Consider the following 121,896-nt stretch of genomic DNA (forward strand, 5'->3'; position numbering starts at 1 on the left):
ACAAGATGATGAATTTTTCTACTCTGGGCATTTTCTCTGCCCACACCTGGAACACCTTCCTTCCTCAGCTCCAACTAGAGATCTTCTTGACTTCATTTTAGTCCCAACTATAACAAGAAACCTTCTCCAGTTCCTCTTAATTACAGTGCTTCCCCTTATAATTTTCTATTTATATATTTGCCTGCATGTTGTCTGCCCCATTAGATTGTAAATTCCTAGAAGGCAGGAATTGTTTTTCATCACTTTTTGACTCTCAGGGCTCCAAACTGTGCAAAGTCCTCAATAAATGCTTATTGACAGCTACACCCAGAGAAAGAACACTGGGAAATGAATATAAACTGCTTGAATTTTTGTTTTTCTTCCCGGGTTATTTATACCTTCTGAATTCAATTCTCCCTGTGCAACAAGAAAACTGTTAGGTTCTGCACACATATATTGTATCTAGGATATACTGTAACCCATTCAACATGTAAAGGACTGCTTGCCATCTGGGGGAAGAGGTGGAGGGAGGGAGGGGAAAAATCAGAACAGAAGTGAATGCAAGGGATAATGCTGTAAAAAATTACCCTGGCATGCATTCTATCAATAAAAAGTTAAAAATAAATAAATAAATGCTTATTGAATTGAATTCATAGAGGCTAGACAGAGTTGCTGAGAATTTAGGAGAGGAGATTTGGTCTCCTTACTGTCTTCAAGTTATTCCATATTTGAGAGAACTTCCATTTTTTGAGAAAGAAGATAGACAATGGCCAATCCCACTTTAATTGCTGAAAGGAGAAAAAAATTATTGGAAGAAACCAACTCATTTGCCTTTTACAATGCATATGTTTAATGTGTACATAATTGTTTGTATTCCTCTTGAGAATGTGAGTTCCTAGAGGAATGGGACTATATTTTTGGTTGTTTTTTAATTTTCTGTCTCCACAGCTACATACCTGGCATATGGTAAGTGACAAAGTTTTTTGACTGACTCCTAGTTCTAAAATTCCAGGTATATTCTCCTTCTTCAGAAACCCACAACCATCCCTGACTTGCACTAATAGCACCTTCAATTCTTTCCACAACTTCTTCTTTGGGAACTTATCAGACATTATCTCATGATATTTGAGCACATGTTATTTCTTACTAGATAGTCATGTCTTTGAGTCCATTAGGATGGTGCTAATATAACCTTTTGCCCTGCACAAAGTAAGATAATCAAATTAATACTTATTAATATTATTTATGATATGAAATCCCCACATGCTAGTGTTGACCTTTAGGGTGCTGGACCCTAAAAGTAAAATTGGGATTACCAGCCAGTGTCATAAGGTATCTCAAAAAATTTTGTATATAGGTTTAGACTTTCTCCAAATCAAGAGGTAAAGATTTTGTTAAGCTGCAGCAGACTAAATCCATAAAGGTGTTTAGCAAGGGAAAGATTTTTAGTAATTACCAAAGGAAAGATTTAAGCTATGTTCCTTAGCTAAACTTACAATTAACCAAGAGGAAAATGCCATTAAGAGGGAAAACCCATCAAAAGGGAATCTGTGGCAGTCTAACTAAATTCCTAAAGTTTAGTAAGTGCTTTACATCTAAGTATATAAGGGAAATATAACCTCCGGGTTGAAGTCATAACTTACTTTCTGATTAGATACAATAACTGAGGGGCTATGATGATTTTGTCAAGCAAGGTATCTGATATGGAACAAAAAGTCCTTGTAAGGGAAGATGAGACTTCTTGAAAATATGGGGTAATTCAGAACCTCTCTCTAGTCAATGCCCATCTACCTAGGACCTCATCATTATCTGGATCACTGTGCCTCAGAGCTCAGGTTTTCATTTTGTAGAGATTCAGAGGAACCCTAACTGGTGAGCAGATGTCCCAAAAGAATTTGGAGGCTTAAATAATCTCCAAGTCAAGAGGCAAAGTTTTATTATAATTGTAAAGCTAATTAAAGTGGTCTAAATTCCAAGAGGAAGATAGCTAAGAGCAAGGAGTAATCAGGTAAATTTTAGAGATTTAAGGGATGAGAACAAAGAACGGAACAGGATAAATGACATCATGGAATTGAGGTTCACATTTGTTGGGAAGTTTGGTGATGGGGGCTAATCACCCCCTTTTTTAAGCTAAGTGCTCATTGTCTGAGCAAGAGAAGCTCAGACTTTGGGATGACTAACAAATATCCCACAAGGAAAGCTTAGTGGAACAAAGATAGCAGGCTTCCTTTCTTCCATACACATTCTCCAAGGTGGTGCCATATCACTCCCAACAATTCCCCAACGTTCCTAAAGCAACTACGTTACTCCCGCGCCAGATAGCCATGGGTAATTACTCCAATATTCCTAATGGCTGCACCACTTCAAGTCTACACTGGGCTTCCTGCTCCCCTCTTCAGAGCCAATAGCATGGAATCAAGCCGAAGTCCTTTGCTCTGGCCCAGAAGCTACGTGCGCGCTGGTCTGGCCAGAGAAGGCAGCTTACTTATCGTGGTGGAAACCAGTATGACTTTGAAAAATCACTAGCTCTCTGGGCCTCAATTTTCTCTGCTGGAAAGGAAAGGGCCGATTTGGATGCCCTTCCCCTTCCAGCTTTAAATCATTATGATCCCGAACCCAGCAAATTTCAATCAGTATCCCCAAGTAGGGCGAAGTCGAGGGAGACAGAGGAGCATGACCCTCCCACCCCTCGAGAGACGAAACTAGCCAGCTAAAGGGAGCTGGCCCTTTAAGGCAGATGCAGCCTAAGGATTCGAGACGCTAGAGACTCCGACCACACCGAGAGCAGGGGAACCGGGGAACTCTAGAGTCCCGGAAGTCCTTCTTCGTGTTCCAGGAGACCCCGCGCGCCCCAGTTCCCATGGTAACAGCAAACTGAAAACACTAGGGCTGCGAGAGTTGCAGGAAGAACAGGTAACGCCTAAAAGATGTCCGAGGGCAAAAGATGACCTCTTTCAGGTCCCCTGAATAAACCGCCCTAGCCCTTACTCGTTCCCTTCCTCTTCGGACGCCCCTAGTCCATCCTAGAACTGTAAGGCTTTATAAAAGGCGCTAAACCCTCAGGGATTTCGGCCCTTCGTTGTCTGTCCTTCCCTCCTCACTGCGCTAACGGAATTAAGGAATAGATTATCTTTTGTTTCGGCTTTTTTAACAAACACCTCACATCTTCAAATTAACATTATTTGAGCACCAAATCCTTTGCTACAAAGCAGTGCTTAAAAGCTTAACAAACTTTTTACCTTGGCATTCAGTGCCTCTGTACTAGCCTACCACCACTACTAGTGTATCCAATCTGGACATTTTCCTGAAATAGTAGCAGCAGAGAACAAAGCATGTGGTCTAGAGTCAGCAAGACCCGGATTCATATCCAATCTCAGGTGACCCTGGAAAATGTCACTTAATTCCTGTTTGCCCGAGTTTCCTCGTTAATAAAATTGAAAAAATAATACTTAGCTGGCAGGGTTGTTGTGAACCATAAATTAGATAATACAAAGCATCTGGCACATAGTAAGCGCTTTATTACCATGCAACTAAATTTCTTATTTCGGAACTTTGTCCTTGTGATTTCTTTAACTTGGAATACCCTCAATTGATCTCTCTTAATCTTCCTACATTTCTGATTACTATGAATATTTTTCTCCCACTTTTATTTTGCCTGACTTCCCACCTTCTATGAATCATAGAAATACAGGATTTGGAGTTGCAAAGAACCTTAGAAATCCTGGAACCCAGCTCTGCATTTTAAAGTTGAGGAAACAAACGCCCAGAGAATCCAAATTACCAGCCCACGATTAAAACCCAGGTCCTACGTTGGCATTTTTTTACATCAAATTTATTGTTCAATTGTCTATAAATTTTAGCTTCAACTATCTGAGATGTGATTTGAGACATACTGCATTTGTATTTGAAATGTAGACAATCACAGCTTAAAATGATAAATGTTATCACCTGCTGCTTATCCTCTATAAGCAAAGACAAATGTTCTAAAGAATTACTAGAAATAGGTTGTAGATATATTTCATATTTTTAAAGATAGATTTGTTTTGCTTTTATATATTCCTGAAAATTTTTAAATGTATGTTCATGGGAAAAAAAAAAAAAAAAACAGGTCCTACCTTCCAGATCACTCCAGTGAATCGTTCTCAACATTCCTGTAGTAATTTTAGAACTTTTCACTATAAGTTTTGTATTATAGATGTTTAAATAGACATTTTACCTCTTCTACTAGTTTGTTAGCCTTAAAAGGCATGAACCACGTTCATAAAATTCTGTATGTTTTTATTTTCCATAGTTACACTGTGCTTTGTATTAGTACATACTTAATAAAAATTTGTTAAATGAATGACAGAATGGATCTTCTTTCCCATTTCTACCCCACTGACTTAATCACTGTCTTAATTTTTTTCTATCTTGAAATCTGATTCCTGTACATTTTCCCTTTTAATTTCTATTTAGTTATTTCTTTCCTTATAACTTGTTTCTGCTGAGAATCATTTCTCATTCCTTGAAATGGCCTGCCTGCTGCCCTCAGTCTAGCAATACTCTCCTCATCAGATCCTGATAATAACGGTAGCTCATACTTAATCTTGTTTTTTTAAGGTTTGCAAAACATTTGCATATGTTATCTTCTTTGATCTTTACAACAATTTTGAGGAAACAGACTCAGAAAAGGATTTGTCCAAAGTCACATCAAATGGATAAAGCAGTATTCAAGTCCAAGGCCTCCTGACATCAAATTCTGCCTTCTTTCTAAGTACCACCATCTCTCCTCTAGAATAATTAATATATACTAGAATAGTTAGTATAATATGTATTATGATGCAATAACAATGCATTTCTCTTATAGTTTTTGCCATCAAATGACTTTTGAGACCAGTTGCCATCTTCTCCCAACAAAAAGCCATCACTTTTCTGGATTGTCTGGAAGTCCTGATCATGTCATGATTTTCACCAGTGATATGAGAATCTGGCCAAAATCTGAGATGCAGTTTCTACAGCTGCAGTGAGAGGTAGCTTTAAAGATAATGTCTCAAATAATTCATGAGTTTAATTTGGAATTTATATTTAAAATGGTAATTTGTGAGTCCACTTAGCACACTGCCTAATAAATCCTTGTTGACTGGTTGACTTTTGTTTCAACTTTATATATCTTTATTCATTGGTCACTTTTCATTTAAAAGTTATTTTATTTTTAAAATGCAAGATTTATACTTATATGGAATAATATTAATAAATCATTTTGCTCAATATATATAAGTAGTTTTTATGGACTTCACAAGCTAATTCAAGGAGATACTTTTTTCCTAAGTCATATAGATTACCTACCTTCATTGATAAATAAGTGTGTATACATATATATATATATACATATATATATGCACAAATGTGTGTGTAAATATATGCATCTATATGTGTGTTTGTTTCAATGTAACAGTTTGACTATGTAGACAATAACTGAATAACTAAGGGGAACAGCTTTGTATGATAGAATCAGAAAAAACTCCCCACAGATTAGAATGATCAATCAAATCTAATAGGATGAAATTTAATACTAATAAATGTGAAATCTCTTAACAAAAGTACAATATGGAGGAGGTATTTCTAGATGAGTTTATATGAATAATAATTTGGCATTTAAGTGTACTATAATCTCAATTTAATTCAACTGTATGACAAAAATCCCTCACCCAAATTACTTCGATCTAAATCTAAATTAAGAGATGATAGTATCAAGAAGATCTGTTGTACCCTTCCCTAGTCAGACCATTTCTATAGTGTTTTGTTCAATTCTGAGTACTACATCTTAAGGCCATTATCAGGTTTGATATCGGGTTGTGTGAAGATCAGTTTGAAAGAGTTAGCTTTGGAAAGAGAAGAGAGGAGGGTAAGGACCTCTGAGAGTAACAATTGAATTGAGAGCTCTCTTGAGTTCAAAGAATTAAAAAATTAAAAGGGAGTTAATTACTCATTTCAGGTCCATCAATTGACAGTTGATGCTTTTTCAAATGAGTGATTACATATGGTAACTTTTTATCCATACCATGGAGGGGAAAAGGAAATGTACAACGGGAAGGGAATAAGCTTTTATACATACTTACTACATGCCAGTACTTTACAAATATTCTCATTTGAGCCTTACCACAACCATAATATGTATATGCTTTTATTTTTCTCATTTTACAAATGAGGAAACTGAGGCAAACATTTCAAGTGATTTGCCCAGAGTCATATAATAAGTATCTGAGGCTGGATTTGAGCTCATATCTTTCTAGACATGAAGATCTAGCCCTCTATTCACTGTACTATTTCCCCAGGTTGAGGACTAACTGTTCTTTTGACTCCTAAAAGAAAAACTAAGAACCATGGATAGAATTGTAGAGAAGCCATACTAGTTACTATATAAGTAAAAACATTGTTTTTAAAAAGGAGAGATAGAAAATTTAAAATTAGTAGTACATTCTCTCTAGTTTGATATCTTCAAAGGCAACCTTTCAAAGACAACTGTGAAGTAGAAATTGTAGAAATTTTTGCAGATGTTTGCAGAAGTCTCTTCCAACTTTGAGATTCTATGATTTAGAAACTCTAGCATTGTGTTAACAGACCCTTTAAGATCATGATTTTTAAGTGAACTTTAATTTTTAAATTTAAGTGAGAATTTTTATTAACTTATTCAATCCACTATTCTTGATTCAATAAATTTTAATTTTTGTGAATTATAATTATTCAAACAAAGATTTGCAAATGGACCTGCCTTTTTCAAATATATATTTCCATATACATGCACATATATATTGTAGAATAAATATAAACATTTATAAAATATTTGTATGTACATATGTATACATAGTATCAGACAGATTTTTTTTCATTTAATTTAAAGATTCTTAATGGGAAAAAACACCTACATTTTGAATCATGTTATAGCTATTCATATAATAGATAACTAAAATTAGTAGATAGGCTATGATCCTATATAAGAAAATGATCATCTTTTATAATGAATTAATAGATAACTAAAATTAGTAGATAGGCTATGATCCTATATAAGAAAATGATCATCTTTTATAATGAATTCATTCGGATTTTATAAGTATTTAGATTGTTTGTTTTTGTTATTTATTTATAGAGAGCCAGCCTTGGAACCAGAAGGACTTGAGTTCAAGTCCTTCCTCCTACACATACTGTTTATATGAACCCTGGACAACTTATTTAACTTCTCCATGTTCTAGGCAATTCTCTAAAACTACAGGTTGCAAAAAAAGATCCTGAACCGCATTGGTAGAAGGAGTTTTTTCATCTGGGAGTTCCTTATCCCAATGAAATTTTCCCTATAATTTCTTTTAGAGAATAAGCATCTTTTAAAAAAAAAGTCTACATAAGTAATCCCAGTGTGGAAAATTAACAGCATTTAATATTATCTTAAATTTTTAAAATATAAATAATATTTCAGATACTCTGTGGGTTAGTACCCACTGTAATTCACAAAGCTAAATAGCAAGGATAGGACCTGAACTAAGTTGCTGGCCATGTGAGTAAAGAGAAGGACATGGATTCAAGAGACATTTTGAAGGTAGAAATGAGTAGATTTGGGCAATTTAATAGCTATATGTGATGAGGAACAGTATACAATCAAGGATAATGCCAACATTGTAAACCAGAGTGGCCAAAAGAATGGTGGCACTTTTTACAAAAATGAGGAAGTTCAAAAAAGGGATGAGTGTGGAAGGAAAATAATGGGTTTGATTTTGAACATGTTTAGCTCGAGATGCCTCTAAGTCCTCCACTATGAAATGTGCTATTGGCAAATTGGAGATGTACAACTGGAATTCAGGAAGGAGAATGGAGCTGTATGTAGAGATTTGGTAGTCATCTATCTAGAGTTGACAGTTAAACACATAACTACTGATAAGGTCATCAAGAAGGTAGAAAGGAGAGAAGATTCAGAAAACAGCTTTGAGGATACATCCATGGTTAGGAGACAAGATATAAATTATGCCATTTTAAAAGTTCAAGATATAATTTCTGTGTATTTTAATCATTTTATTAATAATGCCAGAATTTTAATAAAAGGATGGTCATTTGGCCATTTCTGTTTTAGACCAAAGAGAATCACAGTAGCAGACTCACAACTTATATATCCTTTTGGAAGAGGAGTGTTCCTGAGAGAGGCAGTCAACTCTGATTGGTTAACAATTAATGAGAGAATTAATATTACAGTAAGGGTCTAGATCTGAATGTTGATTATATTATTTACTCCCCAGCCTTAAGCAATCTATTAAGAGAATTTATCCCCACCCAAACTTAAGTAGAACACAATATGACTGCCCCATCTGGGTAAGGTCTGGATAGAGGAGAAAGTTAGCTCAACCTCCAGAAACTTAAGATCTTAAAATGAGGATAAAAGAAAAAGGGGGAAATCTGAGTTTCCAATATCATTGGCTATTAATAATCATTTCTGTCTTTATGATAACCAATAGGAAAAAAAACTGAGGAGCAGTCAACGAAGAGAACCAAGAAAGTGATCTTGAAAAAACAATAGTGTACTATAGAAGAGGGTAGCAAACAGTGTCAAGTTCTGTAGAAATATCAAGAATTAATATTGAGGAAAGGATTTCATATTTAGTTAACATTATTTGCATTCTTGGAGAGAACAGTCTCACTTTATTGTGATGTTGGAAGCCTCTAGCCTGCTTGAAAAGTGAATAAAAGAAGAAAAGGGAAGGATCAACTGTAAACAGCTTTTTTCTAAGAGTTTTGGCAATGAAAATGGGGAGAAATGTATTGTAGCCTGAGAGTGATGGCATGATTTAGTGACATTATTTTGGTAAGGTTTTTTATAGTTAGGGTGAGACTTGCATGTTCTTGTAGGCAGCTGGGAAGGAAACTGTAAGTAGGAAATTTGAAGATTAGAAAGGGATAATTGTGGAGTAGAGTGCTAGAGAATATAAGAGTAAGGGATCAAAGGTACAGGTAAAAAGTTGGCTATACTAAGAGGAAGACTCAGTCACTTCTTCACCAGAAATTGAAATAAAGAAAGGATAAGAGATTTTATCAAGGGGTTTTGAGATATAGAGAGGGGGGATAAAAGGAAGCTCAAGGAAGATGGTCTCTATTTCCTCAATAAAGTATAAAATAAGTTCCTTTAGCTAAGGGAATGAGGAGAAGGGTTATAGGAAGGTTAAGAAGAATAGGTCTGGAACAGCCTCTGTGAAGAGCAGAATATAAAATCAATTAAAAAGGAATAAAGAGATAGTAAGCTATTGAAGCAGAATTCAGAGAAAAGATGCTCTGACTGCAAAATCAGCTTTATTTCCCATGTACCAATGGCTCTGGGTCATCAAGAAAGTATGTATTTAGTACATTCTTCCTGTTAAAGCAAAGAAATTTATAATACACATTAGATTTCCCTTGAAATAGTTGTAAATTTTAAATTCTTACACTTAAAGATTTGTTTATTTGAAAAAATTAATGTCATGTTTTGTCAAAATAATTGATTTTGTTGAATAAAATTATCTGAAACACAAGCTTCTTTTAACTTTTAAATCTAACTTTGAACTTATTTTGTTTGGGAAGATGATGATATGACAGATAATTAATCTATCAAATTGGAGGTGCTTCATTTCTTAATTGCTTCATAAGTATCTTCTGCACATCATTTGTAAAATAAAATAGTTATCATTTGGTTTTCAAATAAGGTTTATTTTTTAATCATCTTTTAAATATGTAACACTCTTCCAACTTGGGTACTTTGCCAATGTGATGCTTGCATCTAAGGTTTGAATGGTTACTATCTCAGATTGGGTAATTGAGTGGAGCTATTCTTACTACTCTAGCTCATGAACCTCTTCTTTACTATCAACCAGTAGTCACAACTATCCCCCAGAAAAGGCTTTTACAAAACATCCTCCTCAACTCCCTCCCTCCCCCCCAAAAATAAACAAACCAAAAGACCCTCTGGGGTACTTTTTCTACATATAAAGTACCTCTGGAAAGATGAATCTGTGGAAAAAAGAAACTTAAAATGCAGTTGATAGGGAGGCAAAATGTAAAATAGTTGCAAAGGCAATTTACAACTTGATATAATTCCTCTGATTGCATCCCAAGGCTCTGTCCTTTTCTCTTTTCCCTCTAGACTATTGATCTACACTTAGTTATCTTTGATGTTACATCTTCAACTCCCATGCCATTCTTTTATGCAATACTTTCTGGGCCCCAGGGTTCAGTTGTCAGATCCAGCTCTCTTGAGTAAGCAGCTTGTCCCCCCACTTGCTGCTGGAGCCTTTGCTACTAGAGCTCTTGCTCCTTGAAGCTACCTCCCTTTCTATCTGTATCATTCTGGAATGTGTGATTGTTCTCTCTGCTAGATGCAGGTAACAATTCCCTCTCAAAAGCCTCTACTTTTCTAGATCAATCTGACAAATCTAAATTCCAGGCTTATTTTTATATAGACTAAAGAACATGCCAATTATCTTAGCAAATTACTAATTATGGTATCTATTTTCTTCACCCAATGTACAAAACCCTGTAATTTCAAATTGAGTAAGGAATTTCTTCATACATTATTATTGTAGTATAGGAAAAGTCCTAATACATTCTTTATAAATGTATCTCTTTTCTAAAAATAAAACTTACATCCAACTCTGCATTCCCAATAAAGTTAATTAGGGTTTATATCAAATATATCAAAATAATATAATCAGTTCATAAGTAGAAAATATTATACAATTTAAATCAAATTTACCTTATGTGGGACCAATTTATGTATATGTGTATGTTTAATTTTTGTCATTTAAATTCAAATCACTGGATATCTTATACAGTATCCCTAAACTCATTTAAAGGCAGAAACTTTTATTAAAGTTTCTTTACATTCATTACTTTATTTGAACATCACAATAACTTGAAATGAATTACATACCTTAGAATCATCAGAAGTTTACCATCATCAGAAGGTAGCTTCAAACCTACATTTTGCCTGATTCCAAGTTCAGTGCTCTTTTGATTATACAATGCCTTCACTTCATCAAAATGTGAATATATCCATTAACTATATTTTTTCTAGAAATATTTAATATTTTAATGAGTTCTTTTGACTTTCCATACTTCATAGACAATATAAACTTTTGTTCGATACATATATAAGGAAGGGTAAACTCAAAATCCTTTTAGGCTTTGCCTAATCAGAAATATTCAATTTATTACATTATTCTGGTTTGTTTGTTATAATCTTAATTAACTTCGTTGATAATTCAGAGCTAAATTTAAGTTTTATTTTTAGAAGATACATTATATAGATTTGTTTGTTTATTTTTTTTTTTTTAAGCATTACTATACTACTATAATGTATAAAGGATTCCTCTGAGAGAATGATAGGTAGCTTTATTTATATATGAAAAAAAACTAAAATACAGCTAGACTAGCTGTAGAGGCATATAATTTGTTCTCTGAGCTTATCAGATACTTATTAAGCACTTAACTATACTGGGTACTGGACTATCTGGTAATGCAAAAACAAAAGCGAGAGTCCCTGCCCTCAAAGAGCTTATGTTTTATTGGAGGAAACAACATTGTGTGTGTACATATGTGTGTGTGTGTGTTTGTGTGTGTGTAGTATATATGATATAAACAGATCAAATACAAGTCAGATTAGGTATTTGTTCTTGGAAGAACTAGGGAAGAATTCCCTCAACAAGCCCTACTTGAGTTGAATGTGAAAGGAAAACTGGGACTGCAGGACATAGGTGCGAGAGAGAGAATTTTAAGCTTGGGGAAAAATCATTGTAAAGACACAGAAATGGGAAAGGAAGCAGGCCTGATTGGCTAAACCGTAGAAGTGATGGAAGGGAAAAGTAAGACTGGAAAGAGAAAAGGGACAGATTGTAAAGATCTCTAAATGCCATAGGAGTTTATATATAATCCTAGAGGTAATAGGGAGGTACTAGAATTTATTGAGTTGGGGAATGTCATGTTTAAACCTGTGTTTTAGGAAAATCACTTTGACAGCAATGTGAAAGGTAGATTGAGATGGTAAGAGATGAGGCAGAAAGACTAATCAATGCAAAATTCTAAGCAATAAGTGATGAGGTCTTGATGATGAGGTGAAGTCTAGTTTTTTGGGATTCCTGGTCAGGGAACCAAAAATATGATGTTTAGGTTTGGGGGGGTTCCCTTTCAGGGAACCAAATGATGAGGTCTAGATTTAGGGAATCAAAATGAGATTAGGGTTTCTTGTGGTGAGGGAATTAAATGATAAGGTCTCATGGCAGGGGTTCAGGGAACCAAATGGAGAGGTTTGGCTCCCCTGCAACCCTTTGGGATTCGGCACAAGAATAGGGAGTTTGGGGGAATCCCCTTCTGGCAGCACAGAGATTCTCTGTAAAGGAATTTACAAACCTGAAAACCTACATTGATAAAAGAGGTTTATTATAGGGATTGGGAAGTAAGGTTAGAAATTCTGACAGAGAGGCATAAAGTCTTGTTAAGGAAATTGTTGAGGGTAAAGAGAGGATTACACTGGAAAATAATATTATTCCGGGGATGTTTTATGGCATAGCATGGCATGTTTAGAACCTCTGCAAAGAGATGATTTTAGATTGGCTCTTTTATAATAGGAGTTTTGGCTACACCTGGATTTGAATAGAATTGAATGAATTTCTTTAAGTGAATAGGGTTGAAATTCTTTTGCTCTGGACTGAACCAACCCCACCTAGATAACGGAATGAAGCTGTTTATCTTGTTTCCCTCAGGCAGGGTCCCTCACTGAGGCAAAGTTCAAGGAGAATTTCCCCTTCAAAGAGTTTTAGAGTTTGGGGGTCCCTTCTTCATTGAGATAAGATAATTATGGTTATGTGAATGGACAGAAGGGAACAATGATAAGAGAGACACTGTAGAAGTAGAACTAATAAGACGTGGCAGAGAATTAGATATCTAGGATGAGTGAATCGGATACCTGAGGAAGATCCTCTACTTGTGAAATAAAAATGGTAGTCCTGCCAAAGTAATAGGAAAGTATAAAAAAAAAAAAATTGTGAATATTCAAGGGAAAGATAAGTTTTTCATATACATGTTGCTTTTGTAAATGCATAATGAATGTACAATTTAATAGTGTTTTGGTCTCAGGAGAGAGAGACTAAGGTTGAACTAGGTTAGATCTAGGAGTCTCTCATAGACATGATAATTGATCTATGGGAGCTGGTGACTTAATATCAAAGATAACTAAGTGTAGAACAATGGTTGAGAGGGAAAAGACTAGAGGACAGAGTCTTGGGATGCAGCCATAGCTGGTAGATAATGATTCAAAAAACTGAAAAGGAACCATCATATGGGAAAGAAGAAAAGAGATGTGAGAGCACTTCATGAAAATACAGAGAAAAGAGTCTATCAGAAGAATAGGTGGTTATCGGTGTCAAATAAAAGGCTGTTAAATTTGGCTAGTAAGAGGTCATTGATAACTTTGAAAAGAGCAGTTTCAAATGAGTAATGAGGTCCCCAAGACAAATTGTAGAGAAGTTAAAAAGAGAATATGAAGAGAGAAAGTAGAGGTGCTAAATGTAGATGGCTTTCTCAGGAAGTTAGCCTGAAAAAGAGAATAACATAATAACTAGTTAAAATGGTAGTAGTTTAGTGATTTTTTTTTTATTTTTTTTTTTTATGTAGAAAGGTTCCTTGTCTGGAGGCAATGGGCATGGAACTCTTAGATAGGAATATATCTATGCCCTTCTCTCCTTCCTGCTCATCTATGCAAGAATAGAAGGGGTTTGGGGAATTGAGAACCAAGCCATAGAACCTTATGGTTGTTGATTAAGTAAATTCTACTAAATTTATATACTGATTCAATTATTGCCTTGGCTCTGGAGATTGAAATTGAGTCATAAGGTGTTGTGAGCTTTTTCTTCTCAAAAAGCAGCCAGGTGATAAAAGTTCAGATCTTTTATTATCCCAATATAGCCCGGTTAGCTTAGAGGCCTATCTCTCTGCTTGGTTCCAAGAGCTCTCTCCAAATGTCTTTAAATCCAAAGGTCTGGTCCTTCAGCCTCTGCCTCTGCTTTCTTCAGCCTCCAGCCAGCTCCAGTCTTCATGTCATTCCGGTGAAATCTCGACTTGTAGCGTCTTCCTCTCAAGCACTCTCCGACTGGCCCATTGGCCTATTTATGCTCCTTCCAGAGAGAGGGATTATGGGTAGTTCTACTTAGTACCTTGTTTCAGGTTCTGCCCAAAACATCTTCTTGTAAGATTAGATCAACTCTAATTAGTTAGCAGTTAGTAAGGATTCCAACATCTCCCCCTTTCTTTTGTTTTAAAACATAGGGGGTTTCTGAGGGGGTACACATAAATCCATCAATATGGGCCAGAACTTTGTAACAGATATACATGGTATACATAAATCCATCAATATGGGAGGCATTATACATAATTTACATAAGTACATAGCAATATAACACAGGCTAGTAGTAATGTAACAACATGAATCAACCTAAAAATTTACACATGTCCATAAGTCCTAGAAACAGTCCAATAGGATTCCATTGTCCATTAGTTCATGTGCCAGGAATCCAATAGTTCCTGTAATCCCTGAAGTACTGCAAAAGTCTCATCAACAATTTTTCATCTCAGGGAACCCAATGATTCTTGCTGGTTTTTCAAGAAGTAAAACAGTTTCATCTTGTGTTAGGAAATCCAATGATTCCTGAAGCTTTTAAAAGTCTTTTTAACAGTTTCATAGTCAGCCATCTGATTCTTTCTCCATCTGTGGAAATATAAGCAGATTCTCTTCCCCAAGCAGTTAATCTAATTCCCTTCTATTTACCAAATTTGGGATTTCTCCTCATCATCTGGTAATTACATTGGAGTTGTTTGCATTGGATATTGTCTTGTTGTCTTAAAAGGCCTGTATTCTTCCCAACTGTAATCCTGATTGCTTTTCTGTTGGTTGATGACATCAGAGTTCTGAATTTCTAAAGTCTCTCTGGGTGTAACCTCAGCTGCTATCATGCCCCACCTGTCCTTTGATTGATACTTTAGAGCTGGGCCCTGCCTCTCATTCCTCTGGGTCAATATACATTTAGAGGCCCAGTGAAAGCCTCGGTTACATTTTGGACATGGGGTTTTGGGTTTTCTCTCACCCTGTCTTCTCACTCTATCTCCATATCTACAATGAGCTCTCAAATGTCCAACTTTTCCACAATGAAAACATCGACGAGTTTCTCTAGAATTCCTCTGCCAAGAAGGACCTTGTCTTTCCATGTTCATCATAGTCTGGGCATAATAAGCATTTGTGCCCACTGTGGCACAGCGTCTAATGATTTCTTCTAAAGGAGCATTTTTGTCTAGCCCCCATATAATTCTCTTGCAAATCTCATTGGCATTTTCCTTAGACAAATGTCTAGTCATTATTTCTGTTGCTGCATTGTCTCCAATGGTTCTTATTACAGCTGTTTGTAAACGTCCCACAAAATCTGCAAAAGTTTCATTGGGACCTTGCTCTATTTTTGTGAAAGCATTATTTCCATCTTTCTGTCCAGGGAGAGAATTCCAAGCTTTTATTGCAGCCTTAGAAATTTGCTCATAGACTGTTATGGGATAATAAATCTGTTCTGAACTCTCTGCATACTGACCTTCACCAGCTAGTTGGTCAAAAGTGATTTGTACAACAGCTCCTTTTTGCCTATTGCGTTGGACTTGAATCCTACATAATTCATGAAACTCCGAAAGCCACAATAAATTTTGTCCCGGTTCTAGACAAGTTTTCGTTATGGATTTCCAGTCATTCGGGGTTAGGATTTCATTAGACAAATTATCCAGTAACATCTTCACATAAGATGATGTAGCCCCATAAAGAGTGCAACCCTTTTTCAAATCTTTAATTTTTCCCAAATTAAAAGGAGTGTATTTTCTCTCTTTTTGACCTGAGGAGTTGAGCTCTTCAATCACAGGATATGCATTTATAAAATCAGATATATCTTCTCCTTCATTTTTTGCTTTAATTAATGCTTTTTCTAATCTTGTCAAATTCTGCTTTACAGGAGAAGCTGACTGTGTTTCTGTCTCTCTCCCTCCCCCTTGTTCCACCCATGAAGGGTTAATTGCGGGGGGAGGGTCATGAGATGTGGAATCACCTAATTCCTCCTGCTGTGAAGTATCATACTCAGAATTGTAATTAACTCCATTCTCATCTGATTCATCCTCCTTTTCACCTAGTAAAGTTGGCACTTCCTCCTGTACTTTCCTTTTCATCATTCTATCACTTAAATAACTTCTTATAGCCAATTGTATTACATTATATGTATTAATTATTGAGTTAGGCCCATTTTTATCATAGAATTGACAAAGATCCTCTCCAACCAATTTCCATTCATTTAGATCTAATTCCTTATCAAGATAGAAACAAGGACATATGTCCTTTACAGTTTGTAAAAGTTCAGTGATTTGCTGTAAACTTATAATTAAACCTTGGCTTTCCATAATTTTGACAATGCTCTCTAAACATTTTCCTTGAACAGAAACAGGCTGTTTTCTAAATATCTGTCCCATCTTAGCTGAAATTCTACTTTAACTCTTTTAACAAAATTTCTTTGTTGTACTCACTCTAATTTCTGGGTTGAAGAGTCTTTTCCACTGGATCAGGATCAGAGGCTTTTCCACTTGAATCAGGATCGTAGCTTTTCCACTGAAATCCACTGAAGGGTCTGTTAGCCCCACCTTCAGGGCGCCAAAATGTTGTGAGCTTTTTCTTCTCAAAAAGCAGCCAGGTGATAAAAGTTCAGATCTTTTATTATCCCAATATAGCCCGGTTAGCTTAGAGGCCTATCTCTCTGCTTGGTTCCAAGAGCTCTCTCCAAATGTCTTTAAATCCAAAGGTCTGGTCCTTCAGCCTCTGCCTCTGCTTTCTTCAGCCTCCAGCCAGCTCCAGTCTTCATGTCATTCCGGTGAAATCTCGACTTGTAGCGTCTTCCTCTCAAGCACTCTCCAACTGGCCCATTGGCCTATTTATGCTCCTTCCAGAGAGAGGGATTATGGGTAGTTCTACTTAGTACCTTGTTTCAGGTTCTGCCCAAAACATCTTCTTGTAAGATTAGATCAACTCTAATTAGTTAGCAGTTAGTAAGGATTCCAACAATAAGGAATTTTCATTATAAGTTAGAGAAATGTTACCCAACCATGTGATTAGGAAGTTCAGACCAAAGAAAAGAGAAAGACTCTAGTCTATAACCAGATGGGAGAAATCTTAGTTCAGCTCTTTGTCTTAAAAATCTTGGCACCTGGAGAAACAATATCCAACTAAGGGATAGAAAGGTTTTTTAGGCAAGAAGTTGAAAATGCCATTCAACATGTAAAGGACTGCTTGCCATTTTGGGGAAGGGGTGGAGGAAAGGAGGGGAAAAATCGGAACAGAAGTGAATGCAAGGGATAATGTTGAGGTCTACCTTTGGGATACCTAAATGAAATTAGGGTTAAGGTCTAGTGGCAAGTTTGGGGTACAGATTCGACGCAAGGGGGTCTAGTAGCGGCGCGAGTTCCCAATAAAAGCATTTATTGGCCCAGAGAGCTAGATTGATAAAAGAGGTTTATTATTAGATAAGCAAAGTTAAAGTATAGGCGAAGGTAGAGATAAAGAGGGCACTGGACAGAGGGTCCAGTGGACAAAGGGTCTTCACATGGTAGCCATGTTTGGAATCTCTGCAAAGAGGGGTTCCCAGCGTGGCCTTTTTATAATAGGAGACTTAGCTCGAGGGGCTTTCAGGTGTAGCCCTAAAGTTGGCTCATATTCGGGTGGGGCTGGGAACAGGTCAGATCTTCTATTGGAATTCAAAGGGACCAGGATTTGTGAGTTAAAGGGCAATTTACATTATTAACTAGGAGAGGGTGGGAATCTAGAAAGGAATCTTTCCCGCATCATTAATGCTGTAAAAAATTATCCTGGCATGTGTTCTATCAATAAAAAGTTATTAAAAAAAAACATAATCCTATAATATAAAATATTATAATTATAAGTGTAAACAAAATAGATCTAAATATGTAGAATATACATGTGCATATATATAATAAAATATATATAAAATAAAATTTTAAAAAAGAAGTTGAAAATGAAAAGGCCACTTCATAAAACAATAAAGCTGGGAATATTTGTTGGGTTTTTTTTTTCCCCCCTTAGGGAGGATACTAGTCTTATGAGTGAAACAGGGGTGATTACTTTTCTAAAAGAGCTATTTTTTTTTTTCAAAAAGCCTCTGGCTTCCATCTGAGGAAAAGATAACAAAAGATAATAAAGGAAAATCTCTGCATCTGATAAGGATCAGCAAGAAGGGCTCAGCAAAAGTAGCAGAACAATATTTCTAGAAGACATTGGTGGCCATTTAGCATTAAAAAATGAGTTGCTCCTTCATTCCTCTTTTTAGTGAGGCAGTTAAAGTTAAGTGACTTGCCCAGGATCACATAGCTAACAAGTAACAAGTATCAGAGGTTAAATTTGAATTAGTCTTCTTGATTCTTTCAAGGCCTCTTAGCTACCCCTTCCTCCACTTCATTTTAACGTTCTTACACACATCTTCCATATGTGCATACCACCCCACACATGTATCCTGACCATATTATAGGACCACCTATCAATATACTCTGGTTACACATAAAACTGTGTGTTTCATACATGTGTACCTTTTCACACATGTTGTTAATATGTCTTCTCCTTTTAATGGTGTGTTTATTTATACAAGTTTACTCTCAGTTTCTAGGGAAATTTTTATTGCTACTTTTAAAAATAATGCCAATCTATTAAATGCTTTTGCTTCAATCTATTGTACTATCAGGCTAACTACTAAAGATAAACATATTAGTAGGGGCTGATGAATATATATATTGAGAGAATGAGAGAGAGAGAGAGAGAGAGAGTATAAATGAAAGATATTGTAAAAGTAAATTTGGTAGGACTTGACAACAGATGTAAGGAGACAGACAGACATAGACTTGAATCTAGGGTAGCTTTATCAGGGATATCTGCCCTGAAAGTAAGAGTTAGGGAATAAGTTGCTCCTAATATAAATGATGCATTTTCCAAATTTTCTAGCCTAACAGCTTTTCTAGTTTTTGTTAGTCTTGTTGGATTTCCAGATTGCTTCTCCTATATTTACTTGGTGTATAGAATTCACATCCATTGTTATAAGTTTAAATAAAAAAAGAAAAGTGACCCATTTTCTAAACATAAATACTTAGTAATGGCATAAGTCATTCAGTTGCAGTATAAGATAATATAGTCATCTACAAATGAAAATCTACTTTTGACTATAGTTTTAAAAATATATATTAGTTTGGGACAAAATCAAAATAGAAATAGTTTTGAAGTTACATACTCTTTATATCTTCTATCATAATTTTTCCCTTTTATTAATACAGGTAATTAAATGTTGACTGTATAGTAAAGCCAACTTATAATTCTTTCTTTGAAGTCATGCTATATCCCTATCATAAGGTTCTTCTGATAATATTAGAAATTAAACACTCTTGTAGAGTTAAAATGAATTTATATAATATTCTTTTTTTTTTTTTTTTTTTTTTGCTGAGGCAATTGGGATTTAGTGACTTGCCCAGGGTCACACAGCTAGGACGTGTTAAGTGTCTGAGACCAGATTTGAAGTCAGGTCCTCCTGACTTCAGGACTGGTGCTCTATCCACTGTGTCACCTACCTGCCCCTATAATATTCAATTAATTGCAGATTGGTTATAGTAAGATTCTAGTGTATGAATCAAAAAGATTCAATGTGACCTGAAACCTTGGAAATCATAGCTTGGAAATTGGGAAAATCTATAATCAGGCCTGATTTGTTGTTTTGTCAATTATCTATATTTAAGAAAATGTTAATAATAAAGATAGAAAGGATATTGTATGTAAATTTTATTTTGGAAAGCCATAGTTATTAAACATTTTCAAGGTGGATTTAGAAATAGAGAATTTAAAGGTCATCTTATCCAATACCATCATTTTGAAGATAAGAAAACTGAGCCCTAGAAACAATAGTGACTTTCCCAAAATCAAACAAGTAGTAAGGTAAAGAGCTAGTATTCAATCTCATGTTCAGTGATTACAAATCCAACGTACTCCACTCTTATAACATAGCTTCATGACATAGCTAAGTATCAGTCACTGGCGTTTTCTACAATAAGAATAACTAATTAGTAGTTCTTAAAACTTAAGTAAGTTGTTTTACCCTGACATCAGAATCAGTATGTAAATATATTTTTACAACTCCAATAGTATGTCAGAATTTTATATTGTTACCAGGGATTTAAGCTCAGTAAACATTTTCATTTAATCATTTCTATAAACCAAATAAGAGATCTACTTTATTCATATAATTAACCTTGAAAATTGAATAGTATTCACATGAAAGCTGCTAAGACCATTACATTTTATGAATGGTGATAGAACAACAAAAAACAAATTTTAACCTTTTTCTTTCATAAAAAGAGATGATAAAATGTTTTGTTGCATGTTTCCCCTTTTCCTCCAAATTATCTAATGATTATAGGAGAAATAATTGTTTTTAATATATAATATTATGATATCATATAATATAAATATGATAATATAAAAAAGCATGAATTTACTTTTATGTCTAAAAATGACCATATATCTTTACCTCTACTAGGTTGCTTACTATGTCATTGATTGATACAACAAGTGTAGATGACCATTTCCATCATACAGTATTAGAAGACAAGCCTACAGAATGCAAAAGAAATCTAGGCACTGGTGATTTTTCCAGGAACAGTAACAACAGCACTGGAAGCGTTGATTATAGCAGAACCCAAGGTTCAAGTGGAAACTTTAGTTCTCACTATGATTATTCAGAAGATTTTGTCTCTGAATATTCTGCAACAGCTGTTAATGGCAGTTGTGTCGATCTGTTTGAGACAAAAGTAAAAAAAGAAGAGAAGAAAAAGAAAAATGTTTGTAATGTTGCCCAACAAAAAGGTAAGATTAGACTAAAATTAAATTTATTTTTTTTATTTTTATTTAATAATTACTTTATATTGACAGAATCCATGCCAGGGTAATTTTTTTTACAACATTATCCCTTGCACTCGTTTCTGTTCCAATTTTTCCCCTCCCTCCCTCCACCCTCTCCCCTAGATGGCAAGCAGTTTTATATATGTTAGATATGTTGTAGTATATTCTAGATACAATATATGTTTGCAGAACTGAACAGTTCTCTTGTTGCACAGGGAGAATTGGATTCAGAAGGTATAAATAACCCGGGAAGAAAAACAAAAATGCAGATAGTTCACATTCGTTTCCCAGTGTTCTTTCTTTGGGTGTAGCTGCTTCTGTCTGTCATTTATCAATTGAAACTCAGTTAGGTCTCTTTGTCAAAGAAATCCACTTCCATCAAAATATGTCCTCATACAACATCGTTGTCGAAGTGTATAATGATCTCCTGGTTCTGCTCATTTCACTTAGCATCAGTTCATGTAAGTCTCGCCAGTCCTCTCTGTATTCATCCTGCTGGTCATTTCTTACAGAACAATAATATTCCATAACATTGATATACCACAATTTACCCAGCCATTCTCCAATTGATGGGCATCCATTCATTTTCCAGTTTCTAGCCACTACAAACAGGGCTGCTACAAACATTTTGGCACATACAGGTCCCTTTCCCTTCTTTAGTATTTCTTTGGGATATAAGCCCAATAGAAACACTGCTGGATCAAAGGGTATGCACAGTTTGATAACTTTTTGGCCATAATTCCAGATTGCTCTCCAGAATGGTTGGATTCGTTCACAACTCCACCAACAATGCATTAGTGTCCCAGTTTTCCCGCATTCCCTCCAACATTCATCATTATTTTTTCCTGTCATCTTAGCCAATCTGACAGGTGTGTAGTGGTATCTCAGAGTTATCTTAATTTGCATTTCTCTGATCAATAATGATTTGGAATACTCTTTCATATGAGTGTTAATAGTTTCAATTTCATCCTCTGAAAATTGTCTGTTCATATCCTTTGACCATTTATCAATTGGAGAATGGCTTGATTTCTTATAAATTTGGGTCAGTTCTCTATATATTTTAGAAATGAGGCCTTTATCAGAACCTTTAACTGTGAAGATGTTTTCCCAGTTTGTTGCTTCCCTTCTAATCTTGTTTGCATTAGTTTTATTTGTACAAAGGCTTTTTAATTTGATGTAATCAAAATTTTCTATTTTGTGATCAGTAATGGTCTCTAGTTCATCTTTGGTCACAAATTTCTTTCTCCTCCACAAGTCTGAGAGATAAACTATCCTATGTTCCTCTAATTTATTTATAATCTCGTTCTTTATGCCTAGGTCATGGACCCATTTTGATCTTATCTTGGTATATGGTGTTAAGTGTGGGTCCATGCCTAATTTCTGCCATACTAATTTCCAATTATCCCAGCAGTTTTTATCAAATAATGAATTCTTATCCCAGAAGTTAGGGGCTTTGGGTTTGTCAAACACTAGATTGCTATAGTTGACTATTCTGTCTTGTGAACCTAACCTTTTCCACTGATCCACTAATCTATTTCTTAGCCAATACCAAATGGTTTTGGTGACTGCTGCTTTATAATATAATTTTAGATCAGGTACAGCTAGGCCACCTTCATTTGATTTTTTTTTTTCATTAATTCCCTTGAGATTCTCGACTTTTTATTGTTCCATATGAATTTTATTGTTATTTTTTCTAGATCATTAAAATATTTTCTTGGAAGTCTGATTGGTATAGCACTAAATAAATAGATTAGTTTAGGGAGTATTGTCATCTTTATTGTGTTCGCTCGGCCGATCCAAGAGCACTTAATATTTTTCCAATTATTTAAGTCTGACTTTATTTGTGTGAAGACTTTTTTATAATTTTGCTCATATAATTCCTGACTTTCCTTTGGTAGATAGATTCCCAAATATTTTATGGTATCAACAGTTATTCTGAATGGAATTTCTCTTTGTATCTCTTGCTGTTGGGTTTTGTTGGTGATGTATAAAAATGCTGAGGATTTATGGGGATTTATTTTGTAGCCAGCTACTTTGCTAAAATTATGAATTATTTCTAATAGCTTTTTAGTAGAATCTCTGGGGTTCTCTAGGTATACCATCATATCATCTGCAAAGAGTGATAGTTTGGTTTCCTCATTGCCTATTCTAATTCCTTTAATATCTTTCTCGACTCTTATTGCCGAGGCTAGTGTTTCTAATACGATATTAAATAATAATGGTGATAGTGGGCAACCTTGCTTCACTCCAGATCTTACTGGGAAAGGTTCCAGTGACTAAAATTAAATTTAATAAAAATAGACTAAATATCTGATCATTGTAGTATAGTTAATGCTTTCATATTTGTTTTGTAACACTAATAATAACAATAATAATATCTAATATGTAGTTAGCACCTATTATGTGCCACCACACATATAATACACACATACCAGCTGCCTTTTTTTTCCTTTTTTTAGGAGCTTGGGAATAAAGTGGTTTGTTGATACAGTTATGTGATACAGCTGATAACAAAGTCATATTTAATGCTTTCATATTTTTGTGCATTGTACTCTACATTTTTTTCATATTTTAACAATGTTAATGGAACAGTATTATTATGCTTTCCCCTTAAGCCTCACTGAGTGATAGCAGAAAGTGTTGGAATTAAAGTGAACTTCTTAGTCCCATTACTTTATCTATTGAATTTATTAGTGAAGTCAATCCATTTAACAAATGGCCTTGTTGCATACTTTTCATTGCTATTTTCCCTGCCATTTTAGCTGAAGAGCCTGTAAAAGGGCAGCCTCTCCTACCCTAATTATACTAATTGTAGGGTTACATAGCCTCTGAGAGAATACTGAGATGCCAAAGAATAGAGGGACTCATACCAGCTAGATTATTAATTGGTTTTAATTGGGTTAATAGTGAGGGGAGAGGAAATTACTTATAAGTTATAAGTCATCCTGGGTAGTAGCAAGAAAATGTGACATCATGGATCCCTGCACCAAACCCCTTATATAGAAATAGAATGAAGAAGTCATGGTGCCAGAATGGCCCAGAGCACATGCAAGTTTTTTCTTGGGATAGTTGAAGCTTCTTTTGCTGTGTACATTTACTTAAAGTAGTTTACATTTTTCTGTGGAGTCATAGGTCATATTCTCATTCTGGTCTACTCACATATATAGTCAAATATTGAATCCTCACCAAAATTTAAATACCTGTATCACTCCATTCAGATTACATTAAAGTCTGGTGAGATATACATAGTGCTCAAAACTGAATTTTTGAACCTGTTAGAGATGCTCTGTGAATGAAAAAGATTGAAAAATAGTCTTTTCTTATCATTTGGGGAATTAAACTTTTGCTACAGAACGCTATCTTTTCTTTCATTTATTATTAATGATATCAATAGCAAATGAGTGAAAAAAAAAAACTATTACTGTAGTAGTAATTTCTGCTACTTAATGTCCCTACAAATGTATTATCCTGTTGGGTAGTCATCTCCTCTCCAGACCACCAAAATGACCCTATCTTCAACCACTGTTGGATCTCTATTACTCTTTCCATTGTTCTGGGACATGATAGTTTTTTCCTCTTCCTAGGAATGTGTAGAACCTTTATATTTCTATCTCTGTTTTTCTACATCCTATTTTCTCCAGCAGATTGTCCTTATCATTTTCACTCTCTCACTTTATCTTCAATAATAACCTGTTTACTGTCTGCTTTTCTACTATGTAGAAGTATTTTCACATCTCCCTTCCTGCTCAAAAAACCCTCACTAGGTCCTTCTATCCATATTGCTTAATATCTCTCTTCCCTTTTATGACCAACCTCCTTGAGAAGACCACTTCCAATCAGTGCCTCCATTGCATTTCTTCTTACTCTCGAGAATATGCATTATTCACCTAAATCTACCTTACCCAATGATCTCTCAATTAAACCAAATCTAATGATCTTTTCTTAATCCTCAGCCTTCTTGACTTCTCTGCAGCCTTTTACACTGTCAGTCATCCTCTCCTTGATATTGTCTCCTCTTTAGATTTTTTGTCACACTACTTTCCTCCTGGTTCTATTACCTGTGTGACTGTTCCTTCTGAGTTACTTTTGCTGAATTTTCCCCTATGTTTCATTCCATAAGTTTCCCCCTATGACTCTGTTTTAGCTCTTTTCTTTTCCCTCTGTACTATTCAACTTGGCAATCTTACCAGCTTTTATTATTTCAGTTATCTTTTTCATATGGAGATGATTCCAAGATCTATTTGTATAGCCCCAAACTCACTCTTGATTGCCAGTTACTTACTGGATATCTCAAACTGGCTCTTAAGACATGTCTCTTGGACATCTTAAATTCAATATGTCCAAAACTGAACTTTCTTTCCTGCAAAAATTTTCTCTCTTCTTAATGGTACCACCATCCTCCCAAATCACCCAGACTAAGTGTTATCCAATTAGATGCTAAGTCCTAGAAATTCTGCCTTTATAACATCTTATTATATGCCCTCTTTTCTTCTCACAAACTACCCTGATGTTCTCACACATGGACTATTGCAATAGCCACCTGGCTAGTCTTCCTGCCTCAAAACTACCTACTCCAATCCAAACTCCACTCAGCTGTCAAACTGATCTTTTTAATATGCAAATATAACTATATTACAAATACCACAAAACCTTCAGTAAACTCCAGTGGCTCCCTAAGACTTTCAGGAACAAATATAAAATTCTTTTTTCTTCTAAAGCCTTTTATAGGCCAACCATTTTCTATCTTTTCAGTCGTCTAATAACTTACTTCCCCCATGTATTCTACAATTCAAACTTCAAAATACTGGCTATCTGTTCCTTAAACTGACAATTCATCCATGAATTCTAAATGGCAGTTCCCTATGCTCTTGGTCTCTTATCTCCTTGCTTCTCTGGTTTCTTTCATGTCTCAGTCAATCTACAAGAATTTTTTCCTGATCCTTTTTAATCTTAATGTATGACTTCCAAGATTATCTCCAATTTATGCTGAATATATCTTACTTGTCCAAGTTGTTTGCATATCATCTTTTCTATAGATTTGTGAGCTCCTTGAAAGGAGTAATGGTTTTGTATTTTTCCTTTTGCATACTCAGCACTTAGCACAGTGCCTACTAAATGGTGGACACTTCATAAATGCTTGTTGATGTGGGATCAGAGAGAGAGAAGGCAATGGAAGGGACGAGGGGGAAAATGGGAAAAAAGAAGGGAGGAACAGAAAGAAAAAAAGGTTATTTGGAATTTGGAACATATTTTCCCATAGATATTATAGGCAGACAGATTTGTTACATTAGTTTTCCTAATAGATTTCCTTCTGCTTTTTTCCTATTATTTTTATATTCTGAGAACCTGTTTGTTTGTAAATAGTTGCTTGGGGAATCTGATCGACTTGATGGGTTTATAAGGAGGCAAGACTGTTTTTCGATTTTGATTGTATCTTTGTCCTAACATTGTAGAAATGCCCATTGGCATCTGGTTTAAAAGGACTGAAAATATCTCCTTAAATTTCAATAACTGAGAATAAATTGTCTTTGGCTGGTACAGATTTTTATGGAGTAATCATGTATATATATTATATAAAATAGCTCTTATCAGATTGTAGAGACAAATATGGCGATGAAAAGGCAGACAATGCCCCTTCCATCTTAGGCGTAGAACCCACTTTAACATTTTCACATAAAGTTAAAAGTCAACAAATAAGCTGGAAAATGAAAAAACAAAAAACAAAAAATCTGACCTTAGAAAATTATAGCATGACAAGGAAGTTCAAAACAAACTCAGAAGAAAACAACAGAGTCAAAATTGCTACATCCCAAGACTCAAAGGAAAATATGACTTAGTCTCAGACCCAAAAAACTTTCCTGGAGGAGCTCCAAAAGGAATTTAAAATTCAAGACTCAAGAAAATCATAAAAAGGTCATTAGGAAAGAGAAATCAGAAAGGATCCATAAGGTTAAACTGTTTACCTTTCTAAATTGTAAACAATTTACATTTCTATTGCATTTATAATTCCTAAAAATACTCATGATTAAGCCAATTGGAAAAAATATACATAGAAGACATGGATATGATGGAATGATATGCAAAAAAATAAAATTAAGGGAAGAGAAAGAGGAATGTATGGGGAGAAGAAAGGGAAAGATGGAATAGGGCAAATTAGCTCACATAAAAGAGTTTTTACAGTGAAGGAGAAAATAGGAGACATGGAAGGATCACTTAAATCTTATTGGCTCAAAGAGAGAAACATGCATGCTCAGCTGCACATAGAAATCTATGTTACCTTACAGGAAGAGAGAGAAAATGATTGACAGAAGGAGGAGATAGATGGAGGAGAGAGTGGGGTGGACTAATAGAAAGAAAGGTAGATTGAGGAAGATATAGTTAGAAGCAAAATACTTTTGAGGATGGATCGGGTGAAAAAAGATTGATACATGGGAGAAAACAGGATGAAGAAAAATAGACAATCATAAATGTGAAATGATTTTCATGCAAAATTTCTCTAATAAAGGCCTATTTCTCAAATATATAGAATTCTTAGCAAAATATATAAGGATATAAGTCATTCCCCAAATGATAACTAATCAAAGAATATGGGGTAACATAATTCACTAAAATGTTGGGAGATAGGTTTGGCAATTGTCAATGCTGTAAAATTACTCATGCATATAACTTGTAAATAAAAAGGTATAATAAAAATTAAAAAAAAAAGAATGTTGGGAGAATTATTTTTCTAGCAAACTCATTTGTTTTCCTTCTGAAGGAATTACTACCCACATTGGGACTCTTATACACATATACATACCCACACCCATATAAATATGTCCTGTGAAATATGAGTATAATAATATAGAATTATACTTTTGTGTATTGTATAAGCATATAAGCATATACATTATATGTATATAACTATACATAAGACAACTAGATGACACAGTGGATAAAATGCCAAGTCTGGAGTCAAAAAGGTCTGAGTTCAAATGTGACTTCAAACACTAGTTGTAAATGTCTTAGCAAGTCCCTTAACCCTGTTTTCCTCAGTCTCCTCATTTGTAAAAATGAGCTAAAGAAGGAAATGGCAAAAAAAAAAAAATTCTGAACTCAAAAGAGGTGTCAAATGAAAAAATTCATAGATGATTTCCAAAAAAAGGCCACAAACTTAAGCAAATATAGATGTTAAATTTAACAATTCAAATCAGAAATAAAATCTACCAGTGATCCAGAGAAATGCCTTCAAATAAAAAGTAAAAGAACTTAGAATAACACAAGGAAGAAATGGAATAATGGGTTCCAAAAAAACAATTATTGAGGATGCAGACCTACAAACCTGAGCTTTAAAATAATTAAGAAAGCTTTTCAATAATATTTGAAATATTCTTAGAATAAAAAATAGACCTGAAAGATGATTTGCCCCTTGAATACCCAGACAACAGAAATACAAAAGAGATGAACAAATGCAGCAGCCATGAACTGTAATAGCACAAAGTCAGGAGGCAGTCATACAATGGGTGAGTGTCTTCTCTGTCAACTGCAGGAATTGGTATTTTTCTGTGAATGAAGTTAAAAGTAAGTAAAAGATTATTATAGCAGAAAGGGGGAAATCATAACCTGAAAAAAAATATTAGAGTCAAATGGAGAAAATTATAAGCCTAACTTTCCTAACACTAGATTTAACTATAAATCTGAGATATCATGAGAGAAATAGAGATACATAGATAATGGGCTTGGAATAAGAAACCAGTTCAAATTTTAGCTCAGACACTCCTTAGCCATGTGATTTTGGACAACTTATGTAATTTCTGTTTCCATTTTCTCAAACACAAAATAGGGATAATAAAAGCATTTACATGATTGCTCTGAGAATCAAAGAAATAATATTTGTAAAAAGCTCTTATACAGGGTATATTCCAATAAGCATTACAAATGCTTATTCCCTTTCCTTCACAAATTTAAATATGAATATATTAAACAATAAAATGAAAAAGCCAAGTTATATGACAAAACAAAGAAAACTCTAAAATCTGTTGCTTAGAATACATTTTAAAAAACAAAGATATACACAAAGTAAAACTGAGAAGATGGGAAAAATTGTGCAAAGAGAATCCAATGTAATCATACTATTAGTCAAAGTAAAACAACTATTCAAAAATTGAAAAGGGATAAATAAGAAAACCACATTATGTTGAAAGGAAATATAGAAAACAAAACAATGTCAGTAATAAAGGAAATACAAATAACACAGTTGTGACAGACTTCAATGTCCCCCTGTGTTTTGAATTAGTCTAACAAAGATAACACAAATTGCTAGAGAAAACAGAGCTAAAAGACATATGATGTCTTATAAATGATTCTGCAAAAGCATATACTACTTAGCACCATATGGAAAATTGACCATGTATTAGGCCACAGAAATAACAAACAAAAGGTTAAAAAGAAGAGGGGTAGAAATAGCTCATATATCCTTTAAAGACTATAATATAAAAACAGTAGTTATTGGTTAAGAGACTACAAACAAAAAATACAAATTCAAATGGAAATTTTAATAATGAAATCATCAATAATTTGATTAAAGAACAAATCTTAAAAATAATTATATGAAAGAAAATTATGATGAAACAATATGCTAAAATTTCTGAAGTATAGCTAAAGCAGTCCTTAGGGAAAAATAATGTCCCCATAAATAAGCATTTATTAGATAGAAGAGATTAATGGACTGAATATATATTTTTAAAATTTAGAAAACCAGCAAATACACAAATCTAAAATAAGCACAAAAGAGAAGATAATAAAAATTAGAACAAAAATAAACTGAAAACCAAAAAAAAAAAAATTAGAAATGATCAGTAAAACTAAAAACTGAAAAATGACAAAACTTTGACTAATTTTTTAAAAAATTATTTTTAAATAATTTAAAAAAATTTTTTAAAAAAGGGGGGGGGTCAAAAAAGCAAAATCAATAGCAATGATCAAAGTAAAATCAAAACCCAGGAGAAATATAAAGGATAACCAGAATGTTTTCCACAGTTATATGCTAACAAAACCTAGAACACAAAAGAAATAGAGGAATACTTCCAAAATGTAAAATAATTACATAGATATCTTAAGCAAATCTCAGAAAGGGAAACTGAATTAGATATAAAGGAAATGCCAAAGAAACTCCTGATCCTAACAGATTTTATCACACTTTTAAAGAACAATTAGTACCCATACTTCACAAATTATTCTTAAAAATTGAGAAAGCACATCACCAGCATCCTTTCTGAAACAAAATATAGTCCTAACACCTAAACCAGGTAATGATAAAAACACAAAAGGAAAACTATAGCCCAATACAAAAATTTTAAATAAAATCCTGCCAAACAAACCCCAGCAATTTATCAAAGAATTCATTCACATAAATAAGTTGGATTTACAAGCTGAATAAGGAAATCAAAAATGGTTCAACATTAGGAAAATGGTCAATATCATATTGAAAATTTAAGCTTCCAAAATCACATAACTATTTCAATAGTTGCAGAAAAAGTCTTTAGCAAAGTATGTCATCTTAAAAAGAATAAAAACATAGGACTTTTTTAAAACCAAAAGCAAGTATCATATGCAATGATAATCCATGAAAACCTTTTCCAATAAATACAAGACTAAAGCAAGCATGCCCACTCTCCTCACTATTATTTGATAGAATTCTAGAAATTCTAGCAATTGAGATGAGAGAAAGAAATTAAAGACATTAAGGTAAACGAAATTACCCTATTTGCAGATGATATGATGATCTACTTGGAAAGTCCTAGGGAAATCAACAAGGACTAATCAAGACAATATCTTTAGGAAAATTGCAGGCTACAAAGCAAACCCTCAAAACTCAACTGCACTTCTAAATAAAAATCACAAAATCCATGAATTAAAAATAGATATCTCATACTAAATTACAAATTTCATAAAGTGTCTGGAGACTGAGCTACTTAAGTGTATAAAAGAGTTACATACTTCAATTACAAAGTACTCTTTAAGAATAATTTAAATGACTGGAGGAGTATTCAGTATCCATATCTACAAATGCCAATATAATAAAAATTATAACAGTACTTAACTAACTGTTAACTAACATTGTTAATGTTATATCAATCAAATTGTCAAGAGAACTTAATAAAATAAGAATTCATTGAAAAAAACCAAAAAGTTCTAAAATATCAAGGAAAATGATGAAAAGAAGGAAAAACAAAGCAGAAATAGCACTTCCAGAACTAAAACTATTAGAAAGCAGAAATTATAGGGATATTAATTAGAAAATTCAGAGGCAAATCAATGGACAAATTGTAAAAAGGAGAATCGGAAGCAGCAGAACTCACTATTGTGTGGGACATAAAGACCCTTACCCAAAAATGACTACTCAGAGATCACTCAAAGTAGAAAACAGAAAATTGTTTATTGTAGAATCTCATGAGAAGTGGATGGTCCAGCCATGAACGAAAAAGGGAAGTGAAAGTACTCACAGTAGGAGATTTGAAGAATCAGTAAATATACACAGCTTTTATAGATTTTGTTACAGGAAATTACATCACAAGTTAGAGAGCACTGAAAGATGTGGGGCCATCTAATTGGATGTTGCTTCCCGAAAAAATTAGAATGAAAGGTTTCAGTTTCCCCAAAATCAGCTTTCTTCTAGGAAATTGAAACTTAGGCCTTCAGGCTTTTTATAATTGAACTGACAGTGGTCAAGCTAATAGACTAAATATTGATAAATGTCAAATACTGATAAATGTCACTGACTAATGTTAAGTAAATATGTCTGCATATTTTATACTTATGCAGGACACAGGGAAATAACAAAAAGAAACAAAAAAGGGGGAGGGAATTCATACAATACTTACCTTGTAAGTTCTTCATCTTTCCATCTCACTCAATCCCCCCTAAATTTGTAAATGATGTTTATCATATATCTATGAAGAACTTACAGACTGTTCAAAATCAGTCAACATATCTACACATTGTTTATCAAGCTGATCATCTCTCTCTACTACATTCCAACCTTCTTTCTAAAGAATCATCATTTTAATAGCATCCTCTGTATGCAGTATCTTTGACAGAGACCATTGAACTATTCTGGTTACTAAAGTAACTATACAAGGCAGGCGTAGTGGCAACAGGATAATACCACTGATTGTAATAAGTCCATACCATAAAAGTTGCTTCCACCAATTGTCAGAACAGAACAGATTGGCATTTGGCAGACATAAAAATACAAAGAAAGATAAAGATGACAATCTAGGGAAACTGAAGCACAACATTACACATTCTCCTTCTGAATATTTGAATTATTGAATCATCTCACCCTAGATATCAGGAAGGTCTCAGCACCATAATTTTGACCAAGCCAATGTGAAGCAAATAAATCAAAATAAAACTAGAAAATGCAAGGACTTAGGGTAAGGGCAAGTTTCTCCCTGACAACCCCAGAGTTTTCAGCAGTACAAAGGCTCCCTGTTGCAGCATTTCAGGTCTTCTGCAGTTGAACACCATCTCAGCCAGAGAATCCAGTTTAAGAACAACAGTTCACTGTATTAGGTGTCTGCAGTCATTTGTGCCCTTAACTCAGCCTCTGCTTATATAGGGAGTAGCAGGGCTCGAGACAGTCATGCTGCCCATGCTAGGAGGGGCACCCCAAGTCTGTCAAGAGATTCCAAAGGAGAGAAAGAGTGGGGCCTGGAGTAGCTCCACCTGTCCCTGCTTAAAAGAACAGGTGCTGCTACTAGGATCCAGAAAGGATCCAGATTTCTGAGCAGAATATGCAGTTAGACTATGAAGGCAGGCAAACCCCTAACTTTAGAGGCCTGATTTCAAAACTGCAATGTTCTTTGAGAATGCTAAGATACTAATTAAGAAACTGGGGTTACAGATTTAGAGACCGCCAGTCCCAAGACAGGTATCTATATCTTGGAGATTTCCTAAAAGCAGGCAATCAGAGAACAGTCTGCCACAGCAATTCCAACAGAATAAGAGATTTCAAAGCTAAAGCATCAAGTAACAATCCCACATATAAAGTTCCTATACATCCATAACAGCAATAGTTACACAGTTTTAACAATTTCCATCCCCAATTTCCATCCAATCTTAAACACATAGTAATACAGTTATAATTTTAACAATAATTAATCAACCACTTTCACACTCCCCCATATCAGTCCAAATTATATCAGGAGCAGGGGCAATGGTCTCAATCTAAGCTGCTTCAGGCTGAGAATAGGTACAGGCTCTCAGTCCATGCAGGGGGTGGGTGTGGCATGCTGGTAGCTACCAAAGCTTCAGATGAGCTGATCCATGTCCCAGAAGAGTTTCAATAATCTGTAATTGGACCAAAATCTAGAACAAAAAAAAAATCAAAACTAACAAAAGTTAGAACTGTCTGAGATAGAAAGACGTGGTCCACAAGGCTGCTGCAAAATGTGAAGAGCCAGCAGCTGAGTTTGCTTCACAGGGCAGGCAAATGGCTGTAGTCCCAATAAAAACAGCAGTTAGGTTTCACAGACCACTGTTAATTGTCCTCTTATCATTTAGAAACCTTTAAAAAAATGCAAATATCCTGTAACAGACAGATGACCAGACTAAATATTCATTTGCCTAAGTATTTAGGATATAATGATTATATATAATTAGATTGGAAATAGCAAGGTATGATATAATTGAATTGCATTAACAATTCTTATTGACCATTGTTCTGATCATGGAAATCAGTCATAGGAGGAAAAAGGCAGACATGACTATAACATAATATAAGCAGTACAAGATAAAATAGCCTTAACTTAGTTTTATTCCAGTTAATTGTCCCACTAACTGTCAGAGGGTGGAGGTTTAAAACGCCCAAATAGTATTAACTATAAGCCCAAGAAATTTTATCTCCAATAACAAATCCCACTAACCAAAGTTTCAGATAAATGCCAAACAGCTATTTACCATATATTGATAACAGTAAGAAATCTATCCCAGAAAGTTCACACAATTTTTGCATACCCAAGTAGATGTTTCATAAGTTGAACATTATACCAATCATTTTGCTTTTAAAATACCCAATAGACAGAAAAATCTCAAACTATAAATTGTCCATAACAAAAACATTTTCAAAAGGACAAAGGCAAAAACTTTTATTCTTGGAGTCCCTTTAAATAATTAGCAATACAGTTAATTAAAACTTCCCATTTTCACATGAAAAAATCCAAAAAGTCCTTAAAACCATCAATTAAACTTTTTGAAATAACCCTTTCAAACTATAGAAAGCATTTATGATCATATTCATTAAACAAGGAAACCATTATTTATCTAAAGAAACAAATATTTAATTAACATCTTGTAAGAGCAGCCTGTCCCTTTAAAAGATTAGATTGCGTTCTTCAGCATAAGGAACCAAGCAGCTGCAGCACCTTTCCACTGCAGCACCTTTCCACTGCTGCCCTTCTCCCCACCTTACTTCCAAAGAAGCAGCCTCAAAGATCCCAGGGGTGAGATGGGATCACCTTAGTCTCTGGCCCTTCTTCAACCTCTAGAAACAGCTAGTCTGTTATCCTGAAAGCCAGAGGCTTGCATACATTGATTCCTCTGGATTGAAGGGATTTTTCCCATTAATATATAAATTTAGTTGTTGACCTGTCCAATTATCAGAGGAGCCATATTTTGGCCAAATTATTCCACTGCCAATATCCTGGATACTACAAACAAAACAATATTTAATCATCATCTTTCTATCCTTCCCTTTATACCTGGGAAGTTCATCCCAGTCTTTAAGTTGACTCCCAAAAGGGGTGTCGACTGGAATTCCCTGACTAAGGTCCTGACGTTGATTTTTGGACTGCTTTTGTCCCATTTTTCAACCTGGCCCCAAACCAGGTATTGGCAGAGGTCACCCTCACACCAGCAGTCACCCGAGAGCTTTTTCGGGAAACTTTATCAGTGGTGTTGACAGCAATCCCCACCAAGAACAAATTTAAGAGAGCTAATTCCTCGGGTCTCCCTTGACCCAGCCAATAGACCCCAGACTCCCAAGAGCTTACTCTGAGTTACACATGTAAGCCTTTCAGACTGCTCACTGGCTGTCAGGACTACTTCCTTCTAGTCTTCAATTCTACTTACCACTGAGTACCTCTACCTCGGGTCATTGCTTAACAGGGGAGGGAGGCTGCACACTCAGAGCCAGAGACCATGGAGAAAACTACTCCATGGGCACGCCTGTCCTCGTTCAGTGTGCATAGCCATCTCCTTAATAGACCCCAATCCCAGACAAGCCCCCAACTGGGTGGGGATGTAAAGACCTTTACTCAAAAATGACTACTCAGAGATCACTCAAAGTAGAAAGCAGAAAATTGCTTATTGTAGAATCTCATGAGAAGTGGGCGGTCCAGCCACGTAGTCATACAATACTTATCTTGTAAGTTCTTCATCTTTCCATCTCACACAATATTAAGTGCCTACTATATTCTAGGCACTGTGCTAAGTTCTGGGAGTAAGTACCTCAATAAGAAGCCAGGGACCTAAGCATGGTCAATTTTTTAGGCTAGCATTGAACAATAAATTGGGTAGGTGGTTTCTTTTGATAGTCAAAGACCTGGAATAGGGCTGTATCTATGTGTGTGTGTCTTCTGATTGGCCTGACAGTATAGACAATATTCTGATTCACCTGGCACAGATTTAACCCGTTGGTAGACATTTTAATGAAGTAGATTGAGAGTTACCTTAGTTCCTCCCTATTACTTCATCTTTGGGAGGTATAATAGGATTAGTCTACAGCTGGGGGAAGGTGATTTGACCTTCAAGTATGGCTGATCACATTCCTTTCTGGCAATTACAGAAAGCTAATTGCTTTATGAGACCCATTTGCCTCCAGCCATCCTGGCTTAAAAAAAAAAATCTCAATCAGTTTTCTACTTGTTTGACCTCCTCTTGAAGACCAAGTCACCATTAACCTTGCAAAGGAGAAGCAAGTACAATAGACTCATGTCCTGGAGAGGGCCTAGCTCAAACTAGGGTAAACAAATCAAAATAGGGTAAACAGAAGCAAGGGTTTCACTTTTAAACTGGTTAACAAGTAGATTAAGCAGGGAGAAGTAGGACTGAGTATATATCTTATACTTTTCGTTCAGGCTAGGTGACATCTTTTGAGCTAAACTAAGAAGCATTTTAACAAAATAGGGGAAATAATTACTGAGTAATATTATCAAATGATATAACAAATATTAATTTTCCTCAAAGGGCAAAAGAGACATAGGAACTGGTTCCCCAAGAAGTCAGATGGAGAGAAGAGGAAGAGTGGCTAATACAAAAGAAATGGCCTAGGAGAAAATTGAGGTCAAGGAATTAGAGGTTATGGAAGATTGATGAAGAGTAGGGTTATGTAAAGGAAGGCAGAGAAAGAGTTGAAAAACCATTTGATTATAGTCAGCAGATATCTTGAACATGAAGGGTGCTACATTTATTTGTGAGTGATGTCAAGATTAAAAATATGATTATCTTTTATGTGTGGCTGATATGGGGTGAAGTAGCTCATAGAGTCAACTCTTGAGAAAGAGAGTGACCTAAGGCGGGGAGATCTATAGACAATAGCTAACAGGATTTTGATTGGTTGGTAGATATGAATAGCATGAACCTTAAAAGAAGATAGGTTACTGGATGATAGAGGAAGGGGAAGTTGGGAAGTGGCAATAGGAAACAAGAACTCTCCCACCTCAAGGAGTAAGCTGATGAGAATTAGTGAAGGTACAGCTAATCCTAAAAAAAATTGGATCAGGGAGGATATGTCACAAGGGGAAAGAGTAGGAGAGGAATAGATGAAGGGAAGATTGTTGCTTATGGAATAAGCATTTCAAGGGGAACAATAAAAGGACTGGGCAGAATTAGGATGAAACTTTGAAGAGGAAGGATTGAGGAGCATTTGATAAAATAGAAAATATAAATTACCTAGGAAAAATCTGTTTGAATAAAAACTTCTAGAAAAACTGAAAAGCAATTTGGCAGAAATTAGACTCAGACTAATAACTTACACTATATTCTACATATTTTCTAAATGAATATATTACTGTAATATTGAAGATTATAATATGGAAAAAATAGAAGAGATGCGAACCATATACTTCTCAGCTATGATTAAGAAATAAATTCTTAACCAAATAAAAGATAGAAGCAATTTAAAAATATAAACTAGACAGCTTTGCTTGTAACTGAACAACTTCTGCATTGACACTAGTCATACATAATATATATGTAATATATATTGTATATTGTGGTGTTTTTCTTCTTTAAAATAATAATATGATGATTCTCTCTGGGAGGAAGCAGGTTTCTCAGGGAAGTTTTCTGGAGGCAGCCTTAGTTTCAGTTAAGAGTAATAATCACCCAAAATGCAGCCAGCTGGTAAAAATGCAAAAGTTTATTTTCTCCTTCCAAAAAAGCCTGGTTAGTTTTGTTAAAGGCCTCTCTCTCTCTTTGGTTCTAAGAGCTTTTGCAGCTTGTCCTTTGCCTCTGCTTTCTTCTGCCTCCAGCCAGCACAAAGATTGAATGGATCTCTTGTCTCCTTCACTTGGAGCTCGGCTAGCTTTCTAGAGAGTCTTTCAGACCAGTTTGGTCTCAGTGGGGGAAGTGCAGGAGCCCAGCCACTACAATGGTGTGAGATGAAGATGAATCTGGTTGAGCCTCTGAGAGAGTGCTTCTCCTCAATTGAAATGATGCTCCCTTCTCAATCTTCAGCTGAACTCTCTCTGAGAGCCTCTATCTGGCTCTTATAAACTCTGTCTGTTTCTTATATATGAGAGAATGGGATTATGGGATATCTCCCAGCATGCTCTCTGGCCCAAGGGAGGTGTGAATTCAGATATCTCATACTAAACCCTGAAATCTCCCAAACATGTGAACTCCAATAAGTAAAGGTGTGAACACAAGCATTGTATCAATTAGTTCTACTTAGTGCCTTGTTTCAGGTTCTGGCTCAAAACATCTCCTTGTAAGAGGATACTGAACCATGCTAAATTAGATAATTATTGTCTCTGTCAACTTTAATGACTTAACAATTTGTAAAGATTCCAACAGTATATATATATATATATTTCATAAATGATTTACCATCCATTTCCCAATAGATCAGTCAACCAAAAAAATTTATTAAATACCAACTATGTGCTAAATACTTTGCTAAGATGAATACATAATGAGGCAAAAGAATTCCTCTTGAGTTATGGGACCCCCTGCCAAGAGGGAGAGTACTGAGGCCGCCTTGACCTTTGATGCACAATAAGTTTTCTGCCACATTGCAGAAACACCCATATTGAACAAGAAGCAATGATTTGTGATCACAAGGGTCACAGCTAGTTGCTCATGAGGAGGGATGCCTTGACAGGACACTGTGAGCAGGTTGCTGAATTGCTGGATGGGCTGTCCTCCCATTGGCAGATACCATGCATATGCTGCTTCTCTGAATGGTGATTAGGGATTGCCTACTATTCAAGTGCTAATCATGCTTGCAAAAATGTGTATCAACAAGGCTGTAGGGCATAATAAACTGAAGCTCTTTTCACACTCTATGAGTCTCCCACCTCATTCATCTAGCCTCTGAGATCAAAGGGCTCATATGCTTTGAGCTCTTAAAAAACAGCTGCAACAAGTTCTTGTCCTCAAAAAGTTTACAGTCTAATGGGGGAGAAAATATGCAAATAAGTATATACAGAGTAAACTACACACAGGATAAATAGGAAATACCAGAGGGAACACACTGGAATTAAAAAGGATTGAGGCAGGTTCTTTATAGAATGTAAAATTTTAGTTGAGAATTAAAAGTCAGAGAGAACAGTTTTTGGAGTAGAGGAGAATGTTCTAGTCTTGGAGGATAACCAGAAAGAATACCTAGAGCCAAGAAATGAACTATCTATTGGTGGACATCCAGGAGGCTAGTGTCATTTGACTGGAATACATGTTGGGGAATAAGGAATAAAAAGATGAAAAGTTGATCAAAGGATATGAAGAAACTAATCTCAAAATAAGAATTTCAATGTATTCAAAACCACATCTATGTATATTCTAGATCACTAAAGATAATGGCAAATCAAAACAACTGCAATTTTGCAAAGATAAGTTTTAAATTGGCAATAAAATCATAAAAAAAGAAAAAAGAAAACTCTCTATACAAAAATATTTATAGCAGTTCTTTCTGTGATATCAAATAATCAGAACCAATATTATTGACTTAGCTTTTCTGAGCAATACAATGATTCAAGACAACTCCAAAAGACTCATAATGGAAAATGCAATCCATATCCAGAGGAAGAATTGATGGAGTCTGAATGCATATTGAAGCTTATTATTTTCACTTTATTTTCTTAGCTTTTTTCATTTTGTTCTATTTTTTCTTTCACAATATGACTGATAGGGGAATGTGTTTTACATGATTGTATACGTATATAACTTATATCAAATTGCTTACCATCTTAGTGAGGAGGGAGAAAAAGAAAAGAGAGAAAAAAATTTTAATTTCAAAATTTTATTTAAAAAATGAAAGTTAAAAATTGTCTTCACATGTAATTGGAAAAAATAAAATACTATTTAAAATAAAAATTGCCATAGCCATGTTGAAATGATTATGAAATGTTAGACACACTAATACATCATTTGTGGAGCTATGATTTTGGAAAATAATTCTGAATTTATAAGCAAAGTAACTAAAATGTTCATGCTCCTCAAACCAGAAATCCCATTATTTGGCTTAGGAAGCCATTGATAATAGATGCATTGATTGGAGAATAGCTAAACAAACTGTGTGACATGAATGTAATAGAAATATTATTGTGCATTTAAGAAATTAGGAAAGTGGGGCAGCTAGGTGGCACAATAGCTAGAGCATCAATCCTGAAGTCAGGAGGACCTGAGTTCAAATGTGACCTCAAACACTTAACACTTCCTAGCTGTGTGACCCTAGGCAAGTCACTTAACCCCAAATGCCTCAGCTAGGAAAAAAAAAATTATGAAAGTGATGAATATAAAGAAACTTAGAAAATTTTACCTGAACTGATGCAGAAACAAAGGCAAGAAAATAGTATACATAACTACAATGTAAATAGAGCATACACAAAGTAAAAGTAACAAAATTATAAAGATAAAGCTTGAGTGGAAAGAAGATATAAGTGAATACCCCCAATCTACCCCTTTGTGGAGGTTGAGAGGTCCACAGGCATTATACATTGTACATTTTTTAAACTTTTTCAATGCATTGATCATTTGGTACTTTTTTTTTTCCTTTTTTCCCCTCCCCTATTTTTTGTCTTCAAAAAATACTCATATATAAGATAGCTTTCTGGGAGAGACAGAGCAAAGGATTGGGGAAAATTATAAGTGTAAAAATCAGAAAACATCAATAAAAACTTTTAAAATTCTACTCAAATCTTTTTATGTCTACTACATTGTAAGTACTGCTAGCAATGCTAGAACATTTTTAAAAAATTATTTATTTATTTAACTCATGTCAGGGTAATTTTTTACAGCATTATCCCTTGCACTCACTTCTGTTCCGATTTTTCCCCTCCCTTTCTCCACCCACTCCCTCAGATGTCAAGCAGTCCTATACATGTTAAATAGGTTACAGTATATCCTAGATACAATATATGTGTGCAGAATCAAACAGTTCTCTTGTTGCACAGGGAGAATTGGATTCAGAAGGTATAAATAACCCAGGAAGAAAAACAGAAATGCAAGCAGTTTATATTCATTTCCCAGTGTTCTTTCTTTGGGTGTAGCTGCTTCTGTCCAACCTTGATCAATTGAAACTGAATTAGCTCTCTTTATCGAAGAGATCCACTTCCATCAGAATACATCCTCAAAGAGTATCATTGTTGAGGTATATAATGATCTCCTGATTCTGCTCATTTCACTTAGCATCAGTTCATGTAAGTCTCGCCAGTCCTCTCTGTATTCATCCTACTGGTCATTTCTTACAGAACAATGATATTCCATAACGTTCATATACCACAATTTACTCAACCATTCTCCAATTGATGGGCATCCATTCATTTTCCAGCTTCTAGCCACTACAAATAGGGCTGCCACAAACATTTTGACACATACAGGTCCCTTTCTCTCCTTTAGGATCTCTTTGGGGTATAAGCCCAGTAGAAACACTGCTGGATCAAAGGATATGCCCAGTTTAATAACTTTTTGAGCATAGTTCCAAATTGCTCTCCAGAATGGCTGGATGTGTTCACAATTCCATCAACAATGTATCAGTGTCCCTGTTTTCCCACATCCCCTCCAACATTCTGTATTAACTTTCCCTGTCATTCTAATGCTAGAACAATTAAAGTACATTTGAGATGTGTTATATTCTAAGAATATAAAGTGGTTTAGATGACTTCTCAGGTCCCTCCCAATTTAAATTCTGTTATTCCATAATTCCTGCTTTCATTAAATTTGCTTATAGTCTAATAGAAAAATAAAGTAAAACATAAAACTTTTCTCTTTTCTCTCTCTCTCTCCCTTTCTTCCCCTTTCCTTTCCCCTTCCCCACCTTTCTCCTTTCCTCCTCCCTTCTCTCCCTCTTTCTATCCTTTCCTCCCTCCCTCCCTCCTTCTTTCTCTTATTCCCTCCATCTCTCCCTATCTCTCTTTCTCCCTCTTTCCCTCCCTCTCTTTCATCCTTCCTTTCTCCTTTTAATCTCTCTCTCTCTCTCTCTTTCTCATTCTCTCTCCTTTCTCTTCCTCCCTATTTTACTTTTCATCCCTTTCCCCATATGTTAATGTATATATAAATAAATGTATATATACAGTTACATAGAAATGCATGTGTGTGGTGTGCATCCTTGATTAATCTTATTTCCTGGCATAGCCTGTTATTATCTTTATTCAGATGACTGCAGATTTATATATCTGGCCCAAACCTCATCTCTGAATTTCCAGCTTCCTGCTGGTTTTTTTCTTTCTAGATGAACCATCAACATATGAAACTCAACATTTCCAAAATGGAACTTATCTCCTCCCTATACTTTTTTCTCCTTTCTGAGTTTACTTATTTTCACTGATAGCACAAACTTCCTAGTCACTGTTTTTTGTAATTCGATACTTGATGTCATTACTTATACTCCCCCATATCTTACTGCTTGCCAAGTCTTTTTTTTTCTTTCCACACAGCCAACTCCAGTTTATCATCTCTCATTTGAACTACTGTCTTATCCTTCTCATTGACAGCCTCCATCCAGTTATCAAAACCTTCAGTATTTTCTTATTGCTTCTACTACAATAAAAGCTTCTCAACCTAAAATTTAGAATCCTTCACCATCTGGCTACAACTTTCAAACCTTTCAAATTTTATTTGACATTATTTTTCTTTAGATATTCTATATACCAAATATAATATTCTTCTTTACAAATCATATTCCCTCCTTCCAGTTCCGTTCCATTCCAATTTCCAGTAATTAATATATTCTCTCCTTATCTCTGTTTTTCAGAATTTTAATCTTTCAAGGTGAAGTTCTTATGCAACCTCTCCTAGGAAGTTTTCTTTGACTCCTCCTTCACAAGCACACATACTGCAGGCATATTGTTAGGATTCTTCCAAAGAGATCTGTGGACACTGGGGACAACTTCTTACTATTATCACACTATCCACAGAGCACTGCAGTGCCCAGGGAAAGATTATGCACTAGAGCAAGAGAAGATCCCATACTGGAGCAAGACATGCAGGATGTGAGAACAGGTGCTAACTAGTAGCTTTTTTGGCAACTCTCCAGCCCTGTATTATAAATACAAGGTGGAACTAAAGAGATGAGTACCCCAGAATGATATTCTAAGGAAGGGAGCAGCCATAGACCCCAATCTCTATACCAAGAAGAGTGCCTTGCAATATGAAATAACTGAGGAAACTAGTTTGAGCTTCTGAGTATATCACTTTATTAAACAATGCATGCCAATTATATAATAAATTGGGACCAGGCCTCCTCAGCTTGCCACTAGAGACAGATTTTAATGCATTAAAGGAATCAGAAATAAGCCAAGATATATGTTTCAGTAATCTGATTTCCATTAGAGGAAAGATTAGGGGCTTTTCAAGTTAAGAAGGAAAGAACAAAAAGTGTCATTCCATGAAATCATAAAAATATGTATCCCACTCCCCCCTTCAATCAAAGAAACAATTAGTTGGCCAATATAGGGTAAGATGTATAATTGTGAGAAAACTACTTATAGCTTCTTAAACTTTACACTTGATTGGATTTCTAGCAAGCATAACTAGGTAGTTCAGCTTCCCAGCCATTCAGGGTCAGATTCAAACCTAAATAAAATTTTCTCACAATTCCTCACAACTGAAGAGTTTTCTCATAAGATTTAGAGCCCAAAAGACTTCCACGTATTTTGGGGGCATAATTGCAACACAAAACTTGAGTTTTAAAGGCAAAGAATTAAAATATGCAACAAGTACACAGGAGTTCTTTATAACAGGTTGATTAAGACCAGTAAAGTACATAGTAAGATACAGCCACTTCACAAACCTGAAAGCATCCTGCCTCTCATTTTTTTTCTCTTACTATATAATAACAATAAGGGTATGTTTATTAACTATGCCATTTGCTAAATAATACATATTTATTCATGACTTAGAATGATTAACCAGTTACATAGTTTTAACTTTCCATATATATGTAGATGAATATAATTTCTACATGAACTTCCTATAACTATGTGTATTATATGTATATATGTATACTACTGTATTGTGTTACATGTTTTGTTAATAATGGAATAATTTGTTTATATAGGATTTAAGGAAATCTCACCCGAAAAACTGCAGAACTGGAATACAGCCTTAACTTCTCAAATTAGTATCATTACCCAAAAAAGAGATGCTATGGCTCATCGCATAATGTCAGCAAGGCTTCATAAGATTAAGGAACTGAAAAATGAATTAGCTGATATTCATCGTAAACTAGAAGCAACTGTCTTAGAAAACCAACTCTTGAAACGACTTCAATTCAGGCACTTGAAAGCAATAGGAAAATATGAAAATTCACAAAATAATTTACCCCAGCTTATGGCTAAACATCATAGTGAAGTAAAAAATCTAAGGCAACTTCTTAGAAAATCTCAGGAGAAAGAAAGAAATGTGTCCAGGAAACTTAGAGACACTGACAGTGAGTTATTAAAGACCAAAGATTCCTTGTTAACATTGCAGAAACTTTCTGAAGACAAAAGTCTCGCAGAGAGAGAAGAACTTACGCAAAAATTGTCTGCACTTAGCACAAAAATGGAGGCCAATGACAAAAGAATACAGGTTTGTTTTTTTTTTAACTATGATTTAAAATTCTTCATATAACAATAGCTATATTTTATGTATAAAAAATGTCCTTTCCATAGTAATAATAGTATTATTTGGTATTTTGTAATATATGAGGCAATGTGGTATACTGGAAACATTGTTAGCTGTGCTGGTAAGTAAAACGATAACATCCAGATTTTAAGTCTAAGTGGTTCCAAAAGATGAAAGAAAAAAACTATATTGAAATCACTATAGGCATTAAAGAGAGAAAAAGGGATATTAATGCTAATATTTAAGTCATATGGTGGGAAAAGACAATATATGTTTGTATGAAGAAATTATTTTGAAGCAGTAGCAGGAAACTTATTTTCCATCTAGGACTACTGATCAATCTTTTAAAAAATTAAGTCATGGCTACATAAATAAAATAAAAAATTTAGTGGGAGGGCAGTGTTTAACAATGAACATATAAAATATTTTTAAATGAATAGAGCATGTAAAATTCTATCCAATAACTAAATCACATTAACACATTTTACATATGTGCTAAGAGCATATAAGGGAGAAAGAAAGGGAAAGATACAATGTAAAAAAAAAGGGGCTGAATTGGGGGAAGGAAAAAGACAAAGATAAAATACTTAACCTATGCCTTCAGATCACAAGATCCATATCCTTGCCACTGCCACCACCATAAAAAACAAAAATTGCCAGATAATAATTCATTAAACTGCCACGGTTCTCAAAGTATGGTCTAGACTCGCAGGGGTCCTCAAACTATGGCCCATGGGCCAGATGCAGCAGCTGAGGACGATTATCCCCCTCACCCAGGGCTATGAAGTTTCTTTATTTAAAGGCCCACAAAACAAAGTTTTTGTTTTTACTATAGTCCAGCCCTCCAACAGTCTGAGGGACAGTGAACTGGCCCCCTATTTAAAAAGTTTGAGGACCCCTGAGAATCCTGGGGATCTCTGAAACCCTTTTAGAGTGTCTACAAATTCAAAAATAGTTTTTATTTCCAATATAGTAAATGTCTATAAATATAATCCAGATAAACAAAACCACTTTGGAGAGATCCTCAATAATTTTTAATAGGATAAAGATACTGGAAAAAAAATTTGAGAACCACTGCATTAAAGAATCTAATTTGGGTCAAAGATGGTTCAATAGATAGAATGATGGGCTGAGTTCAAATTTGGCTTCAGACACTAGACACTGCCCTAGCTTAGTGGCTGAGCAAGTCACTTAACCTTGTTTGCCTCAGTTTCCTCCTTCCTTCCTTCCTTCTTCCTAAACAGACCAGTTTCCTCACCTGTAAAATGAGCTGGAGAAAGAAATGGCAAATCACTCTAATACCTTTGCCAAGAAAATATGAAATGGTGGCAGCTAGATGGTGCAATGGACGGAGGACCACCCTAGAGTCAGGACCGATACTGAGTTCAAAGGCTCAAGCACTTAACACTTCCTAGCTGTGTGATCCTGGGCAAGTCACTTAACCCCAATTACCTTGCAAAAAATAAATAAGAAAGTCTGAAATGGGAGTGTCTGATACAACTGAGACATTTACAAAAAATGTCATGTCCTCTAAAAATTGGAAAATGCTAAAATTTGTGGTTTTTAAATAACTACATCGATCTACAAATTAACACATTTAGCGTTTTCTTGACAAAGGTATTGTAGTGGTTTGCCATTTTCTCCTCCACCTCATTTTACAGATGAGGAAACTGAGGCAAACATGGTTAAGTGACTTGCTCAGAGTCACACAAAGAGTCAGTGTCTGAGGCTATATTTGAAGATTAGTTTTCCTGACTCCCAAATCCAAGACACTTACCTGCTTTTCCACTTAGCTCCTCCTATCCACAATAGCCTAGCAGAATGGAATTGAGATAGTTTGATTAGTCCTGAAGGGATGAACCGGGAAGCAATCATCCACCAGAGTAATACTCACTGAGACTTTGTGTTCACCTCCCAGACCAGTCATCCTAAAACCTTGGGGACTAAAGGAATCAGGGGAAGGGAAGGGGAAAAGACTAGAAACAAAGCACTAAGACACTCAGCGGAGATAATATTACAGATTGCTACATCTAACAGAGAATAGGACTAGTAAAAATAGAAGAAAAGCAGACCATATATATTTCTCATAACTATGGTTAGGAGATATGTCCTTAACCAAACAAGGAATAGCAATTACATGTTTACACATTTCTCAGTTGTGCACAAAAGCTGATCATGTCTTAAGACATAAAAACTTAAGAAATAAATGCAGAAAAATGGATATATAACCATTCTTCACTGATCACAATATAAATCAAATTATATTGTCACTGGAAGGATCACTGGAAAGGGATTAAAACCAACTAGGATTTAAATTTTTAATATTGAATTTTATCTTGTTAATCAGAAAAAAATCTTTCTTCTCTCAACCCTTACCCCACCATCCAATTGAGAAGGAAAGGAAAACAGAACCTCTGTTACATGTGTAGTCAAGCAAAATAGATGTATATATGTACTTTTTCATATGCACAATACACATAGACATAGAGACATGTGTCTCATTCTGTACTCCTCATTCACCTCACTATCAGCTAATGAGCATGTTTCTTCAGTATTCCTCTTCAATCATGGGTGGTCAACGCACAAGTCTTTTGTATTGCATAAATTATTCTCTTGGTTTCATTCACTTCATTCTATATCATTCTATATCATTCTGTATCATTCAGACATCAATACAGTCTTCCCATGTTTCTCTAAAGCTATTCCCTTCATAATTTCTTACATTACAACATTGTTCCATCACATTTATTTACCATAACTTGTTCAGCCATTCCCTAATTAATGATCATTCTTTTTTAGATTCCTATTTTTTGTCATTTAAAAAAAAAAAGGTAGAGAGATTAAATAATTTGATCCTAAATAATTGTTTGGTCACAGAAAAAAATGATAGATAACTTGACTAAAGATGACAGTAGGGAAGCAATATGCCAAAATGTAGGGGTTAGGGTTAGGGTTAGGGTTAGGGTTAGGATTAGGGAGAGGTAGCCAAAGCAATCCTGAAGGGAAAATTTAAATCTCTAAATTATTTTTTATTGTTGAAAGATAGATAGAATAGACCAGTGGATTGAGAAAACAATTTTTAGAAATTTTAAAATAAAAAAAATTAAAACTTCATTAAACACCAAAAAAGAAATGCTGAAAATTTAAGAAGAAATTAATAAAAAGAAAATCCAAAACTCATTAATAAAATTAACATTTTAAATCCATTAGCTAATTTAATTAAAAAGAAAGAGGAATATCAAATTACTAGTGTCAAAAAAAAAAAAAAGAATTTCCAGCAAATGAAGATGAATTAAAACATATTATTACAAACTGTTTTGCCCAAATTGATTATATTGGCATAAGTTTCAATAAAACTGACAAGTTGTGAAGTAAAAAAAATTTGCAAATATACAGAATACCCAAATTAACAAAACAATAGAGAAATAGAAAATGTAAAAAACCAAATTCAGGGGAAGAAATTGAATAAATCACAAATGAACTCCAAACTTCCCCCCCAAAAAAAAATTCAATAAAATAATCTCTAGGACCAAATGGATTCATGAACAAATTCTATCAAACATTTAAAGAACAATTCCACGATTATATAAGTTGTTTAGAAAATAGAAAAAGGGATAATAAGAAAATACTGTTTATGACTAGTCTTACTGCTTACAGAAAATCAAAATAGAAAAAAATGTTATAAATCAATACCTTTAGTGAACATAGATACAAAAATTTTAAATAAAGTAGGAAAGAGTCCAAATCAACACTATAAAGATTATATATTTATAACCTCTTTGGATTTATACCAGGAATTAATATTAAGAAAATGATAACCATAACGTTAACAAAATTCACCAAAAAATCATAAGATTAATATCAATAAAAATAGAAAAAGCTTTTAACAAAATACAACACCCATTTCTATTTTTAAAAAACAGAACTGAAGCAGCTAGATGGTACAATGGAAAGAGCACTGGTAAAGACCTGAGTTCAGATTCAGCCTCAGACACTTAATAGTTACTAGCTGAGTGACTCTGGGCAAGTTGCAACTCCAGTATCCTCTTGAAAAATAAATAAGTAAATGAATGAATAAATAAAACAAACGAAAGAAGAAAAAAAACTAAATAACATAAGACTAAATGGACATTGTCCCAATATAGGACAGTGGGACAGCTGCACAGTAAACTACAAAACATCTTTAGTAAAGTAGCAGGCCTGTGCTCCAAATAATAACTTGCTTTTATCAGATTCCATAGCATCTACCCAAAGGGAAAATACATTTGTGGACAAGGTAGTATCTGAAACAGACCATCTGCAAGCTTCAGTATCAGACACTGCACAGCAGCCCTCTGAAGAGCAAAACAAATTATATAGTAAACTAAAACAACAATAACAACAAAATTAAGGTTGTTTCATATGCAGGAAGAAAAAGAAACTGATTGGGTTTGAATGCCAATGTGGAAAAGTTTACTGTGCTGTGCACTGTTATTCAAATGTACACAATTGCTCTTAAAATTACAAAGCTGATACTGCTTAGAAAATCAAAAAAATAAATGTATCTTGCAATAGACCTTCCAAAAATGCATGTTATCAAAAGAATACATTTTTAGTTTTGTTTTGAAAATAACTCAACATTTTTTCCATTGCACTTTCTGTGGCCAAAAAGACTTAAGTAAACTTTACAACTATTATCCTTTTAATCATTTTAATTTTAGTTGAGTGTAGAGAGCAAACATGGAGATATATTGGAGGGCTGTGCTTTTCCAGTATTAAAAATACCTGTGTCAACATTGCAGTGTTAAAATTTTCTCATTATGGGGGAATCTATATCTTTTCTCTTCTGCAGCATGATTTATCTCTGGCCAAAGCACAACTAGTTATCAGTAACCGAATGTATTTTAATAATTAATGGCTGCTTCTGCTTTTCATTAACAAAGATTATACATACCCATTATCTATGTATGAATCATTTGTAATGAGAGTGTATACCAATGAGATTATAAGTTTGTGTGAGTTTTAAAAATTCTTTTTGAGGAGAGGAAAGGCATATAGCACTTCATTGCTGACTTCAGATTTCCCTGGGATCGATACATGATTGATGTAATTGTGTTGTATTTACATTTTTCTACTGATCTTAACTTTAGATATATTTTTTAGAAAAGAATAAATGGACCTTTCCTTAAAGTAATAAATACTATATAAGTGAACCAGTGAAATATGATTTGATTAGTATGATCCCAGCATCCCATTTCAGTCTCTTACTAAATCATAATGTTAAAGTCAATTTTCTTACTTCCCTCTTCTTCATTCCTACTATAGTGTTCTACATTATAATTTCCTTATTACATAATTTAGTTGATACCTTCATTTAACTTATTCTAAAGATAACAGGGCAACTATTATCAACTGATATCATATTAGCTCTTTTTCTAAAATGATACATAACATTGAGATGTTAGGGTCTTTGATTGGAGCCCATATATTGCCCACTACTACTATGGGCATGGAGATTACACACTAAAACTGCCCTTGTCAACACCTGTTGTCTTCCTTACCTTAGGAGTAGCAATAAAAGTTAAAATTGTCTCTGGGCTGATGCTTTTCATCTGAATTCCCCTGTGCTACAATATGTCTTACACCAAAAGAAAATATTAAATGATAATATTTAATGGCATAAATGGTATGGATCATGTCTTTTGACTCACACATAAATTAGACTTGAATGAACCAGAATTGTGCAAAGTCAGTGGCCTCAGAGTCTCTTCCACAAATTGTTGCAGTAAATAAGCTAGCAAATAAAATGTTATTAGACCTTCTTTAAAAAATCACACAAAAAACTATTTAACATTCTTCTATTTCCTTTTCCTAAATACAGCTTAAAACTCAACCTGAAGTAAGTCATAAGATTTTAACAAAGCAGTTTTATTACATAAATTTACATAGGGAATATATGATAGTTGCTTAGACTTTGCTTTAAAAAGCAAAAATATGTTTCTCAGGCTAGATTCTGTTAAGAGTAAGTTGGTTCAAGATGTAACTTCAGCACAGACAATTCCAAATATAACTACATATTTCCAAAATAAAAAAAAACATGCAAATTCTTTCACAGAATTAATAATAATTCATGACCTGTTAAAGCTAGTTGGCTTACAAATAAGATTTATAGATCTTTCATGCACTCCCCTTTTCTTTCCCAAAAAAATGAACAACTTTTTTTCCCTTTTAAAATATATCCATTTATGCTAAGCAAAATGAGCAGATCATTATACACTTCAACAACAATACTATATGATGATCAATTCTGATGGACATGGCTCTCTTCAACAATGAGAATGAACCAAACCAGTTCCAATTATTCAGTAATGAAGAGAGTCATCTACACCCAGAGATAAGACAATGGGAAATGAGTGTGGACCACAATATAGCATTTCCATTCTTTCTGTTATTGTTTGCTTGCATTTTTGTTTTCCTTCTCAGATTTTTTTTTACCTTCTCTCTAGATCCAATCTTTCTTGAGCAGCAAGATAACTAAATATGTATACATATATTGTATTTAATATATACTTTAACATATTTAACATGTATTTGGACTACCTGCCATCTAGGGAGGGGTAGGGGGAAGGAGGGAAAAAGTTGGAACAGAAGGTTTTGCAAGGATCAATCAAAACTATCCCTACATATGTTTTGTAAATAAAAAGCTATAATAAAAAAATAAAAATTATTTATTAACCAAAATATTTATTTATTTATAAAGAATTCTTTATTAACAAAAAATATATATTTAAATTTTTTTCATATCATGACAATAACCTTTATTTAATAACTTAATAATTCATAGTATCTAAACCAAAAGAAATTAAAATCTGCAGTGATATAATATAGCTATCCCTTATTGGCATTTTTTAACAGATGGTTTTCCAGAATTTATAAGAAACATGATAATAGGTCACAATATCATAAATGTAAAAACACAAAATAAAATTCCATACTAATCCAATCAAATATATTTCCAAGTTACCCTTATGTAGAAAATCATTCTTATTACAAGTGGCTTTTAAAATCACAGTCTCCATAGTTTGGAAAAGCATTAGTATAAAATACATTTCATTAAAGACTCAAGTAGCAAAAACATAACAAAAACATAGGCTAAATGAGATCATAGAAGACAAATGAATCTCACAGTAAAATTATAAGATACATATTAAGGCTTTACCAGTTTAAATTTAGAACTGTTAGGTCAATTCAAGATATGCAGAACTCAAGATTATAAGCCATTGTTGATCTCAGGAGGATATATTTCAAATCTTAATGAGATTTCGCCTGTATCAAAATTATAGTAAAAACATTATCAACTATTGCAGTTCCAAATGAAGTTTCAAACACAATTTAGACCATTCTTGCAACAACTGAATCTATAAAAATTGAATCAATAACCCAAAAGGATCCAGACTTTTAAAAAAATGTACCCACTTTACTAATAGTCCTAATACAATGAATTATCAAATGTTAAGTACCATCTTTACATTACAGATTAGTAAATTGAGGTAATTTGTTTTAAGATTACACAATTAACAAATTAACTGATCCATGAATTTTACTTTGTCTTAATGTCAAAAAGTAGAATAAATTCTGACATCATGAGCATCTTCTTGGGAGAAAAACATTTCTCTTGAAACTGGAACCGTAATAATTAAATTTATTACACCTGGATCTTTATGTCTAAATCACATACCCATTTTGATCTTATCTTGGTATAGACTATAAATTGTTGATCTATACCTAATTTCATACTGTTTTCCTAGCAATTTAAAAAAATTATTTAGAGCAGCCCTTTTTGTAGAGGCAAGAAACTGGAAATTGAGTGACTGCCCATCAGTTGGAGAATAGCTGAATAAGTTATGGTATATGGATGTTATGGAATATTATTGTTCTATGAAAAATGATCAGTCAACAGGATGATTTCAAAAAGGCCTGGAAAGAACTTGCATGAACTAATGCTAAGTGAAGTGAGTAGAACCAGGAGACTGTACACAGCAATAAAATTATACTATGATCAATTCTGATGGACATGGCTCTTTTCAACAACAAGGTGATTCAGGCCAGTTCCAATAGTCTTGTGATGAAGAGAGCCATCTTTACCCAGAGAGAGGACTGTGGAAACTAAGTATGGATCACAATATAGCATTTTCAACTTTTTTATTGTTGTTTGTTTGCATTTTGTTTTCTTTCTCATTTTTTTTCTTTTTCATCTGATTTTTCTTGTGCAGAAGATTTGCACTTTAAAAAAAAATAAAATAAAATGAGCATCCTTGCTTTCATGCTTGATTTTATTGGGAAGGCTTTTAACATATTGCCATTACAATAATTCTTTTCCCCTAAGTACTGCTTTGGAAACATCCCATAAATTTTGTATGTTGTCTCACTTTGTTCTTCTCTTTAATGAAATTATTGACAGTTTTAAAGAGTAGTCTTGAGCACTGAAAGGTTAAATGACTTGTTGAAGGTCACACAACTATGTGTCAAAGAGAGGACTTAGTCCAAATCTTCCTAACTCTGAGGCCCACTTTTATACCATATTAAATTTAAATAATGAAATTCTAAATACTTACAATTTTATTCAGTTATTTCAACTTTTTAAGTTAGTTTTTAAAAATCAATTTAGCATCTTGTACTTAAAAGTAAATAACATTGAAGAATATCAAAATATCTTTCCTGGAAAGATTACTTAACTTTAAATTTACATGTTTCATTTTCAAATCCAATAAGTAACACTATAACACAATTCAACTGTGACAGTAGCTGCAGGAAAGAGATATAGATCACATACTTGTGAAGATTTGTATGTGGATTCAGTATGTACCAATTCAGATTTAACCTTATTTGTCTATGGCATAAAAATTTTTTTTGGTATTCACTGTCAGGATGAATTCATCATGTTAGTATCATTTCTGTTGATTTGAGTTTTAGTATTTTTTTTAATTTTAAAAAGTGAATGGAGAAATTGGAGCTTTTAAAAATCTAATAATTTTAGTCATTGTTCACATGTCTATGAGAAGTTCTCTCTCACACTTTATCCCTTTTGAAGAGGAATGGTTAGTCTCTTCATAGTTTAGAAAAGTCTGCCTTATAGTTTACAAAGTGCTTTCCTCCCAACTCATTTGAGCTATGTTTATAGGTGACAAAACATTTGATTACTGGTACATTTTTTCAGATACTTAATGTTGGATATGGATGATTGAATGAAGTATACTTTTCATATTCAAATATATCAATAATATCTATCTTGTGTAACATGATAAATATGGAAATTAATTTAGAAGAATTATACATATTTAACCTATAGTGTATTACTTGCTACCTAAAGGAGGAGGAGATAGAGAAGGAGGGAGAAAAATTCGAAACACAAGGTTTTGCAAGGGTGAATGCTGAAGACTATCTTTGTATTTTGAAAAATAAAAAGCTATTAAAAAAACAAACATATCAATCACAAAAGATAACTAAAATGATTGGTTTTTAAAGTTCAATAGTCACATTAGAAACGTGTCCTAATTGTTGCATAGACACTGTCATAGAAACTCTGTATCTTTAATAATTTTTTAGAAAGCTAGTTAATACAGCATATGTTTTTGCTTAATAAAATATATTTAATTTTTATCTCAATGACAGAAAGACTGCTCTAGTAGATCTGGACAACAGTTTGTCCTTTATTATTTACTTTCTTTAAGTGAAATTATGTTATGAAATTTTTATACAAGTAAAACAGATTTACATGACTTTGCACAAGTCATTTATTCTTTCTAGAATGTTTTCCTCATTATTAAAAGGAAAGTGATATTGAACTACAGTCAGTATTCAAGTACTCCAGCATAGATTTTTTGATATTAAAGAATTTAAACTTGGAAGCAACTTATTCTCTCAGTTTTACAGGTGATAAAACAAGCCCTGAGAAATTAAGTGATAAAAGTTACAGAGAGTCATTATTTGAACCCTGATCTAACTCTTAGTCCAGTGTTTTTTACTGTAAACTATATTGCCTCTTCTGGTTATATTCACTAATAATGTTAGGAATAATTTGTTACAAAATTCATTTTTTTAACTTCTTGATAATTTGTTCTATATGCAAATTTTGAATTTCCTGGGTTTTTTAAAGTGATTTTTGAATGTCTAAAGATGTGACTTCATGAATATTGATTGGTTCCACTATGATTTAAAACTTTAAATAAGAATATATTTTCTTTAGAGCTTGGAAAGACAACTGAGACTGAACAGTAGTGCATTTAGTCGTCAATTAGCTGCTGAAAACAGAAAGACTATAACAGCTAAAAATACTTCAAAGAACCTTCAAATGGAAGTAAAGTGCCTTCAACAAAAACTTAAGGTATTTCTTTAAAAATATTATCTATTATATGTATATACAGTATTGAGATCTTTCCATAGAATCATATTAGTTAGTTGAAATGATTTGTATATCTGGATAATTGAACTTGAATATGCCTCTCAAATTTTTTAAGTTTGTATGCTGGAGATAGCAACAAGCAGAGGATCTAACTTAAGTGTTATCATTTATTAAATGGGAGTATGAGTATTCTGTGGTGAGTAAAATGTATTTTTTTAGTATATGGTTTTTGTGATATTGAAGTGGAATTTATATATAATATAAACATATATAATAAAATGTGTGTGTGTGTGTGTGTGTGTGTGTGTGTGTGTGTGTGTGTGTAAGACCCAGTTGCAAAGATAAAACAAATGTATATATGCAACTGGGTCTTACTATCTCACACAGGGAAAAAATTAATCTGCCACTCATGATTCCAATTCTAATACTGAATGGTATGGAATCTTTCATCTGCACCTGGGTCAATTTGCCCTTCCTTAGGAAGCCTGCTGGCCTCCTGATTCCTGAACTTCACTAAATTGCTATCAGATTTGTTATGGACACTTCATCAGCAGCATTAGCCTCCCTACAACTCAAAACTCCTAAACTCAAACCTCTGCCCCTCAAGAAGGAGGGACATACAGGTATGTGCCACTATCCTAATAATAAACTAATATACCAGTAAACTAATTTTACTTTCACACTAATTTAAAGAAGAAAAACAGGTGATAATTTCACATTCCTCCAGAGTATTGGCTTCAAACTAGTATTTTTAATACCTGAATAGAAACATCATATTCACTCAATAGTGGATGATAAAAGGAAGTCCTTAATGGCACATTGGACAGAGTTCTGGGTCTGGAGTCAGGAAGACCTGAATTTATAAAGTTTCAGATACATACTAACTCTAGGCAAGTCATTTAAACTGTTTGTCTTGGCTTTTTCTATAATAGCCTATAATATAATAATATAATATTATTATTATTAATTACTATAATAGAATAATAGCACCTAGTTCCTAGAATTATTGTAAGAATCAAAGGAGAATAAAAATTTTAAAACACTTTGAACAATTCCTGGCACATAATAAAAGCTATATGAATATGAGTTATTATTTTTAAAAGTGTTATATTGCTTTTATTTTAGGAAAAAGATCGAGAACTTGATATAAGAAATATATATACTAACCGGTTCCTTAAAAATTTATATGACAAAGATGAACAACTAAAAGGTAAATTTGAATGCATTTCCTTTTTTATTTTAAAAATAAAATCATGTATTAAATTGAAATTTTTCATACAACCCATCCTCAAAATCCAAAATTGTTACAATTTGTTCTCAGTTTCTAGTCCAGGTATTGTCAAAAATCTTCTTTTGGCTATCATTTCTAGTCACACAGCAGTCATTAGCCTAAATTCTCATTTAAATCCTTACTTTGAAGAAGGAAGAAAGAAACATCATTTACTAAGATTGATTATTTGTTATTTTAGGAAACCATGAGAAGACCACTGAATCTTTCAAAGGTAATTTTTTAGAAACTGCTTTCTTATAAATGATAAATTCAAATTCTCATTTGTAGCTAGGATCCAATTCTGAAATGAGGATGACCTATCTTTGCAGTCTGTTAGCACTTAAAAAAAAGTCAAAAGGAACCAAGTTTCTTACTGATGAAGAAACACAGGTATCATATCTTCAAGTAGGGATGGATCTCATAAAAAGAGGTCCTGTAGAATATAAATGTGTTCCAAGACTGTGCCCAGAAAGGCTGACAACCTTCTTAGGTGCCCTCAAGCAAAAATTTACACCAAATCTTGTCATTTTCCTTATCAACCTTGTCTCTCTGGAATCAAAAGCAAAAGGCCCAGAAGCATGACACATGAATATGTATTATATACTTTGGAAACTAAAATTATTATTATTCACATGTCAGTAACATATTGATAGAATCCCTCCTTTGCACAGCACTAATCCAACCTGCCTTAGAGGGGAAAAAAACAAACCTTTCCTTGTTAGGTTTTGGCTTCCCCTTTGTCAGGCCTGCTCTTAATCAAAATCATATTAGTTATGGGTTTTGTTTTTAATTACAACTTCAAATCACACAAAGATAAGAAGATATTAATAAATAAAACTTCCAAATGACAATTGCTTTACCTGCTGCCTCCTTCCACACCCTGGTTCAGAAAGGAAATGAGAGGAAAAACAGCTAAACATTTGAACAGAGATGAGGTTCACTATTTCAGAGACTAAAAAAGGTAAGAACAGTGTTATAGTATTAGGCTTAAGTGCCTCTCTGATCTGGCCTTACTTGTTCCTATTGTCCTCACTGGTGGCCCACATTGAGTCACAACCTCAGCTTGTAATTAGCAGCATCTCAGTTCCAGTCCTAGTGATCTCTCTTTCAATGTCCTATGCTCCTCTTCGTTAGTACATTCTAGCAAGCACATACACTTTGTAGCCAAAATGGATGCCTGGAGTTCTTCCTGGCCATTTCTTTTTCAGTTCCTTCAAAGTAAAAACAATTATCAGCAAAAGGACTTGGGAGATTCTAGGTATTTCTGGTAAAATTTTTATAACAATAATTCTAGGGGATAGGAGAACCTTAGTAAAACTCAGGCTTTACTGTATTTATCCCATCTACCTGACCCAATTAGGTAAGAATGGTTAGTATGGAAGGAAATTTAATAAATTAAATGAACATAGTATATCTGTGTGGCTCAGAATGGTGAGTGGTCACCATTTAATAAAAATCTGGAGAGATCTCTAGGAGCAAAGCAAAGTTTATTGTACATTCTCACAAGATGTGGGCATCCCTCCCGTGGAGCAAGCAATAAAAATAAAGAGACATCTTTTGGGACAGGTTTTACACTTCAAATAGTCCCTAATGTAAACAACCCTCCCACCACTGACCATCATCCTCATTGACTGAGGGTCTTACATTCTAAACGTGGAAACTACCCAAGAAATTGAACTTGGCCAATAAGTACATAGTTGCCCATATTTGATTGAAGTAGGGAGAAAATGATGTCATGGGAGGATAGCAGGGAGGGGACTTAGATATCCCCTTGAATCAATGCTCAAGGACCTTCAGGCCTATTTTCACAACTGTCCTGAGAGATCTCACCTCATCTTATTCATATCTTACTCTTATTGACAAGTCTAGTTAGTTGAATTAATGTTAAATGTTAAACTTTTAATAAAATATCTTAAGAAAAAAAAAGGAGTTACTGTTGAGAAGTCTTGTCTCTCCTAAAGTTAACCCTTACTCTCTAAAGTATCCCCAGGGCCTGGTAAAGGATACATTAATGTATCTTTTCAAAACTGAATTCTTAAACTTCACCTCACTCAGATATTTGTCTAGCCTTAATTTACCCTAGAATAACCAACCACTTCCTTGATTTACTCTACAGCCTTTAGCCTTGCCCCTTGCACTCACAATTCATCTCATTTCTAATTCCCAGAGTTCTGTATCCACCACAAATTTTGTCTTCCCTATTTCTCTGCATCAGTTCCTGATTCACCTTTTTAAAACCTCTGCCTAGTCACCTAGGTTCCAATCCCTACCTTTTTATCCCTCATAACCAGCTAGAACTCTTGTCTCATATATTTGGAATTTCCATCAAGACTTAAAACCAAAGAAGTAACTGTCAATGAAAGCTGTGGGCAAGGGTTATATATAGTGAGGAGGTGGAGGTCTCTTGAATACTGGTGTGGAGATGGGGTGGGGTGAGGGGAATTTTGGTTGTTTGCTATTCCAAGTTAAAGCATTTTCCATGGGAACATACAGGTTAAGTAAGTTTTTATAAATTGATTAGGGAACCTAATTGCCATGCTTAATGCCTAAATATTTCTCTACACAAAAGGAGGACATTAATTCTCACCCATATTTTAGCATGTGAGGTAAGTAAATATTTTAGTTTCAGAGAAAGAAATCTCAAATTTTCTTCAATGTAATTTCTGCTGAGCTTTAACTTATAACTCAAATAGCAAATTAAAATGATGCTGACAACAGTTATTTAAGTATAGTAGGAAGATAATGTCACAACTAATTTGAAATCTAGAGATTTATACTTCATCACAGAAGAAATAAGGCTATGATCTCTTGCTAATAGTCAAAGATTTAATATGTTCACCATAAGCAGGAACAATATTATCTGCTATACCTTTACTATATTCCTGTATTCCTTTACTGTATCTTCAAGGCTTTTATTTTCATTTTTCTTCACACTTTACTTGCCTTATTCCATTCATATCATATTAATCATATAACCAAAAAGCATGCAAAACAAGATGAATGTAAAAGGAAAAGGAAAAAGAGAAAATGTTATAAGTAATTAGAATAGTTTTCAAAGATTTACTTGTTTTCATTGTACTTCCAAATTATATTGTAACCTAATTTTCTACTTAAGTCTGGGGAATTTTACATGAGATTTATATGAGAGTGAAGAAAATCTTGACACAGCACTATGTGACTGTGAGAGGGGAGAAATTGGTACAAGAGCTTTGAAAAAGAGAAATATGTTTCAAGCAGAAATGATATATGTAGCTTTTAAAATTAGTAATAGGTCCATAATACAAACAGAATTAATAAAAACAAGCAAAATAAAACAAGATGAATAATAAAATACAATGTAACTAGCTTTAGGGATGTCAAGTCCTTTTGAAGTTTCTATGATGTTCAAGTGTCTAGCAAGCATTCCCTTTGTATTTCTTAAGCATCTGTATATTGATCAAGTTTGTGAAAGTGATTTCTTAACCATCACTAAGTTCCATATCACTTCCTCCTGAGAAGTGGAAATTCTCTAGGTAATGTTGATAAATTCTGATTAGTATAATTACTTAGTATAATTTAGTAAAACCCAACAAAATCTAATTATATTGGCCTTCCAGTTCATGTGGTGAAAATCAGTTCAGACCTTATGAAGTTAATCCTATTAATGACAGAGCTAGAAGACTACCATCAAATTAGAAATCCATAATTCACCTGAAATATCAAGAGAATTTCAGTTTTTACATACTACTTGTCCTTGGTACCCAATCTGTACTTGATAAGAACAATGCCATCAATAGATTAAAGGAAGACTATTTTAAAAATTTTTTTAAAGGGATGGGCGGGAATCAGTGAAGGTCTCACTTGTAAAATGAATCCTTTTGTCTTTTAATATTAGACAGAGAGAGACCTCAAAATTGAAGTGGGGAAGAGATGATTTAAAATTTTCTTTGCAATTATTAATGCAATTTTTAATGTAAACTTTTATATCCAATTTTGAGAACTTATTTCTAAAATATATTCATGAACCTGTTTTCCTACTGGAAACATGGTAATTATATGTATAAGTATGTGTATATATATATGTGTGTGTATGTAGTGAGTTAAAATACATCGAGTTTAAAAAAAAACTTTAATATTTATCTTATCCATTGCTTTAAAGTATGTATGTTATCCTCATATCATCCCAAAAGAATAAGGCACTTTAAGGACTTGATTTATACATGAATATATAACTATTAGCAAGGAGATGACAAGCCTAAGAACACATTTCCCTAATTATTTAGAATATGGAGTTGATCTCAAATTCAGATTTAAAATAGTAAGATATTTTATACTTCTATCCTATTATAGTAATTGAGGTATGTTTTATTATTAATCTATTAATGAAGAGATTCAGTATTGCCATTACAAAATATACAGTTCTCCTGCCCTAATTTTAGAAATTTGCTATGAAAGAAAACATGAGAAACATCGTTATAATATCAAGAATGTCCCTTCAAGGAAACACTGACCTACCATAAGCTATAATAGAGGGCAAACTCCCTTAATTGTTTGATTCTAGGTAAAAGTCATAAGCAAAGTTTTGCAACATTCAGAGAGTATCATATCTAGACCCAGAATTAAGACAGGTGAGAAAATTTCCTGTTCAGAAAGAAAATAACAATAGAGAAACTGAGTCAACAGGACTCTGCCTGTGCCCCTCAACTTTTCCAGTCATAGATACTCACCTTTAACAATTCTCAGACCACATTTTCTTTGGGTAGTCTATAGTGTTCTTCTTAAATAGGGACTATCGACAATTGACAATTCAGATAATCCTACTTGTATTCAGAACTCAGAACAACATCAAATTAAAGTACCAAGAGATTTTACCTCAGTAGCACATTTCACTAATCACGGTTTAGGGCTAGATACAGTTATTATTTCTCTCATGTTGTTGCAATAATAGTAAACAATAAAAAGAAATTACTAAGTTTTTCAAAAACTCAACATCTTTTTCTTCTTTTTTTCCCCTCCTTCTTGAGTTTAAACTCATCTAGTATAAAAATCAGTATAAGAAAATAATTACACTTGAACTGCACAGAAATAGTACTAGCTAACCCAAAACTGAGAGAGACTGACTCCTTTCTATAAATCTCCAGGCTAATAGATATCCGTTTCTTAAGGTATTGTATATTAACTCCAAATCAGATCAGTCAATTTTTTAACCTTTTCTGAAGGAGTCCCAGAAGGTACCTTTGACTGTCCATACATCCCCAAAATATATAAAGATAGAAAGTGAGAAAATCCTGTACAAAGCATTAAAGATGTCCACCATCTGTAACAAATTTTCCTCCTTCACTTGCAAGATAAGGAATATAATACAGGAAATGTTCCTTTTAAATTATCTTGCCTTTACAGCTCCTGGATTATTGGCTTTGCTCAATATGCTCTTTAGAAAATAAGTATTGTTTAATATTTGGCAATGACCAGTATCGTTATATTTTGTCTCTCCAAGCCTCTCTGTATTCATCTTGCTGGTCATTTCTTACAGAACAATAATATTCCATAATATTCATATACCACAATTTACCCAGCCATTCTCCAATTGATGGGCATCCATTCAATTTCCAGTTTCTAGCCATTACAAACAGAGCTGCCACAAACATTTTGGCACATACAGGGCCCTTTCCCTTCTTTAGTATTTCTTTGGGATATAAGCCTAGTAGTAACACTGCTGGATCAAAGGGTATGCACAGTTTGATAACTTTTTGGGCATAATTCCAGATTGTTCTCCAGAATGGTTGGATTCATTCACAACTCCACCAACAATGCATCAGTGCCCTAATTTTCCCCCATCCCCTCAAACATTCATCATTATTTTTTCCTGTCATCTTAGCCAATCTGACAGGTGTGTAGTGGTATCTCAGAGTTGTCTTAATTTGCATTTCTCTGATCAATAATGATTTGGAACACTCTGTCATATGAGTGGAAATAATTTCAATTTCATCATCTGAAAACTGTCTGTTCATATCCTTTGACCATTTATCAATTGGAGAATGGCTTGATTTCTTATAAATTTGAGTCAGTTCTCTATATATTTTGGAAATGAGGCCTTTATCAGAACCTTTAACTGTGAAGATGTTTTCCCAGTTTGTTGCTTCCCTTCTAATCTTGTTTGCATTAGTTTTGTTTGTACAAAGGCTTTTTAATTTGATATAATCAAAATTTTCTATTTTGTGATCAGTAATGATCTCTAGTTCATCTTTGGTCACAAATTTCTTTCTCCTCCACAAGTCTGAGAGATAAACTATCTTATGTTTCTCTAATTTATTTATAATCTTGTTCTTTATGCCTAGGTCATGGACCCATTTTGATCTTATCTTGGTATATGGTGTTAAGTGTGGGTCCATGCCTAATTTCTGCCATACTAATTTCCAATTATCCCAGCAGTTTTTATCAAATAATGAATTCCTATCCCAAAAGTTAGGGGCTTTGGGTTTGTCAAACACAAGATTGCTATAGTTGACTATTCTGTCTTGTGAACCTGACCTTTTCCACTGATCAACTAATCTATTTCTTAGTCAATACCAAATGGTTTTGGTGACTGCTGCTTTATAATATAATTTTAGATCAGGTACAACTAGGCCACCTTCATTTGATTTTTTTTTCATTAATTCCCTTGAGATTCTCGACTTTTTATTGTTCCATATGAATTTTGTTGTTTTTTTCTAGATCATTAAAATATTTTCTTGGAAGTCTGATTGGTATAGCACTAAATAAATAGATTAGTTTAGGGAGTATTGTCATCTTTATTATATTTGCTCGGCCTATCCAAGAGCACTTAATATTTTTCCAATTATTTAAGTCTGACTTTATTTGTGTGGAAAGTTTTTTGTAAATTTGCTCATATAATTCCTGACTTTCCTTTGGTAGATAGATTCCCAAATATTTTATGCTATCAACAGTTATTTTGAATGGAATTTCTCTTTGTATCTCTTGCTGTTGGATTTTGTTGGTGATGTATTATATTTTGTAACCATATTGTCACTTATCCTTTAAAGGAGGCAGAAGTTCCAAGTTTACACAGACTTTCTAATCCTCTTCCTGTTTGGTTTTACTAATAAGGAATAGAGAGTAACCAAACAGAGGCAAACCAAAATCAGATAAATCATGCAGATCAAAATATGTTATATATAAGTATATATGTATATTTTTAAATGACAGGGAACTGAGATCTCAGCTTAACTGAGAGACTCTTGTTGAAGTGTCACTACTAAATCTTTCACTTTGAGTCTTTTCCTACAGACAGTCTAGAGCCAAATATTTGAAAATATTAAATTAGAAAAAAGTCTTTCCAAAGCTCTTATACCAATTCCACTCCTCCCAATGTAGTCACACAGTGTCATGTCATTTTCTCTACCAGTTAAAAGAGAGTCTCATGCAAAATACTCTAGAGTTGGCTAGAAACCTAGGTTATAATATGTTTTACCTTTAATTTGTGGCTTATATTTTTTCTTTTTAATTTTTCTTGTAGTTTCTTCACCAACTACATCCATAAAAGCAGAAAAGAAATACCGTCTATTTCCATGTATAGTTCCACATCATTTGAAGGAAAATACAGAAGATAGTGTATCTCTGCTAATTAAGGTACAACAAATTTGAAATCTCAAGTTTTCTATGTTATTTTCTTTCCCTCAAGTTTTGAGGGGATGCAAGTTTTTGAGGGGGGTTTTATATAAATGATTTTAGCTATAATAAATAATTCTATTCACTAGTTATTTTTAAAATTTATATTACTTGCAAAATTAATCTTTTGCAAATATTCTAAATCTAATGTGAATTTCAGGAGGAAAAAGCCACAGGAAATGATGCTGAAAAGGAAGAAACAATTCATGTCAGTCATGAAGTAATCCATGATGTCTATAAATTACCAAATAAAGAAGATCCTGAAAAAATATATAAAGGTATGTCTCAAAGTTTCTTTTGATTTTGTGCATATTGGAGAAATAAATACTTTTCCTTATAGAAATGGATTCCATTCCCATAGTCTTTAATGTTTATAAGAGAATTTTACAAACAAAATCTTTTAAAAATAAGGTTTCTAAGATAGTTGATAAAAGAACAATGACCACTTGGAAAATATTCAACTTCACTAGTAATCAAAAAAGATGAAAATTTTTTAAATTCCAAGATACTGCTTTATAAGGGAGGAAAAGCAACCATATTGGCAGAAATAATTGAAAGTAATAAAACTTGTAGTTGGTGGTCTAGAGAAACAATATAGATGAATTGCAGAGTTGCATAACATTTTTAGAAAGCATTCTTTCCAATGCAAGACATAGTAAAAAAATTTTTTTTGATATCTTTTTAATAAAGTTACAAAAATAATCACATCCTTTTATCTAATAATGTTTTTTATATGCCATGAGAATGTTATCAGAAAAAGAAAAACAAAGAAAAAAGGATCAATATCTTTAAAGATTAACAAAATGGTCTTTTTTTGTAATTAAAAAAATATAAACAATCTCAGTGCCCAATAGTACAGTGGCCAGGGAGACTTCAGACACTTAATATCTGTGTGATGCTGAGCATATCACAATCTCTTGTTGTCTTAAACCACTGGAGGAAAAAAGTGATATATCTCTCAATTACCTTTACCAAGAAAATTCCATGAACATTCTTGGCATCCTATAGTCCACCTTGAGTTGGGCATAAGTAAATAACTAAGCAACTATCCATAGAAGGACTACAGAAACTTACTCTTATGGTTTTGCAATGCTTACAAGTGATGTGTTTAGATTTAACAGTTAATCAGTAATGGATATATTATAGAATAAAAGAGTTTAAATTTATAAGAATAAAATTTAACTATATCAATATAAAGTTTTATACAATTCATACATATAAGTTCTTAAAAGTGTCCATTTTTAATGAACAAGCAAAAGTTAGTGGGAAACAATATATTAAGAAGGGTCATCAGCTTTGAAATGAAGTTTTGAATCAACATTACATTCCATTAAAAATTAAAATGGGAACATTGCATTTGGAACACAATACTATTCCAAGAAAGATATAGGAAGTCTTATAGTTTATGAATAATGTATCTTTAAGGATAGTACATCATGACTTTTTCTTGGATTTGAGAATATAATTATATTTTGCTTAGCAAAACCTAAATATGATGAAGAAAGAATATTTATCTTTTTTCCTCCATATATTCCCTCTTCATGATGGCTATCTTTAAGGGACTGATAAGTAAAAACAATATTAGATTTGTTCAACAATCCCAGAAGATAGAAAGAAGTGAGAAGGCTAAAAATTATTAAAAGGCAAATTTTGCTTGCCTCTAAGGAGAAACTTCTAAACAGTTAAAGCTCTTTCAAAGTAGAATGGATGTCCTCAGGAATTAGCAGGCTTTGCTTCACTGAAGATCTTTAAGACTAAGATTATCACATGTTCTAGAATCAAGATATTCTCATTTACAAGTTAAACGAATGTTCCCTGAGTTACCATCCAATGCAATTCTCTGATACCACATTTGGGATTCATTGAGTTTTTCTTTTCTTTTTCAAAGGGAATAATTCGTTCAAGTTTCCATACATTTTCAAGTCAAAATAAAAATTGTTCTATTTATTCATTTCCTCATTTTATGAGTCATTTTATAAAACAACAGATTCAGAATTATAGACAATAATTCATCTCTCTTATAAATAAAAAAATTGTCTCACAGTAAGAGAACTGGATTATTGCCAAAGAATATCCCAAATCCACCCTATCACAAGAAATAGCATGATTTTTAAAATACTCTATTAAATCTTTACTCTTATATTAAGTTCTATTGACCTCTGCTATCTCACTTTTGATCAAGGAACTATGGTTATTTTTTGTTTTCTGTACAACTAAGTATTCTATGGCTTATGCCTCCAAAGGGAGATCTTTTATAGTAAATATTTTATTTTATAGAATTGTTTTGATCTTATTTTATTTCTAGTGAAGAAAAGGGGCATTTTTCCATTTCTATGAAAAGTTTTACTCAATTTTCATTGAAATAAATGTACTTTTACAGCCCCAGTTACTCTCTTTTGTTTCACTTCTATATCATGAACCACCTAATAAAATAGCATTTTAAAATATCCTATAGGTATTTCAAACTCAGCATATATGAAATAGGATCATTATCTTTGTCCCCAGACTCACTCTTCTCCTCATTTCCCTACAATGGTCATTCCAGTCACCCAAGTTCAATGTCATTTTTAACACCTTACTCTTCATTCACCCTACATATCGAACCAGATGCCAAATCTTACCATTTCTGTCTCTGTAATATCTCTCCCATATATACACATATCTACACTCTGCTCACATTCTACTTCAGGTTCTCATTACCTCAGTATGAAATAGTTCTCTCCAATTTGGTCTTCTTGAACCTCTTTCCTCTCCTGCCTACCTTCTACATAATTTCCAAAGATGAACATGTTCCTACAGTACAAGTTTTACTAGTCTCCCCAAGTCTTCACTTCAATAAACATCCCTGGGTCCCTATTACCTCTAGGTTCAATATAAACTATTCTGTTTGGCATTTAAACACACATGCAATCTAACCTTCTCCCTTCCCATATTTTTCCAATCTTCTTGCACATGTGTCTCTCCCAAGCACACTACAATCCAGCCATTCTGGCATACTTTCCATTCCTAACACTACATTCCACCTCTCCTTGCATTTTCACTGATTCCATTTCCCTGAATACTCTTCCCTCTTCATTTGTGCCTTTTGAGATTCTTTGTATCCTTCAAAACTCATTTAAACATCCCCTTCTACTTGGAGCTAGGATGTATGAAAAGTCTGAGAGACAATTTCTGGGTGATTAACAATCATTTTATTAATTATGACTAGCAAATAATAAAAGGATGTTCATTTGGTTTTCTCTCATAAACCAAAAAGTCTTCTTAGAAAATATTAAATGTTTAGAAAGGCTTTGAAAAAGGGAATGTCCTGAGCATGGGAACTAACTTTGATTGCTTAACAGTCATTGAGAGGGTGAACATAGTAATGAAGAAGGGGACAAAAAATATCTTCCTGCAGAAAGCATGATCTAATCATGAGATTCAACCACCTCCAGCAGTCTGGGCAAAAGAATTCATCTATACCCAGACTTTGCTGGTTGAGTTTCCCCTTCATAAGCTGGGTCACCCTAAATTCTAATGGAAAATTCCAAGGACAGACAGGGCCTTACTTCCTAAAGACAAGATCTCATTTAGACTGGATTCTATTTGTAAGGTCTCCTCGTCAGGTACAATCCCAGCCAAAATTAAAAGTCATATACCACAAGGAATTGAACAATCTCACATAAAAGAAATGTCTTTCAGAGACTGGCTAAATTACCTACAGGGGATTATTTCTTAATAAGTAGAAAGGGAAAGCCTTAATCCAATTAATAATCTGTTAAAGCCTATTTTGATGATTGTGGATATTAGATACTATTTTCCCAAAACTACCATATATTCAGTCTATATAATATAAATATATATACCATATATTCAGCATATATATATATATATATATATGTAGTGAAAGAGAGAGAGAAAGAGAAAGAGAGAGAGAGAGAGAGAGAGAGAGAGAGAGAGAGAGAGTGAGTGTCTCCTTCCATTAGAATATTAACATTCTGAAAGAAAGTACTGTTTCATTTTTGCTTTTATATGCCTTAGTACAGTGCCTGGCATATAGGAGGCACTCACTCAATGCTTTTTGATTGATGGATGGAGTAAATATTATATTAATTTAGCTTTCTTTTTAAAAAAATACTTTACATATATATATACACAGAAGGTGAAATGTACAGCTGGAAAATGAAAGGAGATGACATCACTAAGAATATTCCAGATATATAAGGTATCACAAGCAGTTTGATAATGAATAAAATTATTAGTTGAGATAAAACTGAAAGCAGTCTACATTATGATTGGGCAAGAGGCCAGGCATAAATAAATGAAAAATAGAATCTTATGGCAATACAAAATTATTCATTAGGAATTTATGGACAGTGTCAAAATCCAAGACCCTGTTATTGTGATTTTGGCCATGTTGTTTTTTTTTTTTAATTTGGATTATGTTTAAATAATTTAAAAGAAGGTTTCTGATCATAAACTTTTGATGCAAAATCAAAAGATTTTACTATTAAAAATATTAGTAAAAATTCTATGTTTGAAATGATTCAATAGGATAAAAATATAAATGAGCCAAAAGTATAGTAAAACATAAATTTCATGTTTAGGGATGATGATTATTCTTGTCTTTACTTATTAAAAATATTATATTGTATTTTCATCAAAATTATGATAAAAAGATTGTTTATTTTTTACTTCAAGGTGAACTGAGCTTGCTGTTTTAGGAATTGGTAGGTTATTGATATTTTTATTTAGCAAGGATTTTTACAACTTTTCTAAATTTCTAATGTTAAGGAAGGCACTTATGTTTTATATATAGCTTGTTTATGCTAGGAAGAGAGCAAAGAATAACAATAAACCTCAGTAATATGTCACATATTTAGCAGAAAGAATTGTAATGGTTAGTTTAAGATATTTTGAAGGGAAAGTTTCTTTAAAATAAAATGAGATAAAATTCCCTTTTTTGTTTACTGTAAATTTAGAACATCAACAAAAATATACATTCAAATCACAAAAAAGAATTTTTAAATATTGTACATGAAACCATAAACTTCCATTTATAATTTGTTTTAAGCTATTTTATAATGGATATATGTTAAATCTAACAAGCTAGCAATAAAACATCCTGCCTTTTCCCATGCTCCTTATGAACTATTTTTTTATATTTAACTAATTTTTTATATTTAAATTTTTATATTTATATTAATTTTATAATTAAAATATAATTATATTTTATATAATTTTAATAATTATAATTATTTTTAATATTTATTTTATAATATAAATTAATTATAATTAATATTTAATATTAATAATTATTAATAATAATTTTATATTTAATTAAATATTTCTTTGCTCTCATTATTATTATCATGATCATCATTTACATATTATTGTGTGTATACTGTTATTTTGATTGTACTTTCTTCATTCTGTATCACTTCATATAAGTCTTTCTTTATTCATAGTCTTAATATCCATAATTTTGATGATGGGGTAATATTTCATTACTTTCATGTATCACTATTTGTATTATCATTCCCTAACATTAGATATGTTTTCTATTTTCATATTTTGTGATTAATAGTACTATTGACATATTTTTTAACAGACAGAAATTTCTTGTCAAATCAGTAGCTTCTTTTGGATATTGTTCTAATAGTGGGATCACTGGACCAAAAAGTATTAGTAATTTTGAAGCTATTGTAAAATGTCACATAATATAAAATGACTCATTATTGAATAGGAATAACCCTGAATTCTCAGTGATATTGCTAACAGAATGTGGCTTCTAAGAATTCTACCAAACTGGAAAGACTTTAAGGATGGGTTTTTTACATCTTTTATCTAAGTAGTAGACTACCTAACTTTAGTGACGCATATCATCAGATTGATGACAAATTTTTCAGGCACAGCTCTCCAAGACATTGTACTCATTGTAATTCATCTGAATTACACCATCACCAGTGAAATCATAGGTCATTGAAATATTGAAACTATATTGCTTTTCAAAAGCAATTCACAGTCTGCAATGGTATAAAAATGTACCTGTTCTTCCATAGAATTGTCTGCATTGAACTGTATCATTTTAAACCATAATTAGTTGTTTTAGTTCATATTTTTCTGTTTGTTAAAAATTTTAATAGCTTTTTATTTACAAGATATATGCATGGGTAATTTTTCAGCATTGACAATTGCAAAACCTTCTGTTCCAACTTTTTCCCTCTTTCCCCCCAATCCCTCCCCCAGATGGCAGGTAGACCAATACATGTTAAATATGTTAAAGTATATGTTAAATATAATATATGTAGATATATCTATACAGTTATTTTGCTGTGCAAGAAGAATCGGACTTTGAAATAATGTAAAATTAACCTGAGAAGGAAAACAAAATTTCAAACGGACAAAAACAGAGGGATTAGAAATGCTATGTAGTGGTTCATACTCATTTCCCAGAGTTCTTTCGCTGGGTGTAGCTGGTTCTATTCATTATTGAACAAACAGAACTAATTTAGTTCATCTCATTGTTGAAGAAAGCCATGTCCATCAGAATTGATCATCATATAATATTGTTGTTGAAGTATATAATGATCTCTTGATCCTGCTCATTTCACTCAGCATCAGTTCATGTAAGTCTCTCCAGGCCTTTCTGAAATCTTCCTGCTGGTCATTTCTTACAGAACAATAATATTCCATAACATTTATATACCACAATTTATTCAGCCATTCTCCAGTTGATGGGCATCCATTCAATTTCCAGTTTCTAGCCACCACGAAGAGAGCTGCCACAAACATTTTTACACATACAGGTCCCTTTCTCTTCTTTAAGATCTTTTTGGGATATAAGCCCAGTGAACTCAAAAGTTTTTTTAAAAATTTAAAAACTTGTTTTATATGTAACTTGGGGTAGGGAGACAATAAAATATTAAATAACAGAAAAGGAAGTATCCAAATAGAGCTTTAAAAAATTTGGAGATGAAATATCATTGTTATTTACTGAATCAGAATAAAAAAAGTTTACATCTGTCCCAGCTATGCAAATTTATAAAACTTTGTCTTATATTAGGATAGGGCAGGGGTTCTTAACCTGGGATCTGTGAACTTTATTTTAAAAATATTTTGATGAGTGAATTTCAATATAATTTCTAATATAATCCTGTGTGTTTTATTTTTTTATTTATTTCTGTTTTATATACTTCAATTTACTTTCATTTTATGTACTTAAAAATATCATTATGAGAAGTAGTTAAAAATATCATTATGAGAAGTAGTTATTAGGTTTCTCTAGATTGCCAAAGGAGCCCATGACTCACACAAAAAAATTAAGAATTTCTGGATTAAGGCTTATGAAAGCCTCATAAATGCAGAAAACATTCATTCAAAATATATTGCTTTTATTGACCATAATACAATAAAAAATTATGTTCAGTAAAGGGCCTTTGAAATTATAAAAGGAAATAGAACTAAATAATTTAATTATTGGGAACTGGTTAAAGAACAAAAAAAATATAAAATTTCATCAAATAAAATGAAAACAATGAGACAACATACCAAAATTCATGATATGCAGCCAAAATAGTTTTAGGAGAAAATTTAGGTCATTAGATGTTTTCATCAACAAAACAGAAATCAATGAATTAGGCATACAACTAAAAAACAACTGAAAAAATAACAAAGGAAAAAAACCCCAAAAAGCCTGACTAAAGACCATCCAGAGGAGGCATCAACAAAAGTAGAAGATAAAGAGGGGAAAATAAAGCTAGATTTTTTTTAAAAAATGAATAAAATAGAAGTCTTTTTTAAAAAAGAAAAGAAAAACACAATATTTTGAATTAAAAAGAAAATGAAATAAGGAAAACTATCAAACTATTTTATCTAATTATTACATGACAACAAAACTGATAATCTAAATGAAATAGATTAATATTTACAAATATGTAAAAAATGCCCAAAATTAACAGAATAGATTACTTAAATAACCCAATATCAGAAAAATTGACCAAGTCATAAATGTACTCCTAAAGAAAGAAGAAAAAACTATAGTAAAGTCTTATTTACAAATGAATTCTGTCAAATGCTTAAAAAATAGTTAATTTTTTCTAAACACCATCATACAAATGTAGTCTTGCAAACTGATCGAGGGGGAGACAAAGCAGAAAAAGAAAATTATTGATCCTTATCTTTAACATTGACACAAAAATATTAAATAAAATATGAGGAAAGAGGCTATAACATCAATATGTAATACTAAAAATAGCAATATATAAATTAATTTACTGTCATAGAATTAAATTAGAATGTAATAACTTGGAAAAGTAGGAAGGGTCTAGGTTGTGAAGAATGCCAAATTGAAATTAAATGCCAAACAACTTTGCATTTGATCCTGGGAGCCAATGAAGTTTATTTAGTAAAGGAATGACAAAGTCTGGCCTATCTTTTAGGAAAATCACTTTGGTAGCTATTGTAGAATGGATTAAAGTGAGAAAGATTTGAGGTAACGAAATCAATTAGGATGCTATTGCAGCAAGAAATGATGAGGACATGATCTATGATGGTAGTTGTGTCAGTAAAGAAAAGGAAACCTATTCAAGAAACTTTATGGGGGAAAAAAACAGAAAAAAAAAAAAGAAAAGGTAATTATAAAACTTGGCAATGGATTTGGATATGTGGTAAGCAGAAGAGCAGAAATGAGATTGACACCAAGCTTGCAAAACTATTCAACTAGAAGGATTGTGGTGACCTTGATAGTACCATAAGGAGTTTCAGAAGATAAAGGTTTTGGGAAGAAAGATAAAATCTATTGATAAAGGTTTTGGGAAGAAAGATAAAATCTATTTTAGACATGAAGAGTTTGAGATGCCTATGAAATATCCATTTGCGATGATCAACAGATAATTATTGATGTAGTGCTTGTAGAACAGGAGAGAGAACCAGACCAGACAAAAGATGTAGAAATACTCTGCACAGAGAAGATAATTCCCACAAGAGCTGATAAAATCACCAAATGAGAGAACATAAAAAGAAAAGGAAAGAAAACAGAGACCAGGGCAGAACTATGGGTGACACTCATTGTTACTAGGCATGAAATGGAAAACTTTTTTTCAAGTGTTTTCCTTTTTTCCCCCAAGATACATTGCTTTTAGTTGTGAAAAGCCTTTATTTTTCTATAATTAGATATATCTAATGTCATCTATATTTATCTTGAACAGCTAAGAATTTTCTACCTCTTCACAATATCAGAAGGAAAATAACAAGTAGCTATCTGCTACATCTATGATAAATGCTGAGGAAAAAATACTGTAAAAGGAAAAAAGAAAGCCAGCTTCTCCCCTCAAGTTGCTTATATTCTAAACATAAAAGGGAATGGGAAAGGGCAGGATGTTGTAAGGTATCTGACAGAAGCATATGACTTTGAAGTGTAGAAGGTCAGGAGCAAAATTCCCTAGAGAGGAATGAAGGTGGCTGGCCTGGGCCCACCATAAATGGAGGAACTAACCAATGAAAAAAAGATGCATGAAGGAAAAATTTTTCAGGGTGAAAAGGCCACAGGAATGAGTAGATGTTCTAGGACAAGGAGGCTCCAAGTACTGAAGGAAGTTCCAAACATCAAAATTATATGATGACATTGTCTATTTTTTCATGAAAAATGCTTAAATCATTGATCCATTTGAAATTTGTTGTGGTTCATGGTATGAGATGAGACTAAATCACATTTTTACTGCATTCCTATCCAATTTTATTATTATTTTAAAAAATAAATACCTTCAGTGTGTTGAGGGTTTGCATTTATCATAAATTAGTCATAGGATATACCTGAAAGGTATCTGAAAAGACAATCCTCTCATTTTACAGATGAAGAAACTAAGGACTAATCATTTGTCAAGTACTGCCATTCTATCTTCACAATAGCTTTCATTGCACACCCTTTCCCTTCTTACAAAGATCATCTTCCACTTAGCTATTAAAATTATCTTCTTAAAACTTAGATCTGACTTTGTTACTCTTCTCAATAAACTCCAGAAGTTTCCTCTAGGATTAAATATCAAATCTTCTGTTTAGTTTTTAATCCTTCATAATCTGGCCCTTTCCTAATTTTCCAGTCTTCTTACACTTTATACTTTTCATGTACTTTCTGATAGTGGCTCTGGTCTTTGTGCTCTTCACACAATCTTCCATCTCCCCACTCTTGTTTTTCTGGACATTCCTCACATTTGGAATTTTTCCCTCCTGATCCTGCCTTAGTTTCTTTGGTTTCAAATCTCAAGTAAAATCCCATCTTTTTGCAATCCCTTAATGCTAGTGTCTTTCATCTGTGGATAATCTCGATTTTACCCAATATTTTTAATCTAATATTTTTCCCATAGTAACAATGATAATAATAATAGAATATTTGTATGTGTGTCTATGTATGTATAGATATATATTCAAGGTTTGTAAAGCACTTTACAAATATTTCATTTTATCTTCAGAACAACCCTGGTAAGTGTTTTGTGTTATTATTATTATCATCTGAGTTTTATAGATGAAAAAATTAAGGCAGAGTTGAAATTTGCTTGAGACCACACAGCTAGTATTTGAAGTGACTCTTGCTTTAAGGATATATCCACACCACTTAACTGACTCTTAGTTGTTTCTATATTATCTCTCTCCATTAGATTGTGAGATCTTTGAAGGGAGGGACTATATTTTTTCATTGTATCCTTAGTGTTTAGCATGGTTCTGCCATTGTTATGTTGTTCTTGTTCAGTTGTTAAGCTATGTCCAACTCTTTGTGATCATGTGGACCAAAGCAGGCTAATTCTGTCCATGAGACTTCCTTGGTAAAGATACTGGCCTTAGTTTGCCATTTTTCTCTGGTGAATTAAGGCAAACAAAGACTAAGTTATTCATATAGCTAATGAGTGTTGGAGGCCAAATTTGAACTCGGGTCTTCATGATTGAAGGTCCAGCACTCTATCCACTGAGTCACCTAGCTTCCTAGCTGACATAAGTATTACTTAATAAATGTTCATTGACTGATTGACTTTCCACAATATTATGTTGCCATCCTCTAGTCTAATAGACTAGTAATGTAATACATTACTAAAAGTTAAGAATATCTGAAAGACCTAGCAAATTTTTGCATCAATTGATGTTATCTGTTGCTTCTAAAGTTCATGATTCTTGATCTTTTTTTGTATATTTTCCTAAAAAGAAAAGTCTAGAAAGATTTTTAGGCTAAAGAAAGTATTTCTTAGTATTTGGTTAAACTGAAAAAATGTAATATGTTTCTGCAAAATCTAAGAATATGAAAGTCAATAATAAAAGTTAGATATTTAGATAATATTCATAGGAACATTTTTTTGGTGATAGCTAAGTAGCATAATGAACAAATCACTAGACCTGGATTGAGAAGAGCCTAGACAAGTTTCAATCTCTGTCTTCACTTCTTTATCCGTAAAACATGAGTTTAATAATGACCTCCTTACCAGAGTTGTTGTGAAGATAAAATGAGATATTTATAAAGCAATTTGTAAATCTTAAAGCACTATCTGCATGCTAACTATTAACAGACGCAAAAGGTGCCTATTGATAGGGCGATGTGTGAATAAATTGTGGTATATAAATGGAATATTAGTGTATCATAAGAAACAACACAGATGGAAGAATTCAGAGAAGTTGAGAATGAAAAATAAATTGGAAAAACTTGATACAGAATGAAGTAAGACAATGATATACACAATTATTATAATGATATAATTGAAAACTTTTTTTTTTTGCTTTTTTTGTTGAGGTAATTGGGGTTAAATGACTTGCCCAAGGTCACACAGCTAAGAAATGTTAAGTGAGGCCAGATTTGAACTCGGGTCCTCCTGACTTCAAAGCTGGTGCTTTATCCACTGAGCCACTTAGCTGCCCCCAAAATAACACTTGAAGGCATCCAAAGTGATTCATTACAATGATCAATTTTCAGAATAAATAATGAAATTTACTTTCCTCCTCTCTCCAGAGAGGTGAGAGAACTACCTTTGTGAATGTTAGAGTGCTTGCTATATAGATTGGTCTTGCTTAACCATTTTTCTTTGTTACAAAGGAGTGCTCTTTGTAGGGGAAGAGAAATCACATTGAAATGACCAAAAACAACCTATCAATAAAACCTTTTAAAAATAAACTTTAATATCATCATGAAAAGGTATTGTTGATTTTTTTTTTTTAATGAAGGAAGATTTAAATCTTCCTTTAGGATGGATACTATCAGCTACCCACATTTGTTCCATCTTTGGCTTGACTTTCCCCTCAAGCAAAATATTAACCATTTTGCACTTGAAGAGACTTTGTGTATGAACACAAGACAAATAGTAACAATGGTTATATTGCAAATCTTTGATTATTATGGAAATAAAAGAACTAGGAGAAGTAGTAATAGTACCATTAATAATTACATTTATTTAGGAAAATTATAGTTTAAGTGTACTTTCAATTAAGTTATTTCAAAAAAATTTTAATTTTAAAAGACTGTATATTACCTATTTCTCTATTGTAGATTTACTAAAGGAAGACATACACAGGGAAGTACAAACACCACTGGAGAGTAATGGAAGGCAAAGAGAGAAAAATTTTTTAGAAAAGATACCTAATTTGCTGAAAGAAGAACAAGCGACATCAGCACAAAGAGAACGTTTAATTACTCCATTAAGGGAAAACAATCATCATCTTAATGTAGGAAAAGAAAATCTTAAAATTAGTGTATCAATGCATGACACAGATGAACTGCATAATAAATATGTCATTCAAAATAGTAAAATTCCACTTAGGCAAAGAAAACATTACTCTTTCACTGAAGCCATTGAAAATTTGCACAATGGAATTCCTACTTCAGGTACATCTAGTTTAGGAGCCAGCCGAAATAGTCAAATTATAAACAAGCAACAAGGTAATGCAACTGACCTGAAGACAGAAAATTCAGTTAGTAGGTATGAACCATCATTTGGTAAATCTTCTAAAACAAAAACAAAAGATTCATCAAGTGAAAAGAATGGGAACTGTACAAATACAGCTTTGAGGGATAAGAAAAGTAATCTGATGGAAGAACTCTTTGGATCAGATTGTGTCTTAAAAAACAATCCCACAAATACTGATCTTAAATCACCTAATAAAGAAAAAGAAAGTTTGGAAAGTGATAGGATGCAAGATCCTCATAATTATCGATCTTCAGCCATTAATGCTTTTGGAGATTCTAAGGTAACTATGGTAAAGCCTATTAAATCATATTCATCCACAGAAGAAAAAGAGAAAGTTTATTTTAATACAGTTAACATATGAATGTATTCCAATTTGATGGTCTTTCATTACTGCTTTATAGAAATATATTTTAGTTTTGTGTTAAAAAAAATTATTTCAAGTATTTATAATTTCAATATGTTAATGCTTAATTGGAATAAAGATAATTATAACTGTGTTTCACTTAAGAAAATCCAGATGCCCAAATTTAAGGAAATTTATTTTTCATAGTTTATGTAATAGATCTATACATGCTAACTTTGACTACTCATTGCCTGCTAGAAAAGTTGATATGGTCTAGATAAACAAAAATATTCCTAAAGAAAGAATTTGATTTGAGCAATTTGTTTACAACAGTTATATATATATATATTTGTCTATCTTTTTCTTAGTTATAAGACAATTAGTAATATTATTATTCCATGCATTTAATATAAATTTGAAAACTTTTAAATAAAAAATCAAAACTTTGATAAGAAACAGTCCGTTTTTGTGATTAAGTATTTGCTCTACAGGGAAGCCCACAAAGGGAACAACTATAAAATTAAAATGTTTTCACGTCAAACTGGGAAAATTTTCATTTCATCAATAAAGTAATAGGAAAGAGATATTAGATTTTTAGCACATGGTATATATTTTAGAACTGTTTGGTTTTTGTCTTCAAAAATAGAAAAAATGTATTTGGAATGGAAAAAAAGTCTTAATTTATTTCTATTTTGTGGAATAGCTGAAAGGAATAAAAGAAGCCAAGTCATAATTCCAAATTATATCTGTCAATTTTGACACTGAAAACTATACCTATCATCTTCTCCTTCTTTCCCACTAGTATGCCACCATAATTTATAACGGCTTATGTCAAAACAGCGTAAGGAAGAATTCCTTTGTAAGAGAAACAGATGAGGGCAACTTGAAAAGGAGCAACAAAACCAGGAAATGATTCTGCAGCTAAAAGTTGCTTTTGTCAAAGAAATGTTCAGCAATAGCCAAGTGTTGGCCTTACAAACTTCTCTTTCAGAAATTTTCCTTATCTGGCTAAAATGGACATCATATTTTATGAAAATTAAAACTAACAAATGGGCAATATTCAGTATTTTTATTATCGTACCTCTGGTTTTTACCACACATTTGTAACCTTCCATCTGGCTTACTTTCAGTTATCTTTATTATAAAAAGATTAAAAATAGAAACAATAAATTATGCATTAGTGTAATTATTACTCCTTGGAATTACTCAGTTCCTAGTCCTTCCCAAATTTTAGAATTTTTTGTCAAAAATATTCCAGTAATTTCATTCTTTATATTTAAAATGTTTTCTTATCTTTGGATAGGTTTGGTTTTATATACATATATTAATAGACAACTACTTGATACATTTTATCATTAGTATAAATTTTTTTGCAACTTTTTTGTGATAGATGGAAAGGCTGGTGATTTGTGGGTTTACTACATATCCACTTTTCAAAACTGAAGCTATTTTCATCAATTTCTTTTCATTAGGCTTGAGAAGGCTTTATTTACTTTATAAAACTTGAAATCTGTTTTTATATAATTTTCACTTCCAAACATGTCCCTCTTTTTCCACTACTCAACCATTCCTTAAACAAGGAACAAAAATGAAAAAGGAAAAAGTTCAAAACCAACCACCAAGAAAATTTAACATAGTCAAAATTCTACCATCTAATCTAAGTCCTCTATCTCTACAAAGAAAGATGAAGTGCTTTAAATTTTGTTAATAGTGAATTTCTTTTTTAATGATACATAAAATTTTAATTTTTTTTGGAGATCAATATTAAGCACCATACTACATGCCAAGTACTGCATTAAGCACTAGGGAATCAAAGAAAGGTAAAAAACAGATCCTGTCCACAAAGTCCACAATCCATTGGGGAGACCGTATGCAAATAATTGTGAACAAACAAGCAAAAAAAAAAGAAGAGAAGGCACTAGCATTGAGGAATTGAGTAAGACTTTTTGGAAAGGGTGGAATTTTACATAAGCTTTAAAGTCAGGGAAGTCAATTGCATGCTATTTGGGGAGTAGCCAGATATCACTGGCAATGAATTCCATATTTTGGTGAGATCATTAAACCCCTAGTTTCTTTCACCAAAGGCTGTGTGTTCCTGAGCCCTCACAGCTTGAATCATAATATGACTGTCCTTAGAGATGGTGTTACTCCTGCATTGGGATTCCCAAATTCTAGCATGTTCTTTTCTCTTTTTGTATTTGTACCCTATAGTAAATTATTCCACTCAGCTTGATTCAGTGGCTGCAGGAGTATAGGTGCTACTCTTTTAGTTGAAAGGACATGTGTTTGGTTTTAGAAGCTCCACTAGTAGTACAGTGGCCCTGATGAGGTATATATATATTTCAGTGTTCCCAGTAAGGGAACCAAAATATGATGAGGTCTAGATTTAAGCTGGTGAGGGAAATAAGGTTAGCAGCAAGTTTGGGGTTCAGGGAACCAAATGAAGATTTGGCTCCCCTAAATCCCCTTGGAATTCGGCACATGAGTAGGAAGTTTTGGGAACCCTCTTCTGGCAGCAAAGAGGTTTTTTGTAAAGGAATTTACAAACCCAAAAAACCTAGATTGGTAAAAGTTTATTATAGACATTGGGAAGTCAGCCTTTGCTATGCATTAATAGAAAGGCTAAATTCCTTAGTGGCAAAGTCCTGGCAGGGAAGTAAAGTTTCTAATAGAGAAATCCCAACAGTCTCCTTAAAGTCTTGTTAGGGAAATAGGTGAGGATAAAGAGAGGGTAGCACTAGAAGAGAATATCATCCCAGTGGGCAGAGGTTTGCTGCTATGCCAAGGTTGGCATGTTAACTCTTCTGCAAAGAGAGGGTTTAAGAGAGGCTCTTTTGATCTTAAAGAAGGAAAAGGGACCTATATGTGCAAGAATGTGGCAACCCTCTTTGTAGTGGCCAGAAACTGGAAACTGAGTAGATGCCCGTCAGTTGGAGAATGGCTGAATAAATTGTGGTATATGAATATTATGGAATTTTATTGTTCGGTAAGAAATGACCAGCAGGATGATTTCAGAAAGGCCTGGAGAGACTTACATGAACTGATCCTGAGTGAAAGGAGCAGGACCAGGAGATCATTATATACTTCAACAACAATACTATATGATGATCAAGTCTGATGGACCTGGCCATCTTCAGCAATGAGATGAATTCAAATCAGTTCTAATGGAGCAGTAATGAACTGAACCAGCTACACCCAGTGAAAGAACTCTGGGAGATGACTAAGAACCATTACATAGAATTCCCAATCCCTATATTTTTGTCCACCTGCATTTTTTATTTCCTTCACAGGCTAATTGTACACTATTTCAGAATCCGATTCTTTTTGTACAGCAAAATAACGGTTTGGATATATATACTTATTTTATATTTAATTTATACTTTAACATATTTTACATGTATTGGTCATCCTGCCATCTGGAAGAGGGGGTGGGGGGAAGGAGGGGAAAAATTGGTTTGGCAATTGTCAATGCTGTAAAATTACCCATGCATATAACTTGTAAATAAAAAGCTATTAAAAAAAAAAAAAGATTGGCTCTTTTATAATAGAAGCTGCCAAAGGAGGCTAGTGGGGGCTAGTGGGTGGAGTTTCAAGTTGGCTCTTTTTAACTACAAGCTGGATTTCAGCTTGAGCTGGAATCTTAGAATTGACTGAGTGTTTCCCCAATTAAATGGGATTGGTATCTCCAACTCCGGGACTCTGCTTGCCCCACCTAGATTACAGAATGAAGCTGTTTGTCCTCGGGCAGTCTTTACAGTGGCAGGATTCAAGGAGAACCTGTCCTTCAAGGAGTTTTAGAGAGTTTCAGGGCTCTCATCACCCCCATGAAACAGCCTCTTGTTGAGACATTTATCAAGTCTGAAAACAATAGATTTGGTATTATATTTAGAAAACTAATAGATTATAAAAATCTAACATATTTATCAAATCTGAAAACAATAGATTTGGTATACTTAGAAAATTAATAGATTATAAAAATTTGCAATTAAAAAAACATAGTTATAACAATGTCATGTATCATAAAAGGGGGGAAACTCCTTAGCTTTGTTTGATTCCAGGCATTATTCAGATTTGATAGTCAATCATGTAATCAGTGAGTATTGAAAGCAAGGCCCAGAATTAACCAGGTAGGGAAATTTTTCAGAAAGGAAATAGCACAATAGGGAAATGGTCAAGAATACGCAAAGATTGTGTTCAAAACTTTTTCCAAGCATAGATATCCACCTTTAGCAGTTACCAGACTATAGCACATGCCATTTTCAACTATTGGCTTCATGACAATTCAGACAACTTATCCCTATAATCAAAGTTCAAAAACAATAGTGAACGAGATCGGAGTCAAGGAAGGGTAAGCAAAAAGTTGCTATTTTCCTACTTTGGGTTTTTTCCTTTTTCTTTCAGAATAGGGTAAATTCTTGGTATGTTTTAGGAATTTTTTTTGCAATCTTAAAATGACAAATTGCCAAATTTCTTAATCATTGCTCTCAAAACTTTGAGAATCTGCTGAGATGTTATTTTATTTTTAATTAGTTAACTTTATTTTTGTAGCCTCCAGCTTCACCAGAGCTGACGTCCACAGGAAAAAGTTAGGATTTCTCCCTTTTTGAGGTCAGAGTCAAGGATATTAGGAAATCTTTCCCAGAATTCTAACTACAGCATACAGTTTTTTCTTGTTGGTTATATTTTAAATCTTTCCAGGCAACAAAATCTAGCTCACAGAACAAACATGATAGACATTCTTCATAGAGAATCAGACACATACAAAAAATGCTGTTTCCCCTAGGAGTGTATCCCATCAATTTCATATTGTGTAGTTCCCAGGTCAAGAAGAAAATACAAGGAACCAAAAAAAAAAAATTTGAAATACTGTGGAGCTACAATCAGAATAACACAAGATCTAGCATTTCTATGTTAAAACATGGAAATGCTTGGAACATTATACTGTGAAGAGCAAAGGAGTTGGGTTTGCAACTATGAATAACTCACTCATAAAAGCAGAATCATGAATTTTTTTTAAAAAAAAATCCTTTAATGAACTGAAAAATTTGCAGTATTTATGACAAAAAGTCCAGAACTCAATGGAAAATAACATATAAGATCTAGGAGGTAAGTGAACTTAAGGTAAACATTAAAAACCAGTTATAAAGGACTCAATAGTTTGACCTTACTGAGTTCTTTATAATTGGTTTTTAATGTTACATGGGAAAATGTTATCTATACTTTTAGTACTGTTATCATTGTTTGGGTAGTCTAAAAGAGCATACATAGAAAGCTTGCGACTGAGTTGAGTATGATGGAATGATTCTAGAAAATAAAATTGGGTAATGAGAGGCAAAATGGAAAAATTATTCTATACAAATGAGGCATGAATAGACCTGTTACAGTGAAAACAGGTGGGAGTGGAGGGCTGGTAGTGCTGGAACTTTATTCTCAACATAACTGGGTCAAAAAGGGAATAATATATACATCTATAAGGATGTGAAAACATTTAAATTTATAAATAAGAGGATGATTTGACAGAATAAGGGAGAAACTTTTAGAATGTTTTGTAGATCAAGAAGTAGGATAATGGGGGGTGGGGATAGGATAAGGGAGGAATTCTTAGAGAGGTAGAATAGAATGAGGGAAGGGAGAAATTCTTTAAAAGGGTGCAAATTTAGGACGTGGCATTAGAAATTAATCAGATGTGTGAGGAGGAATAAGTAAAAAAAGAGGGTGAGTAGTTAGGAAAAATAGGATGGAAAGAAATGCAAAACTAATAATTATAACTTTGAAGATTGTTAAGGACTATGCTTAAGTGAAGGGGTAGGTCAATTCTTCGAGAGCCTTCACAGCTGTGAATCATTAACACTTGAAGAAGTTGCAAAGCAGCCTTTACTAATGCAGATGTTCCTTGTGGATTGGGAATGAAATAAATTGGAGGCAAGAGGGAAGAGTAGAGAGGTCAGACAATGCTACTGCTTCTCAATAGAGAGGTCAGAGAACAGCAACTTCCTCTCAGTCTCCTTGTATCATCATCATCCTCTCACATGAAGAGATCCATTCTACAGGTCTGAGTTAGGCCTCCAGCAGCCACTGGCAGATAGTTCCCATATCACAACAGAAGATGAATGGAATGAACTCACAAATAAAACAGACGAATGGATTAAAAATTAGAATTCAATATGTTGTTTACAAGAAAATACATTTTATCCAGCCATTCTGGAGAGCAATCTGGAATTATGCCCATTGCATACCCTTTGATCCAGCAGTGTTTCTATTGAGCTTATACCCCAAAGAGATACTAAAAAAGGGAAAGGGACCTGTATGTGCCAAAATGTTTGTAGCAGCCCTGTTTGTAGTGGCTAGAAACTGGAAAATGAATGGATGCCCATCAATTGGAGAATGGCTGGGTAAATTGTGGTATATGAATGTTATGGAATATTATTGCTCTATAAGGAATGACCAGCAGGATGAATACAGAGAGGCTTGGAGAGACCTACATGGACTGATGCTAAGTGAGATGAGCAGAACCAGGAGATCATTATACACTTCGACAACGATATTGTATGAGGATGTATTCTGATGGAAGTGGATTTCTCTAACAAAGAGACTTAACCGAGTTTCATTGGATAAATGATGGACAGAAACAGCTACACCCAAAGAAGGAATACTGGGAAATGAATGTGAACTATTTGATTTTTGATTTTCTTCCTGAGTTATTTTTACCTTCTGAATCCGATTCTCCCTGTGCAGCGGGAGAACTGTTCGGTTCTGCAAATGTGTATTGTATCTAGGATATACTGCAACATATTTAACATATATAGGACTGCTTGCCATCTTGGGGGGGGGGCAGAAGGAGGGAGAGGAATAAACGAAACATAAGTGATTTCAAGGGATAATGCTGTGTAAAAATTATCCTGGCATGGATTCTGTCAATACAAAGTAATTATTAAATAAAATTAAATTAAAAAAAAAAAAGAAAATACATTTTAAGAAATTTAGAAATTTAAGACATATATAGTTAAAATAAAGGGCTGTAGTACAATGTATTATGCTTTAGCTGAGGTTTAAAAAGGGGGAAGGACAGCTATCATGATCTCAAAGTTAAAGCTAAAAGAATTAAAAGAAATAAAGAAGATTATGATAAAAGGAACCATAGAAAATGAAGCAATATCAATACTAAAAAGTATCAACTGCTATAATATCTAAATTTTAAATGAAAAGTTAAATGAATTATAAATGGAAATTGTAATATTGATGAGGTCTTCAATGTTACGTCTGGTTAGCAGAGGAATTGATAAAAATTAATCCCTGAAGCAGGCAAAGAGAAAGTATAAGGCACTGTTTGAGATCAGGTTAACTCCATGGTCCCATCCTCTGGGGAGGTCATCCTGTCTGGCATCCATGTCAAACTGCTACACATCCTGTATAGGGGTCTCAAACAATCTCATCTTATCATGCCTTGTCAGAAATCCCAGTCATGTCCCTGAGGTTAAATTTTCCCTATAAAATCTACTTATGGGCCATCTCATGGCTGCTGCCTTTCTTTAGGTCAGTCCGCCATGACACTGCCTCCTGATGTCCTTCTCCTTACGCATTTCCCCATGCCACATGGTATTTCCCCTAAATCTATTATGTTTCTCAATCTCACTCCTCCTCTTTATAACTAACTCTTATAGGGTACTAAGTCCCTTTCACAATTTAGCCTGCCAGCTAAAGACATGCCCCAAATTCATGGGGTGTTTCCTTTCTCCTGGGTAATTATGAGTTCTACTGAGGAACTTATCTTTCATGTACTCTCACAACTGTATGTATCCCTTTATTTTGTCTGTAAACTATTCCCCTAAATAAATTTACCTTTTGCCAAAGAGAATGACCACTGTGAATTCTTCACATAACTGAATCCTAACTTTTGGTGCCATCATCAGGTATCTACATCACATATATATCATTTGGTCCTTGAACATTTTCATAGAAGTCATGTTGTCAAAGAAAATATATTAATTCTCAAGAAAAATAAAGTAAAAAAAGTGTGCATCAATCTGCATTCAGACACAATCAGTTCTTTTCCTGGGCATGGAAAGCATTTTTCATCCTAAATCCTTCAAAGTAGCCTTGGATCGTTATATTTCTGAGAATGGCAAAGTTATTCACAGCTGATCATCCCATAACTTTGCTGTTGCTATTGCTTGTAAAGAGAACATTTTACTTTACATGAACTCATGGAGGACTTTTCAGGTTTTTCTGCTCATCATTTCTTATAGAACAATATCATTCTATCATAATCATATGCAATTTATTCAGCCATTTCCCCAATTAATAAGCATCCCCTCAATTTTCAATTCTTTGCCATGAGAAAAGAACTGCTATAAATATTTTTGTACATTTCCTTTTTTTAATCTCTTTTGGGATATATGCCTAGTAGTGGTATTATTAGAACAAAGGATATGCATGATTTTTATAGCCCTTTGGCCATACTTCCAAATTGCTTTACAGAATGGCTGAATCACTTAACAATTCCACCAACAATGCATTAATGTCTCATTTTCCCATTTTACAGTGGATCAACTCTTCACGAAAGCTAAGTGAATAGAGCACTAGATTTGGAAAATAAATGTCTATTGAAACAAAGATATGAAGGAGGATTTAGTAGTAAATTAAGAACAGAGAGCTTAATTGAAATAGGCAATAAGGTACGCACACACTGCCCATCACCCTCCTCAATAAAATAACTTCAAACACCTAATGAGAGTTCTAAGTTCTGAGAAGTTCTGATTTCTCTTACACACACTTGCATATGACTAAATAAATCACTTAAAAGTCTCTTGGCATTAGTTTTCTCATCTGTAAAATGAAGATAATAATAGCATCTACCTCATAAAGCATTGTGATCAAATAATATATGTAATTTGCAAACTTTAAAAATCAAAAATTTATCATCTTGTGGAGAAAACAAGAAAGTCTTCTAGTACACTGAATGGTTTCCCAGTGGAAAGCACTTAAGAAAATAAGGACAACATTAAAAGATGCAAAGGTATTCATGGGTTGGCATATGTATCACTGGAAGAAACATCCAGAGAGAGAAAATCATGCATTCATTTAAGTAAATATTTGAGAAAAAAATTGGTTGGATCTGTGCCAGAGGAAGGAAAAATCCCAATAATGCTAAAAAGGATATAGTGAGGTATAACTTATGGACTTTGTTCAATACTGATCCTCCTTGATTCTCAGAACTATTACTTTCTTCTAGATATTTAGACTCCTAAGTTTTTGTGACACTGCTCTCTCCTGGTTCTTCTATCAAACAGCTTCTTCTCAGTTACCTTTGCCATGTCTTTGGATAAAAGTGTTTCAAGCTAAAACTGGCAGTCTCTTATATATCCTGTTATACATCTGCTATTTTTGCTATTTTGACTATGAGGATTTCATCAACTGATTGTTAAAATAACACTTCACATGTTAACTACTGAGGGGAAAACAATGCATCAATTCCCTTTTTAATATATCTCAAAATGTATCATACATCTCAAATTCAATATATACTTATTCATTGTCATTATTTCAAAATCCTCCTATCTTCCTTATACTTTCTAGGGCATAGTCATCTTCCCAATCACACAGGCTTGCAACCTCAATATTATCCTTGACTTCTCACTTTTATTAATCTATATATTCAATCCATTGCCAAATCTTGTTTTTAACTTCCCATCTTCTTTCCACTCATACAGTTACAACCATATTTCAGGCCTTCACCAATGGACTATTCCAATAACCTTCTAATTGCTATTTCTGCCTAATGTCTTTTTCCACCTAATCTCCCTTCAGATACAAAGGTGATTTTTCTAAAGCACAAATCTGATCATGTTATAGAACTTCCCCATCCCAATTCCTTTTGTCCCTCATCCTTTTCCTTACAATTAATGATCTCCAGTGGCTCTCTATTTCTTCCAGGATCAAAAACTGTAATGTTCTTCTCTAAATTATAATATTCTCTGGGAGTAGGTTTCTTAGGGGGCTTCTGGAGGCAGCCTTAGTTTCAATCCAGTGTAATCATACCAATGCAGCCAGGAGTTAAATCCAAATCCTTTATTGTCTCCTTCAAAATAGCCTGGTTAGATTTCTTAGAGGCCTATCACTCTCCTTGGTTCCAAGGGCTCTTGCTGCTAGTCCTTTGTCTCTTCCAGCCTCTGCCTCTAGTAACCTCTGAATCTCCAGTCAGCACAAAGGTGGAAGTTGTAATGAATCTGACTCCGCCTCCAAGAGTGGGCCTTTGGGCTTCTGACTTGTGAATCTCCTGGAACATGCTAAATTAGATAATTATTGTCTCTCTCAATTCCAGTGACCTAGCACCTTTTAAGAATTCTAACAAAATACAATCAACTCCCTCTGGCATTTAAAGCTCCCAATAATGAGGCCCCTCTCTATGTTTCTGGCCTCATATTTTGTTCCCCTCCAAACACTATACAATCTAATTATACCAGACTACTTGAAAATGACACACTAGCTCCCATTCTCTATCTATGCCTTTGCACTACCTGTCCCTCATACCTGGAATGCCCTGGACTTTTATCTTGTTTTACCTTCCCTGGCTTCTAGCAAGACTCAGCTCAAATTCCACCTTCTACAGGGCACTTTTTTCTGGTTATCTCAACTATTATTATTCCCTTTTCGGATTATCTCTCATCTAACCTGTATGTGTGTACCTAGTTTTATGTTGTCCCCTCCACATGAGCATGGAGTTATATCTCTTTCAAATGAATGAGATCCTTTAATGCAGGGATTGTTTTTGCTTTCTTTTATATTCTCAGTACTTATCATAGTTCCTGATTCATGGTAAGCACTTAATAAAAATGTTTTGACTGGCAATCTAAAATTAAAAGCATTCTAGTAATGTAAAATGAATTTAAATGTTCAGATCATCTGGGTTCATATCCAATTCCAACATTTATTAACAAATTTTAACTTCCCTAAACCTTATTCTACTCACCTGTAAAATGAAGACAATAATATTTGTATTATATCATAGAGTTTTTGTAAGGAAAGTGCTCTGTGAACTATGTAACCCCACATAAAGGCAAGCTATATGCCTACAGTGATTTACCATAATGAACAAATGTTGGGGAAGTAAAAACTACTACAAACCTTTGAAAAAAGCTTTTTAGTTAACTATTAAGCCAATAACACAGGTTTAACACAATCTTGTTTTATAGACAGTTCAAATGGAATCTGATATAATAATTTAATCAGATTTCAATTAACTTTTTTTTAACAGAACAAGGCCATTTCATGAGCATAAATATTAAATTCAGTATAATATTAAGACAAATTTCATAAGTTTTACATACAAAAGCAGTTCATGCACAAAACATATAGCAAACATTTATAAAAAAATGAAAATCTAACTTTTTTTAACCTAGACTTATAGTTAATCTAGAGTTTAGCCTTAGAGAAAAGACAGATAAAGATTTAACACCAACAACTATCACAACATAAAGTGGAGTTTTGGCAATAACAAGAATGCTTTCAGTATTAGTGAATATATTTTGTAGAGCCAGACTAAAAAAAAATGTCATGTTTTAGTACTGGTGTTATTAAAATTATTTCCTTTAGCAAATCAGGATTTAAAACAACACTCTATAGTACTTTTATGGCAATTTTAAAACACCTAGTTTTCTGACAGTGCTTACTAAAAAAAAAAAATCCTAGATCATATTAAATATCTCATAAATGCCACCATTATTAAAGAAAACAAATTAGCATTGAACTTATGATATGTATGTATATTCAGATCAAAATGTTTCTGGTTCAATTATAACAATAATAAACATTTTTTTCTTAGCCTTGGTATACCTACGTTCCAGAAAAAGGTATATTGTAGAAAGAAAAACTTTAAACTAGATTCTTAATTCTGATAGTGGAAAAGTAATTTAAAGTCCTGGAGTTCATTCTTCTTTTCAGCTAAAAGGATGAAGCATGATAGCCACAACTTTATTACAAACGACAAGCCAACAAGTAATTCCGACACCACCTGAAAAATGATTAAAAAAAAAAAAATCTACATATAATAGGCTATCATTACTAAATTTATAACTAACTTAGAATAGACAAAATTTTCCAAAGAAAGAATTCATATTTTCTTATTCTCAAATCATTTGTTTGTTTTTATACAAGCAAAGGTCTATATTCCTAAATATAGTAAAAGACATTTCACAATTTGTTTTTGCACTTTTTAAATATCGAACTACTCTGCACATTACCATTTGAGAGACCTAAAAAACAATTATAAAAAACAATATGATGGAGGCAACTAGGTGGTGCAGTGAATAGAACACTAGCCCTGAAGTCACACATCCTAGCTGTGTCCCTGAGCAAGTCACTTAACCCCAATTGCCTCCAAATTTTTTTTTTGTTTTTGTTTTTGTTTGTTTTTTGATCAATTGCCTCAGCAAAAAACAAACAAAAACAAAAACAAAAAACCCAATATGATAATTAAGTTCAAAATCTATCTCTGACCAACACTATAATTATTTCCAAAACTCCAAATAAGCCACTTAATCTTTCAGTGTCCCAAGCCCTAATCTATAAAACTATAGATTGAAGAACATCTGCCTATCTTCACATGTAAAGGGAGTTTTCCTTATTAAAAAAAAAAAAAAAAGTACCTTTCTCAAAAAAAATTATAAGTCTGGATCATATATTTGTGGGTATTCATTTATTTACTTTTGGAATGGAAATATATGCATACACACATATATGCACAAATGCACACATACATATATGTGTTTATATGTCTTATGTCTAACATAAAATCACTACCAAAAAGTGTTGTTATTCTGGATTGTTCAGGAAAACCTTCAACTAAAATAACTTGGTTCATGTGTAGAGGGCTGAAACTCTGAAAATGTGTACTTGAATCTGAGACAGCATAGTACTTAAGGCTAATTATCTATTCAATGTGAGATAATGGTTCTATATACATATATTTAGATGAGATGGTGATGTGATGGTTCTCCTCACAATTAGTGCTTGCTGAATGTGTGGTGGTGAGGTTATCATAGGCAAGGACTGTTAGGCTGAGGGAGAGAGGTCAGAGTTGCTCTGTCCAGGACAAGCTGGAGAGAAACTTCAAGCTCCAGACTACAGAATACAAGATTCATCTTTGGCAAGCCATGTGGCAGCTTGCCTACCTTCTTCAATTCTCCTCCTAAAGACCAAGGATTTTGACTGATCCTGACTGACCGATCCTGAGGCCCTCCAGAGAGCTAGTTATAGTTATGCACAAATGCAAACTGATGCATTAAGAACAGAAAAGAAACAATTAAATTGGGGGGAAAAATCTTCATAATTTTCTCTAACAAAGGTCTCATTTCTAAGACATATAAGGTATTGATTCAAAATATTTATATAACAGGGACCATTCTCCAACTACCAAATGATCAAAGGATATGAAAAGAAAACCAAGCTACCTACAACCATAGGAAAAAAAATGCTCTAAATTAATGGCAATTAAATAACTGCTCCAAATCAATGACAATTAAATAATTGCAAATTAAAGCAACTCTGAGGTTTCACCTCATAACCATCAAATTGACAAGAATGATCATAAAATGGAAAATTACAAAGAATGGAGAGGCTATCGGGAGAAAAATACATTAATGCAATTGCTGGAACTATAAACTGGTCCAGTTATTCTAGAAACCAAATTGCAACCATCCCTCCAAAGTTACTAAACTATGGATATACCCTTTAATTCAGTAATATCTTGATCAGTCTTATACCACCAAAGAGATTAAAGAAAGAGGAAAAGGACTCATATGAATGAAAATATTTCCAGTGGCTTTTTTGTAGCAGCAAAGAAAAAAAAAAACTAACAATTGACAAATGACTGCACAAATTACCACATGTGAATATAAGGGAATACTACTGTGCCATAAGAAATTATGGAAGGGAAAATTTCAGAGAAATGTGAAAATGTATGAAATGATGCAGAGTTAAGTAAGGAGACTCTGCAGGACAATTTATACAATAACAACAATATTGTATAATCAAGTAACTCGGAAATAATTAAGAATACTGATACAATGATCAACTATGATTCTAGAGAATCACAAATGAAGAAATACTACATGCTTCCTGAGAGATGATGGGCTTAGGATGCAAAATAAGATGTATGTATATATTTAGATATAGCTATTTAAAATTTTGTTTTAATGGGCTATACATATTATTCATAAGATGTCTTACTCACAACCCCAGGAGGGGCTGACCTAGGGGAAAAAATATAATTCAGATATAATTCTCTTAACAGAAATTTTTGTTTATAAAAATATCTGAGCCAAATTTCTCTTCTCCTATGTACATGTATATTAAAATTTACACTACTTACACTAGTATATATTTTCATTAATTTTCACCACAGAACATATTTTTAAAAATTTTTGTTTTTAGTTTCTATTTCTCTCCCTCCCTCCTGAACCTTATTAAGAAGGCAAGAAATATAATATCCATTACACATATAAGATTGTGAAAAACATATTTCCACATGTTAAGAAAAGGGGGTGAAGCAAGAAAAATAAGCAAAATGAAAGAAAATAATTGAGTGTATTTGAAATTGTCAGAGATATGTATGATCAAAGTAGCAAAGTCTTTCACAGTTGATTGCTGTTACAATATTGCTGTTATAACGTACAATGTAGTCCTGGTTCTGCTCACTTCACTTTCAGCTCATACAAGTCTTCCTAGGTTTTTCTGAAACTAACACTTAGCAAAATTGTATTCATATTCATATATTCAACTTGTTCAGCTCTACATCAATTGATAAACATTACTTCAGTTTCCAATTTTCTGTCACCACAAAAAAAAGAGCTATTTTTGTATGTATAAGTCCTTTTCTTTTAGTTTAGGTTACAGTCCTAGTAATAATGTTGCTGGATTAAACAGTAGGCATAAGTTTAATATCTTTTGGATATAATTCCAAAATGCTTTCCAGAATGATTAGTCTAGTTTACAGCTTCACCAGTGTATATATTTTCCCACATCCCCTTTAAAAATTTTCATTTTCTGCTCTAAATCACTATTGAATAGAAAAATGCAAAATAAAATAACCATGAGGTACCATTTCATAGTTCTGACTAAGATGTCAGGAAAAAAAATACTGATCAATGTTGGAAGGGAAGAAGAAAACTGGGACAATAATACATTTTTTGGTGGTTGTGAACTAATCTAATCATTCTGGAGAGAAATTTTGAACTATGCCCAAAGGTCTATAAAACTATGCATATCCTTTAATCCAGATGCCTTATTGCTGGATCTGTATCCCACAGAGATCATAGAAAGGGGAAAGAACCCATATGTTCAAAAATGTTTTTAACAGCCCTTTTTATAGTGGGTAGGAACTGAAAAATAAGTAGATATCAATCAATTCGGGAATGGCTGAATAAATTATGGTTTAAAATATAATAAAATATTTTTACTTTATAAATTTTTTTTCATTTTCCTTAAATGTCATAGAGGTATAAGATAAATCAAAATTGAAATAACTGGGAGGTACTAATTATTAGTGATTTTGAGCATTGTTTTTATATGAATAATGATAGTTTTGATTTCTTCAACTGAAAACTGTCTATTCATATCCACTAGACATTTGTCAATTGGGAAATAGCTCTTATATTTATATAATTGGTTTAATTATATAAATAGTATACATGTATTTAATTATATGTTTGGTTTTAATTCCCTATGCATATAAGAAATGAGACCTTTTCTATCAGAGAAATTTGCTGTAAAGATTTCCCCAGCTTCCTACTTTCCTTCTAATTTTGTCTGCACTGTTTTTGTGTAAAACCTTTTAAACTAAAAGTAATCAAAATTATCCATTTTACTTCCTGTGATCCTCTTTATCTCTTATTTGATCACCAACTCTTCCCTTATACATACTTCTGACATGTAATTTTTCCATAATCCCTTAATTTGCTTATCATATCACCCATTTGTCAAAATCATGTATTCATTTTGATCTTTTCTAGATGTATAATGTGAGATGTTGGTATATGCCTGTTTTCTCCCAGATTGAATAAAAACTACTGGAAAATTAGAAAACAATGTGAGTTCTTGCCCCAATAACTTGGATTTGGGGATTTATCACACACTAGATTACTGCAATCACTTATTTCTGTATACTGTGCAGTTAATCTATTCTACTGATCAATAACTTTATTCTTTATCAAATATCAAATTGTTTGCCAAAGGGTCTTACCTGCTACTCCAGTAGGAAATGCCACTAACCGTTCTAATGGAGCTATCCATTTACTTGGTAGCACAGTCACAGGATCCGAATAATATTTCCAAATAAGTGAAATCATTAATAAAGCCTAGGGAAAAAAATTCTGGTAAGTGAAATACAGCATTAATATAAGATTTATGGAAGAACAATAAGAAGTAACATATCAAAATCTATGGAATGCAGCAAAAGCCATAATCAAAAAAAAATCTGCATCTCCAAATGTTTACATCAATAGAGAAAGAACAGCTCAATTAACTGGAATGTGTAATTTTCAAAAAACTAGAAAAAGAACAAGTAAAAATCCCAACTAAGAATCAAATTGGAAATCTTAAAAATGAAAATTAAGATTAATAAAACTGAATTAAGAAAACTACTGAATATATCATTAAATTAGGACCAATAAGATAGATAAACCATTCATTAACATGATTTTTAAAAAGAAAGAAAACCAAATCAATAGTATTAAAAACAAAAAGGGTAAATATATCATGATTGAAGATGAAACCAAAACAATTATAAGAAACTATTTTGTCCAATTACACATACAACAAATGCTGAAAGGAATGTAGAAAAACTGGGACATCAACTCACTGTTAGAATTGTGAATTAACTTTTTAGAGAACAATCTGGAATTAAACTCAAAGATTTATAAAACTGTGTATAGTCTCTGACCCTGTAATTTTTAAATTTTATTAAATTTATTTTTATTATTAAATCTATTTTCCAGAGTTATCAGGGAAAAAGGAAAAGAACCTCTATGTTCTTAAACATTTAAAGCAGTTCTTTTTTGTGATAGCAAAGAATAGAAATTTGGGGGGTGCCCATCAATTGGAAAATGGCACAAGTTGTGGTTTTTGATTGTGATGAAATACTACTATGCTATAAGAAATAATGAGCTGCTTGATTTTAGAAAAACATGGAAAGACTTGCAAGTAATTTAAGGTGAGATGTACAGAATCAAGAAAACACTGTACATCCATAACAGCAATATTGTTCAAAGAATAACTTTGAATAATTAATTCATTTTGAATATTACAAATACTCAAATCAACTACTAAGGATCAATGAAGGAAGATGCTATCTACTTCTAGAGAAAAACTGATAAAAAGAAGTATGGATAATATAGTTTTACATAAACATTTATATATGTACATACATATATCATATATGTATACATATTTGTATAGACACATATATTTGTGTCTAACGTTAGCCTTCTCTAGGGTAGGATGAGGAAGGAGGAAAAAAACCAAAATTGGCATTAAAGAGAATAAAAGAAAACGTAGAAGGAAATACAGAAAAGTAGCACAGCTTTGAAACTATATAGATTATATAGGGGTTTTTTTAATAGTTTGAAATGGAAATATATAGTTTTATATTGAATCTTTTTTTATTTGTGCTATATACACAGAATGTCCTTTTTTTAGTCTCTTTGTATTTAAGTTCAAAATGAATTTTAAAAATTTTAAGGTTCATGAACAGGTTTTATAAGATTTTGAGTTCCAAATTTTTCTCCCTCTCTAATCATCAAGAAGGCAATCTCATACATGTGCAATCACATTAAATATCTTTCCTCATTAGTCATGTTGTGAAAGAAGAATCAGAACAAAAGGGAAAAACATGAGAAAGAAAAAAACAAAACAACAACAAATGAAAACAGTGCTTCAATCTGTATTCAGAATCCATAGTTTTTTCTCTGGATATAAATGGCATTTTCTATCTAGAGTCTTTTGGAATTGTTTTGGATCACTGTATTGCTGAGAAGAGTTAACATTTATCATAGCTGATCACATAATGTTACTGTAACTGTCATGAAGCCTTCTATGAAATATTTCCACTTAACTACATTACAAGCCAATCTCTGCAGGGATTACTGCCTATAACTGATGCATAACCAAAACAGCTAATGCCTCATTAACTCACTGTATTTGGTCTCGACTTTTTTTTTTTTTTTTAAATTGAGATAGAATACATTCTCTTTGAATTAGTTTGGAAACAAAGTCAAAAGCTCTTCCCCAACTCTTTTATCTTATATTTTCTACTGGTAAACTTTTTTAATAGTCTAACTCCCTGATCCATGGAACAGAAACTCAATTTATATGAACTTTATAAATCCTCTAAATATCTTCTTACCAGATTTGGTCCAATATCCTACCCTGTCACAGAGGTAGAAAGTCCACTGTATTACGCTATTCTGAAGATATGAAAGTATTTGTTGCTTTTAAGGGAATGCAAATTAAGGAAGATATGATCACTGCTCTCTGACCTACCTTCTTATTTTTATCCAAAAAAGTTTTCCTGATCCCTTAGGACTTAAAGTGATACTGGATGGTTTCTTTAATTGAAAGTACTCCTCCATACCCTTGAATTATGACCCAAAAGTGGTTTCAGACAATGGAATTGACAGATTCCCCTCAGTTTCCCCTCACTCTTGACTGAAAATAATTCTCCCTGACCTTGAAATATGATCTAAAAGTAAGCAATAGGCAAAATAGCTATAGGCAATGGAGTTGCTAAAAAGTGATAGGTTCATTTACTGTGATCCTCTGTAGTCTCTCTTTCTCACCAGTTTCCAAATCTGCTTAGCTAAGCATTTCTGGTTTGGGAGTTCACAAAGCTGCTGCTCATTCTCTCAATACCACCTAGCCCCACCATAGTTGTTTCATCCACATGGGCTCCAGGCCATCCTTTACTCTTGTATAACAGATCTCTCTTTTGTAACTCCTAAGCTGTCTTATGCTAGAATGTCTCATTCTGACCCTTTTATTGGCTCCTGCCACTGCAGAATATGTTTTGAGGCATTATTTTAAAGTTGTTTGAAGGGCTTAGCTAAGTGTTTTCTTTACTCTGTCATATTGTCTCTACTCCCAGAAGACTATCAATTGAAATTCTGAGTAAGAAGTGACACCTGAGGATATGCCTCATAGGAAACTAAGACTTTTTAAAAGGCAGATGTGAGGAAAGAATATATTCCAAGTCCCATCCATGGGGGAACATGTTGCACAAAAGCAGAAAACAGAGTGCTGAATTTAGAGAAAAATAGTCTGGTATAGGTGGAATGTATAATATGTAAAGGAAAAAAACATGAAATAATTCTGGAAAGGTATAATGGAATCAGAGAGTGAAAAGTTTTAAATCCAGAATAACGAGAGGGGCAGTTAGGTGATGCAGTGGATAGAGCACCAGTCCTAAAATCAGGAGAACCCGAGTTCAAATCTGGTCTCAGACACTTAACACTTCCTGGCTGTGTGAACCTGGGCACCTCACTTAACTCCAATTGCCTTAGCAAAAAAAATAAAAAGATACAGAATAAAGAGTTATTATATTTTTATATCATATTTTTAGAAATAATAGTGAGTCACTGAAGATTCTTGAGCAGAGGAGTGAAAACAGAACTAAGATTTATAAAGATTCATTAGCAACTGAATGGAAACTTGAATTGATGGGAAAAACTGGACCAGGGATATCAATTAGGAAGCTAGTACAATAGCCTAAGTGAGAAGTGATGAGGCACTGGAAAGAAAAAGAATGAAAACTAGATATGGCATGGAAGAAGAATTTACAAAAGTTAGAAATTAATAGATATAAAGGGTAAGGAAGAATTGTCAAAGATAATACTGATGTTGTGAACCTAAGCAACTGGAAAGTTAATGGTGTCCTCCATATAGGAGGTCCCAAAGATGTTTAAAGCTATTAAAAAGCTATTAAAACTTAAATTTCCCAGAATCTTTTGGAAAACACTGCATAAAAGAAGAAAGAGTAGTTTCAAAGGAGGGATGATTTTTAGGTTGGGTTTTTTTTTTTTTTTTCCCATAGAAGGGGTATTGGAATTTCTGAGAGGAAAAGATAGCATATTGCCTTAGATATGTCTGGTGAATAGTTGGTAATGAGGGGGTATAATACAGAAAAGAGAATAAAATAGTTTTTTTGTATGTTTGTAAAGACTTGGTAATTACCTGCATATAACTACCTGAACCCATAGGAGCTAATGAAAAATCACCAGAAGAATATGTGTAGAGAAAGAAGAGGGATCTAGTTCAAAGCCTAGAAAAGGGTGAAATATGGATAATGACAAGTAAGAGGAGAAACAGAAAAGTATGTCAGAAAAGCCAAAGGAGTAAGACAATCTAGGAAAAGGTAGACCAGTGATATCAAAAGCTGCAGAGGAGTCAAGGATGAAAACTGAGAAAAGAACAATGGATTCTGCAGTTGAAAAATCATCAGTAGTTTCAGTGGCAGTAGACTTTTCACTTGTCTAGTCACAGAGTCTATGCGGTTCATAGGACATACAGCCCATTTTTTCCTTCTACCTCAACTCTACCTAGGATAGCTGCCAGATGAAGATTCAAAGATTTCTAACCCAAAAGTAGAGAAGAAAATTTTCATTCAGTCAAAAACTCTTGCACAGACTTATCACAGGCTACGGAGCTACCTGCAAAGCAAGTTGTACTTCTACTAAACAATTTCCCTGACTTGCTTGTTCTGATGTGGCCGTTAGCCCGACTTTCCCACAAAGATTCCTCTGAGACTCGGGTCATTTTATGTTGATATTTCAGTTGTCAGAAGAGATTATTTTATTTTTTGTACTTGTGTTCCTGGCACAAATCAGATTCACCTGTCTTCTGGAGTCTCTCTAGATCTGGATCTGTGGAATTTCTACTCTAATTCTATATGTCTCCTTGGGTTGCTAGGTGGAGCAAGAAATAGAATGCAGGATCTGGAGTTAAAGAAGGCCTGAGTTTGAATCTTGCCTCAGACACTTACTAGCTACATGTACCTCAGTTTTCTCATCTGTAAAATGTGGATAATAATACTAGCATCTACCTCAAAGGATTATTAAGAAGATCAAACAATACACAGAAAAAACACAGATAAAATACTTTCTAAAGCTTACAGTACCATATCCTAGCTATCCCATTGTCTGAAATTCATTCCCTAGAAAACCACTAAAGCATTTCTATGACACTCTGCCACTGAGCTTCAGCTGTTATAGTCGCATCTTATCCTCATTTCACTAGTGACCAGATAGCTTTAAACACAAACATCACCTTTCCTGTGGCCAAGCAGACTAGCTCTGTTTCAAAGTCAACAGTTTGTATATATCATTATATATCAGACCAAACCATAAGATGCTATCTTATAGGATCAAAAATTTTGTGCTAGAAGACTGTAGAGATCATCTAACTCAATCTCTTCCTTTTACAAGATGAGTAGCCTGAGGCCAAAAGAGGTTAACTGACTCATAAAATTTATAAGTACTAGACCTAGAATTTGAATTCAGTCTCTGAATCTAGACTGAGCTCTACTGTACCATGTTTTCAATTCTGCTATCTAAATGAACTGACAAATCCTCAAATTTGATGAAGGCCTTGAGAGGTAGAGCAACTTGTCTAAAGTACACAGCTACTAAGTGGCAGGGACAGGACTCAAACCTATTGAAAACTCCAGATCTAATTGTCTTTATATTACATTCTATGTATAGTATATATGTGTATATGTCTGTGTATATATTTTCATCCTATATATCGATATCAGAGCAATATACCAGAAGTATCCTCAACATGGTAGCAAAGAAAAATGCACATAACTGTTAGGTATTTCCCAAATATTTCATAGAATGCATTATACTTTGCCCTCTATCCTGGAAGACAGAATATGAAATATAAAAATGAACAGATTTAATAACACATACATTCTTAATAATAGCACATAATAAGACTTCCAAAATTATAAAAAAAAAATCAAAGAAAGCTTACCTGCAATATATAAAAAACAATGTTTATGACCCATTTAATTTTGGCTAATTGAGCTGTTCGTGCTTTCACTGGAAGGAAAAAGACAGAATGAAAAGGACAATTTATATAGATGGAAATAAGTTTTCTTTTTTAAAAAGATTTACTATATAAGGATTTTAAAACTCTGAAGTGTTATTCTCAACCTTCCCTCCTTAATAATAAGTCTGGTATATTTCCACAACATGTGACTTTATAAATTTCCCTTTAATCTATAGACTCTAAATGAGATTCACTTCATAGTTGAAGACATTTATCTAATTTTATTTAATATTCTGATTAACTTTCCCATTTACAGGTAGAAAGGCAATTTGTTATAAGTTCATAGCAGAAAACTTTCCTAACGAAAGAGCTGACATAATACCTCACTCAGCCTCATGCCAACTAAACAAATTTGTACATGTCACCTTTATTTTGGTGGTAAAAATTCACCCTTGGCATCCTCCTGGAGGTATAATAAAAATCCCTAATAATCTATCATGAGACTTTCTGTCTGAAGTCATTTTATCCAGATTGATTCTATGCTAGAGTAAATATCCAAATAAACTCTGGGATAACTTATTCTTTAGTACTTGACAAGTAAGAGTACATTGTAACTATAAATACTGTTTCTAGTTGAATTATTTTCCTTTTTAAAATTTCTACTAGTACTAAAAAAGACTACCCAGGAAAAAATACTCATAATCATTCTAGAAATTTTCACATGAACTTTACATGAAATGAAAAACTTGTATTAAAAGTATCAATCTGAATTATCTGCAAGCACATTGCAAGTAATAAATACCATACCATGAGTTTTAAGCTTATCAGTCATTTTATTAATCTTTCGTTCTAGTCTGGCATATCTGGCAAATTCATCCATCATACTAATAGCTGAAAGATCTTGTTTCATGGTTTGTATTTCTGCTCTCATCTGGGACTCTTGGTCTACATCCTTTTGTAGCAGCTTGGATATCTGACCAAAAAAAAAGCAAATATTTAAAGTGCTATTCAATCAAAAATCATTATTAGTAGCATCCTCGTGTTAACCACTTTTTTACATAGCACATATCGTGATTATCAGATAAGAAATTAAACTGAAGCTTTTTTTTACATTTTGAATTAAAAAATATATAGTCAAAATCCAAATAAGAAAACTTAAATAAAGCAATCAAAGTTGTTCAGTCATTTTTCTACCAAATCTAATGCTCCATGAATTCAATTGGAGTTTTTTTGGCAAATATATTAGAGTAGTTTGCCATTTTCTGCTCCAGTTCATTTTACAGATGAGGAAACAGAGGCAAACATGTAGAGCACTAGAACTCTGAAAAGGTGTACTTGAATCTAGGTCAGCAAGGTACTTTTAGTTAAGCATATACTTAGTACTTAGTATGGTGATGTAACGGTTGCGCGTACTCAGTGTGTTCTAGTGATGTAATTGTACTGACTGTACTTTTATTTAAGGGAGTCTCAGACACAGAAGACTATCTCAGCCACAGGTCTCAGCTACAGCTCTCAGCCACAGACACAGAAAAGACTTTAGGCTCCAGAGTTCAGATGTCAGACTCTATCTTTGACCAGCCTCATGGTGGCTGTCCTGCCTCCTTCACTCCTCCACTAAGATCAAGGACTCAGGCTCATCCTGAGGTCCTCCAAGAGCTAGTTCAGACATTACAGATACAGAAAAAACATTTGACAAAATCCAAACACCTATTCTTATTAAAAACAGTAGAGAGTATAGGAATATTCAAATAGAGTTTTCCTTAAAATGTTCAGTAGCAGCTATTTAAAACCATCAGCAAACATCAAACATAATGGGGATAAACTGGAACTATTCCCAATAAGATCAAAAGTGAAACACGTTTGCCCATTGTCACCATTACTATTCAATAATGTATTAGAAATTTTAGGTTTAGTAATAAGAGAACAAAAAGAGATTAAAGGAATTAGTGTAGGTAATGAGGAAACCAATTATTCTCTGCAGATGATATGATGGTATTCTTAGCGAACCCCAGAACATCAACTAAAAAACTACTAGAAACTATTCAGAACTTTAGCAAAGTTGCAGGATTCAAAATAAATTCACACAAACAGGGTTAAGTGACTTGCCCAGGGTTACTTCGCTAAAAAGTGTCTAAGAGCAGATTTGAACTCAAGAAAATGAGTCTTCCTCACTTCAGTATTGGTACTCTATCCACAGACCAACCTAGCTGCCCCTTTGAAGAAAAATAAAGAACTGTTATTAGTAACTAAAAGAACAGAAATTTTTCTTTCTCCAAGGTCTTTTTAAAATAAACATTACTACCTCTGTTTTTAAAAATATTACTCATTTTCCCATACTATTCCTCCCCCTTGAACCTTTTCTTTTAACAAAACATCAAAAAAATTTACCAAAACCTACATATTAACTATCTCTAAAAGTTACAGAACATAAGCTGTAATTTGTAACCAGTTATCCTTCCCCTATTCACACACTTCACTACCAACATAAGAAGCCCATGTGTTATTATTTGTTTTCTAGTGTAGTCATTATAGTTAATCAGGAGTTAAGCTACTTTTCAACATTTCCATTTACATTATTTAAGTCAGAAAGTATACTATTCTGCAAATTCTATTTACCACAAATGTTGGTTATGGACCTAAAAAGCCTCTAAACAAGTATTTTCATGTTTTTCTAAATTCTTCATATTTGTCATTTCTTACAACAAAATAACATTACATTAATGTATCACAATTTGCTCAGTCTGTCCTCAATTGATGGGAATTCACTTTATTTCTAGTTTTTTGCTATCATAGAAGTGAAGGTAGAAAAATTTTAGTATATATAGTGCTTTCCTATCTTTACTTCTCAGGATTTGTGTTCAGTAGTGGAATTTTTCTTGAATAAGAAGTGTTTCAAAGAATATGAACAGACAATTTTAAGATGATGAAATTAAAGCCATCTATAATCATATGAAAAAATTACTATTGATTAGAGAAATGCAAATTAAAATAACTCTGAGGTACCACCTCACAACTCTCAGATTGGCTAAAATGACAAGAAAAGATAATGATAAATGTTGGAAGGGATGTGGGAAAACTGGGACATTAAATGCATTGTTGGTGAAGTTGTGAAATGATACAACCATTCTGGAGAGCACTCTGGAACTATGGCCAAAGGGCAATAAAACTATGCATATCCTTTGATCCAGCAGTGCTATTACTGGGTCTGCATCCTAAGGAAATCAAAAAAGAGGAAAAAGGAGCCACATGTACAAAAATATTGTAGCAGCTCTTTTTGTGATGGCAAAGAATTGGAAAATTAGTAATGCCCATTAATTGGGGAATGACTGAATAAGTTATGGTGTATAAAGTAATGGAATATTACTGTTCTATTAAAAAATGATGAACAAGCTGATTTTAGAAAGGCCTGGAAAGATTTACATGAACGAATACTGAGCAAAATAAGTAGAACCAAGAATACATTATATACAGTAAGAGTACTGTGTGATGATCAACTATGAAAGACTTGGTTCTTAAAGGTACAATGATACAAAGCAATTCCAATAAACTTTGATAGAAAACTACATCAGCTATATTCACTTTTTTCTTTTCTCTCATGGTTTTTTTCCTGACTTTTCTCTCTCAATATGATACATAAAGATGTTATTTTTAAAAACTAATATATTTATATAACCAGAAAAAAGAAAACAATAAAAAGGGGGAATGGGGATTATAGTGTTGGGAGAAGATGACTCACTTGAGTTCTCCTAAATTCCCCTCCAAACAATTTTAAGTAATACCTCAAAACAAATTCTGGAATAATAGATGCCACAAAAGGATGGAGTGAAACAATTTTTTTGCCCAAGACAACTTATTAGGGTCAGTAGGAAAAGTCTTTACTACTAAGATGAAAGTGAAGCATAGTCTACATAGGCCAGCAAAAGTTCTTGGGGCAACTATCAACGAAGTAGGTGAGGATTCCAGAGCTTTTAGCCCACAGATGTTAAGGAAGGTCATAACTTGTCAGAAGCCTGGGAGCACTAGTACACCAAAACTTGTGGCTGCAGGGGAGCAGGGATCCTGGTCACAAGACAGTGGAAAAGAGTGTTTGTGGTCACTCATAGACCAGAGCACAGGCCAGGAGAGTAGTGACCATATCTCTCCTCAGATCATTAATTTCTTGGAAGAAATTAAAATTTACAGAGCCCCCAAACTACCTCTAAGAGTACCAGCAAGAAAGGTCTTGAAAAAGGAGTTAAGAAAGAACTATGGAAAATGAGTGTGGACCACAACATAGCATTTCTACTCCTTCTGTTATTGTCCGCTTGCATTTTTGTTTTCCTTCTCAGGTTATTTTTATCTCATTTCTAAATCTGATTTTTCTTGTGCAGCAAGATAACTGTATAAATATGTATACATAAATTGCATTTAACATATACTTCAACATATTTAACATGTATTGGTCTACCTGCCATCTAGGGAAGGGGGGGAGAGAGAGGAGAGAAAAAGTTGGAACAGAAGGTTTTTCAAGGGTCAATGCTGAAAAATTACCCACGCATATATCTTATAAATAAAAAGCTATAATTTTTTTAAAGGAGTTAAAAATCAAGCTATAGACTGAAAAAAATGAGCAAATAACAATCAAAAAGGGAAGCTTAAGACAGAAAGTTACTACAGTGGCAAAGAAGATCAATACACAAATTCAGAAGAAGTTAACAGTCAAAACTGCTACATCCAAAGCCTCAAAGAAAAATGTGAATTTTTCATGGCCCCCAAAAAAAGAATTCATGGAAGAGCTTTTAAAAAAGTTTAAAAATCAAATAAGAGAAACAAGAGAAAAAAATGTAAAAAGACAAGACAGTGATACAAGAAAATAACAAAAAAAGATCAAACAGCTTGATAAAGGAGACAAAAAATTTAAGGAAAATAACACCTTAAAAAACAGAATAGGCCTATTGGTAAGTGATGCACAAAAAATCCAATTAAATGGAGAACACCTCAAAAAATAGAACTGGCCAAATAAAAAATATATAAAAAGCACACTGAAAAAAATAATTCTATAAAAACTAGAATTGGGCAAATAGAAGCTAATGAATCCATGAGAAATCAGATAACAATAAAATAAAATCAAAAGAATGAAAAAAAAAAAAAAGAAGAAAATGTGAATTGAATTATCTCATGGAAAAACAAATGATTTGAAACAGATCCAAAAGTGATAATTAAACAATTATTGGGCTTGAAATTGTTGGATACATTGGATCATCCAAAAAAAAAAAAAAAAAAGAAAGAAAGAAAAAAGAAAAGAGGGCCTGAACATTATCAAGGAAAACTGCCCTGATATCCTAGAATCAGAGAATAAAATCGAAACTGTATTATTGTAGTCAAATTTCAGAATTCACAGGACATGGAGAAAATACTGAATGCAGCCAGACAGAAACAATTCAAATCCTGAGAAGCCACAATCAGGTTAACACAAGATTTAGAAATCTCTCCATTAAAGAATTAGAGAACCTTGAATATGATGTTCCAGAGGGCAAAGGAGCTAGAATTATCTACTCAAGCATCACCTACACAAGAATCACATACCCAGCAAAATTGAGTATAATCTTTCTGGGGAAAAAAAAACTGGCATTCAATGAAATGGAAGTCTTCCAAGCATTCTTAAAGAAAACACCAGAGCTGACAGGAAAGAGAAATCAAAAGGGGTTCCATTTACATTCTTACTTGGAAAGATGATGCTTGTAATTCCTAAGAACTTTCTCAATATTAAGGCAGCTAAAAAAGAAATAAATGTGACAAAGGACATGGGTTTGACTTGAATGTATGAAATATCTAAAAAATAAAATATAAGGATGAGAATGAGGAATTCACTGGGAGAAGAGGGGAGTGACAGAAAGAGTGACTTATTTCACAAAAAAAAAAAAAAAAAAAAAAAAGAGGCACCAAAGAGCTTTTACAGTAGAGAGGAGGATGAGGTGAGAGGAAGGGGGGAACCTATGAACCTTACTCTTATTTAAATGGTTCAAAGAAGGAATAATAATCATACACATTTGGGTTAGAATTCTATCTTACCCTCCAGGAAAGCAGGATGGAGAGGAACAAGAAGTATGTGTGGGGGTAGTGAGGGAGAATACTGATAGAAGGAAGGGCAGATTGAGAAAGATAGTTAGAAGTAGTAAGAAACAAAACAATTTTGAGGATGGGCAGAAAAGAGAGAGTAGAATAAACAGGGGAATATAAGATAGAAGAAAATTATAATTAGTAATAACTCTGAAAAAAAATTGTAACAAATTTCTCTGAAAAAGGCTTCATTTTACAAATATATCATTGAGACAAATTTACTTTTAAAAATAAAAGCCATTTCCCAATTGATAACTGGTCAAAGGATATTAAACAGACAATTTTCTGACAAAGAAATCAAAGCTATCTATAATTATATGAAAAATGTTCTAAATACCTACTGATCAGAGAAATGCAAATAAAACTGGGTTACCACCCTACATCTACCAGATTGGTTACTGTGACAGAAAAGGAAAACAACAAATGTTAGATGAGATACAAAAAACTGAGACACTAATACACTGTCAAATACAACTCTGGAGAAGAATCTGAACTATTCCAGAAAGCTATAAAACCATGCATACTCTTTGATTCTGTAATAGTCTACTAAGAGATTTTTTAAAAAGGGAAAAGGATCTATACATAAATATATTTATAGCAGCTCTTTTAGTGGTGGCAAAGAATTGGAAATTGAGGGAATACAGAGAAATTGAGGAATGGCTGAACAAATTGTGGTGTATGATTGTTAGAGAATATTATTTTTCTAAATGATATGATGAGCAATATGCTTTTAGAAAAACCTGGAAATATTTACATGAACTGATGCAAAGTGAAATGAGCAGACCTAAGAAAACACTGTATACAGTAATAGAAATATTATTCAATGATCCACTGTGAATGACTTAGCTATTCTCATACTATTATCTCTGAGTTATAAAATGATCCAAGACAATTCTGAAGGAAAGAACTTCTAGAGTCTGAATGCAGATAAAAGCATACCTTTTTTTTTACTTTATGTCTCTTTATGGCTTTCTTTTGTTTTTACATTCAATTAGGAGAACATGAAATAATAAAGAAAAAATAAAAATTACAGTGTTTCCCAGCAATGCACAGTTCTACCAACACATGGCTGTTATTGAAACATCCCACATTTATTTCTCTCATATATCCTCCCCAACATCTCATTTTAAAGCAACTCACTCTTTGCTATATATTCTATGGATTGCCTCTTCGATAACTGAGAAGCCTTCTGTCACCTTGATTTCTCTAAACTTCATCTTCTTACACTCAATGAGATCTAGTTTTCTGATGAGAGGTTCCTTGACCACCATTTCCAATAGTGACTGCACTTACACTCACCATTCTCTCCTCTTCCTCTCCCAAATCACTGGTTGTGGTGGAGTTGGAATGTTGCTTGCTCTCCAACTTTCATTCTGCCCTCTCTCACCATACCTCAATAACCTCTTCTCCTCTAAGGTTCATTCAATCTATATTTATCATCAAAACAAGATTATTTTAGCTCTTTGTTTATTTTACTTCAGGATATTATCCTTTATTCAAGGAATTCAATGCCTCGCTCACAATCTTGCTCTTTCTCAACTCCCTGTTCAATATATAGACACTTCATACAAAATGCTGCTTCAACCACCTTAATTTCCTAGTTGCACAATTTCCTTTTCTACAACCTATTCTTCCACCTCATTTCAGCAACAAAGAGAGTTAATCTATCATTCATAAGTGTTTCACTTCCATTGAACTCTGAAATTCCCTTCTCTGATCACAATCTATCAATCTTTTTTTCCCATTGCTTTGCAAACTTCAACCTTGTTCTTGGTCCTCACCATGACCTCTAATCCCTTCACCTCTCACTTGCTTCTCAGACCATCATCCCTACATTGGATACAGTTGTGAGTATGATGCCCTCCCCAGTAATAGGGAAGGACTTGGGGGGGAAGGGGGAGGTAAAAAGTTCAGTTTTAGAGATGCTGAAAAGATATCTACAAAACATCCAGTTTTAGATAGTGAATAGGCAGTTATGAGTTATGGGAGATGTGAGTTTAGAAGTCAGCAGGAAGGTTAAGACTTGATAAATAAATCTGAGAATCATCATCATGAAAATGATTATTGAATCCAGAGGAACTGATGATATCACCAGGAGAAACAGTACAGAGACAGAACAGAAAGTCCAATAGTAGATATGGCCAGTTAGTGAGACCTGAATGAAATTGCAATCGGGTAGAAGGACCAGGAGAGAAAAGTTTCATAATCCATGGTGTCATACTTAACTCTCACTTTCTCATTCCCTAAATTGTTGCCAATTCCTATCATTTCTACCTTCTCTCCTATACAAGCTCTTATAACTTCAAGCCTGAAATCCATAACAAAACATTAAATCCTGTTTTGCTTTAAAAAAAATCCATAACCTTGGAGACTTCTTATTCCTTACTCTCCTCTGTGAGACTGGTCACACAATCTCAGTAACACTGGTCTCCTTGGTGTTCTTCAAACCATATAGTCTATTTCCTAAATGTGGGTATTTTATTGTTGTCCATTATACCTACAATTCTTTTTACCTTCAGCCCTGCCTCCTCATTGCCCTGGCTTCCTTCAAGTGTCAGCTGAAATCTCCTCTTCTCCAAGACTTTCTAGTCTCTCTTAATGCTATGGCCTCTTCTCTGTGATTATGTCCAATTTTTTTAAAGATAATTCATCTATTTTTATTTATACGTAGCAATTTGCACTTTTGTGAGCTCCTTGATAACAAAGAGTATTTTGTTCTATTTTGTTCTTTTTGTTTTGCCTTTCTAGGCAAATATCCCTATATACAAATAACTGGGGAATATAAATGTCCCTAGAACTTAGCACTCAATAAATGTTTGCTGACTTGACTACCTCTACAATCAAATGCAGTAAACAAAGTTTAGGAGGGAAAGAAGACAGTTTTCTCAAAAGCTGAGAAAGTCCCATCACAGAAGCTAGCCAATTTCCTAATGCCCCTGTTTAATGTAAATTAAAGCTGCTTTTAACAAATTTTTAAAAATTGAAATGTTTCAACTTAATAAAAGCTTTTAATTCTGAAAAAAAAATTATTTTCTCTATGCTTAGGTAGACTCTGTTTAACATTTGCTTAAGTCCTTGTTTACAATTAGAGGCCTTAATAATATCCACCTTAGTTTCTCATTTAGTAATAGGTCAAAATTCAATTAAATAATCACCTAAGATATTCCATTATGTGCTAGTATAAAAAGACCAAAAAAAATTTTCAACTTTCATCAAGCTTATATGTTAGGGAGGTAGGGAAAAATTATATACATATAAAAGTAAATGCAGTTATAAATTTCCCAAGGGGGTGACCCTTGAGTTAATCTTTGAAAGAAGCAAGTGATTCTAACTGACCAAAGTCAGTAAGTGTATTCCAAGGACCACAAACAGCAAGTAGATCATGGACTGGGCCAAGAATAGAAACAAAGTTTTCAAAAGAAAAATCATGAACTATCAACAACTACAGCCAGTCCTCTATATTCCCTCATTTAACTTCAAATACTGTCTGAAAACATTCTCATGATTTTATTAGTAACTTCATTTTTACTTTTGTACTGCAACTGTGCATATTTGGACTATGCGCAGTCGAGAAAAAAAAATTAAGAATATGTACAAGTTTTTGAAGCTCCTAGTATTCTACTATGCACTTTACCTTGCAGCTATAGAATTTATTTTTGTTGTTTGCCTCGTTTACAATTATGTCCCCAAAGCTAGGGTAAATTCTTTAAGCTTTCAGCCCAAAAGTGCAAAGTCAGTTATGCAACCTAATGAGAAAATAATTAAATAAACTTTGTGCCAGAATCTCTGCAGTTGTGGGCCAAAAGTTTTGATGATTTCTTGTAAATACAAAAAGGAGGAAAGTATACTATATAGTGCAAAGCTCTCACACTGTCATGTGACATTATAGAAGGTAAGATTCAGGTTAAAAAATGCTTTAGTTTTAACAATTTTATTTACTGTACAGTATTTATGATAGTGGAGATTTCACATGTTGGGAAAAATGAGTATCATCTGAAATCAATGTTTTTGGGTTTTGTTTTATTGAGATATTAGAACAAAAGGTCACAGAATTATAGGAAATTACTAGCAACAAAAATGTTCTGTATGTTACCAATTTTATTTTGGTGTATTGCATTTTCTGAGTTATTTCACAATTACTATGTTAGGAAACACATATATTATCATAATTGATGCTTTATTATAAAAAAGATGCGTGTACAAAAGTATTATCAGCAATCTCTAGTAAAAGATTAGTTTTTGGTGGTCACAGGAACCTAACCCTCTAATTCCCATGGGTTTAATGTATCAGCATTTATGTTTTTTACATTTGTGCTAATTTCTAGACTTGTTACCGCCATGAAAGTTGAGGATTGCCTGTATAGGAAAGATTATTCAAAATATTAATAAGAAAAATGCTAATTAAAACAATTCAGAGGTTTCATCCCCAGGCCCAGCAAATTGTCAAGAATTTAAAAAGATGGAAATAGGCAATGCTGAAAAGGCAGAAAGGCATACTAATACACGGTAAACTATGAATTGGTCCAATCATTCTAGAAAAAAAATAGCAAATTTAAATTAGCTGCTCATATCCTTTGATCCAGAATTCCCACTACTGAGCACAAACCTAAAAGAGATCCAAGACATAAAGCCAGATACTATATAATATTATAATATCCATGGCAGCTTTGTGGAAGCAAAAAACTTTTAAGTAGGCATCCAATTTAGGGAATCGATTGTAGTCCATTGTGATACATACAGTGTACAGAGTTGTGAACGTGGAGTCAGGAAGACCTGATTTCAAATATGACCTTAGACACTTAATATTTGAGCCATCCTTGGCCTCAGTTGCCTCATCTGTAAAATGGGGATAGTATAATAGTACCTATGCTGTGAGAATCAAATGGGATAACTGTAAAGTACTCGGCACAGTGCCTGGCATATAATGGGGACTTAGTAAATATTTGTTTCCTTTCCTTCCTCCTTCACATTACTTGGATTCGTGCTGTCTGTTTTCCAATGAAGCTGGCCAACTTATGCTCCTACTACTTGGAATTCCATACCCCTTCCCATTGCCTCGAATTTCGTGATCCTCCCCCTCCTGCCTCACCTCTATAGCCCAATTTCCTTTCTAAAATTCACCATTAGTGCCACCAGTTCAACTATCCCGGAAGGCAGTTACTATCTCCACACTCTTCAAATTACACCTAAATTTACTTAAAATGTATCTTCCAGTTGACAATAAGCAAACACCTTAGGAACGAACAATGGGAGTTTGGGGGGTTTTGTTATTTGTTTGTTTTGTTTTGGTCTTTTTTGCACATAATATTTAATAAATGCTCCTTGAATCTGAAAGAAAACCGGTCTTCCTTCCACCTCCGGTTCCTAAGGAGACCAGAAGAGGAGGACCGGCCGGGCCAGATTACTGATGCCCAACTAACTGAAGCTGCAACCTGGCGACTCCGGCCTAACGTGGTAGGGGTGGGAGAATGGAGGGGGAGGAGTTTCAAGATCTCCGATCCTCACCGAGGCTCCGCGAAACCTGGGAATTGGGGATGCGGTAAAGGCAGCTACTTACGACGGAAGAGAAGGAGGGGAGGAGAAGCTTAAGTAGATTACACACAAACACAGAGCTAAGCACGAGTAGCCAAACGCATCCCTCTCTCTCCTCTAAAGTCATCTTCACAAGATTCCTGGGGTCCTGCAGAGAAATCTGCCCAGGATTCCCCGCGCTGAAACGCCTGCGCAATCGTGCTTCAGGATTAGGTGAGTCCGGCGCACGAAGACTCCGACTTTACCCCCGCCCCACTTTCCCGGCTTCAGACCGAGTATGGCGCCTCCTTTCGTGGCATTAAGCATTCTTCCTACACCACTATCTCTAGGAATCTACCTTCTTTTCACATCTCGGGAAAATATGGGGTAAAGGCGAAAAACAAACACTCATCTATGTTTTTTAATATGATTTCCCCCATTCTTCTAGTATAAGCTCAAATAGCAAAAAGCGTTCAAACTTCGTCATTTTGGTAAAAGCAGCAGGAAAAGCTTAAGTTTTCTGGTTCTACAACAAGGCAGGGGTGGGGGTGGAGTAAGGAGTGTAAGTATTACGTAAAACGAGTCGGCACATAGAGGTTGGGGCTAGAGTGTAAGAACCCGGAACGAAGAAAAGGCACGTGGCTGATCTCGGCCAATGAGAGTGGAGACCGAGCCGGCAGTGCCGCTTGGAGCAGAGAGAGAGACAGACAGAGAGAGAGACAGAGAGAAGGAGTAGCGGTTTGCTGGTGGGTGGCCAGCCTCGCTTCCTCCTCCGGTCCCAGGATCCCGGAAGAAGAAAAGTGAGGACAAGAAAGAATGGAATGGGAGGGTGAAGGGGTGGAGCAGAGATTGCGAGTGACTGTGTTTCCCGCCTATGCCAGATTTCTGTCGGCGTTTGAACGGCAGGAGGTGGGCAGGCCTAGCCAATTGGCGCTGGCGGAGAGTAGCCTGGGCCGGCGGGAAGAGGGAGATGGAAGAAGGGGGAGGAGGCGGGATTCCAATCCGGTTCCATCTAGTTCTCGGACTGCTCCCGCTGTGGGTCCTAGCAGCCCATCGGCGGGAGGAGGAGCGTCTAGGCCCAGCAGCCTTGCTTTGAGAAGAAGCACTCGCGGCCGCGGCTTCTTGCCTCCCACCCCTGTGGCTCCCGTCGCTGTTCGCCCTGCTGTGGGGAAAGGGAGTTGATCCACACTCGCAATCAAGATGCCCAAGAGGAAGGTGAGTGAGCGGCTCCCGGGTCACTGCCGGCCCCGCACTCCTTCGGCCGCGAGCGAACTTGACACGCGTGACCAGCTCTGTGTGCAGTTCCCGGGAAAGCTTTTGGGACGCGCAAATAAAGAGGCAATAACTTGCCCGAGGGAGCCCAAGGCGTATGATGCTCTAGGCCTTGCTCTTAGAAAAAGTCTAGTCAAGCGTTGATTAAGCACCTCCAGTGTGCCTTCCTTGCGTTCCACTAAGTGATGCGTTAGGTATACAAATACAAGGTCTTGCCTTGCTGGACCTCACAGTCTTAATGGAGGAGACATATAAACATATGTGCACACAAGACAGACATTAAAGATAAAGGCCTCTGGGGGAAAGGCCTTGTCATCCCTCTGTCCTCAGGAAGATCTGGAGACCTCAATTATGGTGGCTTCCTTGCAAGGAGAATGAAATTTCTACGCCTACCACCATCTCCTTCTCCCCCTTTCTCTGCCCCCCCCCCTTGAACTTTGCAATCCCCACTGCTTCCTCAAATTTACTTTTCTCCTACTTAGAACTAACTGGTGGGCAACAGCTCCTGTAGCAGTAGGAACGAGACCTGGTTTGGGGAATCTGAAGGTCTTTCTAAAAAGACTTGACTGATGGAGAGTTGGAGTTGTGGTGTTTTTGTTTTGATTTATCTATATGTCTGATTTCTTGCCCTCTACTGTAATGACATCTGCCAATGAGATTGGCCTCAAAATTTCTACTTCAAGTTGGCCTGAAGTTTGAAATTTGAATAATATTTCTATTTAAGCTTATTCTGAAGGTAAGGGGGCAAAAAGCCCCCCCTAATTTGGGACTGGATTTGGATTCATTTGGTGTTTTTGATACTAACTTTTGTATTTCTTTGACTAGGTCAATTCTGCAGAAGGGGAAGCAAGGGAGGAGGTAAGAGTGTTTTAATTTTAAGAAATGTGACTCTTGGGGAATGAAGCATTAAGTTACATGCATATCTTAAATAACTCTTTTTTGTTTTTTAAGCCCAAGAGGAGATCAGCCAGATTGTCAGCTGTAAGTAAAGCCAACTTTACTCACCTTTGTTTTCTATTACTTTTCAGACAACTTACAGATACTTTTGTCTTCCAGAAACCAGTTCTTGCAAAGGTTGAACCTAAACCCAAAAAGTCAGTTGGGAAGGTAAGATGTTGTACCTGAGAAGCCCTTAGAAGAACAGCTAGATGACTCGGTGGAGGAAGGGAAAGCCCTGGAGTCAGGAGCACTTGAGTTCAAATCCAGCCTCAGATACTTAAGACTTGTTGTGTGATCCTGGACAAGTCAATAAACCCTCATTGCCTTGCCTCCAAAAAGGGGGGATTGGAAAAGGACCTAGAAATTGTTGGATAGTATTAAAAGTATTAGTTTAAGTTTGTCTTTAATGCTTCTCTCCCCATTTCCATTACACCAACACTTCTATTTATGGCTCAGTGTCTGAATCCATTAGAAAACCATATCCTTTTATTCTCCCTCTGGCAATAATCAAGAGAAATATAATCAGAATATGTTTTTTAATCATAAATTCTTTTGAGATAAACACATAACATTGAGTTCTCAGTTCAGTGTTTTAAAAGTCTTCAATTTTGCTAAACTTAGAAACTTAATTAGATCTTGATTTTCATTTAAGTGTCTAAAAGAACTGCCGCTTTTCTCAATATGGTCTAAATTGCTAGAAGCAATTATATAATCAAGAATAGTTTCTTTATAAGCTTCATTTTGAGAAGCCATCCAAAGTGAAGAGAAAAAAATTCATATATTACTCAAAAAGCATACAGCAAAAAATACTATTACATCAATCTTCAGAAGAACCCAAATATATATTTATTCTTGGAAGAGTTAATTATTAAATTTGCATCTGATATAAATTGTGGCATGAAATCATAATCTTATTAGTTGAGTTAGGTTGCTCATCTAAAACAAAACTGCCATTATAGTTTTTTAATCTCTGTTAGAATTTAATTACTTATTTGGCTTTGAAGTCAGTTTAGAGAATAATGGCACAACTGTTTTTAAATCTATATGTCAGGTGGATAATTGTTTTGTTTTGTTTTGGTAATATTTTCTGTTTATGTGCAGATTTTTTTCTTACAATAGCTTTTTATTTCCAAAATACATGCAGATAATTTTGAACATTCACTGTTGCACAGCCTTGTGTTTCAGATTTTTCTCCCTTCCTTTCCCCCACTACCTCCCCCACTTCCAGACAGCAAGTAATCCAACCTACATATGCAATTCTTCTAAATATATTTCCACATTTATTATGTGCATAAGAAAAATCAGATCAAAAGGGTAGGGGGAGGAAAAGGGGGAAAAAAGGTAAGCAAACAATAACAAAAAAGATGAAAATACTCGGTCTCCAGAGTTCTCTTTCGAGATGTAAATGACTCTTTCCATCACAGATATGTGCTGATTTGACAATAAATTACCATAGATTTTTTTCATTCTTATTTACTGTTTTTAATAAAAATGAGTTTTAAAATTCAAATCTTTATTTGGTACTTTTGAAATTTGGGTATAAGAATAAAGCCCAAGAGGACCAGGAAATCATTACTTCAACAACAATATTATATGATGATCAATTCTGATGGACCTGGCCATCTTCAGCAATGAGATGAATCCAAATCAGTTCTAATGGAGCAGTAATGAACTGAACCAGCTACACCCAGTGAAAGAACTCTGGGAGATGACTAAGAACCATTACATTGAATTCCCAATCCCTATATTTTGCCCGTCTGCATTTTTTATTTCCTTCACAGGCTAATTGTACACTATTTCAGAGTCCGATTCTTTTTGTACAGCAAAATAACATTTTGGACATGTATACTTATTTTGTATTTAATTTATACTTTAATAATATATTTAACATGTATTGGTCATCCTGCCATCTAGAGGAGGGGGTGGAAGGAAGGAGGGGAAAAATTGGAATAAAAGGTTTGGCAATTGTCAATGCAGTAACTTGTAAATCAAAAGCTATTTTTAAAAAAAAAGAAGAAAGCCCAAGAAAGGTATGAGTATGTTAAACTGATGAAGGTTTTTAATGCCACAAGAGAATAACAAATTGAGAGAGTAGCATTAGATTAATTTTATTCAGATTGTTTTATTTCACTTCTAACCAGCTGTAATGTCAATTGCAATTTTAGAAATGCCAGTAAAATTTTTCAAGCTGTTTACATGAATAGTGTTTAATTTCTTCTCTCCATATTTTACTCTCCTTTCTCTTTGGGCTTTTTTGACATTAGTTTTTTGGTAATAGTCACCACTTTACTTTTAGAGATACAGATGTATGGGACAACATTCAAGTTTTCTTTGAGAAAACAATGCCAGCTTTATTTTAAATGTTTGTTTTACTTAGAAAAACCATTGATTGAATAGAATGCTTTAAAATTTGCTTTATTCTTTTACTAATTTATGGCACGATCTTCACCCTAGTCAGACTTACAATAGTTACTTTATACAAGCAAATCCCCAAACAAAAAGTAAAACTAGGTTGTTTTAATGCTATATATGAAATTATATAAATCATTATATTTCAGCTTTGGCTAACTTGAATAGAAATAAGATTCACATTGTAAGAGTTATGCAAGTTTAGTGAATGAATTCTCTAAAAATTTCCTATTCCTAACTGCACAAAGTATTTCATGTAAAAGATACACTACATTCTTAAGCTCCCTTTTTACCTCCATCCAAATGAATTATTTTTGATTGTATGTGTGACAGATTCAACATTGTCACAGAAAGAAACAAACAACAAAAAAAAAAAATCACTCAAGTTTATACCCTACTAAAAGGTATGATTCATATATGAAAAATGGTGCATCATTGAAAATATATGCTGTTCAATTGTGTCTGACACTTTGTGATCCCAAATAGGTTTTCTTGTTTTTTGCAGAGATAACTAGTTTACCTTTTTTTTTCTTTATTTCTTAACTTTCTCAGTGGTTTAAGGAAGACAGGTTAAATGATTTGCCTAGTTACAAAAATATGAATGTCTGAGGCTGGATTTGAACTCCAAGTTAAATGCTTTATTCATTGAGCTATTAAAGACATAGGACTTTTTCGAAAACACTGCTTAATCCGAAGCTATATAAAACAAATAAATTAAGTGTACTGAATATTAATAATGTGCTATTTAAAAATTAAAAGTATAGTTCATTCTCCTTAAGTACAAAGTTAGGATCATGTTAGATATATACACTTGGATTTATCAAGAGGATTATGAATAAGTATTTAATGCAGGTTAATAGCATCTTTCAAAAAATATGAGGAAATGTATGGATGACCTTTATATTACTGTAAAGTATGCAAAGTGTTTTATCTATGTTATCTCAAATAAGCCTCATAGTAACCCTGGTAAGATTTTGGGTTTTGCTCATAGAAAAAAATTATTATGTAATTCAGATTAATAGGCAGTGTAGTTTCAGTACCTAAGAAGAGGTATTAAATGTAAAGCACCTTTTTAATGTCTTTAGGATAAATCTGAGGACAAAAAAGTTCATACAAAAGGGAAAAAAGGAGCAAAAGGAAAACAAGCAGAAGCTACTAACCAAGAAGAGAATAAAGAAGACTTGCCTGCAGAAAATGGAGAAACTAAAAATGAAGAGGTTAGTACTTGTTTGTTGCCATGTGCTTTGACTTTCTCAGATAGCAATTTTTCTTGTTAATAAAAACAGCGGTACTGTGAAATAAGGTAAACATCTCATTGTCATAGTTTCTGACTGTATAATATTTCCAAGTGTATTTAGTTATCATAAATTTCTATTAGAATTTTAGGTGACTGAACCAGAATATTTGCATATGGACAGAATTTTACGAGTATAAGTGCTATAGATTTAGAGAAGAAGAAATCATCTAGGCTAACCTTGTCCTTTTAACAGTTGAGGAAACATGCTGAAAATAAATATTCTTCCCAGGATTATATAGGTGGTAAGTGACAGCTAAGATTTGAACCCTGGCTCCCAATTCATCCTAAATACCTACTATAAGAAAATAGCATGTTCATCCAGTTAAATGCCTTAACTTCTTTTGGAGGATATACTATAGATCTGTAAAGAATAAATGTGAAGAGAGTGCACAGTATTTAGGGAGAGTAGATACAACTAGCTGGTTTTCTTCACTTCAGCTATATTTTGAAGGAATAAGGGGATTCTGTACAGAGGGGAGACCATTTAAAATAGACAACAGGAATATGGGAATGGAGATTGGAGATAGAATATGATGTGTGAGGAACAAGGATATCCAATTTGGCTTGATCATAAATGCAGGAGGGGAACTTCTAGAAAGATAGGTTGATGTTAAGTTGCAAAGAGTTTTGAAAGCCAAAGTTGTTTATTTGAGCCCAAATATACTAGAGAGATGCTGGCATTTATTGAGGTAGAGAATTGATAGGGTCAAGTCTAGGCTTAAAGAAAATCACTTTGGCAGCTTTAGATAGCTTGGAGCAGATGGTCACTTGAGTCAATAGACCAATTAGGCCGCTGCAGTAATCTGTATGAGAGGTAATAGGGCTAGTGCTAAAGTAGCAAATATATAAATAGAAGGTTTGGATGCAAGAGACGGAAAGTTAGAAATGTCAAGGTCTGGTTATATTAATTATATAGGGTGATGAGAATGATGAATAAAGGATAATTTGGATCACAGACCTAGGAGACTGGGAAGAATGGTAGTGCCTTTGAAAAGAAAATTTGGTATATGAGTATGTTTGGAGTAAAAGATACTGTGAAATTAAGGTGTCTTTGTAACATCCAGCTTGAAATATTTCTTAACATTTTAATTTTATCCAAAGTACTAATTTATTTGGAAATATTATACAAATAGCCCCTTCTGTAGGTATATCAAATATAATGAGCAATTTTATAATTTTTTGTTTTATCTTCTTTCCAGGTTCCAGTCTCTGATTCAGCAGGAGAGAAAGAAACCAAATCTGAATAACATCTTATACCAAGTCTTTTAACAATTGTCCCTGTTACCTCCCTTGTACAATTCAGAGGAATATTTTTATCAACTATTTTGTAAATGCCAGTTTTTTAGTAGCTCTAGAAACACATTTTTAAGAAGGAGGCAATCCGACCTCATCACATTAATTTTTTAAAACATTTGGATAAATGTAAGCCAATCTAAAGTGGCTTTATTTAAAGTCCTATTTAAAGAGGTGAAATCATGTGCTGGTTGTCGATTTGATATTTTTGTTTCTGTTAATACAACCAGAAATTAATAGAATGTTGATTAGGAAAATGGTGTCTTGTGCATAGACTTAACATTCCGTAGGCAGTTTTTACATCATATTAAATAAAGGATAGATAGCAATTTGGAGTTGTGACTATGAATTTTAAAAGATCTTAATTTTGATTGATCGGTATCCATCTTGTCTACAATTGTCTACAAATTTTGTGTACAATTGTTTACTAAATAAAATTGCTCCCTAGTGTTGGATCTCCCCTTCAAAACCGTGTGCTCTCTGTGACATTGTCATTTTGGTAGAGGTGGAACAGTTTTTTTTTTCCCCCAATAACTTTGTTAATGTGGTTTTTAAAAAAAGGACTGAAAAATGTGTATCAGTGTAGTTTTATCAAATACAGAATTAGTGGAACTTTTTGTAAAAGACCTAATACCTTATTCATGTCAGGATGATGGTATTTGATAACCTCTTTTTAGGGAGAGTTGCCTCCAAATTTAAAGTAAGAAAGTCACTGGAATAACAGTTTAGAAAAGGATTACAATTATGTAATTTTTAGACTTTTCTAGCATTTTTTAAATGTACAATTTATTCATAGTGTCTATGTACTGATGACCAAACAAACTAATAAAATCTTGATTATAAAAGAATTTTTGTTTCATAACCCATGTATTAAATTTAAAATAGGCATATTTTGGGTTTTTTTTTTTTAATGTCAAGTTTTATGCATGATCCATTTGTAATGGATTTATTATGTATATATTATAAGTATGAATATAAGTATTCAAGTTTATGTGAATATGCAGAGAGGCAATGGTGATTTTCCCAATCTATAGTGCATATAGAGATAGTTGGCTTAGGATCCAAGATCCTGCATTCAGGTCCCCACCTCTGAGATGTTAGCTGTGTAATCATGGGAAAGTCATTGACCTTTTTATTCTCTACACAAGTCTTAATACCGTTTTAGAAAGGGTAACAATTTGTATTAGGCAAAGTTTCTTCATCTGGGATTTCCACGTATCAACGAAATCACTATATCCTATGAATATCTTAATATACTAGTTCATTATAAAGCAAAATGAACGTTTCTTATTCTTTTTTATAAAGAAATACACCTATAGTTATGTTATGGTCCTTTTCCATTTACAGAATGCACATTTTTAAAAAAGCATTCAAATATTTGTTCCTCAGTGGCAAAATATGATTTGATAAGAAAAGTAAGCATAAAGCAGTATAAATATTTGCATAAAATGGTAACTAAACCATAGTAAAACCAAAATAATGGAATTCTTTTGATTTGAAACTGCTTTTTTTCCCTTGCACAGGAGAGGAATTTTCTATGACTTGAAGCTACCTACATAGAGATGTTATTCCTGGTTCCTGAGAGCTTTTGTACTTAAAAAAATAATAATAATCTTATTGAGAGAAACTAAGTATTGTACAAGAAATATGGGGGAGAATTTTTTTTGCTGAGGCAATTGGGGTTAAGTGATTTGCCCAGGGTTACATAGCTAGAAAGTGTTAAGTGTCTAAGGTCGGATTTATACTCAGGTCCTCCTGACCTCAGGGCTGGTACTCTATCTACAGAGCCACCAAGAACCAAATCTTAAATGATAGAACCTTAGAGAGATCTCTTGTCCCACTGACTACTTGGGAGTTATCTATTAATTTCTTTCCAAATTTTCATCCATGTGGTCTGCATTTCTACTTTTAGGTAAGTATGTTAACTTTTCCTTGCCCACATAGTCATATAAGTGGGGAAGACAATGGGGACCCAGCATCAGGGTTTCCAAATTTTGCTATTAACACAAACATAGTAACCTTGAGGTTGACATTAAGACTTAAGGTTTGCCACAAATACTTAGGTACTTAAATAAAAAGTAATAACAGTGTCATTTTATTTATTTATGCATGTATAAACAAATATATAAATAGGTCAGATGTTTTTCAATTATCTCATTTGTGCCTCAAAACCCTGAAAACTAGATGCTGTTCCCATTTTACAGAATGGATAGAACAGGTTAAATGACTTACCCAAGATCACATAGCTAATATCTTGAAACTGACTTTGAATTTGGATGTTCTTTATAATAGGCTTATATCCACTAGAATAGCTTGTTTGTAGTCCTTGATTCCATGAAGAGGACCAAAATGACAACATTATGTTGGTATTAGTAGTGGAATATCTTAATTCCAATAGTAGCTAGCATTTATATACCACACGACAAAATTAAGGTCTGTGCTATTCCATTTTGTAGATGAGGAAATGGATTGATAGAATCTGTTTTACAATTTGAATTCTGGTTTTTTGATAATGCTATCAACATTGTAAAAATTATTTCCAACGTAAGATAGGGTTTTTAACATTTTTTACAAAAATTCCCTAGCTATGTAGTAGTGAGACAGAGGTCATATGCAGTGTAGTAACAAGTATAAGTCCAAATTCTTTTCCAGAGTGTATCATTCACAGCTCCACCAGATGTTAGTTTTTCTAAAGACTTGAGACAAGGGAGTGAGTAAAGTATTCTTTCTGTTCTTATTTCAGGAAGAAATAGGTTTTTCTCTATTCTTTTTGGCAAAATCCAAAAGTATTACCTGACTGGTTGTAATTCTGTTATTAAAATAGCCTTCAATGGAGCAACTATAGTACTATATTCAAATATGAAATCATTAAGTGTACTTAGCTGGAATTTTCCTCAAATTTTTTTTTTAGACTAAAGGAAATTGCAAGAAAAAATTATCCCAGATTTTTTTTTTTAAAGCATCTTGCCCTTTATATTCACAAAGGCATACTTGCTAAATCTTATTTCATACATAAATAACTAATACTATGAAATGAGAGTTGATCTCATAAAAATGACCCCCCAAATGTGAAAGAAGGGCTTTCTATGATAGAAACCAAAATCATAAAGTTAGAAGATGCCTTAAAAAGCTTGAAGGAGAATTTCCAGAGACCGAAGTCTGTCCTGATTCCATTAGATTTCTTCAAAACAGCAAAAGACCAGTAACATTGAGAGCTAGTTGCACTGCTTTTTGCCAGGAAAATCATTAGTGTACAGAAAAGCAGCTTTCTAGAATTAGTTGTTAAATTTTCATCATAAGCATTTTGGCAAATTAAGGCTTGATTTATTGTTTTGTCAAGACTTAAGAATTGATGAGAAAATATTAAGAATGTAGCTCTCATAAAACTATAATTCATGTGTACATTTTCCTTCTCTCTCTTCCCCTCAAGCTGATTGTTAAACATTTACCTGCAAACCCTCTGAAGGTATCCTGAATGACTATTATTGGAATAAGACTATAATGACTAAAGACTTATAGATATTGACTTTTTTTTCTATAATAAAGTTAAAGACATATAAAAGTTGTTTGGATAAGCCAAATATTTATGGCAATTAATGACGTGTTCTTGATTTAATTATCTTATTACAGATGAGAAAATCAAGTGATAAGCATTCAAAAACAAAGAAGCCAGGACAGGGCCAGGAGGGGCCAGGACAAAGAAGGGAAAGTCGGTGAACCAACCTGGACTTATATGGGTGGATACAAAATAAATGCTAAACATATAAGATAATTTGGGCAGAAAATACTAGCTGAGAAGATTTGAGAATGAATCTGGAAAAGCTTCCATTAGAAGGTGGTCTTTGAACCAGACTTTAAAGGAAATTAGCAATTCCAAAAAGTAAAGATGAATATATTTTAAGTATGGAGATAATGCTGTATATGAAGAACATTAAGGCCTATTTGGTTGAAGTGGAAGAAAAAATAATAATGTGAAAAAAAAATGGAAAGGTAGATTAGGGCCAGGTTGTGATAGACTCTAGATATCTAAAATCTTTTGGCTGTTGGATTCATTCCACGGGAGTTTTTAGAAATTATTTAATTCAATTCTCATTTTGAAGTTGAAGAAGCAGACATCTCAGAAATGAAGTGATTTTCCCAAGGACGTGGAGATAATACTTGAAGAACCAAGATGGGAATCAATGCACTAT

At 33.6% G+C, this 121,896-nt stretch overlaps 3 protein-coding genes across 7 annotated transcripts; 2 read left to right on the top strand and 1 right to left on the bottom strand.

Moving 5' to 3' along the window:
* Positions 1-2,782: 2,782 nt before the first annotated feature.
* Positions 2,783-78,018, top strand: LCA5L (lebercilin LCA5 like). 4 transcript variants are annotated; one of them, XM_051984772.1, is made up of 12 exons: positions 2,783-2,892; positions 4,826-4,988; positions 20,619-20,944; positions 43,740-44,251; positions 54,513-54,650; positions 55,794-55,878; positions 56,138-56,170; positions 63,434-63,546; positions 63,746-63,863; positions 67,724-67,789; positions 68,266-68,294; positions 76,088-76,155. In XM_051984772.1, the coding sequence occupies exons 3-10, from the start codon at positions 20,629-20,631 to the stop codon at positions 67,786-67,788; spliced, it is 1,380 nt and encodes a 459-aa protein (XP_051840732.1). In that variant the 5' UTR covers positions 2,783-2,892; positions 4,826-4,988; positions 20,619-20,628; the 3' UTR covers position 67,789; positions 68,266-68,294; positions 76,088-76,155. The 4 variants fall into 4 exon arrangements, with proteins under 4 accessions (XP_051840732.1, XP_051840729.1, XP_051840733.1 ...); XM_051984769.1 differs by lacking the exons at positions 67,724-67,789; positions 68,266-68,294 and adding an exon at positions 77,651-78,018 and having other exon boundaries at positions 76,088-76,785; XM_051984773.1 differs by lacking the exon at positions 67,724-67,789 and having other exon boundaries at positions 76,088-76,186.
* Positions 31,378-111,004, bottom strand: GET1 (guided entry of tail-anchored proteins factor 1). 2 transcript variants are annotated; one of them, XM_051984776.1, is made up of 5 exons: positions 110,543-111,004; positions 99,694-99,859; positions 98,869-98,936; positions 93,086-93,200; positions 31,378-33,331 (listed from the first exon to the last, which is right to left on the bottom strand). In XM_051984776.1, the coding sequence occupies exons 1-5, from the start codon at positions 110,642-110,644 to the stop codon at positions 33,306-33,308; spliced, it is 477 nt and encodes a 158-aa protein (XP_051840736.1). In that variant the 5' UTR covers positions 110,645-111,004; the 3' UTR covers positions 31,378-33,305. The 2 variants fall into 2 exon arrangements, with proteins under 2 accessions (XP_051840736.1, XP_051840735.1); XM_051984775.1 differs by lacking the exon at positions 31,378-33,331 and adding an exon at positions 87,974-88,858.
* Positions 111,005-111,505: 501 nt separating this feature from the next.
* On the top strand, positions 111,506-118,554 carry HMGN1 (high mobility group nucleosome binding domain 1). Its single transcript, XM_051984777.1, has 6 exons — positions 111,506-111,711; positions 112,594-112,626; positions 112,720-112,749; positions 112,825-112,875; positions 116,202-116,333; positions 117,613-118,554. Exons 1-6 carry the CDS (start codon positions 111,697-111,699, stop codon positions 117,658-117,660), a joined length of 309 nt encoding a protein of 102 aa, XP_051840737.1. The 5' UTR covers positions 111,506-111,696; the 3' UTR covers positions 117,661-118,554.
* Positions 118,555-121,896: the final 3,342 nt, after the last annotated feature.

Source organism: Antechinus flavipes, chromosome 3 (assembly GCF_016432865.1).
Source record: "Antechinus flavipes isolate AdamAnt ecotype Samford, QLD, Australia chromosome 3, AdamAnt_v2, whole genome shotgun sequence".
NCBI classification, from domain to species: domain Eukaryota; kingdom Metazoa; phylum Chordata; class Mammalia; order Dasyuromorphia; family Dasyuridae; genus Antechinus; species Antechinus flavipes.

Bases quoted from the DNA above. Each gene is read 5' to 3' on its own strand.
- GET1 (XM_051984775.1), bottom strand. From the start codon at position 110,644: ATGACTTTAGAGGAGAGAGAGGGATGCGTTTGGCTACTCGTGCTTAGC. The intron at 99,860-110,542 runs GTAAGTAGCTGC...TTTTTTGGTCAG, and splicing joins TCCCCTCCTTCTCTTCCGTC to ATATCCAAGCTGCTACAAAA. The intron at 93,201-98,868 runs GTAAGCTTTCTT...TTTTTTCCCTAG, and splicing joins TTGTTTTTTATATATTGCAG to GCTTTATTAATGATTTCACT.
- HMGN1 (XM_051984777.1), top strand. The intron at 112,750-112,824 runs GTAAGTAAAGCC...TTTGTCTTCCAG, and splicing joins GATCAGCCAGATTGTCAGCT to AAACCAGTTCTTGCAAAGGT. The intron at 116,334-117,612 runs GTTAGTACTTGT...TCTTCTTTCCAG, and splicing joins GAGAAACTAAAAATGAAGAG to GTTCCAGTCTCTGATTCAGC.
- LCA5L (XM_051984769.1), top strand. From the start codon at position 20,629: ATGTCATTGATTGATACAACAAGTGTAGATGACCATTTCCATCATACA. The intron at 54,651-55,793 runs GTATTTCTTTAA...CTTTTATTTTAG, and splicing joins GCCTTCAACAAAAACTTAAG to GAAAAAGATCGAGAACTTGA. The intron at 63,547-63,745 runs GTACAACAAATT...TGTGAATTTCAG, and splicing joins GTGTATCTCTGCTAATTAAG to GAGGAAAAAGCCACAGGAAA.